Raw genomic sequence first — 144,179 nt, 5'->3', positions numbered from 1 at the left:
TTCTTCTGTCTCCTTTTACTGTGTATTTTCAAATAGCCTGCTTTAAGCATGCTAATTATTTTTTCTGCTTGATAAATTATGCTATTAAGAAACTCCTGCATTTTTTAGGATGTCAATTCATTTGTCTACTCCAGAATCCTGATTGATTCAGTTTTTTAAATTTTCATTTCAGTGGCTTTTAGGGTACTATGTTTTGTTGTTATTGCTTTTGTTGTTGTTGTTGTTGTTACATAAATGAGTCATGTGATGGTGGATTCTGAGATTTTACTGCATCTGTCACCCAAGTGGAGTACATTTTACTTAATATGTAGTTTTTATTTCTAACCTCCCTTATTTCCTCCCTCTTCTTGGTCTTTAAAGTTTGTTATATCACTCTGTAATTTTTTTTCATATTCATAGCTAGGTTCCCACTTATAAGTAAAAACATTCAGTTTTTTTGCTTGTTTTTCACTCCTGTGTTATTTCACTTAGAATAATGGACTCCAGCCCCACCCAAGGTGCTGCAAAAGACATTTTTTTTATGGTTGAGTAGTACTCCATATGTGTATATAACACATTTCATTCATCCACTCATTAGTCCATAGGCACTTAGATTGGTTTCACATCTTTTCAATTGTGAATTGTGTTGCTCTAAACATAAGTGTGTAGGTGTCTTTTTCATATAATGACTTCTTTTTGAGGGGTAGATTCCTAGTAGAGGAATTGCTGGATTGAATAGTAGATCTACTTTTACCTCTCTAAAGAATCTCCATACTGTTTTCCACAGAGGCTGTACTAATTTACATTCCCACCAGCAGTGTATAAGCATTTTCTTTTCCCAACATCTATGCCAACATCTATTGGTTTTCGACTTCTTAAAAGTGATTATTCTTCTAGGAGTAAAGGGGTATCTCATTGTGGTCTTAATTTGCATTTTCTGGATCCATTAGTGATGGGCATTTTTTCATAAATATCTATTTTTGACCTTTGCCCACTTTGTGATGACAATTTTTTTGGTTTTTGTTTTTTCTTTCTGATTTGATTTAGTTATTTTTAGATTCTGGATACTAGTCCTTGGTCAGACACATCATTTACAAAATTCTTTTTCCCATTCTGTGGGTTGTCTGTTTGCTGATTATTTCTTTGGCTATTCAGAAGATTTTTAGTTTAAATAAGTCCCATTTATTTATTTTTGTTTCTGTTGCATTTCCTTTTGAGGTCTTAGTCGTATATTCTTAGCCTGGGCTAATATCTAGTAGAGACTTTTCAATGTTGTCTTCCAGAATTTTCATAGTTTCAGGTCTTATATTTAAGTCTTTGATCCATGTTGGATGATTTTATATATGGGAAGAGATAGGAATCCAGTTTCATTCTTCTACATGTGACTTGCTAGTTTCTCCATCATCATTTATTAAAATAGGGTGTACATTTTCCAATTTATGTTTCTGTATGCTTTGTCAAGTTGATTGTACATATTCGGCTTTATTTCTCCATTCTTTATTCTATCCCATTGGTCTATGTGCCCACTTTTATATCAGTACTATGCAGTTTTGATAAGTATTGTCTTGTAATATTATTTGAAGTCAGGTAATGTAATGCCTCCAGATTTTTTTCTTTTTTTTTTTTTTTTTTGCTTAGGATTAATTTGGCAATTTGGGCTCATTTTTTCCATATGAACTTTAGGGTTGTTTCTCCTAATTCTATAAAACATGATATTGGTATTTTGATGGTAATTGCATTGAATCTGTAGATTGCTTTGGGCAGTGTGGCTATTTTCACAACATTGATTCTTCAACCCCATGATCATGGGGTGTGTTTTCATTAGTTTGTGTCATTTATGATTTCTTTCAGCAGTGTTTTGTAGTTGTTTTTGTAGAGATCTTTCACCTTCTTGGTTAAGTATATTCCCAGGATTTTTGTTTGTTTTTTTTTTTTTGTTTGTTTGTTTTCTTGAAGCTATTTTAAAAGGAAATGAGTTCTTGATTCAATTATCTGCTTGGTAATTGTTGGTGTATAGCAGTGCTTCTGATTTGTGTACATTGATTTTGTAACCTGAGACTTTACAGAATTTATGTATCAAATCTAGGAGTCTTTTAAAAAAAATTACAATTTTATAGGTATACAATTATATTATTTGCATACAGCAATAGCTCAACTTCCTCTTTTCCAATTTGGATGCCCTTTATTATTTTTTCTTGACTAATTGCTCCAGCTGTGACTTCCAGAATGATGTTAAATAGAAGTGTTGAAAGTGGGCATTCTTGTCTAGTTCTTTTCTCTGGGCTATGCTTTTCTTAGGGTTTCCTCAAAGGAGCTATTTTATCTGTCTGAAGGTTCTCTTATCTCTGTTTCTCCAACATTGTTCCCTGGTGCCTTATTTATTTCCTTTTCTGAAATCATGTTTCTTTGCATGGTCTTGAAGCTTGTAGATGTTCATTAATGTCTAGGCATGGATGAATTAAGAAATTTTATAGTCTTCATAGTCTGAGCTTGTTTCTGCCTGTCCTTCTTGAAGAGGCTTTCCAGGTCTTCAAAGGAACTTGAACCCTAAGCCCAATAGCGCTGTGGTTTTTAAAGACTCATGGAGGTACCACCTTGATCATCTTGGAAGTAACCCAGAAGAATTCTCTATGTTACCAGGCAGGGAAATCTTGTCCTTTTCACTTTCTTTCTCCAAAACAGAGTCTCTCTCTGTGCTGAGTCACCTGGAATTGGGGGTGTGGTAATACAAAGACCCCTGTGGCCACCACCACTGGGACTGCACTGGGTCAGACCTGAAGCCAGCACAGCACTAGGTCTTACCCAAGGCCTATAACCACTATCTAACTCACCTAAGGCATATATCCACTACCTGACTGCCACCTATGTTCTCTCAAGACCCTAGGGCTCTACAATCAACTGGTGTTGAAGCCAGCTAGGTTGTGTCCTTCCCTCCAGGGTGGCAAGTTCCCTCAGATCCTGTACAGGTCCAGAGATGCTGTCTGGGACCCAATGATTGGAGTCACAAACCTTAGAAATTTACCTGGTGTTCTATTCTACCATGGCTAAGCTGGCATTAAAACCACAATATCAAGTTCTTCCCACCCTTTTCTCCCCTTTCCACATGGAGAGTAGCTTCTCCATATGGCCACCACAACCACCAACCCATGGAGGCTTCTGCCAGGCCACCGCCAATGTTCACTTAAACCCCAAGGGCTTTTTTAGTCAGTGTGTTGTGAATGCTGCCAGGCCTGGGTCTCACCCTTCAGGGAAGTGGGCTCCCCTCTGGCCCAGGGAAGGTCCATAAATGATGTTCATGAGCCTAGGCCTGGACACAGGAACCCCAAGATCCTGCTTGTTGCTCTACCACACTGTGGTCGAGCTAGTATTTAAGGTGCAAGACAAAGTCCCCTTTATTTTTCCCGCTGCTTTTCTCAAACAGAAGGAATCTTTCACCATAGCCATCACAGCTGGGAATATGCTGAGTCACACCTGAAGTCAGCATGTCTCAGAGCCCAGGGTCCATGGCATACCACCTGGGCATCATTGCTGATTATTCTGCTCTCAAGGGCTCTTTAGTCAGAAGCTGATAAATTCTGCCAGGGCTGGGTCTTTGTCTTCAAGGCAGCAGGTTCCCTTTAGAACCAGGATGTGTCTAGAAATGTCATCCATGAGCTAGGGCCTGGAATTTGGGCCTCAGGACTTTAACTTGTGCCCTATCCTACTGTGGCTGAGCTGGTATCCAAGACGCAAGAAAAAGTCCTTTTTATTCTTCAGTTTCCTCTCCTTAAGGAGAAGGGAGGAGTCACTTTCATTGCTGTGATCTGCACTTCCTGGTGTTGAGGGAGATGTGGCACAAGCACTCTGTTAGATACCCTGACTCATGTCTCCCTAGGTTACATGTAGCCCTAGTCCTCTGGCTCTAAGCCGAGCATATCCCTAGGAATTGCCTAGGAATTGCAGCCCTTGTGTCCTAGACTGCCTTTCAATTTAACCTGGAACCCCAGAGCACTTTTGTCTGCTATGGTAAGGCTAGTGGAAAAACCCAAATTCTGACCACTGGAATGGGTTATTCCCCTCTTGCCAGGGCCGTTCCAAATGCTCCCTCTGTGCACAGGTGCAGGCTGATCCAAGCATGGCTTTGCTCTCTGCTATGACAGGGATGCTCTAAGCTCAGTGTAGAGTTCCCACAGTCACTGCACTTTCCCACTTGCAAGTGCACAAACTCTCTATGCTGCATAGCCTCTGCTGGGGCATGGGGAGGGATGACATCAAGGATTCAAGATTTTCTTTCTGACCCTTTCCAATGTCTCTTTCAGTGATATGAAGTTAACACCATGTGTTTTAATTGCTTACCTGATTTTTGCTTCCTGTGATAGTGCTTTTCTATGTGCAGATAATTTTTAAAATGTGGTGTTCCTGCAGGAAGGATAAATAGCGTGGGCTTCTGTTCTACCAACTTGTTCCACCCCCAAAGTGTTTTTTAAGAAACTATGATAAACAATTCTGCCACACTTGCAGAACACATTTATGATTATATACACAGCACATATATATAAATATCATAATAGTTATCAATTTTTACATACCCTATATAAATATATGTCAATACAGATGTGGATGTGGCTATAGATATTGTTAGATCTATTTTGGGGGGAATCCTGGTCTTCAGCAATATATTGTTGTTTCAGCTACCAAAATACTAATAACTGTAAACTAATTTAAATATTCGAAGCACCTGCTAATATTAGTAACTATTCACAATTCAAATGATCCTGTTAATGTATTCAGAAATGACGCGACCAATCTGGAATATTGCAGTTCCATGAAGTCATTGAAATTTTAAGATAAGCAGTATAGCTATAAGAAAATATTGCTTTAATAAAAGTAAGCATAAATGAAGCAATTATTTGAACTAAAATAGAAAATGTTTTCAATATTCACCATTACTATTTTAAGATTTTATATTTTGCACTTTATGAACCTAAGTTTAAACTGGTATGCTGAATTTCAGTGCGAGACAAACAGGTTATTTTCCGCTTAATTTTTACATGCTCACTTCTGCCTTTTGCAGATTTAGCATGATTGATTGTACTAGTTAGTAATGTAGATCAGAATGCAGTATTTAAAACAAGTAGTTACTGCACTAATGCTTTTTGGACCACTAGTTTGCAAATTAACTGACTTTTAAGTTAGCTCCCTCACTATGTATCAAGTTACATTGCAATAGACTTCTAATTTATCTTGTTGTTCTGTGTAAAAGGCAGTGGTATATTAAGATGCAAAAGTCAACAATTCATGCATAGAATGGATACAGCTTCTTTCATTGCAGCAAGAATGTCCACATTCTGCTTCCATTAGTGAGTGTACTCTGATGCTAATTTAGACAGAGCACTGTCAGAAATTGGGGTCAGGAGCTTTCTGAGCTCAGAGATAAGAGACTCCTTTAATACCATATTCTGAATTACTTTTCTTCCTGAACATCCTCAGGCCACCACTGAAGGACCTGTATCTGGAAGTATAAAAGCATTACATGTAGCAAGTTTAATGATGGCAGTGACTGGATTGCATCACTAGCAATTTTCAGATTAGAATTGCTGGAGGAGTAAATGATGAATAAATAAAATAAAGTTAATTAAAGATAGGTAAATCTAATTAATCATTTTGTAGGAAGTAAAAGCTACAGGAAGCTGATACGTGGGGAAAAATAAAAGAGGTTTTAATAGACTGGAGGTTTTTACGAAATCAGAGGACAGATACAATGGTAATAGTAAAGTTAGCAATCTGTAAATCTAGGTGAGACCATGGGGAACGATAGTTGAGGTGGGGTGAAAATCGACATGTCCATCAAAGTCAGCTGGCACAACGAAGGGGTTTGAGACAGAGATGTCAAAGTCTGGTAAATAAAAGCAGAATTTAAAAATTCACCGGCTGTGTCATCATCAGTGCTGACAACTATAAATAAGGCAATTACTTGAATACTCTATTGATGTTGAAATACATTTTAAAAATTGGTTAGCAAAGGAGTGGCTTTGAATGTAAACCCCTCGAGTAAATTAAACTAATAATTTTAGGCAGTTTACCATGTCTTGTATATTTAATTGCATTTCTTATCCTAAGAACCTTAAGATTTCCATCATCAAATCTACAAAAATTGTTTGACTTAAAATTGCAAGATGTATATTAAAGAGGTTGTTGGCCCCAGTCAAATGTTGCATTACAGCAATTTGTTAAAATACATAAAACTATTAAAATTAAAAAATTAGTATACATATCTACAGAATAACACAAAATAACTACAAATTTTAAGAATGTTTTCTGATTCAGCACTTCATCTGGATCACTGTGAATTTTGTTGTGTCTTGATTTCAACTCTCAGAAAAATTGGGAAACAGTAATGAACTATTTAAAAAGCACCGAACTGTGTGTCTGAGAACTATGTTCTAGTCCCACGTTCTATTTTGTCTTCTCACAGAATAACTAAGATTACCTCCCTGAAGTTCAGTTTCATCATCTGCAAGATGAAGCAATTGAACACACGGGGTAATTTCTGACATTCTATAACTCAAAACTTCTCTTGAGAACATGCCTTATTCATTCCTCTTTTTCCACTTGTTTTTATTTAGATATCTTCTCCCCCAATGCCATAATCCATGCAACCACAAACATCGTTGCCAAATATTCTCCACCCTGGTATTTTATGTCAAAAGTGTTGCCTCTTCCTCTTTTTCAATGACCAGGGAATGGGGACATGGAGAATGGTATTTCTTTAGGATCACGTGTCTGTCCTAGAATCCCTCAAATCAGAGCATATAGATAAGTGCCTTGTCATAACATGAACCCTTTAAGGAAATGCTTTTTACTCATATCTTACATTATTTGGCCAATATAAATTATTAACTGCCTTTTACACAGGCAAATTTCAGGAACTGCTTTCCATTCCATTTGAAGACTGAACAAACAATCTGCTTTTATTTTGTGATTCAATGCATTTATTACCAAAGAGAAATAGAAGAAGCCTTTATTGTCACACCGACAGCAACTGGGAAGGTACCCTGCATGATAAGATGTCTCAGCAGTGAGCCATATGTTTCTCTTAATAGACAGGGAGATAATAAGAAGCCCTTACCATAACTGTTTCTGTCAGGATAGAAACAACCACAAACCCCTCTAGATCAGAGGCTTACAGTATCTAAGAATTTAAGGAAGGCATAAGATACCTCTTAATAATGTAGGGGTTAAAGTAAATATCTGGATTGAAACATGGGCCATTTTTTTTTTTCAGCCAATGGCTCAAATTTTTAGTTTAACCACAACAGAGCTTATATGAAATCATACATTGAATATTACACAAAGGTTAGCTTCAGTAGAAAGAATACAGAAATTTAAGAAAAAACAGATTTTAAAAGTAAACAGTAATGTTGAAGGAAATTAGAAGATACAGGGACTACTCAGTAATTCGCAAAACATATTTATTTTAAAAGGTAGTTGTACTAAGAGATAATAATGGTCAATGAAGTTAATAACATTTAGAAATAAAAGCTAGAATCTTTTAAGTGACATTTGGGTAAAAATTATTTTTTTTCTATTTATACTTTTTCTCATTCTTTTTAAACAGAGGAAAAAAAAACACTTGAAATCCAATTTTATGTGTAAGTATGGGCTGCTTGAAGGCTAGAATCATGCCTTGTTTATCAACGTATCCTAGCATATAGACATTTAAAATGTGTCTTAAGTACATAAACGAAAGAAGGAAGGAACAAAGGAAAGTGATAATTTCTGAAAGATTACTTGGAATGTACACTGGTATTCATTGATTGATAAGGCAATTAGTGGAATAAAAAATATTAGTAAAAAGATTGTTGAAATACACATGAAATGATAGGATGCCAGTACTTACTACTTTTAACAAAAGTGGCATGATTATATAAGATGTAAACATTGGGGGCTATTGGGTAAAAAATATATGAGAAGTCTATCTTTGTAACTTTTCTGCATATCTAAAATTATTCCAAAATAAAAATTTAATATTAAAAAAGTTAAGCTTGAGATATTCTTTGCCTTAAAATGTTTACAAATTTGCACTGAAGACACACCATAGGGTAAATAATAATATTTTAATATCTAGGTCATCCTCACTTTCCATAATTGTGTTGAACTCTAAAAGTGACTTGAGAAGTAATCTTAGCAATCAATGGGAAAATCTACAGTTGTTCCGTGACCTCTAAAATGCTTCTTTGTGGGAGCTGGGACAGTTAGCCAACTAGATGCAGCCAGGTGGAACAACTGCCACCAAGGGACTGACTGGTGCCTTCCTAAAAGATCTTCAGAGGGAAGGTCCTGAGAATGGACAGAGGGAAGACAAGGAAGCTGCATTAAAGGGAGATGAAACTGAAAATGACACAGGCAGAAATGCACCAGGGCATGTTTCTGGTCCCCATTGACTCTGGAGGAACAGGTGAGTTGAGCTGGCAAGGAGCAACCCACTCTCACCACAAGCCTCTGGAATCCCTGCAGAAGGAGACTTCTTCACCACCATGGACGCTTGAGTTGGCAGGGAGAGCTGCTTAGAGAAGGGGTATGGGCAGCACTTAAAATCTGGTGCAGGACACAGAGGGTTTGGTGCAGGCATGTCTGCAGCGGAGCACGGGAAGGGACACTCACTCCCCTAGGTTCGACTTGCTTCCACAGGACACTCTAGCCCTAGCAGAACTTTAAGACTTGAACTCTACAGGGCAGTCTTTCCCATCAGACGAGCCTAGTCTGAAAAGAGCACCCTTTGGGCGGCTGGCCTCTCCCAGGGCCCCAGCCTAGCCATGCCTGCTTGAAGTGCAGCCTTGGGTTCCCTGGGGGATTACATCATAGCTGCTGCACTGGCAGGACACACCTGACAGGTACAGAGTTCCAGCAAAGAAGCCACTGTGGACATGCAGCAGCCTCCCCACTTCCTCCCCCTACTGCACCTTCCCCCAGGCCCAAGACCATCCCAACATTGCATTGCCAGTGCACATGTACATGAATGGATCTTGCCTTCTCTGCCATGCCAGCGTGCATGTGTGTCTGCACCCTGCCCTGCCACTACTGTCAGTGTGAGTACACTGTGTCCCCCCTCCCCCTGCCATACCAACAGTGCAGTCACAACCTTGATGGCAACACAGCCCACCAGCACTGCCTGTGCCAGTGTCCCACACCTGTGTCAACACTGCCACTGGAGTGAAACTAGACACAAAAAACAACAAATCTTCTGACACCCTGAGTAGCCACCTTTTCCTGCATGAATGGACACACAGGATGCACACAGTTCTGTGCCTGCCAGCGCCCCACCCCCGTACTAATACCACTACCAGTGAAAATGCACACACAGTCACCAGCAGAGGCCCCTCTCCTTCAAGCTGTGCTGCCTCCACCACTTCTCCATGCCCACATGGAAGCTGGCACCCCCCAGCAGCCTGGCACCCACTAGCACCCTGCCTCAGCTGATTAATGTGCACCCCATTGTGCTGCTGCTGCCACTTCTACTGCCACTCACACATGTGAACAATGATGGATTCCACTGCCACTGCTCTGTGAAATGCTTTGGCTGGCATCACACATCAGAGTGTTATGACCAATGGTCTAGGAGCACCTTGGCTCTCCCCAGTGCAGTGGGTTCTTAACCTCCAGGAGCCAGATAACAAAGTCAAGGCCTGATACAAGTCCTCCGGAGTTAGAGTGCAAAGTTCAGGAGCTGTGAGCTGAGCCTTGGCCCCATAAAATATTCCAGAAATGAAGCCAGTCAACTGAACACACTTTATACCACAATCCAATCATTAAGGTAATAAAATAGAATATTTTTTTAATCCGAAAGACAGCACTTCACAGATTGAAATAAATGTCAATCCACAAAGAAGAGAAAGAACCAGCACAAAAACTCTGATAACTCAAATAACCAGGGTTGCATCTTTTCTCTGAACAACTGCACTAGCCCTCCAGCAAAGGTTCTAAAACAAGCTGAGATGGCTGAAATTACAGAAATAGAATTCAGAATAGAGATAGGAAGAAAGATCATTGAGCTACAGGATTACATTGCAACTCAATTGAAGGAGGCTATGAATCATAATAAAACTAAATTGATGATTCACTGGTGTCCCTGGAAGAGATGGGGAGAAGCAACTTGGAAACCACATTTCAGAATATCATCCATGAGAACTTTCCCAACTTAGCTAGAGAGGCCAAGACTCAAATTCAGGAAATGCAGAGAACCCCAGCAAGATACTTTCCATGAATGTGATCCACAAGACATATAATCATCAGATTCTCCAAGATGGAAACGAAAGAAAAAATGTTAAAGTGGCTTGGGAGGAAGGTCAGGTCACCTACATAGGGAAACTCATCAGACTAACAGCAGACCTTTCAGCAGAAATCCTACAAGCTAGAAGGGATTGGGGGCCAATATTTAACATTTTTAAAGAAAAGATTTTCTAACTCAGAATTTCACATCCAGCCAAATTAAGCTTCATAAGTGAAGGAGAAATAAGACCCTTTTCAGACAAACAAATGCTGAGGAAATTTGTTATCACCAGACCTGCCTTACGGGAGCTCCTGGAAAAAGCATTAAATATGGAAATTAAAAACCATTACTAGACACTAAAGAAACACATTTATGTACACAGACCAGTGACAGCAACCACAAATAAGCAACCACACAAACAAATCTGAATAATAACGAGCTAATATAATTAAGACAGGATCAAATCTACACATATCAATACTAACCTTAAATGTAAACAGGCTAAATGTCCCAATTAAAAGGTACAGAGTGGCAAGTTAGATAAAGAAGCAGTGCCCAATGTTATGCTGTCTTTAAAATACCTATCTTCCATGCAAAGACAACCAATGGCTCAAAATAAAGAGATGGATAATTACCTACCAAGTAAATGAAAAACTGAAATAAACAAAGGTTGTAATTCTAATTTCAAAGGAAACAGACTTTAAATCAACAAAGATCTTCATAGACAAAGAAAGGCATTAATCACATAATGGTAAAGGGTTTAATTCAGCAAGAAGACCTAACCATCCTAAATATATATGCACCCAACATAATAGCACAAAGAGTTATAAAGAAATTTTTAGAGACCTTCAAAGACACTTAGACTCCCCTACAATAATTGTAAGAGGCTTTAACACCTCACTGACCATATTAGACAGATTATTGAGGCAGAAAATTAAAAAGAAATTCAGGACCTGATCTCAACACTAAATCAAATGGAACTGATAGACATCTACATAACTCTCCACTCAAAAACAACATAATCTACATTCTTCTCATTGTCACATGGCACATACTTTACTACTGACCACACAATAAGGCTTAAAACAATTCTCAGCAAATGCAAAAAAAACTGAAGTTATACCAACCTCTCTGTTAGAACACAGTGCAGTAAAATTAGAAATTAAGACAAAGGAAATAGCTCAAAACCATAATATTTCATGGAAATTAAATGACCTGATCCTGAAAGATTTCGGAGTAAATAATGGAATAAAGGCAAAAATCAAGGAGTTCTTTGAAACTAATGAAAACAAAGAAACAACATACCACAATATCTGGGACACAACTAAGGTGATGGTAAGAAGGAAATTCATAGCACTAAATGCCCAAATCAAAAACTTAGAATGATTTCAAGTTAACAAACTAACATCATAACTAAAAGAACTAGAGAATCAAAAGCAAATTAACCCCAAAGCTAGCAGTAGAGAAGAAATAACCAAAATCGAAGCTGAACTGAAGTAGATTGATACACAAAAACAATTCAAAAGATCAACAATCCAGGAATTGGTTTTTCAAAAAAAAAAACAACAATAAAATAAATAAAAATATAGACAGACTACTAGTCAGACTAATAAAAAGAAAAGTGAGAAGTTCCAACTAAACACAAAGAGAAATGAAAAAGGGAATATTGCTACTGACTCCGAAAAATACAAATAACCAACATATAATATTACTAAAACATCTCTGCACACAAACTGGAAAACATAGAAGAAATTATTAAATTCCTGGAAACGTGTTCCCTCTCAACACTTAACCAGGAAAAAATTGAATTTCTGAACAGACTGATAACCAGCTTTTAAATTGAATCAGTAATAGATAGCCTACCAATCAAAAAAGCCTAGAAACATGGATTATCAGCTACATTCAACCAAATGTACAAAAAAGAACTGGCACTATTCCTACTGAAGCTATTTCAAAAACAAACAAACAAAAAAAAAATGGAAGGGAATGGCCTTCTCTCTAACTCATTCTATGAGGCCAGCATTATCCTGATATCAAAACATGGTGGAAACACATGCAAAAAACAAAACAAAACGAAAAACAACTTCTGGTCAATATTCTTGATGAACATTGAAACAAGTACCTTCAACAAAATATTGGCAAACCAAATTGAACAACACATCAGAAAGCTTATTCACCAGGATCAAGTAGGCTTTATTCTCAAGATGCAAGGTTGGTTGAACATATGCAAATCAATAAATGTGACTCATCACATAAACAGAAGAACATAAACAGAACTAATGACATTTTTGTCATAAACAGAACAACAAAAACTACATGATTATCTCAATAGATGCAGAAAGGCTTTTGATAAAATTTAACACCACTTCATGTTAAAAACTCCTAATAAACTAGGTGTTGAAGGAACACACTTCAAAATAATAAGAACCATCTATGGCAAACCTACAGCCAACATCATACTGAATGAGCAAAAGCTGGAAGCATTCCACTTGAAAACCAGCACGAGACAAGGATGCACTCTCACACCACTCTTATTCAACATAATATTGGAAGTCCTGGCCAGAAAAACTAGGCAAGAGGAAAAAAAAAGGAGCATCTAAATACAAAGGAAAAAAGTCAAACTATCCCCGTTTGCAGATGATATGATTGCATATCTAGAAATCTCCATAGTCTTGATGCAAAAGCTCCTTAAGCTAATAAACAACTTCAGCAAAGTCTCAGGATACAAAACTAATGTACAAAAATCACCATTATTCCTATACACTACAACAGTCAAATCAAGAGCCAAATCTGAAACACAATCCCATTCATAATTGCCACAAAAAGAATAAAATACCTAGGAATACAACAAAACAGAAAGGTGAAATGTCACTACAAGGAGAACTACAAAACAGTGCTCAAATAAATCAAAGATGACACAAACAAATGGAAAAACATTCTATGCTCATGGATAGGAAGAATCAATGTCATTAAAATGGCCATACTGCCCAAATACATTTACAGATTCAATGCTATTCCTATTAAACTACCAACAACATGCTTCACAGAACTATATAAAGAAAAACTATTTTAAAATTAATATGAAACCAAAAAAGAGCTCAAATAGCCAAGGCAGTCCTAAGCAAAAAGAACAAGGCTGTAGACATCATGCTACCTGACTTCAAATTATACTACAGGACTACAGTGAAAAACAACAAAAATCAGCATGATACTGGTACAAAAACAGACACATAGACCAATGGAATAGAATAGAGAGCCCAGAAACAAGTCCACACACCTACAACCGTCTGATCTTTGAAGAAGCTGAAAAAATAACTGACTAGCCATATGCAGAAGATGAAAACTAGACCCCTTCCTTACATCATATATAAAAATAAACTCAAGCTTGATTAAAAACTTAAATGTAAAACCCAAAACTATAAATACCCTGGAAAACAATCTAAGCCATAGCATTCTGGACACAGAAATGGGCAAAGGTTTCATGACCAAGATGTCAAAAGCAATTGCACCCAGCACTTTGGGAGGCCGAGGCGGGCGGATCACGGGTTCAGGAGATCGAGACCATCCTGGCTAACACGGTGAAACCCCGTCTCTACTAAAAATACAAAAAAAAAAATTAGCCGGGTGAGGTGGCGGGCACCTGTAGTCCCAACTACTAGGGAGGGCTGAGGCAGGAGAATGGCATGAACCAGGGGGGCAGAGCCTGCAGTGAGCCGAGATTGCACCACTGCACTCCAGCCTGGGCGACAGCAAGACTCCGTCTCAAAAAAAAAGAAAAGAAAAGAAAGCAATTGCAACAAAAGCAAAAATTGACAAATGGGATTTAGTTAAGTTAAAGAGCTTATTCTCAGCAAAAGAAACTATCAGTAGAGTGATTAGACAACCTAGAGAATGGAAGAAAGTATTTATAAACCATACAACTGACAAAAATCTAATATCCAGCATCTATAAGGAACATAAACAAATTTACAAAAAAAAAATCCCATTAAAAAGTGGGCAAAGGACATGACACTTTTCAATGGAAGACACACATGTGAACAACAAGCACATGACAAAAGCTCAGTATCACTGATCATTAGAGAAAAGCAAATTAAAACCACAATGAGATATCATTTCACAACATACAGAATGAATATTACTAAAAAGTCAAAAGATAACAGATGCTGGCGGGGCTGGGGAGAAAATGAAACACTTATACACTATCCATGGGAGTGTAAATTAGCTCAACTGTTATGGAAAGCAATGTGACAATTTTTCAAAGACCTAAAAACAGAACTACCAATTGACCCAGAAAACTCATTCCTGGGTATATACCCAAAGGAAAATAAATTGTTATTTCATAAAGACACATACATATATTTGTTCATTGTAGCACTGTTTACAACAGCAAAGACATGAAATACCTATCAATGGTAGACTGAAAAAAAAAAGTCATACATATACGCCATGAAATACTATGCAGCCATTAAAAAGAATGAGATGATGTCCTTTCCAGGTACATGAATGCAGCTGGAGGCCATTATCCTTAGGAAACTAACACAGAAACAGATAACCAAATACTGCATGTTCTCACTTACAAGTGGGAGCTAAATGATGAGAACACATGGACACATAAAGAGGTACAAAACACACTGGGGCCTACCAGAGGGTGGAGGGTAGAGGAGGGAGAGGATCAGGAAAAATAACTAGTGGGTGCTCAGCTTAATACCTGGGGAATAAATTTATCTGTAGAAAAAACCTCCATGACACAAGTTTGCCTATATAACAAACTTGCAAATGTACCCTTGAACTTAAAAAAAGTTTGGTCAAAACATAAGAAACTTTTATTATAAATGTATATAAAAAGAAAATTTCACTGTTATTTAAAACATTAGAAACACTGAGAATTGAAGTGTTTTATATCTTTACAAGAAAACACTCAAGAGTAGTTTCTATTGTACTTGCCTCCTCATTTTATGACTAGTAATAAAGAGCAAGCATCCTTTCTCTACTCTGGAAAACTGTCTGGTCCTTTATAAGTTTGGATAACCTCCCATCGTTTTATCTTTTGCGTTATCAGTGTTGTAAAACCTTTCTGATAGTCCTTTTAATGTGAAGGCTTTGATTGGTGTAACTTTCTCTTGGTCATCTTCATCCTTTTTCTTTTGTCACAACTTTCCTCACTTATGTGGATAAATTTCCCTTCATTAATTTCCTCTGGCTGCACAGGTAGATTCTCTCAGGCAGTGGCAGTGTTAAGACTCCCATGGGTAGCTATTTCTTCTATACTTACATTTATGTTTGATTCTAATTTTACTTTCAGTATTATCACCGCTTGTTTCTTTGCTATACTTTCATCTTTATTAGGTGATTCCCTATTTTAATTATTTTTGAAAAATGTCACAGGGGTTTATTACTAGGAGACAGAAGCAAACAAAACTACATGCTATGCTGCTATGCGTTAACTGAATAACACATTCAGTGAATAGTCACGGACAGACTTTAAAGGAGTGATGTGATTGATCGCTGGTCAAAATATACCCGTTATTTACGTAGTGATTTGTAAACTAAAATGCTAGCTGAAAAGTTTGTGCTTTACACTATTACTCATAATTAATATGTCATAGTAACACAAAAAACTTGTACAATAATTTTCATACAAGCATTATTGACAATAACTAATCGTGGAAAAATTCAGAATGTCCATCAACTGATTAATGGGTATACAAAATGGGCTATCTTTATACAATGAAGCATTATTTGACAATAAAGTAATGAACTACTGATACTTGTTGCAACATGGATGGATTTTAAAAACATTGTGTTGGCTGGGCACGGTGGCTCACGCCTGTAATCCCAGCACTTTGGGAGGCCGAGGCGGGTGAATCATGAGGTCAGGAGATCGAGACCATCCTGGCTAACATGGTGAAACCCCGTCTCTACTAAAAATACAAAAAATTAGCCAGGCGTGGTGGCGGGCACCTGTAGTCCCAGCTACTCAGGAGGCTGAGGCAGGAAAATGGCGTGAACCCCGGGAGATGGAACTTGCAGTGAGCCAAGATCGCACCACTGCACTCCAGCCTGGGTGACAGAGCAAGACTCTGTCTCAAAAAAAAAAAAAAAAACCAACCAACAAACAAACAAACAAAAAATTGTGTTAAGTGAATAAAGCCAGTTACAAAAAACCCACATGTCATAATATGCCATTTATATGAAATGTCAAGAGTGGGCAAATCCATAGAGACAGAAAATAGATTCATGATTACCTAAGGTTGAAAGGGTTAGGGGGAATAAGGAGTGACTGCTAATGGGTACAGAGTTTTTTTTTAGATTGATGAGAATATTCTAAAATTAGACAGTAGCGATGGTTATACACTCTGAGTATATTAAATTGTTGAATCATATATTTTAAGTTGGTAAATTTATGGCATATGAATTATATTTCAATAAAGCTACACATGCAGACACATGAAGAAACGTGTACATGCACACACACACAGTCCAAAGTCTCATCTAAGACAAGACCAGTCCCTTTCACCTATGAGCCTGTAAAAATCAAAAGCAAGTTAATTACTTCCTAGATACAACAGGGGTAAAGGCATTGGGTAAACATACCCATTCCAAATGGGAGAAATTGGTCAAAATAAAGCAGCTACAGGCCCCATGCAAGTCCAAAATCCAATGGAAAAAATCAAATCTTAAAGCTCTGAAATAATCTCCTTTGACTCCATGTCTCACATCCAGGTCATGCTGATGCAAGTGATGGGCTCCCACAGCCTTGGGAAGCTCCACCTTTGTGGCTTTGCAGGGGACACAACTCCTCATGGCTGCTTTCACAGGCTGGCATTGAGCATCTGTGGCTTTTCCACATGGTGCGAGCTGTCAGTGGATCTACCATTCTGGGGTCTGGAGGACAGTGGTCCTCTTTTCACAGATCTATTGAACAGTGCCCCAGAGGGGACTCTGTGTGGGAGCTCTAACCCCACATTTCCCTTGTGTGTTGCCCTGGCAGAGGTTTTCCATGAGGGCTTGCTTTGACCCTGCAGCAGACTTCTGCCTGGACACCAGGCATTTCCATACATCCTCTGAAATTTAGGCAGATCCCAAAATTGAGGTTCCCAAACCTCAATTTTTGACTTTTGTGCACCTGCAGGCCCAACACCATGTGGAAGCTGCAAAGGCTTGGGGCTTGCAACTTCTAAAGCAATGGTCTGAGCTCTACGTTGGCCCCCTTTAGCCACGGCTGGGATGCAGGGCACCAATCCTGAGACTGTACAAAGCAGCAAGGCCCTAGGCCCAGCCCACAAAACCATTTTTTCCTCCTAAGCCTCTGGGCTTGTGATGGGAGGGGCTGCTGTGAAGACCCCTGACATGCCCTGGAGACATTTTCCCCATTGTCTTGGTGATTAACATTTCATTCCTCATTACTTATGCAAATTTATGCAGGCAGCTTGAATTTCTCCCCAGAAAATTGGTTTTTCTTTTTTATCACATTACCAGGCTGCAAATTTTCCAGACTTTTATGTTCTCCTTTCTTTTTAAACCTAAGTTTCAATTCAAAACCACATCTTTGTGAATACATAAAACTGAATGCTTTTAACATTGCCTAAGTTACCTCTTGAAGGTTTTGCTGCTTAGAAATTTCTTCTGCCAGATGCCCTAACTTATCTCTCTCAAGTTCAAATTTCCATAAATCTCTAGGGAAGGGGCAAAATGCCATCAGTCTCTTTGCTAAAACATAGTAAGAGCCATCTTTGCTCCAGTTACCAACAAGTTTCTCATCTTCATCTGAGACCACCTCAGCCTGGACTTTATTGTCTATATCACTATCAACATTTTGGTCTAAGCCATTTAACAAGTCTGTAGGAGGTTCCAAACTTTCCCACATCTTCCTGTCTACTTCTGAGCCCTCCAAATTCTTCTAACCTCTGCCTGTTACCCAGTTCCAAAGTTGCTTTCACATTTTTGGGTATCTTTACAGCAGCACCACACTCTACTGGTACCAGTTTACTGTATTAGTCTGTTTTCATGCTGCTAATAAAGAAATACCCAAGACTGGGTAAATTATAAAGAAAAGAGGTTTAATTGACTCACAGCTCCACAAGCTGTGAAGGCCTCACAATCATAGTGGAAGACACAGAAGGAGCAAAGTCACATCTTACATGGCAGCAAGAGAACTTGTGCAGGAGAACTCCCATTTATAAAACCATTAGATCTCATGAGACTTATTCTCTACCACAAGAACAGTATGGGGAAAGTTACCACCATGATTCAATTATCTCCACCTGGTTCCCCCCTTGACACATGGGGATTACTGCAATTCAAGGTGAGATTTGGGTGGGGACACAGCCAAACCATATCAAGGGGGATACAAAGAAAGCATCATTGAGGTCTAGAACTGAAAATCACTAAGAATTTGGAGGTATTTATCCTAGATTACATTAGTTGGGGACCATTGGGTGTATTGTGTCTATAGCCTCATTTACCATTTGTAAGTCTGGGACTAGCCCGTATTCACCATTGCTTTTCTTTAGGGTGAGATTGGGGTGTTACAGGGTGAGCTGCAGGGTATAAATAGCCTATGTTTAAGAAACTTGTTAATCAGGGGCCTAAGTCTCGCTTTGACCTCTACCTGAAGAGGAAATTGCTTTTTATAATCATAGCTAGAAGGGATCTTTAGCTGAATACTACAGACATTACCACTATAGCCTTCCCTGGCATTTCTGTGGCCCAGACTTCTGGGTTAATATGAAGGCTTAGGAGCAGGTTATCACTGCGTGGCTTTCTTGAAGCATAAGATTGCATTTGGAAAAGGGGGAGTCCCTGGAAGAAAGGTTAATTGAGCTAAGGAATTTTAACAAAATGTCTCAAAGTTCAAACTAAGAAGTTTGAACAAAATGTCTCTGCCCAAAAGGGTTGTAGGGCATTCTGGCATTACTAAAAATAAATGGGAAAAGTCAGTTCTCCTCCACAGGCACCATAGAGCAGGAGTAAACCTCTGCGTAATGAGCAGCCCATTTACCCTCATTACCTGACAGGACTTAGAGGAAAAGAGGTAATCACCAATAAGGTAGCTCCCATGTCCAAAAGGAAGGTTATTGTCTTACCTGCAATGTGCAAAGCAGCCATTGGCTCCATTCCTTCAATAGTGATATTTGATCTGGGAGCCAGCCAGAGTGTAGAGCTCCTTCAGCTCAAGGTTTCCAAGGATTGCAATTTTGTCCTGGGGGCCCTTCAGCCTTTAGGGAAGTCCGAATTTTAGTCACCAAGCTTCTGGCAAAGGGGGCAAGCCTTACGGGGTTTGTTTCCATTTACCCCTTTGGGGCAGTTTGCCTTCCAGTGGCCTGCCTTCCTACATTGATGGCAGTTGCCTGGGGGTGCTTTCTGAGGGTAACTTGGAGAGGGCTGGTGGAGCAGCCAATAGTTGGAACTGCTACATTTTCTTTTGCCTCTCCCTTTCCTGAGTCCTTTTTTCTTCCTGGCCCCAGTTGTAAAAGATCAAGGAACTTATTTTGAAGATGTCAGGCATAGTATGGGTGTTGGGTCTCAGTGCTAGTTTCTTGAGTTTTCTCCAAATATTTGGGCTGCCTGAGTTAGAAAAAGCTCCTTTAGGGCCAGTTGCTCTTCTGGTTTTTTTTTTTCTTTTTTCTTTTTTCTTTTTTTTTTTTAAGACGGAGTCTTGCTCTGTCACCCAGGCTGGATGCAGTGGCCTGATCTCGACTCACTGCAAGCTCCGCCTCCCAGGTTCACGCCATTCTCCTGCCTCAGCCTCCTGAGTAGCTGGGACTACAAGCGCCCGCCACCACGCCCGGCTAATTTTTTGTATTTTTAGTAGAGACGGGGTTTCACCGTGTTAGCCAGGATGGTCTCGATCTCCTGAACTCGTGATCCGCCCGCCTCGGCCTCCCAAAGTGCTGGGATTACAAGTGTGAGCCACCGCGCCCAGCCTCTTCTGGTGTTTTTGAGTCTAGGTTAGTGTGTTTTACTAAAGCCTCTTGCAGTCTCTCTAGGAAAGTAGTGGGAGTTGCAAGTGGGCCTTGATCTATTAAGGCTAATTTATTATAGTTCACTGGCTTTGTTCTACTAGCTTGTATTCACTGTATTAGAAAGAGTAACTTGTGGTTTATTTCCCAAATATTCCCCTGGGCATTGTAATCCCAGTTGGAGCTAACCTGAGAAACTGTGGTGGCCCCCACAGGGTAGCCACTATGGTCAGTTATGTGCATGACATTTGCGCATTACAGAGCTACCTCCATAATGGAAAGTCTCCCTCGGAAAGTGACCCAGTATGGCTGTGAGGTCCCTCCAATGAGTTTAAATATTAAGCCCAGTTTATGGAACACTTTAATGTATTTTTCAGGGTTAACCATAAACTTTCCTAGTTCTGTTCTAACCTGGCTCAGGTCTTGCATAGGGAATGAAGTCTGAAACCTAGTGGGCCCACTAGGGTTGCCAACCTTTCGAAGGAAACATAACTTAAGGGGCTCGTGTTCTGAGGATAGCCCTGGGTAGGGATGGGAAGGCTCTGAGACTGGAAAACTTGGATATAATGTGGGTAGAAGGAGCAGTGGGGTTTGAGTTAGGTTCTGCCTTTTGCTCCTCTGGGGTTTGAGCTTTGGGCAAGCTTGATAATGGGTCTCCTAGACTAACTGGAGGAGCTTGCCTGAGTGTGACTGCTGCTATTGGTGGATACATTTAATAAGCCTGATAAAGGTCAGGGTTGTCTTTCAGGGCCATGAAAGACTGAAAAGGAATCTGTGTCCATTTTCCTGCTGGTGGCAAAACAAATCTCACTGATGGATCATATTAAAATTTATGCTTTCATTTAGGGGCCAAGATTCCTGGTCCTGGAGCTTGTATTGAACCCAGGCTGTGTTAAAGAAAAATATTAGCCTTCTCCTTTTTAGGGTTTGGGAGTCAAACTTTTCCCAGTTCTTGAGGATATATCCAAGGATATGTCCTGTCGTATGGAGATATGATTACTCATCCATGAAGTGAGAACAGAGGAGAGAAATGAAAAAGAAGGTGTCCCCTCTTATTTACCTACCATCCATGAAGAAGACATCTCCCATTCATCCTTGGGATAAAGGATACCCTAACCTTGGTTCCACATATTATGGAGGTGTGATTATCCCACTGGATACCCTAACCTTGGTTCCACATATTATAGAGGTGTGATTATCCACTTGAGAACAGAGTAGATACGGGAATAAGAAAAAGCCCTCTATTTATCTCTGGGATTTCAGAATAAATCCGTCTTACTGCGTACCGTGAACCTTGCCTTCCTATCTGTTATCATGGTACCCTGTTCTGTGCATGTACCCTGGACCAGCCTTCATCTCAGTCCTACAGGTAATTTGTTTTCCTGCGCCTGTGGTCTTGGGTTGGCTTATGTCTTTGTCTTCAGGACCTTGCAGTGACTTTCATCTGGAGCATCCTAGCAATGAAATGATTCCCCATCCTTTTTTTTGTTCCTATTTTGTAGGTCCTTTTAGGTAAATGAGAACTCTGTGCCCAACCATAAAGAAAAGCCATAAAGAAGCTGGGCTCCTTTACTGCTGCATGTAGTCTTGGAGATCTTTGTGCATGTTGACAATGGCATGGAGGGAATCAGAAGAAAGTAGGAAAATTGTATCATCTTGCTGGTAAAAATGTAAAATAGTTCAGTCCCTTTAGACAACAGCTTGTCATTCCATAAATAGTTAAACATACAGTTACCATAGTATTCAGCAATTCCAGTACTAGGCATATACTCAAGAAAATTTAAAACATATATGTCTACAAAAACATGTACATGAATACTCATAGCAGCATTATTCATAATAGCTAAAAGGTGCAAACAGCCCAAATATCCATTCAACTAATTCATGAATAAACCAAATGTGATATACAAATAGACTGAAATATTATGCAGCCATAAAAAGGAAGGAAGTACTGATATATGCTTCAGCATGGATGAACCTTAAGAATATTATGTTAAATGAAATTAATCATACACAAAAAAACACAGAAAGTGTGATTACATTTTTTCTTCATGTGGATCCTTTCTTTATGATTATGGTAGAACTTAAAATAAATGGTAGCTGTACATGTCAATGTGAGCATTTTAAATATTTAATGGAATAACACCACAGTAATGATTAATCAAAAATAATAATTGATGAATAATAGAGCACAACACAAATAATTGGATGATAGTAATGTAAACAATTTTTAAAAAACCCACAAAACTCAAAAATCATAAGACATAACAAGATTATATTTTAATATACAACTTTTATACAACCAAAAAATAAAACATCATGGTAAAATAAATGAGAAGTAACATGGTATTTCATTTGCAATACTTGATATAATGGCAACATCCTTAATCATAAATGAGCTCTTAGAAATCAGTAACAAAAAAAATCTAATATTTTAATAGAAGTTAAAATAAAAATAATACAGGAAAATTAGAAAAATTTCTATTATTATTTCTATTAGAATAATTAATAAGGGTATACAAAGATGATGTAACTTAACAATAATAGATGAAAAGAAATTCCATGATAGACAAATCCATAGAGACAGAATGTATATTAGTGTTTTCAGGGACTGGGAGTAGGGTATTTGGGGATTTACAGCAACAGGCATTTTTTTTTAATTTTTTTAATTTTAAGGGTGCTGAAAATATTATGGAATTACATAGGGATTATTTTTTAACAAGCTAGAGAACATACTAAAAAGCTTTGAATTTTACACACTAAAATGTGAATTTTATGGCATGTATTATATCTAAATTTAAAATAAATTAAAATCACAGAAAATTCAGAAATAATCTTCATTCTAAAACATGCTTATAGGAGGTGCCACAGTTTTTTTCTGGAACACTTTTCTCAGATCTAACTTGTAAAATATGTGATGAATTACTTTTCTTAATGTGAAATTCCATCTGTAGCAAGTTGCATTTATTTTTATGTGTACATCTGTGATAACATCTCTATTTCCTCAGTTTGTATCTAATATGTGGTCACTATTGTCAACCTTATAGTTACTGATTTTATAAGGTCAGAAATAAATTTCATAATGAGATACTTTTACTTGGCATTTCCTTTTTTCAGTAGCTTGATAATGTTTGCATTGTAAACATTTCATTTTCGGTAGGGGGAAAAAGTAGCAATAGTACATAGAACCATAAATAAAACATAACAGACCTTAATGAGTGTCGATATAAAGCCAATATGTTAAGTGCATTTATATGTGTGAGCTATGCTACAACTAATCCTACATAAGGAAAATAAAAAAATTAGAAAAAAATCAAGAAAAAAATAATTTAAAAAATTGCATGTATTTCAAAAATAAACCTGAATTTTTAAAAAATTAACAAAGCACTTGTAATAATGCTAGAATAATAAAAACCCTCCAATTGCTGAAGACATTGTACTACTGCATTTAAACCACTTAATCCTATTGTATTTTATGTAATCATTAATAGAGCTAATGTTAAGAGAGTTCCTAAAAATAATATTATTTTCTCATAGAATTGCTGTGATAATTAAATGAATAAAAGCATATAAAGTACTGAGAACACTGCCACAGTAAATAATACCTACTTTCCTACCGTAAGTGTATGAGCTTCTGATAACAGAAGTTTTGACTACTTCATTCATTGCCTTATCTCTGATGCTTATAAAAGTGGGTGACATGAGGGGCAGTCAATAAATATTCATTTAAAATTATGTTGAATAAGTGAAGGCTCTAGGGGAAATTGTCATAACCTCCTTTGTATCTCCAGTACTTGTGAAACTATTTTAAGAAAGGATGTTTAATTAATGTGAATTGAACTTTTCAATACAGTTCTTAGAATATTTGCACCTCTAAAAACAAAGCTATTTACTGACTTTATTTGGTCTCAACAACTAAAGAAAAGAAGTCCCTGTGGTCAAAATGAAATGTTTTCAAGAAAGGCCTTGAAACATTAGAAACATAACGTGGAACAGTTTTCTCTGACATTTTCCAGGCTGTTACTCTAGAGCGACTGAAATGTGTCTTTACCTGCATTGTAAAACCGGCCATCTACTTTAGTGATAGTTTTTCTTAAAAAAATACTCAAACAATAATAACCTTTCTTCTTTCTCCCATTTCAACTAGGGATTATATGTTTTACAAAATATAGCATTATCAGCCTAATATCTATGCCTGCCACTCTGATGATTAACATTGCGATGCTCCATATTTTGAGGGAACAAGCTTTGGCTGTGATTTAGTAATGTCATATAAACAAAACCAAAATATTAAGCTGTTATTGTCCTTTGAGTGGTGAGAAAAGTGACAGAAAATGTCAAAGATAAGTACCTCAATTGGCAATGGAATTGCTTTTAGTTTTAATATGAGGCATGCATCTGCCAAATAGAGAAACACCCACAGTGCACAATAAGTGAATTTTGACAAAACAAATTGGCTTTCTCTCAACCACTGATGTTGTATTATCTAAAAGAAAAGCAACTTGGTTGCTTAGAAAAGTATCAAAATGCCTGAGTATTTCTGGCAATTAAATGTAATCCATCTGAAATCTGAGGAGCTTGAGGCACAAACACAATAGAAAGTGATTTCTCTCTTGCTCTGTTTCTAATCAAAGATGCCTGCACCGTTGACTGCTTTTTTACATCATCTGATATCACATCCCTGATTCATGATTAATGCTCTCAACAAACCTCAACGAATCCTTTACGTGTAATATGCTTTTCCAAACTTCAGTACAATTTTGTTTTAACAAAAAATCAAATATGTGTTGCTAGAGATTGGCCAGTGTCTTGCACATAGCAGGCACTTGGAAGCAGCATAGTATCAGACAGTGAATCTGCTACAAAATGGTTATATGCCCTTGGGCAAGACACTTTGTAACCTCATTGAATATTCACTCCTCATCTGTAACATGATCTGATATTTTCTTTACAGGACTGATGTAAGTGACAAGTGAGATCATTTATTGGAAAGTCCCTTGGGGAATGTAAAAAATATACAGCAATAAGTAGTAAGTGCTTATTACTATCAAGTTAATTTGATTAATTTTCCAATTCTAAAAAAAACCTATGAAATAAAGAAGATATTTCTGATTTTAAATGTTCATGCATATATTTAAGATAATCTAAATTTTGAAATGTTTTAGATTATTATTTGGAAGTAATTTTAGACCTACAGAAAAGTTGCAAAAATAGTAGATATTTTCTAAACACTCTTCACTTATTTTCACTTAATGGTAACATAAACATAGTATACTTATAAACACATACTGCACTTATAAACCTATAACATAACCACTGTGCTTATAAAAACTAGGAAATTAAATTGGGTACAACACTATTAACTAATATATAGACTTTATTTGAATTTTGTCAATTTTCCTACTAATGCTTCTCACTGGATTAGAATCCAATCCCGGATCCTACAGTTCATTAGTAGTGATGTCTATTTAGTTTCCTACAATCTTGGCCAGTCTCTTGGTCTTTTTTTTTTTTTTTTTTTTTCTGTCTTTTATAATTTGACACTTTGGAAGACAATTGGTTAGGCATACCTTAGGGTGCCATTCCACATGGGTATGTCTGCTTTGTTTCAATGATTAGAATAAAGGTAATATATTTTTTGGTAAGAATGCCACAATCACCCATCTTAAATGGTCCATATTAATGTCTATCTGCATCTTGACTGGTAAGTCATGCTTATGTCTCATCTCTTTCTGCAGGATCTATCTCACCTTCAATTTGGGGCCAGTTTGTTCCACAACCTCAGAACTCAAAAGAATTTTGCTGTTTCTTCTTATTCCCTTTACTTTTCATTGTAATGTTAGGAGTGGTGCACCCCCAAGTGGATACAGAAAGTCCACATTTTGGATTTTTTTGTGTAGCTTGTGCTTGCTTCTAGACAGGATTTTGTTCCTTTGAATTTTTTATAATTAGGATGAACTGAGCCTTTTGTCTTTTGGCAGTGGTTTATATCAACCCAAAGCCCCATTGCTATCTCCCTTTTCTCTGCTCTATAGGTTTCTTGTTCTGCCTTTACTTGCCACAAAGCCTTTCAGTGGAGCAGAAGTGTAACAGATTATGTTCTGAGAATTTATTATTTTTCTTATTTGACTTACAGTTACTTTGAAATTTGGGTATTCTCTGTCTTTGAATAATGCTAAGTGCATATTCTTTGAGTGGATTTATTTCTATTTTTCCTTCCTTTTCTGTATGTCTATAATGGATATCTGTCTTCAGTACTCAGAGTCCAATGTGTGTATATATTTATTCTACTGTCTCTTCAAACTAACAAACTTTAACCTGCTAATCTTTAAAAGGGAAGTGTGTGTTTCTCATATAAGTTTGTAATAAGTGCTATGGGGATAAAAAATAATATAAAAATGGTTTAAATTTGTGTGCAACAATCATAATGTCTCGTGTACTGAGAATATTTGCAGATGTTAAGCTATATTCTCAGCATAAATTAGGAAGTTGAGTGTTGCTGCACCATGCAGAGAAGATCATTCGTATTGTATATTGACATAATGTTTATTCTATTGTATTCTCTGTCGTACAGAGAAAACACTTATCCTGATTAATTTCATTTATATTCTATGACTGCCATTCAATGTTTTTAATATAAAATTATCTATAATAATTTTGCAATATATGTAACAAACCTGCATTGTACTATAATGGGGAGTTTTGAAAATACTCTGAATCATAAATATTTATTCCCTGTCATTGGGTGTCTCCAAATTAAACTGACTAACTTCAAATGTCAACCATTCATTTTTGAGAGGTAGCAATTCTGTCATTTTGCAATGACACCAGAAAAAATACAACTGAGGATACTCATTTAACTAAAATTAAGTTATGGTATGTTTATTATATATGATTCTTTGATATATACTACAAAATGGATTATTGCTACTTAATACTGTTACCTGGAGACATGTTTCTTAGTAGTAAAAGGCGAATTAGTCCATCAGCTTTGGTACAATTCGTCATTTGTTAGATGCCACTTCATTAGCAAATAAAGCACTTTTGAAAAATCTAAAAATATTTGGACTTAAAATAAGATGATAATATGTTAGAAAAAAGAATAGAGGAACACTAAATGATCAGTTTTTCATTAAGGTATATAAGAAATAGAGGGTTAAAACACAAGATACCCCAAAATTTGATTTTAATTTTGATCACAGAAGGGAAAAGTAAATGGAATTTTATTATAGTTTAATTATTGATTGTAAAGTACTAATAACCTTTAACTTCTGAAGAGTAAGAGGCCAGACTACTTACCTTTTGAATGCATAAAGATAATTCTGTGGTGAAAGAAGCAATATTACCTTTAGGAATTCATCAAAGTATTTGAACTGAGATAAAATTATCACACATATCTCCACCACCCCCCCAAAAAAAGTGTCAATATATACCAAAAAGAAAATAAGAAAGACAATTTGGAAACAAGTATAATTAATTGTTTATAATATGAAAAAAAAAGTAGACCAAGGAAATTAAGTAGGGATGAGAGACAAATACATTTAGGGTTTTTCCTTGTTCTATACACAGTGGATATCTATAAGGTTGTTCAATGCCTATTTTTCTCTATTGCTGATAACACAACAAATCCACCCAGCAGGGCTCCTATTCCAGTTGGTTTAGTTGGGCCTGACTTCATCTCACCCACTCTTCCCATCACAGAGATGGACATATGACTGGACATCTCCAGTCAGTCATCAACAGGATTGAAAGACTTCGGTCAATAATTACTCAGGTTAGGATGGGAGTGTGAATGGGGGTGGGGTGTCTGTGGTCTTGCTACCACCTTAGTATCCAACTAAATTTTAGAGTTGTAGAGAAAAACAGCTTCAAAGATATTCTCCAAATTTCTGGATCTTGTCCTATAAGCCTATTCCATTTATGTAAGGCAACAATTTACCCCTCTTTGCCTTTTTTCTGACTCTATTTTGAGTTAATTTGCATCACTTGCAGTAAAGAAATCTTGACTCTTTATGCATGCTCATCCTCTGTCTTCTATATAGTAATTTGTAGTAGAAAGACAGGATGAAATTTGTTAAGAATGTCTGTGAAAATTGTCTTAGAGTCAGTAAATTATTTCATGTTTCACCAAATAACCTTGCAGGGATTTGGTTCTAATGTACCTGAGCAGGTTAGATTTCTTTGCGATTGACTATAGCCAATCTTATAATTCTAAGAGCTGAAGAAATAATAGGATTCATAAAATAGCACAGATGAAAAATCACCAAAGATCCCAAAGTATAAAGTTGGATCCTTTTCTAGCCAATATGTAAAGTTATAACAAATATCAAAAAATAAAATGCTAAAAGGTAGATAATATAAAAAAGAATAAAGAAAGAACAAGGGTATGTTAACCGCATTTAATTAATCTAATTTACTGAGTTGAGTTGAATGTTTGAAAAACAGATTTACTCACTCTTTCAATAGGATACTAAACATACTTCAACTTGACTTTCCAGTTTAAATTCTTAACTTTTTTAGACACAGTCTCACTGTTGCCCAGGCTGGAGTGTAATGCACGATCTCGGGTCACTGCAAGCTCCGCCTCCCAGGTTGAAGTGATTCTCCTGCCTCAGCCCCCAGGTAGCTGGGATTACAGGCACCCGCCACCAAAAATTAATAAGAAAGACAATTTGGAAACAAGTATAATTAATTGTTTATAATGTGATAAAAGAAAAAAAAAATAGACCAGAGGAAATGAAGTAGGGATGAGAGCCAAATACATTTAGGGTTTTTCCTTGTGTCTATACAAGGTTTTTACCATGTTGGTCAGGCTGGTCTCAAACTCCTGACCTCAGGTGATTCACTCGCCTCAGCCACCCAAAGTGCTGGGATTACAGACATGACCCACAGCGCCCAGCCAATACTTAACTTTTGAAAGTGAGTTGATAAATTAATTTTGCCTCCTGATAGAAACAATAATTAGAGAAAATAATATGTCTATATAATGTTGATCCTATGCAATGATGTGACTTAAGAGGGCCTAGTCATGCAATGCCCTAACACTAGTTTATCTCCTTTTTTCTCTTCTATATTGAGTTGAAGATCTACACCAACATGTTAATGACAATCATTTTCACTTAGTCTGAGCCCTAAAATCTTGACCATAATAGTCTATGACTAATCATTTTGTCACTGTTAACTAGAGGTAGTTTTTTAACTCAGAATTCTATGACTGTAAGAGGATAAAGCACCAAGAAAAGCATAGCTGGTAATTACCACTTATTCTCTGTGAAGTATGGCTTTAAGTATTTGCAAGTATTGCCACATTTGATTCTCACAGCTACCCTATGGTCTAATAATTAGAGCATCTTCATTTGTCATATTAGAAAACTGGAACACAGAAAGTTTAATTAAACTTTTCAAGGTTACATAGTGCTTGGCAGAATCCCCAATCTTGAACATTTTGTTCTGCTACCTCTTACTCTAATTTAAAAAGCAGGGGTGGAGCGGGCTGAGGTAGGGCTGCAGAGAGCCCCTTAGTCAGGAAGGCCTGGTTTAAATATTCATTCTTCTATGCACTAGCTATCTCCTACCTATGTAAACTTGTGTAAGTTGCTTAAGCACTGAGTCTCAATTTTTCTTCCATTCAAATAGGGATAAAATACTTACATTTCAGGGTTGTTATAAGGATGAAATGAAATAATGTTAGTAATAATCTAGCAGAGTTACTGGAGTTTGCTGTTTGCATTTTTAATTCCTCTATGTTCTTGGTAAATAGATCTTCTCATTCTGAAGGGATTTATTCAAGTATCATCCTTTAATAGAACTTTTACCAGGTTCTTGGACATGTTTTTTTTTTTTTGTTTTATTTACCCTGTAGTTTTAAGTTTTTACATTTTAAAAATTTGATACATAATAATTGTACATGTTTATGGAGAACATGTAATAAGTAATTTCATACAATGTATAATGATCAAATCAAATCAGGGTATTTAGGATACCCATCACCTCAAACATTTATCATTACTTTGAACCAGCAAATTATTGGTTTTTATTGTTGGTAATATTTCAAATCTTCTCTTCTAGCTATTGGGAAATGTACATACATTGTTGCTAACTATACTCACCCTACTGGGCTATTGAACACTAGGACATATTTCTTCCATCTAATCACATGTTTATATCCATTACCCAGCCTCTCTTCATCCCCACTCCCCAACTTACATACACCCTTCATAGCCTCTGATAACCATAAGTATCAGGCAGATGCCATCTTTTAAGCAGAACATTCAGTCTGTTCACATTATTGTAACAATTTGATAATATTTTATATTTGTAGATTTTTTAAAATATAGCATCCTCCTTTCCTTTCACATATCATTAAGTTGCTATGTAAAGTTTCCATTCAATTGTTTTATATCCAGGATAATTTGGAAATTTGTTAATTTCAAAATTTCACTGTACTTTTCTGGTTCCTTAAATGGCTTTAATTTTCAGCACTAGTAATCAGATGTATATTTTCTACCATTTCTACCATGTATCAGGTTGTTGAAAAAGTAAGTGCAGTCTTTGCCATAAATGTAATTGCAAAAAGCACAATTACATTTGCTTCATCCTAATATATTTTCTATAATATCATTATGTTAAAACAATTTATTAATTATTTTTCCCACCAAGTTGTTTGGGTTTTCCACTGCTCTCCTTTCAACTCCAAAAGGTAAAACTTCTGTAATACTTACAGTTTCTATTCTTCTCCCAATTTTCAGAAAAGGCATTTGGAACTATTTACATCCTCTCTCTACATCACAGCTCCACAACCTTGCTTTTAATAGTAATAATTATATAATAAATTACTAGAAATTCCCTTACATTACATTAAATTACCTCTTCTATTTCACTATTGTTTAGCATTCATATTACACAATCCCAGATGGATTATATCTTCTATTTAGATGTAACCCAGTGTATTGCAACATTAATTACACACGAGCATTTCTACTATTTTACATCTATCCTGATCTCAACACCTCAGTCCTCTTGTTTTCTGTAGAATTTCTTTTTCCTGACGGTTTTCTTGAGTTTTTTTGTCTATATTATTGACTCTGAGTTCTTAACAAAAGCAGATACCGTACCTTTCTTTGATTATGATAGTTAAGTGTATCTTAGTAATGAATAAATTTTATGGGCTGAATTATTATTTTTCTCAATAGCTTCAAATGTTACAGATTAGATGGCCATCACTAGTCTTATATCTCTCTTTTACAACTGCCTTTTTCTTTTGGCTAAATGTTTGTAAAACTTTTCTCATTATCCCAGAGCTGAGAATATTTACCTGGATTTTAATTTTTGTGTGTGTTGTTTCTCACAATTCTAGCCTGAAACTTTATGAATCTGTTCATTTTCTGCTATTTTTACATCTTTCCCCAATTTACTTAGAGAAAGTTTCTAATTTCTTCTATTATTTGTTCATTTATAATCACATTTCTCCATTTTTTCTTTGTTTCATCTACCAGAATGCTTGTGAATTGCACATCACTTCTCCTTGACACATTTTTTAATCTCTCATCTTTTCTTTCAAGGTTTACAATATTGTATTTTGTTCCGTGCTTGAGATTTTTTTCAATTTAAGTTACTGAATACCCCACAGTAACCATCACCTCCCTCAATTTGTCTATCATATTTTTGTTTAGAAATAGTGTTTTGCTTCTAGAAAGTCCCCATTTGTACAATGCTTAAATATTTTAAGTGCTTTATTGTCATTAATTTGTCCATTTCTTCAAGTCATTCACTTAGTTAGAGTCTATTTCTGAATATTCCCTTTGTTCTTTCTCTGGCTAGGTAGCTCCATCTCTTGTCTGTCAAAGTTTGCAAATGGAAAATAAAATCTTAGGACCCCAATTCACTATGCCAAAAGAAAAAAAAATAAGCTGAAAGCTGAGTCATGCAAGAAAGTGACTTTCTTTGTGTTCCTAAGCAGATAGCTACAGATAAAAGGTTAAACATCTCCACAGGAAGCTACTCTATGTTCACCTTATCTTATGCTCACCTTACAGAGCTTGAGACAAACACATAATTGATTTATATATTAAGTATCCCCTTGCATAATGTCAGACCACTGACAGTACTCAGGAAGAAGCTTCTTTTTACGCAGGTCTTCTCACATTCCTGCAGTTTTCGGGGTGAATTACCAGAACAACAACTTGTGCTCATAGGTGACCAAAGAAATCACATCAGTTCATGGTAACCAATGTCACCCTTGCCTTGAGAGAGGAGATAGAGATAGATTGCTGAAAACCAAACTTTTCCTACAATCAGAACTTTTAATAAACTTTCCCAAGTAACTCCTCAGGCCTGGAGAGGAGGAAATATGCTTAATCCTTTCTGCCAGGAGCCAGCCTGAGCCCTTTTGTGCCTTCCTCTGACTGCCATGCAGTTACTTGACTCAGGAAAGGCAGACGGGTTACACTTGGGAGTGAATAGAGACAGACTATGTTTATGTCAAATTATCTGCAAAATGACCAAGCATGTGCATTTTAAGACATCTGAAACAACTTATAAATTGCTCCCTCAGAATAATTGTATTTTATTTATTTCTTTTGTACAAGAAATATATGAGAGGCCAATTTGAATACTCTCACAACAGTTGTTTAAAAAAAAAATCATTGTACTTGATTTAAAAAGTTTTCTCATTTTAATTTTTATTTCTTTATATACTTGTGAGGAAAGACAATAGGAATAACTTATTGAGAGCTTATTATGTGCCAAATATTATTTTAAGAAAATTACATCCTTTAGTAATTCTCAAAACAGCAGTGTGCATTATTATTTTCATAAATCTTACTGGTATATTGTTAGGGAAAAAATTGACCTCAAAATAATATAGCATAACATTTCACTCATTTTAAAAGATAAATATATATGTTACATATAGATATAAGCTATATGTTAATATATCTATATCTATACAAACAATTAGAAAAAACACAACAAAGTATGGGAAAATAGGTTTGGAATGGAGTGAGAGTAAACTTTTACTTTTTTGTTGTATACAGTTTTGTATCTTTTTTTTTACAATGAATGCATATTATGTATTGCTTGTATAATTGACAAAGTAAAATGATTTTTAAAATAAATAAATATGACATATTTGATTTTAGGAACTCTGCTAAGCACTGTACATATATCACTTAATATTCAACAGAACACTTTTAGAAAAATGCTGTTATCATCCCCAGTTTATATGTAAGATAACTGAGAAAATAACCAGCTAAGTACCTTGCCCACAGGTCATGCTGTGAACAAGTAGCAAAGCTAAGATTTAAACTCAAACAATCTGACCCTAGCATCTGTGTTATTGACTACTATGTTATACTGACCCCTCAACTTCAGAAATAGGTATATGATGTTTACAAGACAGATTAATAAATAACAAATGTACAAGACAGATTATTCTATATGAAAATATTTTTTATATTTCTTAGTATTTTGCTTTAGCTTATTAGCAACTGATCTTGGAGAACTCATTTTATAAAACCATTGCATAATTAATCCTACAGGCTTAATTGGAGTGAAGAAAAAAAGAACATATGGGAAGCAAAAGTAAATCCTGTCTTATTTATGGATCCTTAGAAGTGTCATAAAAAGAAAAGCAAGAAAAATACAGAAGGACAAAACAGATATGTTTCTTGATTTTTCTTTTACAATCTAGAAAAATGTCTGCACATCCACATGAATATTAATTGCAATGTAAGAGTAATACATAGGAAAATCTCTTAAAAGTTAAATGAATAAATGATATCTGAATTTCATTAAATAGAATGCTCTATAATAATTAAAATAAATACATTATTCTAAATCTATTTACATAATTGGATCTCAAAATCATAATGTTAAATAAAAACTCAAGTTGCTTAAATGCCATCCTTGCATCTATTTAAAACATTGAACTCTACTTTGCTTGTTACTGGTTAAGCACATCAGGAATTCTAGAATAAAACTGCCTGTGTTGGAATCTCAATTCTTTCACTCTTATGTTTACTATTTCTGTCACCTTTGACACGCTATCTTCTTGTGTCTCTACTCCTCATCCGTAAGTGAAAAAAGCATGGTAAATACCTAATAGGTTGTTGTGAAATTAAATTAGATTAACTATTTAATGTACTTAGAAGAGGACATTATACATATTAAACAAATGTATTTTAAAATTTTGTATGTTTAATGAAAGTATAAAACAAAAACTGACATAGAAAGACAAATTCAAAATGAATTTAGCAATGAATGCAGGGAATATGAAATTCATGAAGAACTGGGAAATTACAACTCAATCAGCACTGTTTCTTTAATTAAAAATTCTAAAGCAAAAGTGGCTTAATGTTAGCATTTAGATTGATGATCTCTAAATTATAAAAGATGGCAAAATGTGAAAAAAACTGCAACAAGCATCTATAAATTCTGGATAAATATTTAAAAAAACTGTCATGTAGCAACTTTCTAAAAAAGAAAAATTGCCAGACTAACAAAACAATTGGGAACCATAAGCCAGAAATATACATTTTTAAATTATTTTTATTTTTAGTTTTTGTGGGTACATAGTAAGTGTATATATTTATTGGGTACATGAGATATTTTGTTACAGACATGCAATGTGACATAATCACATCATGGAGAATGGGTTGTCCTTCCCTCAAGCCTTTGTGTTAAAAACAATCCTCTTTTAGTTATTTAAAAATGTACAATTGTTATTATTGACTATAGTCATCCTGTTGTGTTATCAAATAGCAAGTCTTACTCATCATTCCTAGCAATTTTTTTGGTACCCATTAACCATCCTAACCTCCCACCCAAGCCACCACTACCCTTCCAGCCTCTGGTAACCATCCTTCTACTCTCTATGTTCATAAGTTTAATTGTTTTGATTTTTAAATGCCACAAATAAATGAGAATATGGAACATGGAATGTTTGTCTCCACTTCCATCCATGTTGTTGCAAATGACATGATCTCATTTTTTTATGGCCGAATAGTACTCAAATGTGCATATATACCACATTTTCTCTATCCACTCATTTATTGAGGGAAACTTAATTTTCATTCAAATCTTAGCTAATGTGAACAGTGCTGCAACAAACAGAGCAGATGTCTTTGATATTACTGTTTTACTACTTTATTTTGGGTATATACCCAGCAGTGAGATTGTTGGAAAATATGGTAGCTCCATTTTCAGTTTTTATGAGGAACCTTCAAACAGCCCTGCAAACTGAAGCTTATTCCTTGTAATATAGGAAAGAAAAAAACAGGTCACATTGTCATTGCCTTCCTTCTCTGTAACTAAAAATGCTCTGAGCCTAACATCTGGATAAATTGTGCCCAACATTGACCTTTGTTTTTATTCTGTCTTTATAGAAATGTCTCTTATTAAAAAAAAAAAAAACTGTTTGCCTTCATGACATACAGATGCCTAGCCCGTCTGCACTGCCACCTCCTGATAATAGGAAACAGCTGTTTAACTAAACTATTCTAGTAACAGGACTAGGACACTGATTAAAATATATATGAGACAGTATATTTAAATTTGCTCAGTCTGTCTTTTCTAACAACCTATAGTCTACTGTTCACTTAAGTTCTGTAGTAGAACTGTAAGTCAGGATATTAACATCTTTGCCATATACACCCCAGAGTACAGGCAGGTCATTCCAAAGGAGCAGTTTTACTCCTATTCCTCTGGGACCACTCCCTGCAACTAAACCTTCTGTCAGCAGGAAGAATCCAGAGTGGTTGTCATCCTTTTTCCATCTCTATAGCCAACACTTTAAGAATAAGGTATATAAAAGCCAAAGACGAGAACTGAAAATGAGTTTACAAAAATGATATCAGTGAGAAAACTTGGAACAGTAAGGCAAGCTAACACCCCCTCCCCATCTTGCCTTTTCCTTAATTATTCCTGGGCTGTTGAGCTGAGCTAACTTTGGAAAACATTTAGGCTACAGTGTAAATTATAATGGGCCTTGCCCAAAACTCAATTGTTTTTGTAAAGCTAATGGGAGGCTATCAGGCTTGCAGTAGAAGAGGAGCCTGAGTCCAGCTAAGGTGCAGACATAAATGGTTGTCAGCCATTATTTCAGAGGTTATAAGATCTGCAACTTACCCCAATTACTCCTGCAAATAACATCACTATTGTAGATTGGTCTTCTGAGATATATTTCCAGGTTTTTTTTATGTCTATCTGGACTGCCAACCCTGCTCCTGTGATACCACCCAGAAGCAATTCAGGCCACAGAAGGACAGCTTTAACCTTTCATGATTTTATCTCTGTTCCAACACCATCAGCAGTAAGCACCTGTTACCTTGCCACTCCCCCCCTTTCCCCCAAACTGCCTTTGAAAAGTCCCTAACTTATGGATTTGGATGAGATAATTTGAATACAAACTCTATCTCCTATGTGTCATGTCCAGCCTTGTGTCTATTAAACTCTTACTCTGCTACAATGCCATGGTCTTTCTTTATGCAGCGGGCAGGAAAAACACCTTGGGTAGTTACAGCTTGCCTTTTTAAATTTCTAGATGTGTTATTTAATTTTGCAATTATTTTCTTAATGGTTTTATTTTCTGTGTTTTGTGTAATCTAGAATCATGAAAGTATTTTATTTTATCTTCACACAGAAAAAAATTTGTTTGGAAATTCACATTAAATCTCTGATATACTTTAAATTGATTTTTAACCTTCTACGACAGAGGTTTTATTATTTTCCATGTGAACAGAATATACAACGGAACTAGCAGCCTTTATTAAGAGTGATTTTCTTTCTCTCTCAGCACTAGAAAAGACTCTTTTTTTGTAAATCAGTAGAACATTCACTGTAGAAGTCTGGCTCAGCAGTTATTTTTACTGAGCTCATTGACATTGTCATTTTATTACATTTTGGCTTCTATCATTACTATTGAACACTCATCGGCCAATTTTATTTTCTCACCCTTGGTTATGTGCCCTTTTTTTTTTTTTGCTATGTCTGCTTTTAAGATTTTATCTTTGCTTTTGGTTTTCAGCAGTTTATTAACAGCTGTAGAGATTTTTTTTTTTTTCTCCTCTGTACTTATCCTTCTTTGGGAGAGTTGATCTTCTTGAGTTTATGACTTAACGTATTTTATCACTTTTGGAAAATTCTAAGCCAGTATTTCTTTAAGTATTGCTGTGTTCTGTTATCTCTCCTGTTCTTTTCAGGTGGCAGTTGCACATAAAAGAACTCTTTTGCCATATTCCACGTAGTTCTCACATTTTTTCATGCTAAAATCATTTTTTCTAAACTTCTGTGATTCAATCTTAAAATTTTCTATGTATCAATTTGTCAGTATACTAATACTCTCTTATATTATTATAGTCTCAGAATATTGCTTCCTCAGAGAGCCCATTTCTGATTACTCTAACAGATTTGCCTCTCTTGCCATGTCTGTATTACATTTTTTTATTACATATATCTCTACCAAAACTTAGCTCATTGATTTGTTCGTGTATTTAATGTGGGTCTTTCCAGGCTAAAATGTAAGTTCCTAGGGGGTAGCAACAGTATTTATAAAATTGATCACCTTATAGGAAAAAAAGCCTGGGTTATACTATGTTCTCAGTAAAGGTCTGTTGATTGATCAAAATATCACTGTCGATTCAATGAATAATTTAATTCAATTATGTAAATAGGTAGTTTATTTAACAAACTATCTTTTAAAAATGGCTGTCTGAAAAAAAGAAATTTTAGAAATCTGAGTCAGAGAATATGCAAAATTACATATCAAAAGGATAAAATAGTAAATAAAAACATCAACACAACTTAAGAGTATTTGTAAAATTTCAGAATGGGGGAGGTAGAATATTTTCCTTTTGTAAACAGAAAATGTGTAATCTATACAAAGATAAACAGGTTTAACTTCATAAATATTGTTAAAGGAATGTCAAAGGAGTTTATAAAGTCAGATTAAGAATAGCTTGGGGGAAAACATTCGTAGCCTAAATGAATAGGTAAAATTTAAAGTCGTTAGAGCATAAATAAGTTATAAATCAAAAATTTATTTTTCTTTTTTTAAAGTTTACTTTAAGCTCTGGGACACATGTGCAGACCGTGCAGGTTTGTTACACAGGTATACTTGTGCCATGGTGGTTTGCTGCACCTATTGACTTGTCCTCTAAGTTCCCTCCCCTCATCTCCCAGTCCCCAACAGGCCCTGGTGTATGTTGTTCCCTTCCCTGTGTCGATGTTCTCTCATTATTCAACTCCCACTTAAGAGTGAGAACATGTGATGTTTGGTTTTCTGTTCCTGTGTTAGTTTGCTGAGGATGATGGCTTCCAGCTTCATCCATGTCCCTGCAAAGGACATGATCTCATTCTGCTTTATGTCTGCATAGTATTCCATGGTGTATATGTACCACAATTTCTTTATCCAGTCTATCATTGATGGGCATTTGGGTTGGTTCCATGTCTTTGCTATTGTAAATAGTGCTGCAATAAACATAAGTGTACATGTGTCTTTATAGTAGAATGATTTATATTCCTTTGGGTATATACCCTGTAATGAGATTGCCAGCTCAAATGGTATTTCTGGTTCTAGATTCTTGACAAATTGCCATACTGCCTTCCACAATGGTTGAACTAATTTACATTCCCACCAACAGTGTAAAAGCATTCCTATCTCTCCACAGCCTCACCAGCATCTATTGTTTTTTGACTTTTTAATAATCACCATTCTGACTGGCATGTGATGGTGCCTCATTGTGGTTTTGATTTGCATTTTTCTAATGATCAGTGATGTTGACCTTTTTTTCATATGTTTGTTGGCCATGTAAATGTCTTCTTTTGAGAAATGTTTGTTCATATCATCTGTCCACTTTTTGATGGGGTTGTTTTTCTCTTGTAAATTTGTTTAAGTTCCTTGGAGATTCTTGATATTACACCTTTGTCAGATAGGTAGATTGCAAATTTTTTTTTCTCATTCTGTAGGTTGCCTGTTTACTGTGATGATAGTTTCTTTTGCTGTTTAATTAGATTACATTTGTCAATTTTGGCTTTTGTTGCAATTGCTTTTTGTGTTTTTGTCATGAAGTCTTTGAACATGCCTATGTCCTGAATGGTATTGCCTAGGTTTTCTTCTAGGGTTTTTATGGTTTGGGGTTTTACATTTAAGTATTTAATCCATCTTGAGTTAATTTTTGTATAAGGTGTAAGAAAGGGGTCCAGTTTCAGTTTTCTGCATATGGCTAGTTGGTTTTCCCAGCACCATTTATCGAATAGGAGATCCTTTCGCCATTGCTTGTTTTTATCAGGTTTGTCAAAGATCAGATGGTTGTAGATGTGTGGTGTTATTCCTGAGGTCTCTGTTCTGTTCCATTGGTCTATATGTCTGTTTTGGTACCAGTACCATGCTCTTTTGGTTACTGTGGTCTTGTAGTATAGTTTGAAGTCAGACAGCGTGATGCCCCCAGTTTTGCTCTTTTCGCTTAGAATTGTCTTGGCTATATGGGCTCTTCTTTGGCTCCACATGAAAATTAAAGCAGTTTTTTTTTTTCTAATTCTGTAAAGAATGTCAATGGTAGTTTGATGGGAATAGCACTGAATCTGTAAGTTACTTTGGGCAGTATGGCCATTTTCCCAATATTGATTCTTTGATTCCATGAGGATGGAATGTTTTTCCATTTCTTTGTGTCTTCTCTTATTTCCTTGAGCAGTGGTTTGTATTTCTCCTTGAAGAGGTCCTTCATATCTCTTGTTAGCTGTATTCCTAGATATTTATTCTCTTTGTGGCAATTTTGAATAGAAGTTTATTCATGATTTGGCTCTCTGCTTGTCTATCGTTTGTGTGAAAGCATGCTTGTGATTTTTGCACATTGATTTTGTATCCTGAGACTTTGCTGAAGTTGCTTATCGGCTTAAAAAGTTTTGGGGCTGAGATGATGGGATTTTCTAGATATAGAATCATGACGTCTGCAAACAGAGACAATTTGACTTTCTCTCTTCCTATTTGTATACGCTTTGCTTCTTTCTCTTGTAATTGTGCTGGCCAGAACTTCCAATACTATGTTGAATAGTAGTGGTGAGAGAGGGCATCCTTGTCTTGTACCAGTTCTCAAAGATAATGCTTCCAGCGTTTGCCTGTTCAATGTAATATTGGCTGTGGGTTTGTCATAAATAGCTCTTATTATTTTGAGAAATGTTCCATCTATGCCTAGTTTATTGAGAGTTCTTAAAATTAAGGGATGTTGAGTTTTTTCAAAGGCCATTTCTGCATGTATTAAGATAATCATGTGGTTTTTGTGTTTGTTTCTGTTTATGTGATGGATTACATTTATTGATTTGCATATGTTGAACCAGCTTTTCATCCCAGGGATGAAGCCAACTTGATCGTGGTGGATAAATTTTCTGATGTGCTGCTGAATTCAGTTTGCCAGTATTTTATTGAGGATTTTTGCCTAGATGTTCATCAGGGATATGGACCTGAAGTTTTATTTATTTATTTATTTATTTATTTATTTATTTATTTATTTATTTATTTTTTCGTTGTTTCTCTGCCAGGTTTTGGTATCAGGATGATACTGGCTTCATAAAATGAGTTAGAGAGGAGTCCCTTCTTTTCGATTGTTTGGAATAGTGTCAGAAGGAATGGTACCAGTTCCTCTTTGTACCTCTGGTAGAATTCAGCTGTGAATCCATCTTGTCCTGGGCTTTTTTTTTTTTTTTCAGTTGGTAGGCAATTAATTACTACTTCAATTTCAGAACTTGTTATGGGTCTATTCAGGGATTTGACTTCTTCCTGGTTTAGTCTTGGGAGGGTGTATATGTCCAGGAATTTATCCATTTCTTCTCAATTTTCTGGTTTATTTGTATAGAGGTGTGTATAGTATTCTCTGATGGCAGTTTGTATTTCTGCACGGTCAGTGCTAATGTCCTCTTTATCATTTTTTATTATGCCTATTTGATTCATCTCTCTGTTCTTCTTTATTAGTCTAGCTAGCAGTCTATCTATTTTGTTACTTTTTTCAAAAAACTAGCTCCTGGTTTCATTGATTATTTGAAGGGTTTTTCATGTCTCTATCTCCTTTAATTCTGCTCTGATCTTATTTCTTGTCTTCTGCTAGCTTTTGGATTAGTTTGCTCTTGCTTCTCTAGCTCTTTTAATTGTGATGTTAGGGTGTTGATTTGAGATCTTTGTAGCTTTCTGATGTGGGCATTTACTGCTATAAATTTCCCTCTTAACTGCTTTATCGATGTCCGAGATTGGGGCACATTGTCTCTTTGTTCCCATTGGTTTCAAATAACTTCTTGATTTCTGCCTTAAATTCATTATTTACCCAGGAGTCTTTCAGGAGCAGGTGGTTCAATTTCCATGAAATTGTGTGATTTTAAGTGAGTTTCTTAATCGTAAGTTGTAATTTGATTGCACTGTGGTCTGACAGACTGCTATAACTTCAGTTCTTTCGCATCTGCTGAGGAGTGTTTTACTTCCAACTATGTGGTCAATTTTAGAATAAGTGCCATGTGGCACCGAGAAGAATGTATATTCTGTTGATTTGGGGTGGAGAGTTCTGTAGATGTCTATTAGGTCCACTTGATCCAGAGCTGAGTTCATGTTCTGAATATCCTTGTAAATTTTCTGTCTCATTGATCTAATATTGACAGTGGGGTGTTATACTCTCCCACTATTATTGTGTGGGATCCTACATTTTTTGTAGGTCTCTAAGAACTTCTTTTATGAATCTGGGTGCTTCTGTATTGGGTGCATATATATTTAGGATAGTTAGCTCTTCTTGTTGAATTAATCCTTTGACCATTATGTAATGCCTTTCTCTGTCTTTTTTGATCTTTGTCAGTTTAAAGTCTGTTTTGTCAGAGACTAGGATTGCAACTCCTGTTTTTTCTTTATTTTTTCTTTATTTTTTTCTTTCCATTTTCTTGGTAAATTTTTCTCCATCCCTTTATTTTGAGCCTATGTGTGTCTTTGCACGTGAGATGGATCTCCCAAATACAGGACATGGATGGGTTTTTACTCTATATCCAATTTGTCAGTCTGTGTCTTTTAATTGGGGCATTTAGCCCATTTACATTTAAGATTAGTATTGTTATGTATGAATTTGATCCTGTACTCATGATGCTAGCTGGTTATTTTGCGCACTAGTTGATGCAGTTTCTTCATAGTGTCATTGGTCTTTATATTTTGGTGTGTTTTTGCAGTGGCTGGTACTGGTGTTTCCTTTCCATATTTAGTGCTTCCTTCAACAACTCTTGCAAGTCAGGCCTGGTGGTGGCAAAATACCTCAGCATTTGTTTGTCTGGAAAGATTTTTATTTCTCCTTCACTTATGAAGCTTAGTTTGGCTGAATATGAAATTCTGGGTTCAAATGTTTTTCTTTAAGAATGTTGAATACTGACCCCCAATCTCTCTTGGTTTGTAGGGTTTCTGCTGAAAGGTCTGCTGTTAATCTTATGGGCTTCCCTTTCTAGGTGACCTGGCTTTTCTTTCTGGCAGCCCGTAACATTTTTTCCTTCATTTTGACATTGGAGAATCTGATGATTATGTGTCTTGTGGTTGATCTTCTCTTGGAGTATCTTAGTGGTTTTCTCTGTATTTCCTGAATTTGAATGTTGGTCTGTCTTGCTAGGTTGGAGAAGTTCTCCTGGATAATACTCTGAAGTGTGTTTTCCAGCTTTTCTATTATCCTCGTCTCTTTCAGGTATTCCAATAGATAGTACGTTTGATCTTTTTATATAGTCCCATATTTCTCAGAGGCTTTGTTCTTTCCCTTTTGTTCTTTTTTCTCTAGTCTTGTTTGCTTACCTTATTTCAGCAAGGTGGTCTTCAAATTCTGATATCCTTTCTTCCACTTGGTTGATTCAGCTATTGATAATTATGTATGCTTCACAAAGTTCCCGTGCTGTGTTTTTCAGCTCCATCAGATCATTTATGTTCCTCTCTAAACCGGATATTCTAGTTAGCAGCTCCAACCTTTTATCAAGATTCTTAGCTTCTTTGCATTGGGTTAGAACATGCTACTTTAGCTCAGCAAAGTTTTTTAATTACACGTCTTCTGAACCATACTTCTGTCAATTAATCCATTTTATCTGCTGTTCAGTTCTGCACCCTTGCTGGAGAGGTGTTGTGATCATTTGGAGGGGAAGAGGCATTCTGGCCTTTTGGGTTTTCAGCATTTTTTCATTGATTTTTTCTCATCTTCGTGAGTGTATCTAGTTTCAAACTTAGAGGCTAGTGACCTATGAATGGAGTTTTTGTGGGAACTTTTTGTTGTTGATGATGCTGTCGTTGTTGTCTTCTGTTAGTTTGTTTTTCTTTCAATGGTCAGGTCCCTTTTCTGTAGTGCTGTTGTAGTTTGCTGGGGGTTCACTTCAGGCCCTATTCATCTGGTTTGCTCTGCACCTGGAGATGTTACTCAAGGGGGCTGGAGAACAGCAGAGATGGGTGCCTGCTCCTTCTTCTGGGATCTCCGACCTTGAGAAGCACCAACCTGATTTCAGTAGGATTGCTCCTGTATAGTGTGTCTGACAACTCCTGCTGGAGGGTCTCACCCAGTTGGGTGGCATGGGTAACAAGACCCATTTAATGAAGCACTTTGACTGTCCTTTGGTGGAGGTGGTGTGCTTTGCTGGGGGGAAACCCACTCATCTGGGCTGCCTGGATTCCTGAGAAATACTAGGAGAGAAGGCTATGTCTGCTGGTCTGCAGCGACTGCAGCCACCCCTTCCCCTATGGGTGCTGGCCCAGGGAGATCAGGGTTCTGTCCCTGAGACCCTGGCTGGAGTTGTTGGAGTTACTGCAGGGAGGCTCTACCCAGTGAGGACGGATGGGTCAGGGTCAGGCTTGAAGAGGCACTGTGGCCACAGTCTGCCACAGCCAGTGTGTTGAGATGTAGGGGACACCTCTTGGGACCAAGCCATCCAGCCTCCATGGCTCCAGCAGGGGAAAAGCACTGTTTGGAGCTATAAAGATGTCTGCTGCCCTTCCCCCACCCAGGGAGCTTAGCGTCTTAGGCAGCTATCAGTCCCAGTGCTGGCTGCTGCCTCTCTCCAAAGCAGCTTAAATGGCTTAGATAGCAGGCAGCCACAGTTAAAGTGCTGGTTGTGCCTTCCCATGGGAATGAGGCAGGCTTAAGCAAATTCTATCTGAGAAGTTGTTGAGAATCTGTGAGGTTCTTGGGTTGGGACCCTAGGCACCGGTGGCATGGGTTCATAAGTGAGATCTTCTGATCCGTGGGTTGCACAGTTCCGTGGAAAAAGCGCGGTTTCTCCAGCTGTTTAGCACGCTCACCGCCTCCCTTGGCTGGGAGGTGGGGGCTCCCCTGCCCCATGTGGCTCTCAGGTGGGCTGCCACATCACACTGCTCTTCCTTCCTCTCTGAGGGTCACACCAGCTATTTAGTCAGTTCTGATGAGAGAACTTGGATACCTCATTTGCCGGTGCAGGATTCACACGCTATTATGGTTCTTTTCAGTGGGAGCCTCTGATCGCCGCTCCTTCTAGCTAGCCATCTTGGCTCCAGCCCCCAAAAATAAAATTCTAATTCCCCCAACCTACTGAATGGAGTCTCCTCTTGGCCAAGGGGATTCCAAAGAAACCTGAAAAACTAGCTCAGGCCATGATGGAAAGGGAATGTTCAATGGCGCCTCATTATACTCTCCTCCCTTTAAAGTTCAAACATAACTGACCAGCATTCACATTTAGAAAGAGATCTTAAGACTGACAAAACAGACTCTTTCTAGTAGTAAGACATTAAATTTCAACATAACTGTAGTATAACACCACACAAAAGATATCATGTCCAGAAAGAAATCAAATTATTTTACCCCAAAATGTATTTTTTGACACATACTTGCCAACAGCCATGCATCGCTGTTTCTTGTGGGAAAAATGTACATTTCGTAGAGAAGCTTATTCCACTTTCGGGTTTTTTTCTGATCTTGAAGATGTTAACTGAGAATCTAGAACCTTTTAAAGGCCCGAATAGCAAATATTTGCTGTCTATTATCTCTCAGAGTGGCCACCTGTGAGACTCTACATAATAAGAACCTTGGTGGCTAGGCATGGTGGCTCACACCTGTAATTTCAGCACTTTGGGAGGCTGAGGTGGGCAGATCGCTTGAGCCCAACGGTTGTAGACAAGCCTGAGAAACATGGCAAAACCCCATCTCTCCCAAAAATAGAAAATATACAAAATTATCCAGGCGTGGTGGCACACACCTGTGGTTCCAGGTACTTGGGAAGTTGAGATGAGAGGATTATTTGAGGCTGCAAGGCAGAGGTTGCAGTGAGCTGTGGTCACACCACTGCACTCCAGCCTGTGTGACAGAAGGAAACCCTGTCTCAAAAATAAATAAATAAATAAATAAATAAGAACCTTGGTCTTCACAACACCTTATCTTAACCAAGACACTCCTTTCTATCAATTCTAGGTCTTTAGATAACTCTTTCAACTGATTACCAATCAGAAAACCTTTGAATCTACCTATGACCAGAAAGCTCCCTTGCTTTTAGTTGTGCCACCATTCCAGACTGAACCAATGTATAACTTGCATGTATTAATTGATGTTTTATGTCGCCCTAAAATGTATAAAATCAAGCTGTAACTCAACCATCTTAAGCACATTTTCTAAGGACCTTCTGAGACTGGATCACAAGTCATGGTACTCACATTTGGCTCAGAATAAATTTCTTCAAATACCTTACAAAGTTTGGCTTTTTTTTCATGGACAAAGTCTTATAATTGATAAGAAACAGCCAGCCAGTAGAAAAATTCATAAAATGTAAGAGCAGAATACTCACAAAACAGCAAATTTAAACTCCCAACAAATACATAGAAAGATCATCAGTTTCACTTTGTAGTCAATAAAATACCAATCGAAACAATGAGATATGATTTCTTGTTTCTCATATTACCAAAAATTTAAAATATTTACAACATCTGATATTGATCTAATTGTTGGAAATCAGATACTCATGCATTATATTTAGGCATGTGAATTACTAATGCCTTATATATTGTTGAAAAGTAATTAGTAAGAACCTATTTAGAATAACAGTCTTTTTGACTAAGAAATTCTATGTTTTAGGAATGAAATATGTAAAAATCAAAGGATCAATATACAGTATTTTTCCTTATATAATTATTTGAAAATATAAAAATTGGAAATAACCTAAATATATATATATAGAGAGAGAAAGAAAATATTATAGAAGACTTAATGGCATAATTTGCAGTTAATGGAAATTATATATTAAGTCTGTATGCATTAGCTTACAGAAGGTATCTGTGATTTAGTTCTTATTTACAAAAGTAGAATAATGGTATAATATAGTATTTTATACAAAATAGAAGTAAATATATATGCTTATATGTTATTAATGCAGGCAATGTGTGGAAAAATAAATTCTGAGTGAGATTATGTAGAAAAAGAGGTTATTTTCTTATTAATGTTATGCATCTATTTTTTGTTTGGTTTGTTATAATGAATCTGTACTGCTTTTGCAATGAAAAAATGAATAAACTAAGAATCTCAATAATTTTAAATATTATTTCATTTTCTGTAAAGTAGTATTCTTTTCTACTCAACTGTTTTTGACGACATTCAATTACTCAGGATTCTACTCATAAATGACTTCTACATTTAAAACACTATGGTAGTCTTAAAAGGCCCCAGATATGGGTACAGAGGTGATAAGGTATGCAGGCAACTTCTATCTTTATGGAAATCATATTGTAATTGTTAAGACAAATATAAACATTTATTTTATCTCAGGTTGGTTCAAATATGTGCCCCTGACCAAATCTCATGTTTTATGGTAATCCCCAATGTTAAAGAAGGGCCTCGCAAGAGGTGATTGGATCATGGGAATAGATTTCTTCCTTGCTGTTCTCATGGTATCAAGTGAGTTCTCACGAGATCTGGTTGTTTAATAGTGTGTAGCACCCCTGCCTTTGTTCTCTTCCTCTTGCTTCAGACATGTAGGATGTGCCTCCTTCCCCTTCGCTTTCTGTCATGATTATAAGATTTCAGAGGCCTCCCCAGCCATGCTTCCTGTATAGCCTGTGGAACTATGAGCCTATGAAGCCTCTTTTCTTTATAAATTACCCAGTCTCTGGCAGTTCTTTATGGCCATGTGAGAATGAACTAATACATCAGGCATAGTAGTTAACACTTTTTCTAAAATATAGTAAGAAACATGTAGTATTTAACCTAAGACAAAAATAAAGCAATTTTTCTAAAAAATCTGTTAGGCTTTTATGGAAGTGTTTATTTATTTATCTTTTACTTATCTGTGTTGTTGAGGTTTTCCAGAAATAAAACTACATCATCTGAAAAACGTTAAAAAATACCAGCAATAACAATTGGACTATGTGTTTGTGGTTAGTATCTTGACCTAAAACATATCTTCGGGAAAAAAAAGTTCCAAATAATTTCTAGTATTTTTTATCAGATAAGTAGCTCCCCTTTTTGGTGAAAAATCACAGGAGACATGTATTTAAATTTTAATTACAAGAAAATCTTTTTTTCTGGTAATATCCTTGTTGGAAATAGGGAGGTTTAAGAGTTGGAGATCATAGTAGCACTTTTTTTCTTTTCTTTTTTTTTTTTTACTATCTGTAACTACTTTCACAAAATAAATGTAGGGTAACTAAAAGTTGGCCCACAGTATTTATTATCTACTCAAGAATAAGCTGGGACATTATTTAAACTTTTGAACATATTTGAATTACCTATTTTTTTAGTATGCAAAGTGGATATTTATGATATATGTTTTTAGTAATATGAGGAAAAATAAATAAACAATAACTTCCAGTGAAATAAAATTTAGAGATTTACAAATATTTCTTTCATTGTCCTGAAATAGTACTTAACATTTTTACAAAAATCAATTCTTAGGCTAATGTTGTAAATATCCTTGTTGAAATGCCCACCTGCTAACTAGGAATGAAATTATATTTTGAGATGTCAGTATCCAGTAACCTTTTATTTGAATAAGCTAATTCACCTTCCATGTTCCCAAGGAATGTAACACAATATATCAAATTTTGATTGCTGTAAGAAATTTAGGAAAGACCATGGTGATTCTGACAAGTAAGGATGGTTTTCTAGAAAGTACTAGATATCTGAATAGGATCGGCTCTAAGCATCTCACAAAAGAGTGCACTTAAAAGAAATTTAACCCCTTTACATTTTTTACATTAGATTTGTGTAGTAATAATACATTTCCTCTTTCTATTAAAGCACTTGGGGGGACAGAAATGCTAGTAAATCTCTTTTCTATTTCTGTGTGGTTAATGGACACAATGCTAAAAACACTGAGCCTTTATAAGTGAGCAAGCTTACAGCCTTTCTCTCCAAAAAAAAAAAAGAGTAGTCTGGGCGTGGTGGCTCACGCCTGTAATCCCAGCACTTTGGGAGGCCAAGGCAGGTGGATCACGAGGTCAGGAGATCGAGACCATCCTGGCTAACATGGTGAAACCCCGTCTCTACTAAAAATACAAAAAATTAGCCAGGCGTGGTGGCGGGTGCCTGTAGTCACAGCTACTCAGGAGGCTGAGGCAGGAGAATCGCGTGAACCCGGGAGGCAGCAGAGCTTGCAGTGAGTGGAGATCGCACCGCTGCCCTCCAGCCCGGGCAACAGAGCAAGACTCCATCTCAAAAAAAAAAAAAAAAAAAAAAAAAGGAGTAAATGCAGTGTATAGTGAAAAAATAAAACATAACTCGGATAACAAAAATGTATGAATACTTTTAATTCTATACAAAAGATTTAGGAACACTATTTGTATGACCTAGGCAATGGCTCAGAAAACCAGTTATTTTTTAAAACTTTTGCAATTAATTATTTACTATAAACAGTAGGTGATCTCTCTGGATCATCTCCAGGTATTTGAATTACCTATTCAAATTATACAGGCACACTGTATAATGGAATAACTTCTTTACTAGCTCTTTGCATTTTCAGTCAGAAGACAAAGAGCAAGCAAACTGACTTTTTACATTCTTTTTGTGTCACTATGATACGTTGCTGAAGTTTCCAATAACAAAATACCATAGAATGGTAGCTTAAACAGCAAAAAATATTTGTTTTCACATTTCTGGAGGCTGCAAAGTCCAAGATGAAGGTACTGGCTGGCAACTAAACTGGGTGACTAAGTCAGGTGACCCAATACATACATAAAAGCTAGTTGAGCCAGTTTGAGGACATACCTGAAAGAAACACTAGTCACCAATGCATCTGTGGCTGTTTTTTTCTTTTTTCAAAGAGATTCTCAGGAGGTTTAGTATTTATTCATTTTCCTTTAAAAAGGGGACAGCGATGAGACAAATGTTTACATACCTGTGAGACTTTAGATAGTGCCCATTAAATCTACATTTTACATAAGGCGAATGTTTGAAGAACAGGAGAAAAGAAGAAAAAGATGTCTCAGGGAGAAGCAAAGGCATGATTAATCTCATGTTTTCTTTGTTCTGTGCCTAGGAAGATAAGCTAGTAATCAATATTATTAGCATAGAGTCTTTTATTTAAAGCCAGTCAAATTTTAGTGTGAAGTCTTTTGAAAAAGCTGTTTCCTGTTTATCCGTTAGAGAAGAAAGCTTGATGACAGTAAGCAAGGGAGAAGGTATAGTAAAATGTGTCCCACCTCCTATTGTATTATGACTAGAAACTCAGCTATCAAGGTTTCTCTGGGGTCCTCTTGGTCAATAGGGTGTTTGTTCAGTCAGCTAGGGGCTTAGAATTTTATTTTTATTTCTTATCACTGATTCAGTTCCTTGAGAGGTTTCTTTCCCTGGATTGAAGACTGTTGCCTTCTCATTGTGTCCTCACATGGCAGAGAGAAAGGTTTGATGTCTATTTTTCTTAAAAGGACCCTAGCCCTATCAAATTAGGACTCCATCCTTATGACGTCACTTAACCTTTATTGCCTTCTCAGTATTTGTCTGCTCTCACACTGCTAAGAAGTAATACCTGAGACTGGGTAATGAATAAAGGAAAGAGGTTTAATTGACTCACAGCTCTGCATGGTTGGAGAGGCCTCAGGAAACTTACAGTCATGGTGGAAGGCACCTCTTCACAGGGTAGCAGGAGAGAGAATGATTGCAGAGCAAAGGGGAAAGCCCCTTATAAAACTGTTAGATCTCATGAGAACTCACTATCATGAGAACAACATGGGGGAAACTGCCCTCATGATTCAATTACCTCCCACCAGGAGTCTTCCATGACATATGGGATTATGAGAACTACAATTAAATATGAGATTTGGGTAGGGACAGAACCAAACCATATCATTCCAACCAAGCTGCCCCTCCCAAAGTTAATGTCCTCACATTCCAAAACACAATCATGTCTTTCCAACAGTCCTCCAAAGTCTTAGCTCATTCCAACATTAAGAGTCCAAGTCCAAAGATTCACATGAGGAAAAGCAAGTTCCTCTGCCTATAAGCCTGCAAAATCAAAAGAAAATTAGTTACATTCTAGATAAAATGGGGGTACAGGCATTGGGTAAATATACCATTCCAAATGGGAGAAATTGGCCAAAATAAAGGGGTTACAGGCCCCATGCAAGTCCAAAATCCAATGGGGCAGTCATTAAACCTCCTCCTGGCTACTTTCATGGCTGTTGTTGAGTGTCTGTAACTTTTGCAGGTGCATGGTGCAAGGTGTCAGTGGATCTACCATTGTGAGGACTGGAGGGTGGTTGTCCTCTTCTCACAGCTCCTCTAAGCAGCGCCCTAGTGGGGACTCTGTGTGGGGGCTCCAACCTCACATTTCCCTTCCACAGTGTTCTAGCAGAAGTTCTTCATGGGGGCTCTGCCCTTGCAGCAAACTTCTGCCTGGATATACAGACATTTTTATAAATCCTCTGAAATGTAGGTGGAGGTTCCCAAACCTCAATTCTGGACTTCTGCACACCCACAGGCCAACACTACATATAATATGCCAAGGCTTAGGACTTGCACCCTCTAAAGCAATGGCTTAAGATGTACCCTGGCCCCTTTTAGCCATGGCTGGAGCTGAAGCAGCTGGGACACAGGGCACCATATCCAAAGGCTTCACAGAGCAGGGGTATGGGGGTCGGGGGAGGGCCCTGGGCCCTTCCCACAGACCATTTTTTCTGTTTTATGCCTCCAGGCCTGTGATGGGCCTCTCACATGAAGCCCTCTTACATGCCCTGGAGACATTTTCTCCATTTCTTGGAGATTAACATTACTTATGCAAATTTATGCAGCTGGCTTAAATTCCTCTTCAGAAAATTGTTTCTTCTTCTTTATCACATCATTAGACTGCAATTTTTCCAAACATTTATGTTCTGCTTCCTCTTGAATGCTTTGCTGCTCAGACATTTCTTCTGCCAGATACCCTAAATAATCCCTCTCAAGTTCAAAGTTCCACAGATCTCCAGGACAGGGGCGAAATGCCACCAGCCTCTTTGCCTGACATGAGCAACCTTTACTCCTTCCCCACAAGTTCCTCATCTTCATCTGAGACCACCTCAGCCTGGACTTCATTGTCCATATCACTGTCAGCATTTTGGTTAAAGCCATTCAACAAGTCTCTAGGAAGTTCCAAACTTTTTCTCATTTTCCTGTCTTCTGAGCCCTCTAACTCTCTTGGAAGTTCCAAACTTTTCCACATTTTCTTGTCTTCTTCTGAGCCCTCCAAACTATTCCAACTTCTACCTGATACCAAGATTCAAAGTCATTCCCACATTTTTGGGTATCTTTAAAGTAGCATCCCACTCTCTGTGGTACGAATTTACTGTATTAGTCTGTTCTCACGCTGCTATAAAAAATACTCAAGACTGGGTAATTTATAAGGAAATAAGGTTTAACTGACTCTCCATTCAGCATAGCTGGGGAGGCCTCAAGAAACTTACAGTCATGGGAGAAGGCACCTCTTCACAGGGTGGCAGGAGAGGGAATGAGTACTAACAGAAGGGGAAAAGCCCCTTATAAAACCATTAAATCTCATGAGTTCTCACTCACTATGAGAACACCATAGGGGAAACTGCCTTCATGATTTAAATATCTCCCACGGGGTTCCTCCCATGACAGGTGGGAATTATGGGAACTACAATTCAAGATGAGATTTGAGTGGGGACACAGCCAAACCATATCATCCTCATAGATACTATTTTCAAATACAATGACAAAGAGCAATAAGGCTTCAACAAATGAATTTTGTAAGGATACAAACATTCAGACCATTATGGTCATCAAATAGCAATTGCTTTCCTCTTTCTTCCTACTTCAACACCTCCTGGATTAAAAACAAAACTCATCTAAATTTCCAAGTTTCTCAACCAAAAAATATAGTCAAAGAATCAGCGTAAGTAGAATAGATGGGAATTTTATATATATATATATATATATATATATATATATATATATATATACACACATATATATACATATATATACGTATATATATACACACACACATATATACACACACACATATATATATACACATATATATATATATACGTGTATATATATATATATATATATATACACGTATATATATATATGAAACATTACTCCTTACTCCGGCAGGTTCAATGCCACGTTTCTTCTTGCTAATCAGTGAGGAGTGACTAGGTATCAATTTTCTTTTGTTTCCATCACTCGTCAGGGCAGAATGCAAAATACAATTTTTAGCAATGCAGTTTTTCTAATAAACTTCCATTAGAATGAATGGTAATAAGATAACTTTATTATGCAGTATTATTACCTATATGCCAAATAAAAAAAAATGATCAGATGAGATGGGAGCAGCCAGAATATTTTAGCGAAGGAATAAATACTTGCCTATCTAGTTGTTACTGTTTACAAAACAGCATTGATAATGTGTTGGCAATAGTGGGTGGTGTTGTCACTAGCAGCAGCTTTCTAGGGAGGAAGCTGATTTAAAGAAAATCATTTCCAATTACATGCAACAAAGTACTTTTTAAAGCAGTGCACAGGGATTTAGCCATGTGACATATATTAATATTAATGTGCTTCATGAAGCACAATCCCTATGCAGTATTTTGTAAAAGTACCCTAGAGAGTTTACAAAGAGGCACTATTTTGGTTTATATACATGGTTTGACTACATATTGTCATGGTTATTAATTTGTAAAAGAGATACAGTGTTTCAGGATTCTAATATTTTATCTTTTGCTATATAAAATGATGTTTTCTGTCAATGGTGGCTTGAAGGCAGATTATAAGATGACAGAAGTTCATATTTCCCGAAAATGGGGTGTATATATATATATATATGTTTTGGGTTTTAGGTACTGTATTTCCTCATGTGAGAGAAATACAAATAAAGGCTTGACTTTTCTTTTTGATATGTTAATATAAAGCTTCTAGTTTCAGCCCTTGAGTATGAAGAACTTGATCAAATTATCTTTTGGCTATACCCTGGGTTGAATAAACATTGCAAACAAAAAGAATGAATAAACATTTTACCAACTATATTAATAAGTGCAGGTATATTTGAAACTTAGCATAGGTCTGATTATCTTTATAATTTCCAATCGAGTACTTGCCCCAAGATTCTATTTAATCAGCATTTTTAGCAGTTAATTGTATCTTATTCTATGGAAAAATGCACCAGCAGAGTTGTTTTGTTGTACAAGCAAGATTTCAGTAAATTGCTAACTTAGTCCAAGTATTCTCTTTATTATTTTATAATAATTACTACTTTACCACGTATTTTTATAACAAAATCTTAATCACACAAAAGACAGTTAGGTACCAAAGAATTTAAAAGTTATCCAACACAATTATATAAAGGTAGGTGCCAGCCAAGAGCAACTTTGTTGTTGACTCTGTAAAATCACTATACATTCTTCCTGCTCTACACAGTTTCATAGTTTAGTGAAGGATTCAGACATAAAAATATGTCACTTACAAGTTAATGACATATTGCTTGCAGAAATATCTACAGAGTGCTAGGGAGGAGATAAAAGAAGACAAAGGGGAAGAAAGTAAGAAATTTGAACTGAAACTTCAAAGCTGAAAAGCAGTTAGCCAGCTCTAATAATAGGATTGGCATGAGTAGAAAGGGCATTTCCAAGGGTAAAATCACATGTACAAAGGCAGAATGTGCAAGAGCATGCTGGCTTCCACTTGACATAATCTAAATGTTTTCTATAGTTAAGAACAAAGTTTGGGATATAGAGCAAGATAGTGAAACAGAAACCGCCACAGATCATTCCTCTCCTGCAAGGACACCAAGTTAACAACTATCTACACCAAAATAACAACTTCATAAGAATCAAATATTACGTGGGCACTAAAAGTATCTGGTTGTAACTTCATATCACTGAAAGAGGATATATCACTGAAAGAGGAACTGAAGAGATAGAAAAAAGTCCTGAATTACTGATGCCTTCACACCCCTACCCCCAGCTACAATGAGTCAGTGCAGAAAGCATCTGTGGGCACTAGGGGAGAGAGAACACAGCAATTATGAGGCATTGAACTCAGTGCTGTCCTGTTACAGCAGAAAGAAAAACTGGCCAATCTCAGCTGACATTTAAAAACAGAAGGAGCGTTTAAACCAGCTCTAGCCAAAGGGGAATCGCCAGTACCAGTAGTTCAAACTTGGGTGCCTGCAAACTTCACCACTGAGGGCTACAGCATTCCATGTCTCCAAGTAAACATGAAAGGAAGTCAAGGCCACAGAGACTTCAATTCTTAGGCAAGTCCTAATGCTAAACTAGGCCCAGAGGTAGTGGACTGAGGGGCAGGAGACATATTAACACACCAGCTAGGGCAGCCAAGGGAGTGCTGGCATCAGCCCTCTTTTAAACCCAGGGCTCACAGCTCATGGCTTCACAAGAGACCCTTTTCTTCCACTTGAGGAGAAGAGAGAAAAGAGTGGGGAGAACATTGTCTGGCATCTAGGATACCAGCTCAGCCACAGCAGGATAGGGCACTGGTCAGAATCCTGAAATCCTAGCTCTCAGATAACATTTCTAGACAGACACACCCTGGGCCAGAAAGAAACCTGCTGCCTTGAAGAAAAGGACTCAGTCCTGTCAGCACTCATCACCTATGTGACGAGGCCTTGAGTCCTGAATAACCAGCAGACATACCCAAGTGCTACATCCAAATCCTTGGGTAAGACTCTAAGACTAGCCTGCTTTAGATGAGGACTAAGCACATTACCAGCTTTGGTGGCTACAGGGCAAAATTCTTTCTACTTGAGGAAAGCAGAGGAAAAAGTAAAGGGTATTTTGTCTAACACCTTAGGTGCTGGAATGGCCACAGTGGGGTAGAAAACCAAGTGGGTTCTTAAGGTTTCCAGTTTTAGGACTTGACCTTTAGCATTTCTGGACCTGCCGTGGGACAGAGGGAAGCCCATTGGACTAAAGGGTAAGTCTCAGGCCAGGCAGCATTCTGGACAAGCTGACTTAAGAGACCTTGGACCTTAAAGGAACATCAACAGTAATCTGGCAGTACTTCTCATGACCTGGGGTGTTAGTGGCTATGGGGTAAGGCTTCTCTGCTTTTGAAAAACGAAATGGAAGAGTGGGAAAAACTTTGTCTTGTGGTTTCAGTGTCAGTTCAGCCTGGTGTACAATAGATACCAAGTAGTCTTCTAAGATTTTTGACTCTAGTCCCTGACCCTAGGACAGCACTTTTTTTTTTTTGAGACGGAGTCTCACTCTGTCACCCAGAGTGGAGTGCAGTGGCGCTATCTCGGCTCACTGCAAGCTCCACCACCCGGGGTCACGCCATTCTCCTGCCTCAGCCTCCCGAGTAGCTGGGACTACAGGCGCCCGCCACCACGCCCGGCTAATTTTTTGTATTTTCAGTAGAGACGGGGTTTCACCGTGTTAGTCAGGATGGTCTCGATCTCCTGACCTCATGATCTGCCTGCCTCGGCCTCCCAAAGTGCTGGGATTACAGGCGTGAGCCACCATGCCCGGTCAGGACAGCACTTTTGAACCCAACCAGGTCCTGGGACACTTCACCACCCTGAAGCAATGGACACAGGCTTGGATAGCTTTTCTGCCTGCTGATTGTAAAGTCCCAGGGCCTTGAGTAAAAATGAGCAGTAGCCAGGGAGTGGTTGCTGTAGGCCTTGGGTGAGACCCAGCACTGTGCTGGCTTCAAGTCTGACACGGTGTCTGGTGGTGGCCACAGGGGTGCATGTGTCACTCCCAACCCCTGCCCCCCAGCTTTCAGTGACTCAGAACAGATATGGAGACTTTGTATAATTTGAAGGAAGTAAGAGAAGAGAGCAAGAGTCTCTGCCTGGTAATCCAGATAATTCACCTATACTCTGTCTAAGATTATCAAGGAGTTGCTGTTACAAGTGGGAAAGAACCACATTGTTACTGGGCTTGAGATTACCACTATAGTAGATACAGCTTAGATCACAATATCTGAGTCCTTTCAAATATCTGGAAAGCCTTCCCAAGAAGGATGGCTACAAATAATCCCAGACATGAAAGACTAAAGTAAATGCCTAACTCTGATGATGCAGAAGTTCAAAGGATCGTTAGTAGCTACTATAACCAACTATATGTCAACAAATTGGAAAAATCTAGAAGGAATGAACAAATTTCTAGATACATACAACCTACCAAGTTTGAACCAGGAAGAAATTCAAAACCTGAAGATACCAGTAAAAAGTAATTAAGTCAAAGCCATAATAAAATGTCTCCCCGTAAAAAAAAAATATAGTGTGGGACCCTATGGCTTCACTGCTGAATTCTACCAAACATCTAAGGAAGAACTAATACCAACCCTACTAAAAATATTCTAAATAAAAGAGGAGGAGAAAATGCTTCCAAACTCATTCTACGAGGCTAGTACTGCTATGATACCAAGCCCAGACAAAGACACATCAATAAAAGAAAACTACAGGCCAATGTCTCTGATGAATATTGATACAAAAATTCTCAACAAAATACTAGTAAACAGATTTCAATAATACATTAGAAAAATAATTTATTATGACCAAGTGGAATTTATCTTTGCAATGCAAGGTTAGTTTGACATATACAAATAAATCAATGTAATACCCGTATCAAGAGAATGAAATATAAAAACCATATGATCATTTCAATTGATGCTGAAAAGCATTCGATAAAATTCAACATCCTTTTATGATAAAAAACCCACAAAGAAACTGAAGATAGAAGAAACTTACCTTAACATAATAAAAGCCATGTACAACAGACCCATAGCTAGCATCATACTAAATTGGGAAACACAGAAATTTTTTCCTGTAAAATGTGGAACACAAAAAGAATGCCCACTGACATCAACGTTATTCAACATTGTACCAGAAGTCCTAGCTAGAGCAGCCAGAAAGATGTAAAGGGCATTTAAATTGAAAAGGAAAAAGCTAAATTATTCTTGTTTGCAGATGACAAAATATTATATTGGGAAAAACCTAAACACTGCACAAGAAAACTATTAGAACCGACCAAGAAATTCAGTAAAGTTTCATGATACAAAATCAGCATACAAAAATTAGTAGTATTTCTATATGCCAACAGTGAATACTGTGAAAAAGAAATTAAATAGTAGTTCCATTTACAATAGCCACAAATAAAATTAAATATTTAGAAATTAACCAAAGAAGTGAAAGATCTATATAATGAAAACTATAACACACTGATAAAAGAAATTGAAGAGAACAACAAAAATTAAAAATATTTAATGTTCGTAGATTGGAAGAATCCATATTGTTAAAATGTTTATACTATCAACGCAATCTATAGATGCAATGCAAGCCCTATCAAAATACCAATGAAATTCTTCACAAAATAGAAAAAAATTGTACATTTTATACAAAACCCCAAAGCACTCAGAATAGCAAAAGCTATCCTAAGAAAAAACAACAAACAAAAACAAAATCCTGGAGGAATCTCATTACCTGCCTTTAAATTATACTACAGAGCTATAGTAACCCAAACAGCATAATACTGGCATTAAAAACATACACATAGATGAATGGAACAGAATAGAGAACCCAGAAACAAATTTACACACCTACAGTGATTGCATTTTTCACAAAGGTGCCAAGAACATTTATTGGGAATAAGACAATCTTTTCAATAAATGGTTCTAGGTAAACTGGATATCCATACCCCAAAGCATAAATCTAGACCCCTATCTCTCACCATATAATAAAAATCAAATCATAGTAGATTAAAAAATTAAATCTAAGACATCAAACTATGAAAGTACTACAAAAAATTGGGGAATACCTCCGGGACATTGGTTTGGGCAAATACTTTTTTGAGCAGTGCCTTAAAAGCACAAGCAACCAAAGCCGAAATAGACAAATGAGATCACATTAAGTTAAGAAGCTTCTGCACAGCAAAGGATACAATCAAATAACTTAAGAGACAGTCCACAGAATGGAAAAAATGCAAACTACCCAACTAATAAAAAATTAATAACCAATATGTAAGGAGCTCAAGTAACTTATAGGAAAAAATATAATAATCCAATCAAAAATGGGCAACAGGCTTGACTAAACATTTCTCAAGAGCAGACATACAAATGGCAAACAGGCATATAAAAAGGTGCTCTACATTATGGATTATGAGAGAAACACAAATCAAAACTACAATGAGATATCATCTCACTCTAGTTAAAATGTCTTGTATCATAAAAACAGGCAGTAACAAATGCCGGCAAGGATATGGAGAAAAGAGAACCCTCATACACTGTTGGTTAGCATGTTAGTTATTACAGCCACTGTGGAGAACAGTTTACAGGTTCCGGATATAACTAAAAACTGAGCTACTATAGGATTCAGCAATCTCACTGTTGGGTATACACATAAAAGAAAAAAAAATTAAGATATCACAGAAATATCTGTAGTTTTATATTTGTTGCAGCACTGTTTACAATAGCTAATATTTGTAAGCAACCTAAGTGACCCTCAACAGATGAATGGATAAAGAAACTCTGATATTTATGCAAAAAGTAGTACTACTCAGTCATAAAAAAGATGAGATTCAGTCATTTGCAATAACATGAATGAAACTGGAGGTTATTATACTAAGTGAAATAAGCCAGGCACAGAAAAATAAACATTGCATGTTCTCACTTATTTGTAGGATCTAAAAACCAAAATAGTTTAACTCATGGATGTAGAGAGCAGAAGGTTGGTTACCAGAGACCAGGAAGGGTAGTGAGGGGCTGTGGGGGTAGGACTGTTATTGTGTACAAAAAATAGAAAAAATTAATAAGACCTACTATTTGATAGCACAATAGGTTACTATAGTTAATAATAATTGTACATTTAAAAATAACTTAAAGAGTGTAATTGGATTGTTTGTAACTCAAAGGACAAATGCATTAGGGGATGGATACCCCATTCTCTATGATGTGTTTATTCCACATTGCATGCCTATATTAAAATATCTCATGTACCCCATAAATATATACACCTACTATATATGCACAAAATAAAAAAATAATAATTTTAAGGTTTTTGCTTTATAATTTCTGAACTATATAACTCAAAAGCAGAATATTTTCATAATTATTCTGAAACCTGAAATATATTGACTTTTAAAAAGTATTTCTTTCTTCTCTGTTTCTGTTACAAACGGTAGTCTCTGACATCATATCAGTTTGGCGTTTGTGTTTTCTGATCCATTTTTTCCCTCTTCCCTAAGCACAATTTCTTAACATTGTAATTTATTTTTGATATTATTTATCTGTTACTCTAACACAAACTTTTGCCTTGGTCTTATTCACTTTTAATGTAAGTACGAAAAAGTCTTCCTCTATGAGTCTATTCATTTAAAAAATGTCTAATTTTACCAGAATGTGCTTTAATAGGTTTGTTTTTTAATTTATTTTTTATTTTTACTTTATGTGAGTACAGAGTAGGTTTATATATTTATGGGTTACATGAAATATTTTGATACAGGCATGCAATGTGTAATGATTACCTCTGGGTAAATAGGGCATTCATCATCTAAAGCATTTATATTTTCTTTCAAACAATTTAATATTCTTTCAGTTATTTAAAAATAAACAACTATATTAATGTTACTACAGTAATCCTGTTGTGCTAGCAAATACTAGGTTTTATTCACTCTGTTTTTTTTTTTTTTTTTTTTTTGGTACCTATTAACCATCTCATTGCTTTCCCCCAGCCCCCGACTGCCCTTCCCGGCATCTGGTAACCATCCTCTACTCTCTATCTCTATGAATACACTCTTTTTAATTTTTAGCTCTCACAGATAAGTGAGAACGTGTGATTTTTTTTTTTCTGTGGCTTATTTCACTCAACAAAATGACCTCCAGTTTCATCAATCTTGTTGCCATTGACAGGATCTCATTTTTTTATGGTCAAATTTTACTTCATTTTGTATACACACCATATTATTTTTAATCTGTTCATCTGTAGATGGACACTAACGTTGCTTTCAGATTCTGACTATTTTCAATAGAGCTGCAATAAACATGGGAGTGCAGATATCTCTTTGATGTACTGATTTCCTTTCTTTTGGGTGTATACCTAAAAGTGGGATTGCTGGATCACATAGTAGCTATATTTTTAGAATTTGAGGAACCTCCAGACTGGTCTTCATGGTGGTGTGCTAACTTACATTCCCACCAACAGTATATGAGGGTTCCCTATTCTCCACATCCTTGCCAGCATTTATTATTGCCTGTGTTTTGGATAAAAGCTATTTTAACTGGGGTGAGATAATATTTATCATAGTTTTAATGTGCATTTCCCTGATAATCAATTATGTTGAACACTTTCTTATATAATTGTTTTTCCTTTGTATGTCTTCTTTTGAGAAATACTTATTCAGATATTTTGTCAATATTTAAATAAGATTATTGTATTTTTATATGTTTTATTAGAAAACAACTGTATATATTAAAAATTCTAGTTATTGATTTCTTGTCAGATGAGTAGTTTGCAAATATTTTCTTTTATTCTTTCAGTCATCCCTTTACTTGGTTGCTTCTTTTGCTGTTCAGAAGCTTTCTAACTTGACATGATCCCATTTGTCCATTTTGGGTTTGGTTGCATGTGCCTGTGAAGTATTCTTTGCTCAAGAATTCTTTGCCCAGTCCAATGATTTTAAAAATTTTCACAATTCTTTCTTTCACTCTTTCTTTCTTTCTTTCTTTTCTTTCTTTCTTTCTTTCTTTCTTTCTTTCTTTCTTTCTTTCTTCTTTCTTTCTCCTTTCTCTTTCTTTCTTTCTTCTTTCTTTCTTCTCTCTTTCTTTCTTTTTCTTTTTTTTTTTTTTAATGAGACAGGATCTCATTCTGTCACCCTGGTTGGAGTGCAGTGGCACAATCATGGCCCACTGCAGCCTCGACCTCCCAGGCTCAAGCTATTCTTCTGCCTTATCCTGAGGCATGTGACACCAGATGCAGCTAATTTATTACTATTATTATCACATTTTTGTAGAGATGAGATCTTACTACGTTACTCAGGCTGGTTGCAAACTCTTGGGCTTAAGCAGTCCTCCTGCCTCAGCCTCCCAAAGTGCTGGGATTACAGGCATGAGCCACCATGTTGGACCCCAATATTTTATTTTACCATTTTCATAATTTGAGGTCTTAGATTTAAGCATTTAACTCATTTTGGTTTGATTTTTTAATAAGATGAGAGATAGGTGTCAAGTTTCATTCCTCTGCATATGCATATTCAGATTTCTCAGCACCATTTATTGAAGAGACTGTCCTTTCTCCAATGCATATTCTTGTAAACTTTTTTGAAAATGAGTCCACTGTAGATCTATACGTTTATTTCTGGGTTCTTTATTTTGTTCTACATTTCTATTTCTCAGTTTTTATGCCAGCACCACATCAGTTTGGTTAACTTAGCTCTGTATTATAATTTATGAGCCAGGTAATGTGATTCCTCCAGTTTTGTTCTTTTTGCTTTACATAGCTTTGGCTCTTCTGGGTCTTTGGTGGTTCCATATAAATTTTAGGATTTTTTTTTATTTCTTTGAATAATGTCATTGGTATATTGATAAGGATTGTATTAAATATATAGATTGCTCTGTGAACTATGGACATATTAACAATATTGATTGTTTCAATCCATGAACATGAGACATCTTTCCATTGTTTTGTGTCCTCTTTGGTTTTATGAATCAAAGCTTTATAGTTCTAATTGAAAAGACCTTTCACTTTTTTGGTTAATTTCTAAATATTACATTTTATTTGTATCTATTTTAAATGGGATTACTTTCTTGATTTTTTTTTCAAATTGTTCAGTGTGGGCATATAGAAATGATACATTTTTGTATATTGCTGAATTTGTTTATAAGTTCTTATTGTTTCTTTGCTGAATCTTTAGTTTTTTTTTCAAATACAAGATTACAAAAACAGCAAACAAGAATAATTTGACCTCTTCTTTTCATTTTGGATACTCTTATTTTTTTTATCTTGCTTGATTGCTGTCACTAGGACTTCCAATATTCTGTCAAATAAGAGTGGTGGAAGTCTGCATCTTTGTGCTCCAGATCTTAGAATAAAGAATCAGTTTTATTCTCATCCATTATGAAGCTTGCTGTGGGTCTGTCCTATATAACTTACATTATGAAGAGTTATGTTTTTTGCTATACCCAGTTTATGGAGGGAATTTATCATGAAGGGATGTTAAATTTTATGAAATGCCTTTTCAACATCAATTGAAATGATCATATAGATTTTGCTCTTTATTCTGTTTCTATGATGTATCATATTGATTGATTTGTATATGTTGAACCATCCTTGAATCCCTGGAATAAATTTCACTTGGTATGATAAATGATGTTTTAAAATTTTTTTATATTTAATTTTTGTGAGTATATAACAGGTATATATTTTGGGGTATATAACATGTTTTGATATAGGAATACAGTGAAAAACAATAACATCATAAATAATAGGGTATTTATCCCCTCAAGTATTTATCTGTTTTGTTACAAATAATCTAATTACACTCTTTTAGTTATTTTGAAATTTACAATTAGGTTATTTTTTACTATAAGCATCCTGTTGTGCTATGAAATACTAGGTACTCTTCATTCTTTCTATTTCTTTATACCCATTAACCATCTGTACCTTACTCCAGGCCCCTACTACCCTTCCCAGCCCCTAGTAATCATCCTTATATTCTCTATGCCTATGAGTCAAATTGCTTTGATTTTTTGGTCCCACAAATAAATGAGAACATACAATGTTTGTCCTTCTGTGTCTGGATTATCTCACTTAAAATAATAATCCCCAGTTCCATCCATGTTGTTGCAAATGACAGGATATATGAACCATATTTTTGTAATCTATTTTTCTGTTGATTGACTCAAAGATCTTTTTAATGTGTTGTCAAATTTGGTTGCTAGTATTTTGTTGATGTTTCTTTTGCATCAATATTTAACAAAAATATTAGACTGTAGTTTTTTTAAATATGTGTTTGTCTAGTATTGGTCTCAGGATAATACTGGCTTCATAAAATGAGTTTTGAAGTATTCTTCCCTTCTCTATATTTGGAAGAATTTGAGTACAATTTGTATTAGTTCTTTAAATGTTTGGTAGAATTCAGCACAGAAGCCATCGGGTTCTGGGCATTTCTTTGCTCCAAGCCTTTTTATTCCTGCTTTGGTCTTATTACTTGTTATTGGTCTGTTCAGGTTTTTTATTTCTTCATTGTTCAGTCTCCGTAGATTATATGTGTCTAGAAATTTGTTTATTACTTCTAGAATTTTCAATTTATTGGCATACATTTGCTTGTGGAAACCACTAGTGATCTTTTGAATTTCTGAGGTATCAGTTGGAATGTGTATTAGTGAGGGTTCTTCAGAAGGACAGAATTAATAGGATATACGTACATATAGAAGGGAATTTATTAGGTAAAATTAGTTCACATGATTACAAGGGAAAATTTTACAATAGGTCGTCTGCAAGCTGGGAAAGAGAGAAACTGGTAGTGGCTCAATATGAGTCCGAAAGCCTCAAAACCAGGGAAGCTGACAGTTTAGCCTTCAGTCTGTGGCCGAATGCCCAACAGCCTCCAGCAAGCCACTGGTACAAGTCCAAGAGTCCGAAGGCCGAAGAACCTGGAGACTGATGTCCAAGGGCAGGAGTAACACAAGAAAACATACAGAATCGAGAAAAAAATAAATAAATAAAAAAAGAAGCCAGAAGATTTAGGAAGCAAAGTCACCCCACCTTTTGTCACCTGCTTTGTTCTAGCTACATTGGCAGCTGATTAGATGGTGCTCACCCACATTGAGGGTGGGTCTTCCTCTTCCAGTCCACCGACTCAAATGTCTATCTCCTCTGGCTACACCTTCAAAAACACACCCAAAAACAATACTTTACCAACCATCTAGGCATCCTTCAATTCAATCAAGTTGACACCTAATATTAACCATCACAAATCCACTTGGCATCTATATGCATCTCCTGAAATTATACTTAATCTCCAAATATAGGTAATAATAAAGTCATAATTACACCTAACATAATACAACTATCCTTTATACAAATAAAAGTGCACTAATCCTTAACCTAAATGCTATTGAAGTTAAAAATAATTAAATGCTGCTATGAAGTGATAAATCTAATGTTACATAAGGATAAAAAAGAAAATAATATAAAGATATTTTATTTGTCTTGTTTTTCTTTATTTCTTCTTTTAAAAAATGGGATACATGTGCAGAATGTGCAGCTTTGTTACATAGGTATACATGTGCCATGGTGGTTTGCTGCACCTGTTGTCCCATCCTCTAAGTTCCCTCCCCTTGACTCACACCCTCCAGCAGGCCCTGGTATATGTTGTCCCATTCCCTGTGTCCATGTGTTCTCATTGTTCAGCTCCTACTTATGAGTGAGAACATGTGGTATTTGGTTTTCTGTTCCTGTGCTAGTTTGCTGAGGATGATGGCTTCCAGCTTCATCCATGTCCCTGCAAAGGAGAATGATCTCATTCTTTTTTATGGCTGCATAGTATTCCACAGTGTATATGTACCACATTTTCTTTATATCCAGTCTATCATTGATGGTCATTTGGGTTGGTTCCATGTCTTTGCTATTGTAAATAGTGCTGCAATAAACATATCTGTACATTTGTCTTTATAGTATAAGGATTTATATTCCTTTGGGTATATATGCAGTAATGGAAGTGTTGGCTCAAATGGTATTTCTGGTTCTAGATCTTTGAGGAATCTCCATACTGTCTTCCACAATGGTTGAACTAATTTACATTCCTACCAACAGTGTAAAAGCTTTCCTATTTCTCCACAGCCTCGTCAGCAAAAGATATTTTCTTAATACAGTTGAACACATGCACAAACATAGTCTTAACAAAAAAAGTTGTAAATACTCATGACTATTACAGTCCTCATTTCTGCAACTGGTCACATGGTTGTAGCTGATATTGGTAACTACCTTCTTCTGCTACCCATTCTGTATTTCCTTTGCCTTCAGAAATCACCTCAGCTAATCTTTGTTTTTCACCTGATAGAGTGACCCAAACCTTCATCCCTAAAGGCTCTGGGCTATTTGCAGTCATGATTGCATTGAGTTGTTGTAGTATCTCATTGACTTTAATCACAGGGCATAGTGATACCAAACGGATGCCCTAAGGGATCTCCTGTGTTACAGACATACTCTTCCTTACTTTAATTGTGTTGTGGCATCGGATTTTATCTTGATAGTCTGGGTCAATCATCCTAGAAAACACTGTACCTTCCTTCTTAGCCTGTTGACTTGGAGCCAGAAGAAGCCCAAAGTGGCTAGGTGGCAGTCTTACTTCCAGTTTAATGGAATCATTGTTGTGTCTCCTCGTGGCAGCATTTCTCTCTCTAGAAATAACACTTCTAGGCCAGCAGAACATAATGTCATGGAAACAGGCAGCAAAAATTTTTCTAGTGGGTTACTAGGGGTGACAGTGAGTGGTACCACCTCCAGTTTTACTCCTTGATTTCTGGAACCACACATCCTTGCTATGGAAGGAACAGTGCCATATATTGAATGCTAATCAAGGATATACACAACCTTCTGGAGAACTTTCTCCCAGCCCTGAAAAGTATTTTCACCTGATTGGCATTGAAATAGTTACTTCAAAAGTCCACTTTACCATTCTATCAAGCCAGCTTCTTTAGAATAATGGGAAACATATTAAGACTACTGAATGCCATGAGCACAAGCCCACAACTGTCACACCTCTTTAGCTGTGAAGTGAGTTTCTTGATCAGAGACAATGCTGTGTGGAATGCCTTGACAGCAGATAAGGCAACCTACGAGTTATGGATGGTGGTCTTGGCAGAAGCATTGCATGCAGGATAGGCAAACCCATATCCAGAGTAAGTGTGTATTCCAGTAAAAACAAACTGCTGCACTTTCCACAACGGAAGACATCCAATGTAATCAATGTAATCAACCTGCCACCAGGTAGCTGGCTAATCACCCCAAGGAATAGTGCAATATCGAGGGCTCAGTGTTGGCCTCTGCTGCTGTCAGATGGGGCACTCTGCAGTGGCCATAGCTAGGTCAGCCTTGGAAAATGAAAGACCATATTGCTAAGCCCATGTGTAAACTTCATTTGTGCCACCATGGTCACTTTGTTTATGAGCCCATTGGACAATGACAGGTTTGGCTGAGGAAAGAGGCAGAGTGGTGTCTGCAAAATGGATCATCCTATCTACTTGATTATTAAAATTCTCCTCTGCTGAGGTCACACTTTGGTAAGCATTCACATGGGACACAAATATATTCACAGTTTTTGACCACTCAAGGAGGTCTATCCACGTACCTCTTCCTCAAATCTCCTTTTTAACCAGTTTTCCAATTATGGTCTTTCAAAGTCCCTGACCAACCAGCCAAACCATTGGCTACAGCCCATGAATGAGTATATAATTGCATGTCTGGCAATTTCTCCTTCTAAGAAAAGTGCAAAAAAAAGGTTGACTTCTTGAAGTTCTGCCCACTGGGAAGATTTTTCTTCACCGCTGTCTTTCAGGGATGCCCTAGAAAGGGACTGTAGTGCTGCAGCTGTCCAGTTTCAGGTGGTGCTGGCATATCATGCAGAACAATCTATAAACCAGGACCTAGTCTTCCTTTCTCTGTCAACTTTTCATGGTGAACTATATGAGGTCATTAGTGCAGGACTGGAGAGAGAAGGCAGGGTGGCAGGAGTAGGGACCATGGGCATTTGGGCCACTGTCTCATTAACTTACTTGTGCCTTCAGGACCTGCCCAAGCCTGATTGTGTATATGCCATGTCCATTCGATGATTAAATGCTGCTGTGCACATCCAACTTTATGGCTAGATGGGTCAGAAAGCACCCAGTTTATGATAGGCAGTTCAGGTTACATAATAAATTGGTGACCCATAGTCAAACATTCTGTTTCTACCAAGGCCTAGTAACAGGTCAAGAGATGTCTCTCCAAAGGAGAGTAGTTATCTGCAAAAGATGACAGGGCCTTGCTCCAAAATCCTAGAGGCTTCCACTGGGATTCACCTATGGGGGCCTGACAAAGGCTCCAGACAGCATCTCTATAAGCAACTGACACCTCAGGCACCATTGGATCTGCTGAGCCATATGGTGCAAGTGGCAGAGCAGCTTGCACAGCAGCCTGGACCTGTTGCAGAGCCTTCCCCTCTTCCGGGCCTCACTCAAATTTAGCAGCCTTTTGGTTCACTCAATAAATGAGTTGAAGTAACACACCCAAATGAAGAATGTGTTGCCTCCAAAATCCAAACAGGCCCACTAGGCATTGTGCCTTTCTTGGTTGTAGAATAAGCCAAATGGAACAACTTATTCTTCACCTTAGAGGAATATCTCGACAGGCCCCCTCTCCATTGTACCCATAGCAATTTCAGTGTCGTAGAATGTCCCTGAATTTTTATCAGATTCATTTTCCATCTTCTGGCATGCAAATATCTCAATGGTAAGTCCAAAGTAGTTGCTACTTCTCGCTCCCTGGTTTCAATCAGCATAATTTCAACAATGTAATAAACCAGTGTGATATCTTGTGGAAGAGACAAGTGAGCAGGATTTCAGTAAACAACTGTATGACACAGAGCCAGAAAGTTGACATAGCCCTGAGGTAGGACAGTGAAGTATATTGCTGGTCTTGCCAGTTAAAGGCAAGTTGCTTCTTGTGGGCCTTATCGACAGTGGTGAAGAAAAAGGCATTTGCTAAATTAGTAGTTGCATACCAGGAACCAGGAGATGTGTTAATTTGCTCGAACAATAAAACCACATCTGGTACAGCAGCTGCAATTGAAGTCACCACTTGGTTAAGCTTATAATAATCCACTGTCTTTCTTTAAGGTCCATTATTCTTCTGCACAGGCCATATATGAGAGTTACACAGGAATGTGGTGGGAATCACCACCCCTGCATCTTTCAGGTCCTTGATGGTGCAAGAATCCCTGCAATCTCTCCAGGGATGTAATATTGTTTTTGATTTACTATTTTTCTACATAGTGATAGCTCTAATAGCTCACATTTGCCCTTTTTCACCATAATAGCCCTCAACCCCCAGGTCAGGGAACAAATGTGGAGATTCTGTCAACTGCTAAGTATGTCTATTTCAATTATGCATTCTGGCACTGAGGAAATGAACACAGGATAAGTTTGGGGACCCACTGGACCCACTGTAAGTTGGGCCTGAGCTACAACTTCATTAATTACTTGACCTCCACAAGCTTCTACTCTAACTGGAGGGCCACAATGACATTTTGGATCCTCTGAATCAATGTCAGCTCAGAGCCAGTGTCCAGTAATCCCCAAAAGGTCTGATCATTTTTCTTTTCCCATTGAACAGTTACTCTGATGAAAGCCCAGGGGTCTCCCTGGGTAAAGATAAGAGAAAAATTAACAGTATAAATTTTCAGTAGTGTAGTGGGGTCCTTTCTCAAGGTGACTCAGCCTTCCTTTTTTTCAAGGGGTTCTGGATCTGTAAATTTATTCAAGTCTGAAAATTGATTGAGGGGCTGTGATTCTTTGTTTTTTATCATTCAAATCAATCTTTTGTTCACTTGGCCTGGAAGTTTTCTGCTCATACCAATCAAGTAAGAATATAGTAGGCTTCCTATCAATTTCACTTCCAGGAACACCATGATTAATTAGCCAATGCTAGAGCTCTACAAGAGTAAGAGTATTCTGATTGCTGCTTTGTCTCTGTTGTCTATTACTGCAACTATGCCTACCTTGCCTTTGACGGTTGAGTGCTGCCACTTGGCCCCTGCCACCTCAGGGTCCAATTATTCCCATCGCATTTAAGTTTTCCAATTGAGTGACTGTGGTTCTCACCATAAGATCTGGCATAAAGAGAAGAGAGATCACACAGCTCTTCAAGGATGCCATTGCTCTTCTGACAAATCTATTTCACAAGGTATTGATGAAGAAAATGTCTTCTGTGTTCTCTCAGTTGGAATTAGTAGGGCTAAATTTACAAATCCACTCTAACATTCCAATCTCCCTAAGCTTTTGGATTCCTTTTTCTACATTAAACCAAGGGAGATCAGGCATTTCCAGCTTACTCGCAGTGGGCCATATTTTGACCCATGTTTCAGCTATCCAAGCGAATAAACTATAAGAACATTTTTTAAAATTCCCGTAGCTGCAACATCAAATGCAGAATCTCTGCTTGATGAACCCGTATCAATAAATTCAGCCTGATCCAACTTTATGTTCCTTCCACAATTATCCCACTCTTAATATTCATTCTCATACCTGTTCTCCAGATTTCTGCTTATATAAATCAGAAAACTCGAGTAGTTCTTTTGTAGTATAGTGAACATCCTAATGGGTCAAACTCTGAACATCACCTCTATGGGCCTGCCAGGACTTCAGTCTAGTTACAGGTGTAGAAGTAAAGAGAGGTGTTGAGGTGGGTCCTGAAGAGAATTTGCATTGTCTTGCCTGGCAACCGCCTCAGAGGAGGCCATTGCTATTTCCTCAGGCAATGCATAGTTAATCTCTTCAGGCAAATGTGGAAAGGCTCATAGCAGCCTGTGTGGAAGAGGGAATGAACACACCACTGGGTGTGAATAGCCCATTTCCTCTGGCAAAAAAGGTTCATGAGAATTGAGGAAGTCCGTGTCCCCAGCTTCATTGGGGTGCTTCCACATGTCCCCATCCCAAGTTACAGGGCCTCATTCTTTCCCAGTTTAGGCCCTCAGTTTAACTGTAGACACCTGACAAGGCTAAGCCTGCACGTTTCCTTGTAGATTAGCCACTGGCATGATAAAAGATTCTGTCTGATTTTCAAAAATTTTAGCCCTGTGTCTAAGGAAGATTCAACTCTCACTGTGGGCAATCTTAGAAGCGTTGAGGCTAAGTATGTGATGCTGGAGCCTGAAGATAGAATTCCTGAACTTATCCTTTTCGTTCAACACTTTGTCCAATGAACTTAGAGACAACTAAGCAACTTTACTGTATTGTTGGTTCTCTACAAATGTTGAAAGGTATCATGTATAGATTAGCTAACCTCCTTGCCTCTAAGGAGCAGTGAAATCAGGAGTATCAAATACATTTATTTTGCACAACTGTAAACAACTCACACCAAGGACTATCAATATTCTCTATACTATTAGAAGTAGAGTCCTTAGCACTTTTAGGTCTAATCAGATTTTAAAGAGCCAAATCCAGAAACCCCAGAACCAACCAAAGAAATCCATCATTAAAATTCTTTTTGTCCAGAACTACCCCGGAAGTAAAATCTGTATTAGTCAGCGTTCTCCAAAGGAAAAGAAGTAACAGGATGTATGCATATATGAAAGGAAGTTTATTATATAAAATTGGCTCACATAATTACAAGACAAAGTCTCACTATAGGCCCTCTGTTAGCTGGGGAAAAGGAAAGCTGGTAGTGGCTCAGTACAAGTCTGAAAGCCTCAAAACCAGGGAAGCTGACAGTGCAGCCCTCATTCTGTGGCTAAAGGCCCAAGAGTCCCCAGCAGGCCACTGGTAAAAGTTCAAGTGTCCAAAGGCCAAAGAACCTGAAGTCCTATGTCCAAAGGCAGGAGGAATAGGAGGAGGCATGCAGCACTGAGAAAAGAAGGAAGCCAGAAGATTTGGCAAGCAAGGTTATCTCACATTTTTCCACCTGCTTTGTTGTAGCTGCAATGGCAGCCAACTGGATGGTGCTCACCCACATTGAGTGTAGATCTTCCTCTCTCAGTCCACTGACCAAATATCTGCCTCCTCTGGCAACGCCTTCACAGACACAGACAGAAATAATACTTTATCAGTCATCTAGGCATTCTTCAATCTAATCAAGTGGGCACCTAATATAAACGATCACAGAATGTCTCCTTTGTTATTTTTGGTTTAATTTATTCAGTTATGCTCTGTTTTTTTCTTAGTCTGGCTAAACGTTTGTGAATTTTGTTTAACTTAAAAAATAAAAATAAAAAAACCAAACTTCTTATTTTATTAATCTCTTGTGTTTTTTTCTCCATTTCAATCTTTACTTCTGCTCTGATCTCTATTATTACTTTTCCTATACTAATTTTTAGTTTGGTTTGGCTTACCTTTGCTTTTCAAGTTATTTCAGATGCATTGTCAGGTTGTTAATTTGAACTTTATCTTCTTTTTTAATGTGGGGATTTATAGCTATAAACCTCCCTCTTATTACTGCTTTTGCTGTATTCCTCAGGTTTTGGTATGTCACATTTCCATTATCATTTGTTTCAAATTTTTTTTTAATTTTTTAAAATTTTTCATAGACTCACTGATCAGGAGCATATTGTTTAATTTTCACGTGTTTGGGTGGTTTTCAAAATTTCTTTTGTTTTTAATTTCTAGTTTTGCTTCATCGTTCTTCATATAAAATGCCTAATATTATTTTAATTTTTTGGATTTTTTAAGACTTGTTTTATAACATAATATGGTTTATCCTAGGGATTAATCCATGTGCTGAGAAAAAGAATGTGCGTTCTGCAGCTGTTGGATGAAATGTTATGTAAATAGCTATGATGTTCATTTGGTCTATAATGAAGCTTAAGTGTAAAGGTTTTTTTTTAATTATTAATTTTGTGTTTGGAATATCTCTCTAAGCTAAAAGTGGGGTGTTGAACTTACCATCTATTATTCTATTGGGGTCTTTCTCTCTCTTTAGCTCTAAACATATTTGCTTCATATGTCTTTATGCTCCAGTGTTTGACTCTGGTATATTTATAATTCTTATATCCCCTTGCTGAATTGACCTTTTTTATTATGGTATAATGACCTATTTTTTCTCACAACTCTGACCAGTATCCTAACCTGTTGTGGCTAAGCTGGTATCCAAGATACAACACAAATTACTCCTGACTGTTTCCTCTCATCTCCTTAAGCAAAAGAAAGGACTGTCTTTTGATGCAGTGAGCTGTGCAGTCTGGAGTTAGAGAAGGAGTAGTGCCAGCACTCCCCTAACCACTCCAGCCAGTGTCTCAGTAGGTCACGTGCCCTTACAGTCCACTGGCTCTAAGCCCAGTTCAGCCCTAGAATTCACCTAGGACTTGCAGTCTTTGTGGCACAGACTGCTTTTTAAGTGTATTTAGAGCCCCACAGCACTTTAGCATTAGGTGGCAAGGCTTCCTGGAGCTCAAGTTCTGACAACTGGGATCAGCAATTCTCTGGCTAGGGCTGGTTTTACTACTCCCTCTGTGGGTTGGCATCAGCTGAGTTTGGTCTGATTTTGCTTTCTGCTATAACAGGTCATCACTGAGATTTATACAATAAAACCAGGTACTGTAATTACTCACTTGATTGTTTGTTCTAATTAAGGCATTTTGCTTGTTTGTTTGTTTTTTCTGTGTAGATAGTTGTTAAATAGGGTCTTTGCAGGGAGGGTCATTGGTGGGTCTTCTATTCTGCCATCTTTCCCCACCCTTCAGATTTTCTTTTTCTTTTTTTTTTTTAACTTCAACTATTTCTACTTATTACTTTAGTTAATCTATTTCATCTGTTCACCTTGGGCTTGAAGCACAGGCTACTGCTTTTGCCTAATATTTTATTTCCTATTGCTGGGTTTTTGTCTGACCTGATTTATTTATCTGACATTTGTGTATAATGAAACTGCACTTATTAATTTTATTTTCCATAAGACTTCTCTCTACTAACTTATGGTCCCAGAACATTTGTTCTAAACAAACTTGAAATAAGAAATTCATCATTGAATTTCTGTCTTAGTCATTTACCTAGTAAGGCAAGGCCTAGAAATCAAGAACAAAATGTTAATGTGTGTGTACATGCACATGTGCTTATAAATAGATATGTAGGTAGTTGGGTAAATAATGCATTAATATACTATTTTGGATATTAATTGAATTATAATTTTATCTCATGTTACTCCAGATAGATCAGGTAATGCTACAATAACAAGCAAATAACAAAACTTTTCTAACTTAACAACACAAATATTTATGCTTCATTTATGCAAAGTTCAATGAGTCTTCAGAGCAGTCGCCCTTCATATATGACTTAGTTACTCCTGTGGTTTCATTGTCTTTCTCCAATATTCATGTTTAAACGCAGATCTTAATGCAATAGATTTAAGAGGTGAGGTCCTTAGAATGTAATTAGGAAATGAGAGATCTAGTCTCATGAATTGAATCGGTGCCCATACAGAAGGGTTTTAGGAATCCTGATTGGCTATTTTTCCCCTTCTTCCATGTGAAGGAACCACGTTTGTCCCTTTCGCCAAGGCACCACCTTGGAAGCAGAGAGCAAGCCCTTACCAGACACTGAGTTTGCTGGCACTTTGATCTCAGACTATTATACGTACATAGACTTTTTGATTTAAGAGAAATTGTATGGGTAAATTAAATAGGAAGCATTGAGGGAAAGTAAATCTCAGAGGTGTGCCATGGACTCTGTTTAGTACATAGAGTTTCAGAACGGTAATAAGACCTCAGATAGTTTTGTGGAGACACAGGAAAAGTTAGTCCTTGCCTATCAGAGATTTCTATGCTTCATTGTGGTAATGAAAAGCATAATTATTAAGCTCCTATGATTACATTAGAGAAAGAAGTCTCTGGATCTAAGAAAATCTAGCAGAAATGAAAGAATAACATCAATGTAATGATCTATGTAGATTAAAACAAAAGATTACCTGAAATAATAAACACACTGATGAACAAAAGATATAAAAATATTATTCAAGAAACATATAATCCCATTATAATGACTTGAAATTACATGTACCCCTGGAATTTAGCCTGATTGTGGTGAAGTGGGAAAACTCCAAACTGTCCTCAACATAATAAGGACTTTAAATTAAAAGAAAAATAATTAAAGTTGTATTTATAGCTTGGCTAACTTGTTGATTGAGGTTAAAAATAGCTATATTAGCATACATACAGACAAATAACCATGTACACACACATATCAGAAAAGAAGGACATTTCTGACTTTCATGGTTTCATAGGCATTATTGTTTCTAAACAATTTCAACCATTTTCTATAAAATATTAATATAATGGCTACTACTCCCTCTTTTATGATTCTGATTTACCACCTCCAGAGAAGAAGTACATTGTTAAGAGTCACCAACTTGAATTGTATAAAAAGGTAGAATATCTGTTGACAGATGCTAAAATTATAGTTAAATTTAAAATATACAGTGAGTTTGGTTAAAATCCCCTCTAATGATCAGTGTTAGATAAGAATAAGATTATCTCTTCCCACTAATAGCAAGACAGGATGGATATAAACATAGGTAAATGACTTGCTACATTCTCCAAACTTCTATATTACTATTTGTATTTATACACTAGTCTAGTTTATCCACATCTTGCTTTGAAGCCTTTAGTGGGTTGAATGGACAAAAACATATGTCTACATATAAACTGCCTATACTAGTCAGAGTTATTCAGAGAAACAGAATCAAAAGTCCAATAGACTACAAATATATAAATAATTGATACATTTATGAATATCTGACATATATAGAAATGCATTATAAGATATATATTTATATGTATATGTGTATACTACCCAATATACTAGGTTTGCAATGTTTTTGAGTTCTTCATTATTTACTCATTCACGTCTATACCACTCAGTCACCCCTTACCTAACAAAATCATTCCTTTATTTAATGACAGGATATCTATAAATCCTAACTTATGAATACAAGGATGGTTCTGTTTGTTAACAGTAAAATTAAACTGCATTAATAATTCAAAGAAAGAAACCAATATAAGCATTTTCTTAAATGATAAAAAAAAATAGCATTTGGTGAATAGTACCATACATTTCTCCAAAACATTGAGTAATCAAAGAAAAGAAAGGCACTTAAAATATGTACTCTAGAAACAGACTGATCTTCTTTCTTGAATTTTGGCTCTATTGCTTAAAGTTATGCAGCAATGAGCATACTAAGAAACATCTCTTGCCTCAATTTATTCTAGAGTAAAATGAGGAAAAAGATAATTATATCATATGGTACTATAAAATAATTCATACAATAAAATAATTCTTGTAAAAATGTTTAGAACTATAGAACTGTAGAACTATAAACTAATAGTCAAAATATATTCTTAGTGAAAACACAGTGACAGAAAAATTTTTATTAAAATCAGAAACAGTAGAAATTGCCCCTATCAACCATATTATTAAATACATTTCTGGAAATTTTAGTCAATGTTTTGAGACAGAAAACTGAAACTAATAGTATAACAAAGAATTAAAATGTGATTCATATATATTAAATAGTATATATCACTTTGCTTAGGATTGCTTGAATATTCAGGCTATTTTTGGTTCCATATGAATATTAAAACATTTACTTCTAATTCTATGAAGAATGTTATTGGTAGTTTGATAGTAATAGCATTAAATCTGTAAATTGCTTTGGGCAGTATGGCAATTTGAATGATATTAATTCTTCCTATCCATGAGCAAGGAATGATTTTCCATTTGTTTGTGTCATTTCTGATTTTTTTAAGCAGTGAATTGTAATTCTCATTGTAGAGATTTTTTACCTCCCTGGTTGGCTGCATTCCTAGGCATTTTATTTTTTGTGGCGATTTTGAATGAAATTGTGTTCCTGATTTGGCTCTCAGCTTAGACGTTGTTGGTGTATAGAAATTCTATAGATTTTTGTACATTGATTTTGTATTTTGAAACTTTGTGTAGTTGTTCATTAGATCAAGGAGTTATGGCAGAACCTATGGGATTTTCTAGATTCAGTATTATATTATCTGCGAACAAGGATAGTTTGGCTTCCACTCTTTATTTTATTTCTTCCTCTTCCCCAATTGCTCTGCCCAGGATTTCCGATACTATGTTAAACAGGAATGATGAGAAAAAGCATCTTTGTCTTGTGCTGATTTTCAAGGGATTCCGTCTTTTGTCCATTTAGTATCATGTTCGATGTGGGTTTTTCGTAGATGGCTCTTAATATTTTGAAGTATGTCCCATCAATATCTGGTTTATTGAGGATTTTCAAGATGAAGGATGATACATTTTATTGAAAGTCTTTTGTGGATTTATTGAGTTGATCAAGTGGGTTTTGTGTTTAGTTCTGTGATTGTGGTGAATCTTATTTATTGTTTTGCATATGTTGAACCAAGCTTGCATCTCAAGAATGAAGTCTACTTGATCATGGTGGATTAGCTTTTTGATAGGCTGCTGGATTTGGTTTGCTAATATTGTGTTAAAGATTTTCGCATCTACATTCATCAAATATATTAGCCTGACATTGTCCTTTTTTGTTGTGTCTTTGCCAGGTTTTAGTATTGGGATGATGTTGGCCTCATAGAATGAGTTGAAGAGGAGTCCCTCCTCCTCAATTTTTTTTTTTGAATCATTTCTGTAGAAATGGTACAAGCTCTTCTCTATACATCTGGTAGAATTCAGCTGTGAATCCTTCTGGTTCTGGCTTTTTCTGATTGGCAGGCTTCCTAGATTAACCTTGGGAGGTTGTATGTGTCTAGAAATTTATCCACATTTTCTAGATTTTCCAGTTTGTGTGCATAGAGGTGTTGATAGTGCTGGGCGCAGTGGCTCATGCCTGTAATCCAGGCATTTTGGGAGGCCAAGACAGGCAAATCACCTGAGGTGAGGAGGTCGAGACCAGCCTGGCCAACATGGTGAAACCCCATCTCTACAAAAATAAAAATTAGCTGAGTGTGGTGGTGGGTGCCTGTAATCCCAGCTACTCAGGAGGCTGAAGCAGGAGAATCGCTTGAACCTTGGAGACGGAGGTTGCAGTGAGCCGAAATTGTGCCACTGCACTCCAGCCTGGGTGACAGAGCAAGATTCCGTCTCAAATCACCTCAGGCAGGCGGAGGCCTGCCTCTCCCTCTGGGAGCTCCATTGCGAGGAAGTGCAGAGCTACTACCAGCCCAAGAGCTCTGGTGAGGGGTGGCTATAATCCCAGGATAGGGGACCCACCCAGGGAAAAGTGGGATTAGGGACCCACATAAGGAACAGTCTAACCACTTTTCCATGTATGGCTGCAGTGTGCTGGGGATTCATGCCACTCTGTAATCACCAGGTACTCTCCAGAGCTTGAAGGATATAATGGGGCAGGTTGTGAGACAACAAAATCCGCCAGCCTCCCCCGCTGGAAGCTCTGTCCCAGGGATGATCAGAGTTACTACTGTCTGGAGAGCCTAAATGGGGGGTTGCTGGAGTCTCAGGTCAGGGTGTCCTACCCAGTGAGGAAAAGCAGGATGAGAAACCTTCAAAAACTAAACAAAACAAAAAACAGTCTGGCCATTTTCTTGTGGGATGGCTGCACTGTGCTGGAGACCCACACCAATTCCTAACCACCACGTATAATCAAGACCCTGAAGGCTGTAGCAATGGAGGCAGCAAGACAGTAAAAATGGTGGTCAGCCCCTCCCTCTGGCAGCTCTGTCTCAGGGAAGATCAGAACTCATACCATTCTGAGAGCTCTGGCGAGGGTGGCTGGAGTCCCACGTTGAGGGGAGGATCCTGCCCTGTGAGAAGAAGCGGGATCCAGACTCACATAAAAAACAGTCTGGTCACTTTTCTGCGGGATGGCTGCACTGTGCTGGGAATTCGTGCCACTCTCTAGTCGCTGCATACTCTCCAGAGACTGAAGGCTGTAGCAGTGGGAGCTGAGAGATAGCAAAGTGGCGGTCAGCTTCTCCCTCTGGGAGCTGTCTCAGGGAGGTACAAAGTTGCTACTGGCATGAGGTGGCTGGATTCCCAGGTTGGGGGTTCTGCCCACTGAGAAAAAGCAGAATTGAGGACTTGTGGAAAAAAAAGAAAATAAAAAAAAATAGTCTTGCTGCTTTTCCATGGGATGGCTGTGCTGTGCTGGAGATTCGTGCTACTTCCTAATCTAGAGCTTGAAGGCTGTAACAGTGGGGGCTGTGACATGGCAAAAATGACGGCTAGTCTCTCCCATTAGGAGCACTATCCCAGGGGAGTGCAGATCTGCTACCAGCTGGTGAGTGCAGATGTGGGGTGGCGGGAGGTCCAGGCCAGTAGGCTTTATTCTGCGAGATGCAGTAGAGGCAAGGCCTGCTTTCTGTCACTGCTCAGTCAGCTGGATTCAGCCCGTCCCCTGGGGGCATGCAAGAGACCCTGGCCTCCCTCACTGCTGGCGCAGCAGCCACAAATGACCGGATGTCTGGGGGTTTAAGGCTCCCAGGACTCCCAGTGTGCATGAGTGGTGACTGCCTAGACTCCATATAGCTCTCCGTGTCAGTCTGGAAGTCCCAGTGGAAGGGGCACATGGGGAGATCACCTGAGCCCAGGGTTGCAAAGGTCCATGGCAGAAGTGTGGGTCCCCAGGAACTCTCACTCACTCACTTTTCCCCAGGGTGGAGAAGCCTCCCCTGGCACTGTGGTACCTCTGGGTGGGCAGTCATCCTGTCTTGCTCCTCTCTGTTCTCTCTGGGTCAAGTTGTTTTCTTGATAAATCCTGATGTGTTCACCTGGATGTTCCAGTTTAAGATCGAGGAATTACTCACCATTATTTTTTCTTTTCCTGACAGCAGCCTACAATAGCAGCTTCTAGTCAGCCATCTTGGCCTCTTCCACAGCTGTGACCAATACTTTTTTTTGTTTGTTGTTGTTTTCATTCTATTTTTAATACCAATAAAAAAATAGCTAGGAATAAGTATTACAAAAGATGTTCAGGGTCTATTTGAAGACAACTCAAAAACTTTACTGAAGGAAATATAATAAGACCAAAATATATAAAAGAATGCATTATTTTTTAGAATGAATAATTTAATATTTGCTAAACGTTAATTCTCTGTATATATTTCTTCATTAATTTAATGAAAATTAAAATAATCATTTTAACCTTTATCTGGGAGAATGATCAGGCCTAGACAAAATATTTTTGAAAAGGAAAATAAATTAAAACAATTCTATCATACCACGATATTCAAATGTGCTATAAAGTTAATAATTTAAGCAGTGAGTTGTGGTACAGAGTTAAGAACAATTTTTAAAATACAAAATAAACATCCCAGAAGTGAATTCCAAAACATATTTTATGGTGGACAGGGACAGTATTTATTTGTTTATTTGCCTGTGTGTTTTACTTCGTTTTTTATTTAATGCTTTTCTTAAATAATTAAAATATGCAAAGACTAAATAAAAAATTTTGTGGGGAAAGTACTTGCACCCACTATTCCAGAAGTGCACCACTATTGTCAAACACACTCTCAAACTCTATCAAAGTCAGTATATGGCCACACTTCCTTAATATTTTTCAATAATTTTATTACGTTTCTCTCTTCTCTGGATCTTTTACTCTTATAAATCATCTCTGTCTTCTATATTATTAACAATTTCTTCCCTACTATTTCTCATTCTATAAAGGGGTTCTTATGCAAAAATACCCCAAAACAATCAAATTACACATTATTTTTTTACCTAGTACTACCTCTACTGTACAACCTCGTTCTTTTCTTAGCTAAACTTCAAAGAATTGTAACAAACACATACTATCTCTATTCCTTGTTTATTTGCTTATAGATATTTATCAAGTGAAATTTTATGTCACATGCTGTTCCAGTTGCTTTGATGTAACAATAAACAAGTTCTCAACATCAAAATAAGCTATTATTAGATGAAATAGATGAAATTAAGTTTACATAGTACAATAGCAAATGTTTTCCACTTTATAAAATAATTATTTGTACATAAATATACTACAAGACTACAGTTAAAATGGAATATCCAGTGATGAATACATATTAAATGTAGTTAACTACTTAAGATGAATATAAAGTTTACGATATTATATGTGAATATAGACATAATTGGTGGTCTGCCTACAGTTAAGTGTTTTCTTGAAAATAATTTAAAAACTCAGGGCAACAAAGTAAAAAATAATTATATAGAAAATAATAAAATTATAGTTTATAGGAAAAGGAAAATTCAGGAACCTCAGTATTCAGTCCAGCATGTAAGGATATTGGAAGTGATCACTCCATCCTAACAACCGAAAAACTGAACAAACTAAAAAACTAACAAAACTCTTTTTAGATCCATCAGAGCATTGACATCACAGGGAAAATTTGTGTCACCAAAATTGAAGGGATAGACAGGTGTATACAGTAAGCCACAGCTTACTTGAGCAGAAACTGATGAGAAAAACTTCAACTGGAACAAGTACCAGGGGAGAAAACTTGAACTACAATTAACAAATTTCTGAAAGTTCAGTCTGAGAACTGAAGACTGCAGGAGGGCCTCTTCTTAGAGGTATACCAAAATTTTTATGACTTTCAACTCCAGACACTGTAGTAGTTCTTACAGTGAAGAGTGCAGAAAAATCTTCTCATGCTTCCTGAAGCAAGAGGATGAAAATAACCATTTGTAAATACGCCTTCCCATTCTGTTATTCTAAACAAGGCCTGTGTGCAAAAAAATTTTTTTTACCTGAGTCTAACTTAATGGGGGTTTTATGAGAATTGAACCAAGTTGGGTGAAGAGAAACACTCAGCTCAACCCCTCTCTACCCCATCTAGTCCCACATAAGTGGGAGTTGGGACTGTGAAACACTTCTAAGGTTCGTGGCTCAGTGAATAGGCTCACTAGAAGACTGAGGACTAACCATAGGACTATAGAATGATACTTCACCCCTACTTCATTATACCACTGCGTCACTAAATTCTTACCTACCACAATTCCTTTTACTTAGCACATTATCTCTAGCTTCTATTCAAGATTACAGGACATACAAAAAGGCGAACAACACAGTTTGAAGACAAAAAGTAAAAATCAGAACAATATTCAGATATTGCAAAAATGTTAGAAGAATGAGACCAGGAACATTAAACAAAACTATCATTAATATGCTCAGAGCTCTAACAGAAAATGTATGCAACATGCAATGAGAGATAAGTAATGTAAGCAGAGAGATAGAAATTCTAAGAATAAAAAATAAATCTTAAAGGTAAAAATTATAAGATAAATGAATGCCTTTGAAGGGCTCATTCGTAGATTCAGTTCAGCTTAGGAAAGAATCTGCGATCTTAAAACTACGTCAATAGAAACTTCCAAATCTTAAAAGCAAAATAGTTACTACCTATACAGAAGTAAAGACTAGACTTATATCCAACATCTTCTCAGAAACTATGCAAGCAAAAAATAATAATAATAAAGAAAAATATTTAAAGGATTAAGAGAGACAAAACAAAACCACCAACCCAGAATTCTGTATCATGCAAAATTATTCTTCAAAAGTGAAGGAGAATAAAAACTAAGTCAAACAAAATTTGAGAGAATTTACTACCAGTAGGCCTTCTTTGCAATAAATGTTAAACAAAGTTGGTCTGAGAGAAAATAAATTACATGAGTCAGAGGCTTTGGCCTACATAAAGAAAGGAAGAGTGGTGGAAAATAAGTAAGAGAAAGCAAACCAAAAACTTTTACATTTCTTATTTTTACTTGATCTAACAGATAACAGTTTGTTAAAAATAATAAGGGCAACAATGTATTCATAATTTTAGCTTATGTGTTAGTGAAACACTGACAGTAATGACACAAGGAATGAGATAGAATAATTAGGAATACTGTGTTATTATAAGTCTCTTGCATGACTTATGAACCAGTATAGTGTTATTTGAAAGTGAATTTAGATTAGCTGCAAATATACGTTACAAGCTCCAGGACAATGACTTAAAAAAGAGAAACCAAGAAAAGAAATGTAATTGTTATGCTAAGAAAGATGAGAAAATGCAATCATATAAAGTGCTCAATAAACCATGAAAGCATAAAAATGTGGAAGACAAAAATAAGAACAAAGACAATGTAGCCAATATGGTAGATGTTAGTCTAATTATATTGATGATTACTTTAAATATCAGTGGCCTGAATAATCCAATTAAAATATCCAATTAAAAGACAGATATTGTCAGCGTGGATCACAAAACAATACTCAACTACATGTTGTCTATAAGTAATACACTTTAAATATAAAGACACATATATTTTAAAAGTAAATGGGTGGGCGAAGGTATACTATGCTAAATGTAATCAAGTGGGAATAGTTATATTAATTTTAGACAGCATACTTTAGAGAAAATATAATTATTAGAAATTAAAACAATGTATTTCCTAATAATAAAGAGATCAATTATACATGAAGTCATAGCAATTTTTAACATTTTTGTGCCTAAAGGGCACAAGACACATGAACCATAAATGGATAAAACTGCAAGAAGAAATAGATGAATTTACTATTATAGTTAGAGACTTCAACATTGCTCTCTCAGAAATGGAGATAAACAACAGACAAAAACCTTATAAGGACATATTTATACTCAACAGCATTATCAATCGACTGGAAATTATCCACATCTTTAGACCACTTTATCCAACAACAGGAGAATACACATAATTCTCAAGCACCCCTGGAATAGTCACCACGATTGTTCACATTCTGGGCCGTAAAACACATTTTATGAAATTTAAATTATAAAATTTAAAAGAATACAGATTATATAATGTATGCTCTTGGATGATGATGAAATTACACAAGAAATCACAACAGAAAGTTAGCTGAAAAACAAACAAAAAAAATCAGTATTGTACATACCAGTAGTCCCCAAACTGAAATATTTAGGTATGGACCTAACAAACTGTGTACAAGATCTTCATGAGAAAAACTAAAACAAATCTGATAAATGAAATCAATTAACTAAATAAATGGTGAGATATTCCATGCTCATACATAGGAACTTAGTATTGTCAAGATGTGAATTCTTCCAAACTTGATCTACAGATTTAACTCAATTCCCATCAAAATCCCAGTATGTTACCTTTTTTGGATATTGACAAAATTATTCTAAATTTTATAGGGAGGGGCAAAATATCAAAAATAGACAATACAATATGAAGGAGAAGAACAAAGTTAAAGATCTGACACTATCTAATTTCAAGATTTACTATGAATCTTCAGTAATTAAGAGAGTGTGATACTGGGAAAAGAATAGACAAATAGATCAATGGAAAAGAATAGAAAGCCTAGAAATATGCCCTCTCAAGGATATGTCAGTTACCCTCAAAGAGTACAAGAACAAGAAGAGCAAAAAGTAGAAGAATCTAGACACAGACTGTGTGTGTTTCACAAAAGTTAACTCAGAACGGATTGTAGGCCTAAATGTAAAATGCAAAACTATTAAACTAAACTCCTAGAAGATAACATGAGAAAAAAATCTAGATGGCATTGTGTTTGGCAATTGCATTTTAGATACGACACCAAAAATATGATCCATGGTAACTAGACTTCATTACACAGTTGATCCTGGAACAACATGAATTTGAAATGAGTGGGTCAATTTATACACAATGTTTTTCAATAAATATAGTTGGCCCTCTGTGTTAGCAGGTTCTGCGTCTAAAACCAAAAATTAATAAAAATATGGTGTTGTGAGGTGCTAAACCTGTATATATGGAAGGCCAAATTTTGTAAGTGTGGGTTCCACAGGGCCCACTATGAGACTTGAGTATGGAGAAATTTAGCTATGTACAGAATGTCCTGGACCCAATTCTCTTTGAATAAAAACTTATGTTCTGTGAAAGGCACCATCAAGGGAATGAAAGTAAAAACCACAGATTGGGAGAAAATACTTGCAAAAGATATATGAAAAATGACCATTAAGCAAAATATACAAAAACCTCTTAAAACTCAATAATAACTAAGTGAGTAGCCCAGTTAAAAATGTTTAAAAGGTATTTTCTACATCAGAGGGAGAAATCAGATATGCATATGACTCAGAGGCAAAATGGTCTACTAGATGCAGTTGGGAGTAACATTTGCCACCGAGGAACCAGGACATTGAAAAGACTGGCAAACTCCCAGAAGATCTTCAGAAGGAAGGCATTGAAAGTGTATAAAGGGAATACACAGATGGTGGGCTAAAGTGGGAGGAAGCTGGAAATCCTGCATGGGACTAACATGCACCAGGACTCATTCCTAACCCCCAGTGACTCCTCGGGAAAGCGTGGGTTGTGCAGGCAAGAAGAAACTGGCTATTGCCATTGGTCTCTGCAAATCTGCCATTAGGAGAGTCCATGATCCTCAAGGCCACTTGAGCTGGCAGGTAAAGCTGCATAGAGAAGTGGTGGGAGCAGAACTCTACCTAGTACTGAGCCCAGAGGGGTTAGTGTGGGAGCATCTGTATTGGAGCACAGCCAGGGTGCCAATATTCAAAGGCTTGCCTTGCTCCCGTAGGAAACTTTAGCCCAAGGGAAATTGTTGAACCCAAACAGAAGGGTGGTCTTGCCCACAAAATGGGGCTGGTCTGACCTGAGTACCCCTCAGTCTGCTGGCCTCTCCCGTTGCCTCAGACTGTCCACACCTGCTTGCAGTGCTGCCTCAGATGCCCAGATAGGATGCGTCTTGGGGGCCCACGTTATAGCTTGTGTGCTGGAGAGCCATACTTGACTGATGGAGAGCCCAGTAGAGCACTCCCATGGATGTGCACCAGCCCATACATTCTGTCTCCCCACCACATCCTCCCCTGAGCTTCTTTGCCTGCAGGCACTTGCCCACAGCCACCCTCACCATTGCTTTGCCAGTGAGTATGCATGCAGGTAGACCTCACCACCCCTTCCCTGCTTGTGCACATGTATGTGCACCCCACTATGTCATAGCTGTTGATATTAGTGCACACAACCCCACTCCCCTGATGCACCTTCATTGCCATCAGAGCCTTTATGAGCATGGAGACTGACAGCTGCATGACTGCCAGTGACCCGTCCCCATGTTAACACTGCCACCAGTGCAAAACTACTCAGAAAGACCTGCAGACAAACCCCCAAACTTAGCAGCAGCTGCTGCCAATTTGAATACATGCATGAAAGCACACACGGTCCTGTGCCAGCCGGCACACCACCCCTGTGCTAACACCATTTCTGGTGCAAATAAACATACAGACAGCAGCAAGGCCCCTATCCCGCTACATAATGCTGCCACCACTGTCATTGTGAATGACTACAAGGCATCTGGCACCTGTGCACCTGCCAGCTCCCCACTGAAGCCAATGAGCATGCACCTCACTGTGCTGCCACTGCCACTGGCACATGAAAACAAGGATAAGTCCCTTTGCTACCAACCTATGAAGCCCTGTGGCTGGCACCACACATTGGGGTGTTGTGATCAGAGGTCTGGGAAAAATATGGCCACTCCAGTGTGGCATGGAAAGTTCCTAACCTCCAAGGGACACAGCACAAAGCTGGGGGGCCAATGACAGTCCTACAGAGTTGGAACATGCAGTCCAAGAGTCCTGAACTGAACCTTGGCTCAAGAAAATATTCCAGAAATGAATACAGTCAACTTATCCTATCTTATACCACAATGAAACCCACAAGGACATCAAATAAAATAATAATTAAAAAAATCCAAAGGTCAGCAGCTTCGAAGATTGAAGAAACATCAGCCCACAAAGATGAGAAAGACCTAGCGCAAAAACTGTGGTAACTCAATAAGCTAGAGTGTCTTCTATTTCAAAATGACTTCACTGGTATCCCAGCAATGGCTCCTAACCAGGTGGACATGGCTGAAGTGACATAAATAGAATTCAGAATATGGACAGGAATGAAGATCATAAACATACAGAAGACAAATGAAACCCAAGCCAAGGAATTTTATTGTAATCTAAGGATTGCAAAAAAAATTATACAGGAGCTGATAGACAAAATGGCCATCATAAAAAATGAATGAAACTAATATGATAGAGCTGAAAAACACTCTATAAGAATTTCATAATGCAGTCACAAATGTCAACAGCAGAAATGACAAAGATGAGGAAAGAATCTCAGGGCTTTAAGGCTGGCTATCAGAAATAACTCAGAGAAAAAAGCAATAAAGAAGAATTAACAAAACCTCTGAGAAATATGGGATTATATAAACAAACCCATTTAATGACCCATCGATGTGCCTCAGAGACAGGGAAAGAAACCAAGCGATTTTGGAAAACATATTTCAGGATACTGCCCATGAATATTTCCCCAACCTTGCTAGAGAGGCCAACATTCAAATTCAAGAAATACAGAGAAGCCCTGCAAGATACTACACAAGAAGATTGTCTTCAAGACACATAGTAACCAAATTCTCCAAGTTTGAAATGAAAGAAAAGTGTTAAAGATAGCCAGAAGGGAAAAGCAGATAACCTACAAAGGAAACCCCATCAGGTTAACAGCAGACCTGTCACCAGAAACCCTACAAGGCAGAAGACATTGGGGGACTATATTCAGCATTCTTAAAGAAAAGCATTTTCTACAAAAAATTTTATGTTCAGTCAAACTAAGCTTTATAAGTGAAGGAGAAATCAGATCCTTTTAAAAAAAGCAAATGCTAAAGAAATTGTTACCACCAGACCTGGTTTACAAGAGGTCATGAAAATAGTGCTAAATATTTTTAAAAGACCATTACCAGCCACTACAAAAACAAACTTAAGTACATAGACCAGTGACACTATAAAGTAATCACACAAATAGATCTCATAAAACCAGCTAACGACATGATGACATGATCAAATGTACACACACCAATACTAACCTTGAATGTAAATGTGCTAAATGCTTCAGTTAAAAGGCACACATTGGCAAGTTGGATAAAGAAGCAAAACCCCATAGTACACTGTCTTCAGTAGATCCATCTCACATGTAATGACACTCATAGGCTCAAATAAAGGAATGGAGAAAAATCTACCAACCAAATGGAAAACAAAAAGCAGCAGGATTTGCTATCATAATTTCACACAAAACAGACTTTAAACAAACAAAGACTAAAGATGACCAAAAATGATAAAGAAGTGCATTACATAATGGTACAGGATTCAATTCAAAAAGAAAACCTAAATATCCTAAATATAAATACACTCACCACAGGAGCACCGAGATTCATAATGCAAGTTCTCAGAGACCTACAAAAATACTGATTCTCACACAATAATAATTAGAGACTTCAATACCCAACTGACAGCATTAGATAATCAAGGCTGAAAATCAACAAAAATATTCAGGACCTGACTTAATACTTTATCAAATGGACCTGATAGACATCTACAGAACTCGCCATGAAAAACACAAAAGAATAAACATCGTTTTCATCACCACATGATACACACTTTGAATCAACCACACAATTGGACACAAAACAATCCTCAGATTATTAAATAAAAAAAAGCTTAAAATACCAACTACATTCTTGGACCACTATGCAATAAGAATAGAAATCAACCCTAAGAAAATTGCTCAAAATCATACAACTAGATGAAAATTAAACAACTTGCTCCTGAATGCCTTTTGAGTTATTAATGAAATTAAGTCAAAAATTAAGAAATTCTTTGTAACTAATGAGAGAATAGATAAAACATACCAGAATCTCTGAGACACAGCCAAAGCAGTGTTAAGAAAAAGCTTTATAGCACTAGATGCCTATATCAAAAAATTAGAAAGACTTCAAATTAACAACCTAACTATGTCTAGAGAACCTAGAGAAACAAAGAAAACTAATCTAAATCTAGCTGAAGAAATAACCAAAATCAGAGCTAAAATCAAGAAAATTATGATGCAAAAAAATATATATTTTATAAGTACCCAGGAGCTGGTACTTAAAAACTTAATAAGATATTTAGACCATTGGCTCTTGCTAAACTAATAAAGAAAAAAGAGAGATGATACAAATAAACACAATCAGAAATGAAAAAGCAGATATTACCACTAATCCAATAGAAATACAAACCAAAAAAACCCCATAGAGACTATTATGAATTCCTCTATGCACATAAGTACACAAACTTAAAGGAAGTAGACAAATTCCTAGACACACACTACATCCCAAGACTGACCCAGAAAGACACTGAATCCCTGAACAGACCAAGAATGCATTCCAAAAATTGAATCAGTAATAAAAAGCCTGCCAACCAGAAAGAGCCCAGGACTAGAGGGATTCACAGCAAAATTCTCCTATATGTATAAAGAAGAGCTTGTACCAATCCTACTCAAACTATTCCAAATAATTGAGGAGGAGGGATTCCTTCTCAACTGATTCTATGAGGCCAGCATCATCTTGATACTAAAACCTGCTGGAGACACAACAAAAAAGAGATAACATTAGGCCAATATCCTTGATGAACACAGATGCGAAAATTCTCAACACAATACTAGCAAACCAAGTCAAGCAGCCCATCATAAAGCTAATATACCAGGATCAAGTAAACTTCATTCTTGGGATGCAAGGTTGGTTCAACATATGTAAATCAACAGAGGTTATTTATCACATAAATAGAACTAAAAACATAAACCACATGATCATCTCAATAGATGCAGACAAAGTTTTTGATAAATTCAACATCTCTTCACATTTGAAGCCCTCAACAAAAGAGAAATTGAAGAAACATACTTCAAAATTATAAAAGCTATCTATTAAAAACCCACAGCCAACATCAAACTGAATAAGCAAAAGCTGGATGCATTACCCTTGAAAGCCAGAAGAAGACAAATATGCCACCTTTCATCACTCCCATTCAACATGGTCCTGAAAGTCCTAGCCAGAGCAATCAGGCAAGAGAAAAAAATAAAAGCCATCCAAGTTGGAAAAAAGAAAGTCAAACTCTCCCTTTTTGCAGATCACATAATTATATATCTAGAAAAACCCCTTAGTCTTGACTCAAAATGCCCTTCAACTGATAAAGAATTTCAGTAAAGTTTCAGGATACAAAATTAATGTAAAAAATCTGTAGGATTCCTATACTCCAAAAGCATCCAAGGTAAAAGCCAAATCAAGAACTCAAGCATATTTGCAATAGCAACAGTAAGAATAAAATACCTAGGAATACAGCTGACCAATGAGGTGAAAGATCTCTACAATAAGAATTACAAAATCTTCAATGCCACCCCCATCAACCTACCAGTGACTTTCTTCACAGAATTGGAAAAAACTACTTTAAAGTTCATATGGAACCAAAAAAGGGCCCCCATTGCCAAGACAATCCTAAGCCAAAAGAACAAAGCTGGAGGCATCACTCTACCTGACTTCAAAATATACTACAAGGCTATAGTAACCAAAACAGCATGGTACTGGTACCAAAGCAGAAATATAGACCAATGGAACAGAACAGAGCCCTCAGAAATAATACCACACATCTACAACCATCTGATCTTCGACAAACCTGACAAAAACAAGAAATGGGGAAAAGATTCCCTATTTAATAAATGGTGCTGGGAAAACTGTCTAGCCATATGTAGAAAGCTGAAACTGGATCCCTTCCTTACATCTTATACAAAAATTAATTCAAGATGGATTGAAGACTTAAATGTTAGATCTAAAACCATAAAAACCGTAGAAGAAAACCTAGGCCATACCATTCAGGACATAGGCATGGGCAAGGATTTCATGTCTAAAACACCAAAAGCAATGGCAACAAAAGCCAAAATTGACAAATGGGATCTAATTAAACTCAAGAGCTTCTGCACAACAAAAGAAACTACCATCAGCATGAACAGGCAACCTACAGAATGGGAGAAAATTTTTGCAATCTACTCATCTGACAAAGGGCTAATATCCAGAATCTACAATGAACTCAAACAGATTTATGAGAAAAAAACAACCCCATCACAAAGTGGGTGAAGGATATGAAGAGACACTTCTCAAAGAAGACATTTTTGCAGCCAACAGACACATGAAAAAATGCTCATCATCACTGGCCATCAGAGAAATGCAAATCAAAACCACAATGAGATACCATCTCACACCAGTTAGAATGGCAATCATTAAAAAGTCAGGAAACAACAGGTGCTGGAGAGGATGTGGAGAAATAGGAACACTTTTACACTGTTGGTGGGACTGTAAACTAGTTCAGCCATTGTGGAAGACAGTGTGGCAATTCATCAAGGATCTAGAACTAGAAATACCATTTGACCCAGCCATCCCATTACTGGGTATATACTCAAAGGATTATAAATCATGCTGCTATAAAGACACATGCACACATATGTTTATTGTGGAACTATTCACAATAGCAAAGACTTGGAACCAACCCAAATGTCCAACAATGATAGACTGGATTAAGAAAATGTGGCACATATACACCATGGAATACTATGCAGCCATAAAAAATGAGTTCATGTCCTTTGTAGGGGCATGGATGAATCTGGTAACCATCATTCTGAGCAAACTATTGCAGGGACAGAAAACCAAACACTGCATGTTCTCACTCATAGGTGGGAATTGAACAGAGAAAATGCTTGGACACAGGAAGGGGAACATCACACACCGGGGCCTGTCATGGGGTGGGGGTAGGGGGTAGGGATAGTGTTAGGAGATATACCTAATGTAAATGACTAGTTAATGGGTGCAGCACACCAACATGGTGCATGTATACATATGTAACAAACCTGCACGTTGTGCACATGTACCCTAGAACTTGAAGTATAATAAAAATAAATAAATAAATAAAAATAAAAATCCAAGTAGAAAGCCTGTAAAAAAAAAAAAAAGAATTACAAAATCATGCTGAAAAAAATCAAGTGACACAAACAAATGAAAAACAAAAAAACTCCATGCTCATGGATAGGAAGAAATAATATTGCCAAATTGACCATACTGCCCAAAGCAATTTACAGATTTAATGTTATTCCTTTCAAACTATCAATAACATTCTTCACAGAACTAGATATCTATTTTTAAATCCATGTGGAACCACAAAGAAGCTCGAATAGCCAAGGCAATCCTAAGCAAAAAGAATAAAGCTAGAGACATCACATTACCTGACTTCAAACTATATTATAGGACTACAGTGACCAAAACATCATGGTACTGGTGCCAAAACAAACATGATGACCAATGGAACAGAATAAAGAGCTCAGAAATAAGGTCACACACCTACACCAGTTTGATCTTTGACAAAATTTATAGAAACGAGTGCTGGGAAAAGGATTCCACATTCAATAATGGTGCTGGGAAAACTGGCAAGCCATATTCAGAAGATTAAAACTGGACCCCTTTATTACACCATATACAAAAATCAATAAAATGAATTAGTGACTTAAATCTAAAACTAATACCTATAAAAACCCTGGAAAAAAAAAACTAGGAAATACCATTCTAGACATAGGACCTGGTAAAGACTTCATGATGAGTCACCAAAAGCAATTGCAGCAAAAACAACAATTGATAGATGGGACCTAATTAAATGAAAGTGCTTCTGCACAGCAAAAGAGAGAAATGATCAAAAGAGTTAACAGACGACCAACAGAATGGGAGAAAACATTTTCAAACTATGCATCCAACAGAGATCTAAGATCCAGAATATGTAAGGAAATTAAACATATTTACAAGCAAAAACCAAACAAAACTATTTAAACGTGGGTGTATCAGTCCTTTTTCACGCTGCTGATAAAGACATAGCCGAAACTGAGCAATTTACAAAGGAAAGAGGTTTGTTGGACTTACAGTTCCACGTGACTGGGGGGGCTTCACAATCATGGCAGAAGGCAATGACGAGCAAGTCACATTTTACTTGGATGGCAGCAGGCAAAAAGAGCTTGTGCAGAGAAACTCCCATTTTTAAAACCATCAGATCTCGTGAGACCCATTCACTATCACGAGACCAGCAGGGAAAGACCTGCCCCTATGATTCAATTATTTCCCACCAGGTCCCTCCCACAACACATGGGAATTATAGGAGCTACAAGATGAGATTTGGATGGGGACACAGAGCCAAACCATGTCAGTGGGCAAAGAACATGGACAGGCAATTTTCAAAATAAGACATTAGTGCAGCCAATAAGCATATAAATGAATGGTTAATATAACTAATAATTACATAAATGCAAGTCAAACTAGTATGCCATATCATCTCACACCAGTCAGAATGGCTATTATTGAAATGTCAAAAAATAACAGATGCTGGTGAGGCTGTGAAGAAATAGGAATGCTTATGCACTACTGGCAGGTATGTAAATTAGTTCAGCCATTGTGGAAAGCAGTTTGGCCATATTTCAAAGGATTAAAACAGAATCATCACTTGATCCAGCATTCCCATTACTGGGTATATACCCAAAGGAATATAAATTGTTCTACCATAAAGACACGTGCATGCATATGTTCATCACAGCACTATTCCCAATAGCCAATACATGGAATCAACCTAAGTGCCCATCAAGTATAGACTGGATAAAGAAAATGTGGTACATATACATCATGAAATATTATGCATCCATATAAAATGAGATCTTGTATTTTGTAGCAACATGGATGGAGCTGGAGGCCATTATCCAAAGTCAACTAATGCAGGAACAGAAAACCAAATACCACACGTTCTCACATATAAGTGAAAATTAAATATTGAGTACATATGGAAACAACAAAGGGAACTATAGACACTGGGGCCTACTTTAGGGTGGAGGGTGAGAAGTTACTAAAGATTGTAAAATCTATCAAGTACTATGCTTATTACTTGGGCAATGAAATAATTTGTGCACCAAATCTCTGTGACATGCAAGGTACCTATGCAGCAAACCTGCATATGTATCTTTGAACCTGAAATAGAAGTTTTAAAAATGTTTAAAAGGTATAAACAGACATTTCGCCAAAAATGTTACACAGGTGACTAAATAACCATATGAAGAGATGTTTAACACAGGTGTCATGAGGGAATTACGATTAAACAACAATGATATCTCAGTAGATACCTATTAAAATGCCAAATTTAAAATACAACAACAAATGTTGATGAGGATGTGGACCAACAGGAACTCTCATTCATTGGTGGCTGGAAGGAAGAAGGAAGAGTCCAGTCACTTGGAAGAAAGTTATAGCAGTTTCTTATAAAACTAAATATACTCTTATTAGGTTGGTGCAAAAGTAATTGTGATTTTTGCCATTACTTTTAACAGAAAAACCACAATTACTTTTGCAGCAATCTAATACAATCTAGTAATCACTCTCTTTGTTACTAAAAAAAAAGTAATATAAAGGAATATAAAGTAGTAAAGAAAATCTATGTCCATTATGCTGAATTAACTAAGCCAGTAACAGAAAGACAGATATTATATGACTTCACTTACATGTGAAATCTAAAAATGTTTATTAATTCATTGAAGTAGAGAGTAGAATGATGGTCACCAGAGGCTGGGGGTAGGTATGGGGAAAGAAAAGATATTGGCCAAAGGGTACAAAATCTCAGTTAGACAAGAGGAGTAAATTTTAGTGTTCAATTGCAGAACATGTTGACCATAGTTAATAATAGTGTATTATATATTTCAAAATTGCTAAAAGAGTAAATTTTAAATGTTTTCCCAAAGGGGAAAGAAAAGATAAGTAGGTGGAATAATGAATACGTTAATTTGCTTGATTTAATTATTCCACCATGTATACATATATTTAAAAATCACATTGGACTACATAAATATATACATATATTTTTAATTAAAATGTTTAAAAAGAAAATCTATTTTCACACAAATATCTGCACACAGATGTTTATAGCAGCTTTATTCCTAACTGCTACAAATTGGAAGCAAGCAAAATCTTCTTCAGGAGGGTAATGAATGAACTGTGGTTCATCTAGAATCTAGACAATGGAATATTATTTAGTGGTGAAGAAAGTGAAGTATGAAGACATGGAAAGATATAAAACAAAACGGCAGAGAATAATCAAGTTATGTCTCTTTCTTCTAGAGCCAGGATGGTCTTCTTCTTCTGACCTTGAAAATCAGAGTTCCAGATTCTTTTTTTTTTTTTTTTTTGAGACGGAGTCTCACTCTGTCGCCCAGGCTGGAGTGCAGTGTCGTGGTCTCGGCTCACTGCAAGCTCCGCCTCCCAGGTTCACGCCATTCTCCTGCCTCAGCCTCCCCAGTAGTTGGGGCTACAGGCGCCGGCCACCACGCCCACGCCCAGCTAATTTTTTGTATTTTTAGTAGAGACAGGGTTTCACTGTGTTAGCCAGGATGGTCTCGATCTCCTGACCTTGTTATCTTCCCGCCTCGGCCTCCCAAAGTGCTCGGATTACAGACGTGAGCCACGCACCTGGCTTTTTTTTTTTTTTTTTTTTTTCTCCAGGATTCCCACCAGTGGCTCCCTGGGCTTTTGGACCTTCAGCCTTGAACTGAGAGTTACACCATTGTCTTTCTTGGTTCTGAGGATTTTGGACTCAGACTGAGCCACATTATTGGTTTTCTTGGTTCTGTGTAAGTTAGGGTGTTTACTGTTAAAGTAAGAGCAATTACTGGGAAAGAATATGACCCTCCAAGTTGAGATGCAGATGTGAGGGATGACTCTATTGAAGCTGCAAACATTGTGCTCCCAAATTCTGATGAGTATTTTTTTTGCCAGTGTAGGTGGGCTTTACACTTTATTTTTTAACAGCTTTTCCAAATCTAATAGAGTTGTATGAGCCTTTTTGCCCCTGTTCCAGGGAATTCACTCTGCATTGCCTGAGGAAACGATAATGAATTCCCCTAAGGCAATTTCCAAGAAAGGCAATGCTGGCTGTTTTCAAGATTCACTTCTTCCATTCTCTTCTATTTCTAAACTAAACTCAAAACTCATAACTAAACTCAAAATCCAGCAGGCCACTAAAGGTGAGGTACAAAGTGTGACACACTCCAAAATATGCCACACTCCAAAAGAACTATTTGAGTTTTCTAATTAATACAAGCATAAATCTGGGGAAGATGTGGAGGAATAGATATTAAGGGTGTAGGAGAATGGCGGAAGGAACATTTAGTTGAATCAGGCTAAATTTATTTATATGGGCCTACAAAGCAGAGATTCTACATTTAATGTTGCAACTCAGTGAGTTAGAAAAGGCTTCAACAGTTTGTTTGCTTGGTTGGCTGAAACATGGATCAAAAGATGGCCCACCATGATAGAGTTCAAGATGCCCAATATTCCTTAGTTTAATGTGGAATAAAAGATTTAAAGGCTTAAGGAGACTGAAATGCTAAAATGTATTTGTCACTTAAAACTCACTCATTCACAGTTAGAGGGTTCAGAAGACATATCTTTCAAGAATACTTTGAGAAAGATTCGTGAATGGTACCCTAGCATTCTTGAAGAGCTTCGTGACTGCTCTTCTCTGTAGGTCAGACCTTACAGTGGAAACTGCAGTCATTTAATTAGAAAACATAAATGTGATGGGAATAGTTGGGTCTCAGTGTTGCAGGGACCAGTTGGCAGCATTTACCACCAAAGTCAAGGTAGGCATAGTTACCATAATGAACAACAGAGGTGGAGCAACAATCAGAATAGTCTGACTGACCAAGTGTAGTGGATCACGACTATAATCCCAGGGCTTTAGGAGGCTAAGATAGAAATATCCCTTGAGGCCAAGATACCAAGACCAGCCTGGGCAATAGAAGTGTGACCTCCGTCTCTCCAACGGAAAAGAAAAGATATATTAGCGTAGTGTGGTGGTGTGCATGTGTAGTCCCAGCGACTCTGAGGCAAGAGGAAGGAACATTGCTTGATCCCAGGAGTTTATGGGTGCGGTGAGCTAGAATTATGCCACTTCACTTAAACCTGGGTGACAGAGTTGATCCTATGTCAGAAAAATAAATATTAATTACAGTCTGACTTATGTAGAATTATGGCATTGGTAATTGATTATGATGTTTCTAGAAATGAAATAGGAATTCTCACTTAATCTTTATAAGCAGAAAACTTTCATGTTAAATGAACAAATATCTAATTCAAATTGTAAAAACAGAAAACCATTGTCCCTTAATCAATTCCTGATAAAGCATTATCTACTTCAATCATTGCATTAACTATTGTCAATGCTTCAGTAAGTACTAAGGCTGTTCCTCTTCTGCCAAAAAAAAAAAAAAAAAAAAAAGAAAAGAAAAGAAATACAAAACAGGTTGTTTGGCATTCTATTACAATGATTGGGCCGTCCATGTGTGTCTGCGAGGGTGTTTCCAGAGGAGATAAGCATGTAAGTCAGTGTACTGAGTGGGAAAGATTCACTCTCAATGTGAGTGAGCACCATACTGTCAACTGCCAACCAGAATGGATTAGAAAGGCAGAAGAAGCATGCATAGTTCTGCCTGTCTCTTCCCCTAGTTGATACACCCTCCCTCTCTTGCCCTTGGACTTGAGAACTCTGGGTTCTATGGCTTTTGAACTTCAGGACTTGCAACAATAGCCTCTGGACTCTGGGCTTTGGCCTTGAACTGAGAGTTACACCATTGGCTTCTTTGATTCTGTTGCCTTTGGACTTGGACTGGGAGCCATGCTAGCTACTTTTCTAGTTCTTCAGGTTCCAGATGGCATATTGTGGAAGTTCTCAGCTTCCATAATTGAGTGAGCCAATTCCTTTGATAAATCAATCAATCAATCAATCTATCTATCTATCTCTATATATATCTATATAGACTATATATATATCTATATAGACATACAGATTGATAGAGTTATATAGATATCTGGAGAACCTTGACTAAAAGAGTAGGTGAATGACTAAATAAATTGTGGTTCATCCAGACAATGAAATATAATTCATCACTAAAAATAACAGATATCAACACATGAAAATACATAGAGTAACTTTAAATGAATATTAACAAGTGAAAGAATTCAAGATAAAATGATACATACTTCATTATTCCAACTATTTGACATTCTTAAAAAGGCAAAACTGTTAAAAAAGTATAATAATCAATGTTTCCCAGGGGCTACAGGAGAGGGACAGATGAATAGGCAGAACAAAGAAGATTTTTAGGGCAGTGAAACTATTCTGTATAATAAAATATTAGATACATGTCAATACAAATTTGCCAAAACCCGTGCAATTTACAGAACCGTGATTGAATCCTAATGTAAACTATGGGCATTGGGTGATAATAATAAGTTAATGTAGGTTCATAGGTTGTAACATATATACCACTCCTGTGTGTGACGTTTATAGTAGAGGAGATTCTGCATGTATATTGGAAGGAGGTATATGGGAGCTCTCTGTTTTTTTCTTCTCAATATCACTGTGAACCTAAAACTGCTCTAAAAATAAAGGTTTTTTTTCTAAATAGAAGACTCATTTTTAATATAAAAATACAACCATCCTACAACATCTAATTTTACTTTTTAATTAGCTAGCTCAGTTATCATTCATTTGAGAAAAACATGCTAATCTATTCCAAGAAAGTCCTTTGATGTTTGCTTTTAATTTTTTAGCTTTTTCCACTGAGACTTAATGAAAAATTTTTAAAATAATCTTTGACTTTTGACAGCTTGAAAATATTTTCCATTTTTCTTTTGTCTCTGTGGGTTTTAATTTTAACATTTTATTTAACTTGTCATACTAGGTTTCTGTGTATTATTTAAATGAGTATAATTTATCTGTTACATTTAGTGATTTGCCTGCTATTGGGGGAAAAATCATTTTCATATCTCAGCATTTCCCAAATTTTTTTGCATAGAATATTTTAGATAACCTTTTATAAAAAGAATAGGACATGAATTCTACATTGTGAATTAACCATAGTCTTAATAAATCAAAAATATTTTTTGTTTAGTGCCGTTTAACACTTATGGTATAGCTAATATTTCTGAGCAATAAATTACTACAATATACAACAGCTTAAAATAATCATTTTATTATGCCATGAAGTCTTTGGATTTTAAATTTGAATAGGGCATAAAAGGAAAGGATTATCTTTGTTTCTCTCTGAAGGTGAGTCAGATGCTGGGGCAGGAATCATCTGAAACTGTTTTCACTCATATGCCTGGCAGTTAATATTGGTAATGGCCTGGGAACTTCACCCACAAAATCTAAAAGATTCACTATATGGATTTTCACAGATAAACTTTGCTGACTCTTAGTTTAGATTATTGATTTAAAAACCTTTTTATTTTCTCTTATAAGCATTTTAAGCTATAAATTACTCTCTAATTACTCATTTACTGTGATCTACATATTTATTAAACATTTTAATATGAAAACATAATCGCAAAACAAGTGAAATAATGGTGCAGTAATCATTTATATTTTAACTTCCTAAATTTTAAAGTTAACATTTTGTGTCCCAATAGACCTTATTCCCACCACATATGCATGTAATCCTAGCTATGGGAGGGTAACCGGACCCTCTCAGGCTCTGAGCCTAGTAAAAGAAGCTGCCTAAAGTCTACACAACTACACTATACCAGATAGAAAATTCTCACTAGATCTGACCTACCCCCACGATCCTAGCTGCTGCAGTATGGCACCATTTGGCCCAATGGAATCAATACCAAACCATATCTTGCCCCGGAGACCAAGAAACCTTGCATCTCCAAATCCCCAGGATCACACCAATATTACCCAATATCCACAAAAAGTGTGGCAGCATCACAACACTAGCTAAATATGACAGTGTGCCCATGTTCATGACATCCAACCTACCTAATGCCCTACACCCCAGAAAACAGATGGTCCAAGACCTCAGGGTTGTTACCTTCAGAAAACAAGAAGCCAAAACTTGTGCTTTCTATAGCCTAAGAGCTGCCTCTCTGGGGCTGTTGCCACCTACCGTAACCAGGCCTTCTCAACAGCAGGGCTGCCACGCATCAACACATGCCATTGTCACTTAGAAATTCCAAACCCAGCCTGTATTGATCACTGTAACCAATACTACTGGCGCCCACATGCACTATGCAAGAATCTGATCACTGGCCTGCCTGGCCCACCACCACAACAACCAGTGTTCATGCACCCTAACTAGGGATCTAAGAATTGGCCCACCTGGGACCTTCTTCTGCCACTGCCCAACCCAATGCAACTTGCCTGCTCCCCAGCACCCACACACACACAAAGAAAATAACCAGTCTGACTTAAGCCTCTCACCAGTACAGCTGGTCTTCAGGTGTATCACAGGAGCCTGAGAACCAGCCTTCTCAGTGTCTCTGTCCCCAGCAAAGCCTCATCATTGTCTCTACCAGCATCCACAGCCTAAGCCACTGAGAAACTCATAGACACCACTGACATTGATTACAGACCAAAAACAAAAATTATATGGGGATTACATTATGGCTCCCACTCAGAACTGAAACCAAAATACCCTACCAAACTAACATTGTAGATACAACTGCAGGAAAAAAATTTCCTTATGAAAGCTACTCCATAAAACTGGAAAAAAAATGACTGTTATACCAGATGTAAAGATATTGATGTAGAGACACAAGAAATACAAAAGGCGAGAAAACATGACACCTCCAAGCAACACAATAATCGCCAACTAATAACAGACCCCAAAGAAAAAGAAATTGATAAAATGCTATAAAAATAATTAATAATTATTATCTTAGGAAAACTCAGTGAAATTAAAACACACACACACACATAAATAACACAAAGGAATCAGAATACATGATGTGAAGAAATTTTAAGTAAAAGATGTCATAAAAGAGAATAAAACAAACCATGAAACTAAAAAAATCAATGCATGAAATAAAACTACATTAGAAAGACTCAACTATAAAATAAATTAAGCAGAAGGAAGAATTTCTAAACTTATAGACACGTTTTTTTACAAGAATACAGTCGGACAGAAGAAAAGAAAACGGAAAGAGAATAAAGAAATCCTACATGACATATGGAATACCATCAAGCAAACAAACGTATTCCTTGTTGGCAGCTGTAGCAGAAGTAGAAAAAGGCATAAAATTTTCAAAAAATAATAGCTGAACACTTCCTAAGTCTTGAAATAATGATACATAGATGATAGATAGATAGATAGATAGATAGATAGATAGATAGATAGACAGATAGATAGATAGATAGATGATAGAGGAAGGTCAAATATTTCTAAATAGATTCAACTCAAAAATGTCTTTTCTGATGCACATTAAAATCAAATAGTCAAAAGTCAAAAACAAAGAGAGATTTCCAAAAACAGCAAAAGAATAGTAAGCCACGTAAAAGGGAATATCCACCAGAGTAGCAGCATATTTCCCAGTAGAATCCTTACAGAACAAGATAAAATAGTATATTCAAAGTGCTGAAAGGGAAAAATTTTGAGCCTGGAATACTATAACTAGCAAAGCTTTTTTTTTTTTCTTTCAGAAATTAAAGACAAAGTTTTTCAAAGACAAGCAAAATCTGAGGAAATTAATCTCCACTAGATTGGCCCCATAAAAATGTTAAAAGTACTCCTACATTTGGGAAGAAAAGAACAATATATATCACTATAAAAACACAAGAATGTATAAAACTCAGTAGTAGAGCAGATATACATATGAGAAAGACAAAATAATTAAACCTTATAAGTAGAGAAAATGGCCAAATTGCAATGAGAAACAATAAGAGGAAAAATAGGAAAAAGAATATACAAAACAATCAGAAAACAATTAACAAAATAACAAGAGTAAGCCCTCACCTATCTATAAGAAGCTTAAGTATAAATAATTTAAATTCTCAGATAAATGTGTATAGGCTGGCTGAGTGGATAAAAGAAAAAGACTCAACTATATGCTGCCTACAAGAAATTCACTTTACCTTTTTAAGTGAAAAGAACAAAGATATTTTACGCAAACAAAAACCAAGAGCATGCAAGAGTAGCTAGGAGTAGCTATACTTATGTCAGAAAAAGTAAACTCCAAGTAAAAAAAAAAAACACATAACAGGAAGACAGAGAAGGTTATTGTATAATGACAAAGGGATCAATTCAGCAAGAGGGTATGAAAATTATAAATATTTATGCATTCAACACCAGAGCACTAAGGCATATAAAGCAAATACACTTAATGCTAAAGAGATAGACCCTGATATAATAATCATTGAGAATTTCAACTTCCTGCTTTTGTATAGGACGAATCATCTTGACAGAAAATCAACAAAAAATATTGCACTTAATATGCAATATAGACCTGAGATTGTTAGGCTTTGTGTCCCCACTCGAATCTCATCTTGAATTATAATCCCCATAATCCCCACATGTCAAGGGAGAGACCAAGTGGAGGTAGTTGAATCATGGAGGCAGTTTTCCCCATGCTGTTCTCATGATAGTGAGTGAGTTCTCAAAAGATCTGATGGTTTTATAACTGTTTGGTAGCTCCTCCTGCATTGATTCTCCCTCCTGCCACCTTGTGTAGAAGGTGCATTGCTTCCTTTTGCCTTCCACTATGATTGTAAGTTTTCTGATGTCTCCCAGCCATGCGGAATTGTGAGACAATTAAACCTCTTTCCTTTATAAATTACCCAGTCTTCGGAAGTTCTTTATAGCAGTATGAGAACAGACTAATACAGGCCAATGGGATCTAGGTAAAAATTTATAAAAAAAATTTCTCCAATACCTGTAGAATACACATTCTTATTGTCAGAACATTGAACATTCTCCAAAATAGACCATATGTTAATCCACAAAACAAGTATAAACAGCTATAAAAACTCAAAGTAATATCAAATAACTTCTCAGACCACAATAAAAAAATCCTGGAAGTCAACAACAAATAAAACTCTGGAAACTGTCCAAATATTTGGAAATTAAACAGCATGCTCCTGAAGGACAACTGCATCAATAAAATAATGATAAATATAAATAAAATTAATGATAAAAATAAGGATAATGAAAATATGGCATGTCCAAAGCTATGGGATACAGAAAAAGCAGTAATAAAAGGGAAGTTTATAGCAATAAGCAACTATATTTTTAAAAGTATGATGATTTCAAATAAGCAACCTAACATTGCACATGGAGGAACTAGAAAAGCAAGAAAAAGCCAAACCACAAATTAGTAGGAAAAAAAAGAAGAAATAAAGACCAGAGCACAAGTAAACAGAAGAGAAACTAAAATAAATAAATAAATAAATAAATAAAATAAAAGGTCAACCAAATTAAAATTGTTTTTGGAAAGGATAAAATCAAACCATTAGTTAGAATAATTAAATAAAAAGAGGCAATATCTCTATAAATAAAATCGGAAAGAGAAAAGAGGATATTACAACTGACACTACAAAAATACAAATGACCACTAGTGAATGCTATAAACAAATATACACCAGCAAATTATAAAACCTAGAGAAAACAGGTAAATTCATGGATATATATAAACTACCAAGAATGAAAGAGAGAAAAACAGAAAACCTGAACAGACCAAAACATGTACTAACATTGATTCAGTAATAAAAAGTTGAACAACAAAGAAAAGTCCAAAACAAGATGGCTTTACTGCTCAATTCTACAAAACTTTTAAACACGAGATAACATCAACTCTTAAAGTATTTAAACAAACTGAAGGCAAGGAAATTCTTTCAAACTTATTTTACAAGGACAGTATTGCCCTTATAGCAAAACTGGAGTATGATACCACTTTTCCCCTCACCAAAAAAAAAAAAAAAAAAAAAAAAAAAGAAAAAGAAAAAGAAAAAACTACAAGCCAATAACCCTGATGAACATAGACGTAAAAATCGTTAGGAAAATAGTAGCAAACTATATTCAACAACACATCAAAAAGATAGCATCCCCTGAGCATGTGGAAATTATCCCACAAATACAAGCATGGTTAAATATATGTAAATCAATAAATGTGGTATATAACTTCAAGAGAAAGAAATTAAAAAAAAATGATCATCGCAACATACACTAAAACCATTTGATGAAATTCAATACCCCTTTGGGATAAAAGCTCTCAACAAATTGAGTCTAGCAAAACATACCTTAAAACAATAAAGGCCATATATAACAAACTCACAACTAACATCACACTGAATGGGGAAAAGCCAAAAGCCTTTCTCTAAGAACTGCAACAAGAAAAGAATGCCCACTCTCACCACTCTTATTTAACATAGTACTGGAATTTCTAGCAGAAGCAATTGGGCAAGAAAAAAAACAAAGAAAATTCAAATTGGGGAAAAAAATGAAAGTCAAATTGTCCCTCTTTGCAGAAAAACCTACAGACTCTTCCAAAAACTCTTAGAACTAATTGATAAACGAATTAAGTAAAGTGACAGGATACAAAATCAACATACAAAAAATAACAATTATAATAGTTTCAAAAAAACTAAAAATAAATTAACCAAGGAGATTAACTATCTATACAATGAAACCGACAAAAAAAGGATAAATAATTCATAAGGACACATAAAATAATGGCAAAACATCTGATGCTCATGAATTAGTATAATTAATACTGTAAACTTGACCATACTTTCCAAAGCAATCTACCTATTCAATTCTTATCAAAATATTAATAAAAATTTTCAAAGAAATATTTTTAAAAAACTTCAAAAAGTCATGTGGAAGCACAAAATGCCCCAAATAGTAAGACCAATACTGACAAAAAGAACAAAGCTGGAGGTGTCAAAGTACCTGACTTTAAATTTACTGCAAAGCTATAGTAACAAAAACAACATGTTATTGGTATAAAAACAGACACATAGACCAATAGAACAGAATAGAGGACACAGAAATAAATCCATGTTTATAGCCAACTGATTTTTTTACAAAGGTGCTGAGGGCTTACAGTGGGCAAAATACATCATCTTTAACAAATGATTCTGGGAAAACTGGATATCCACAAGGAGAATGAACCTAGACCCCTGTGTCTAACAACATACAAAAATCAACTCAAAATGCATTAAAGACTTAAGCTTTGAAACTACCAGAAGATAATATAATGGTAATCCTTCAGGGCATTAACATGTGCAAAGATTTTATAAGTAACACTTCAAAATAACAGAAAACAAAACCAGAAATAGACAAATGGGAATATATCAAACTAAAAATCTTCTGTATAGCAAAGAAAAAAAAAGAGTGAAGAGAAAACCTGGAGAATGAGAGAAAACATTTGTAAACCATCTATCTAACAATAGACTAATAGCTAGAATATACAAAGAACTTAAACAACTCAACAGCAAACAATAATAATCATTGTCATCTGACTAAAATTAGACAAAGGATCTGAACAGATATTTCTCAAAAGAAGACATACAGATGGTCAACTCTATATCTATATTTTTTTTTTTAAAAAAAGCTTCTCTAATCTTTAGGAAAATGTGAATTAAAGCCATAAGGAAATATCATCTTAGTCTAGTTAGAATGGTGATCAACAAAAAGACAAAAAGAGAAATTAGTACTAGCAAGAATATGGAGAAAAGGAAACTCTTATACACTGTTGTAAAAATGTAAATTAGTAAAGGCATGAAAAACAGCATGGAGGTTTCTCAATAAACTAAAAATAATACTGCCATATGATCCAACAATTCCAGTGCTGGATATTTATTCAAAAGAATTATAATAAATACATTAAAAACATATCTGCTCCATCATGTTTATTGTAGTTTTATTCACAATTGCCAAGATATGGAGACAACCTAAATGTTCATCAGCAGATGAATGATGTAGTTTTAGCATATATACAAAATGGAATATAATTTACCTATAAAAAAGAAAGATTATTTTATTCATGGCAACATGGATGAGTCTGAAGGACGTTATGTTAAATGAATTATACAAAGCACAGAAATAATTACCGCATGTCCTTACTCACATGTGGGAGCTAAAAAAACAACATTGCACCCAAAGAAGTAGGCACTAGATCTGTGGTTATTCGAGAGTTAAAATGGTGTCAGGGAAGACGATATACAGTGGTTAGTTAACAGATACAAAGCTACAGCTAGATGAGAGATGAAAGTTCTGGTGTTCTATAGGAATGTAAGGTAAATATAGTTAAAAATAATTTAGTGTATATATTTTAAAAAGCTAGAAGAGAGGATTTTGAATATTCACAAAACAAAAAATTATAAATCTTTGAAGTGATGGGTGTGCTAATTACCCTAATTTGGTCTACCAATTTTATATATGTATTAAAATATTACTCTGTGTCTCATAAATATGTACAAATATTATGTGCCAAGAAAATACAGAAAAGAAAGAATAGAGCTAAAGCCACTCGAAAAAAAATTAAATGAACAGTTTCTTATATTTTCCCGGTTACGTATTTATACCTATTTCTATTTTTTCATCAATACATTTTACTTTTTCATGTATTTAAGAGAAATTTTCAGACACCTCAAACATCTATGCATATAATAAACTTGAATTCAATAGGAGATAATAGTTCTTTTTATGGGAAGGTAATATTTATAAAAAGTGTAATGTACAATTTCTATGTATACCATTTAATGAGTTTTTAGAGGAGCTTTATTGAGATATAATTTACATATTATATTATTGACCCAATTAAGTTGTACAGTTCAATTGTGTTTAATATAGTTAGAGATATTTACAAGCATTAGCACTAATTTAGAACATATTAATCACCTGAGAAAGAAACTATATTCTTTGGCTACTACTACTCTATTTTCCTTCCTCCCCTCCCCCCACATCTATAGGCAAATATTAATCTACTTTCTGTCTTTATATATTACCCTATTCCTGACATTTTATATAATTGAGATGATATAATGTGTGGTTACTTGTGTCTGGCTTTTTCACTTAGCATAACATTACCTAGGTTTATATATGTAGCAGTTATAATTACTTAACTTGTAATGGCTGAATAATATTTCATTAAAGGATATATCACATTTTACTTATCCATTAATCGGTGGATGAAAATTAACAATTCATATGTTTATTCACTGATAAATGGAGAAGCAAAATGTGGTATATCCTTTAATGGACAATTATTGCTATAAGTATTCATGTACAAATTTTTCCATGAACATATGTTTTAATTTCTCTTGGGTGTATACTTAGGAGTGCAATTGATTAATTGTGTGGCAGTTATAAGTGCTATCATTTGAAGAACTATTGAATGTTTTCTATAGCAGCTGCATCATTTTACATTCCCAAGAGCAGTATATGAAGGTTCTGTTTTTCACAATGGTTGAACTAATTTATACTCCCATGACAGTGTATATATTTTTCTTTGTCTCCGCAACCTTGCTAGCACATGTTATTTTTTAACTTTTTAATACTAGCCATTCTGACTGGTGTGAGATGGTATCTCATTGTGGTTATGATTTGCATTTCCCTAATGATTAGATATGCTGAGCATTTTTTCATATGCTTGTTTGTTGTGTGTATCTCTTCTTTTGACAAATGTGTGTTCATAGTCTTTGTCCACTTTTAAATGTGATTGTTCATTTCTTGCCTGTTAACTTGTTTACGTTTCTTACAGATCCTGCATATTAGACCCTTATCAGATGCATAGTTTGCAATAACTTTCTTCTGTTTTTTAGGTTGTCTGATTAATCTGTTGATAGTATTTTTTTTTTCCTGTGGAGAAGCTCTTTAGTTTAAGTAAGTCTATCTTATTTTAATTCTTGATTTTGTTGTGATTGCTTTTGGTATCTCGGTCATAAAATCTTTGCCTATTTCTATGTATATAATGGTATTGCCTAAGTTGTTTACCTGGTTGTTTATAGTTCTGGGTTTTACATTTAAGCTTTAGTCCATGTTGAATTGATTTTTGTATATGGTGTAAGTAAAAGGTCCAGTTTCAATCTTCTGAATATGGCTAGCCAGTTATTCTAGCACCATGTATTGAATAGAGAGGCCTTTCCCCATGTAATGTAATTAGACTTTTGTCAGATGGGATAGATTGTAAAAATTTTCACCCATTCTGTAAGTTGTCTGCTTACTCTGATAATAGTTACTTTTGCTGTGCAGAAGCTTTTTAGCTTAATTAGATCCCATATGTCAATTTTTCTTTTGTTGCAGTTGCTTTTGGCTTTTTTATCATAAAATCTTTGCCTGTGTCTATGATCTGATTGATATAGCCTAGATTTTTTTCCAGGGTTTTTATAGTTCTGGGTTTTACATCTAAGATTTTAATCCATTTTCAGTTAGTTTTTGCATGAGGTGTAAAAAAAATTTAAAAAGTCCAGTTTCAATTCTCTGCATATGGCTAGCTAGTTTTTCCAGCACAATTTATTAAATAGGGGATGATTTTCCCAATGCTTGTTTTTGTCTGGTTTGTCAAAGATCAGATGGTTGTATATGTGCAGTTTTATTTCTGAGTTCTCTACTTTGTTGCGTTGTTCTATGTGTCTGTTTTGTACCAGTACCATGCTGTTTTGGTTACTGTAGCCTTGTATTATAGCTTGAAGTTGTGTAGTATGAAGCCTCCAGCTTTGTTCTTCTTGCTTAGGATTGTCTTTGCTATATGGGCTATTTTGGTTCTACATGAATTTTAAAATAATTTTTTTCTAATTCTGTGAAGAATGCTAATGTTAGTTTAATGAAAATAACAATTAATCTATAAATTACTTTGGCCAGTATAACCTTTTTTACAAAATTATTTTTTTTTCTATCCATGAGCATGGAATGTTTTTACATTTGTTTGTGTCCTCTCTGATTTCCTTGAACAGTGGTTTGCAGGTCTCCTTGAAAAGGTCCTTTACTTTTCTTGTTAGCTGTATTCCTAGGTATTTTATTCTCTTTGTGGCAATTGTGAATGAGAGTTCATTTATGATTTGACTCTCTGCTTGCCTGTTGTTGATGTATAGAAATGCTTGTGGTTTTTGCACATTGATTTCTTATCCTGGGACTTTGCTGAATTTGCTTATCAGCTTAAGAAACTTTTGGGCTGAGTTGAGGGGGTTTTCTAGATATAGGATTATGTCATCTGCAAATGAAGAAAATTTGATTTCCTCTTTTTTACGTGATTACCCTTTATTTCTTTCTCTTGCCTGATTGCTCTGGCCAGAACTTCCAATACTATGTTGAATACGAGTGGTGAGAAAGAGAATTCTTGTCTTGTGCCAGTTTTCAAGGGGAAGGCTTCCTGCATTTGTCCATTCAGTATGATATTGGCTGTGGGTCTGTCATAAATGGCTCTTATTATTTTGAGGTATGTGCCTTCAATACCCAGTTTAATGAGATTTTTTAACATAAAGGGATGCTAAATTTTATCAAAGGCTTTTTTCTGCCTCTATTGAGATAATCATGTGGTTTTCATCTTTAGTTATAAGCTTTTCGACGTGCTGATGGATTCAGTATGCCAGTATTTTATTGAGGATTCTTGCATCGATGTTCATCAGAGATACTGGCCTGAAGCTTTCTTTTTATGTTGTATCTCTGCCAGGTTTTGGTATCAGGATAATGCTGGCCTCATAAAATGAGTTAGGGAGGACTCCCTCCTTTTCAATTGTTTGGAATAGTTTCACAATAAATGATACCATCTCCTCTTTGTACTTCAGGTAAAATTCAGCTGTAAATCTGTCTTGTCTTGGGTTTTTTTTGGTTGGTAGACTATTTATTGCTGCTTCAATTTTAGAACTCATTATTAATCAAATCAGAGATTCCACTTCTTCCTGGTTCAGTCTTGGGAGGGTATATGTGTCCAGGAATTAATCCTTTTCTTCTACATTTTCTAGTTTATTTGTATATAGCTGTTTACAGTATTCTCTGATGGTTGTTTGTGTTTATGTAGGTTTAGTGGTGATATCTCCTTTATCATTTTATTGTATCTATTTGATTCTTCTCTGTTCTTTATTAGTGTAGCTCCATTTTACTTTTTCAGTAATAGCTAATAGACTATTTAATAGACTAATAGCTAATAGTCTATTTTATTATTTTTAGAATATAGACTAATAACTAATAGTCTGTTTTATTATTTTTTTCAAAAAAAAAACTGCTTCTGGTTTCATTAATTTTTGAAGGTTTCTCCTGTCTCTATCTCCTTCAGTTCCACTCTGATTTTGGTTATTTCTTGTCTTTTGCTAGCTTTGAGATTTGTTTGCTCTTGCTTCACTAGTTGTTTTAGGTGTAAAGTTAGGGTGTCAATTTGATATCTTTCCAGCTTTCTAATGTGGGCATTTAGTGCTATAAATTTCATAGCATCTTGGCTGACAGTACCTATCCATGAAAGACCTCCAACAGACTGGCCACCACCATGTTACAACCACTCAAATGCAGCCTCCCCCGACCACAGCCTCCTCCACTGCTTTGCCGGCATATACTCACCACAGCCACCCCCAAGCAAATTGGTGGTGTGAGTGCATAAGTGGAACTCACCTTGCCTCCCCCAGTGGTATGTATGTGCATGCACTCTGTCACCCTCACCACTCCCAGCATGAGCACATGCATGCATGCCACCACCTCGCCACTATGGGCACATGAGCACCCTGCCACATCATCAACACAACTAGTGTGTGCCTAAATACCGCCCTGGCCAACACATACACATCACAGATCCTGCTGCCAATTCACTCCAAAAAAGTGCTTTAGCTGGTATTCCCTCCATCAGAGTGCTGTTGACAGTGGGCTTGGATTAGCTCAGCCCCGCATTACAGCAGACTCCTAACCTCAAGGGGCCAGAGAGCAAAGTTGGGGGTAGAATAACAGCCCACCAGGGTTAGAGCATGCAGTCAATGAGTGATAAGCTGAGTACTGGCTCCCTGAAATTTTCCAGAAATAAAGCCAATCGACTAAACCCACTTTATACCACAATCAAACCATTAAGAGCATGAAAAAAGATAAAAGCAAAAGACCCCATCAAAAGCACAGCAACTTCAAAGATTACAAGAACATCAACTCACACAGATGAGAAAGAACCAGTGAAAGGACTCTGGCAACTGAAAAAGTCACAGTGTCCTCTTACCTCCAAACAATTGTGAAACCTCCCCAGCAATGGCTAGAGACCATTGGCACTATAAAGTGACTACACAATATAGTCTGCATAATAATCAGCTAACAAAACAATGACAAGAGAAAATCCACAAATACCAATATTAATCTTGAACATAAATGGGCTAAATACCTCACGTAAAAGGCACAGAGTTGCATATAGGATAAAGAAGCAAGAGCCAAATATATTCTGTCTTCAAGAGGCCCATCTCACATGCAATGACATTCATAGGCACAAAGTGAAGGAATGGAGAAAAATCTACCAAGCAAATGAAAAACACAAAAACTTAGGAGTTGTTATGCTAAATTCAGACAAAACGGACTTTAAATCAACAACGACAAAAAAATAGTCAACAATATCATCACATACAGGTAAGGATTGAGTTTAACAAGAAGACTTAACGATCACAAATATATATGCACCAAACACAGAAACACTGAGATTCATAAAACAAATTCTTAGAGAATATGGAAAAGACTTAGATATCCACACAATAATAGTGGGAGACTTCAACATTTTATTGACTGTATTAGACAAATCATTGAGGCAGAAAACTAACAAAATTTTTGTGACCTAATCTTGACTCTTGACCAAATGGACCTAATAGACATCTAGAGAACTCTCCATCCAAAAGAACAGAATATGCATTTTTCTTATCTACACATGGCACATACTCCAAAATCAATCACACAATTGGTTGTATAAAAAAATCTCAGCAAATACAAAAACAAACAAACAAACAAACAAAAAAACCAGACAACAAAAAAGAAATCAAACCAACCATACTCTTAGAACCTAGCAGAATACAAATATAAATCAATACTAAGAAGATCACACAAAATCATATAATTATATGGAAATTGAATCTGCTCCTGAATGATTTTTGGGTAAACAGTAAAATTAAGGCAGGAATCAAGGAATGCTCTGAAATTAGTGGAAACGAAGATACAACATACCAGAATCTGGCACACAGCTAAAGCACTGTTAAGAGGAAAGTTTATAACACTGAATGCCCACATCAAAACGTTAGAAAGATCTGAATTTAACAACCTAACATCACACCCAAAAAAACTACAAAAACAAAAGTAAACCAATCGCAAAGCTAGCATTAAGACAAGAAATAACAAAAATCCAACCTGAACAAAAGGAAATTGAGATGTGAAGGCGACATACAAAAGATTAATGATTCCAGAAGTTGGTTTGAAAGAACGTGAGCCAGGCTAATAAAAAAAAAAAAGAGAGAAAATCCAAATATACTAGATTATAAATAAGAAAGGGGACATTACCACTGACCTCAGAGAAATACGGAAAGCCCTCAGAGACTATCATAAACACTCCTACATACACAAACTAGAAATCTTGAACAACTGGAGAAATTCTTGGAAACATATAACCTTCCAAGGTTGAGTTAGGTAGAAATTGAAACCCCAAACAGACAAATAATGAGTTTTAAAATTGAATCAGTAATAGAAAGCCCACCAGTTAGGAAAAGCCCTATACCAGATTGATTCACAGCTGCATTCTACAAGACATAGGAATAGTAACTTGTGCCATTTCTACTAAAACTATCTGAGACTGTTTCAAAAAAAATTGAGAAGACAGTCGTCCTTAACTCATTCTGTTAGGTCGGCATCATCCTTATACCAAAACCTGGCCAAGACACAACAACCACCAAAAAAACTCAGGCCAATCTTTTTGCTAACATAGATGCAAAATTCCTAATGAAATGTTGGCAAACCAAATTCAGAAGCACATCAAAAAGCAAGTCCACCAACCAAGTAGGCTTTATTTCTGGTATGAATATTTTAATGATATTAAATATGTCAGTACATAAGCATGAGATTTATTTATTTTGTCTAATTTCAACTTTTTCAGCCATGTTTTGGAGTTTTCACTGTATAAGTTTTCACCTCCTTGGTTAAGTTTATTTCTAAGTATTTTATTCTTATTAGTACCATTGTAAATTAAATTGTTTTCTTAATTTTCTGTTTTATTATTTTCTGTTACTGTATAGAAATAAAACTAATTTTGTATGTTCATTTTGTATCCTGAAGCCTTGCTGAATTTGCTTTCTAGTTATAAAAGGTGTGTGTGTGTGTGTGTGTGTGTGTGTGTGTGTGTGTGTGTGTGATCTTTAGTGATTTTTACATATAAGAGCATGTCATCTACGAAATGAGGTAATTTTATTTATTTTCTGTTTGGATAAATTTTATTTCCTTTTGTTGCCTAATAACTTCAGCTATTATTTCCTTAACTGTTTTGATTAGAATTGGTGAGAGTGAGTGTCCTTCTCTTGTTTAGAATCTTAGAGGAAAAAAATATGTTTCTTACTGGTGAGTGTAATGCTAGCTGTTGCCTTTACATATATGGCCTTGATCAGGATCAGGTGGATTCCTTCTATATGTAGTCTGTTGACAATTTCTATCATTGAATGGTGTTGAATTAAGCCAAATGCTTGTTTTTCATCTCTTGAAATGATTATGTAATTTTGTCCTTTAGTTTATTATTTTTCATAATTATTAATTTTATTTTATTACATTGATTGAAGTTTATAATTTGAACCAACCCTACATCCCAGGAATAAATATTGAATGATGCATGTTTCTTTTAAAGTGCTGTTAAATGCAGAGTGCTAGTATTTTGTTGAGAATTTTCACATCTATATTTATCAGAGATGTTTGCCTGTCATTTTCTTTTTCTGAGACACTACAGAAAAAGAAATGACAGGCAAACATTTTTGATGCATACAGATCTGTAGCTATGGAATTAGAGTAATGCTGGCCTAATACAATGTGTTTGACCGTCTCTTCCTTTAAATTTTTAGAGTTTTAGAAAAATTGTTATTTATTTTTTAAAAAATATTTTGTAGAATTATCTAGTAAAGCCACATGGTCCCGGGCCTTTCTTTGTTGAAAGATGTTTGATTACTGATTCAAGCACCTTATTTGTTTTTCATATGTTCAGATTTTCTATTCATTTATAATTCTGTTTTAGTAGGTTATGTATTTCTAGGAACTTACTTCCTCAAAGTGATCCAATTTGTTGATATATAATTGTTCATAGTAGCCTATCATTCCTTTTATATCTGTGGCATTAGTTTTAATGTGTCCTTTTTCATTTCTGATTTTGTAGTTAAAGCTGCTTTATCTTTTAATATAGCTAAAGATTTGTTGCTTTTGTTGATATTCTAAAAAAACATTTAATTTACTTATTTTTTTATTTGTTTATTCTCCGATTTATTTATCTCTGCCACAATCTTTGCTGTTTTCTTCCTTATGCTAATGCTGGGCTTAATTTGTTTTTCTTTTTATTTTCTTAAGATACAAAGTCTTTTTTTATATTTCTTTTTTTTCTTTTAATGTTTTAGAGCAATGAATTTCCATTTTGATACTTATTTTGCTGTATCCCATAGTTTTATGTTATTTATTTGTCTCAGTATATTTTTAATTTGCTATTTGATTTCTTCTTTGTCCCAATGATTGCTCAAGAATGTTATTTTACTTTCCACATATTTGTGAATTTTCCAGTTTTCATCTGCTATATATTGCATTGTGTCATGGTCCTAAAATATACTTGCCATGATTTCAACACTTTTAAATTCTTAAAATTCTTAAGTTAAAACTTAGTTTGCAACATAACAGATTCTGGAGAATGTTTTTTGTGCACTTGAGAAGAACATGTATTCTGCTGCTATTAGGTGGAATGATCTGTTATATATGCCTGTTAGGTCCAAATGGTCTATAATGTTTTCATGTCATTTGTTACTTTGTTGATCCTCTGTCTGTATGGTCTATCTACTATTGAAAGTAAGATATTGAAATTTTATAAGATTTTGTGTTGCTGTCTATTTCTCCATGAGTCCTGTAAATATTTGCTTCATATTAGTGTGTACTGATGTTGGATGCCTATATCTATATATAGATGCATTTATTGTACATATTATATATATTGTATGTATATATACAATTTGTTATTGTATAATATTCTTCTAATCTTGTGACAATTTTTGACTTAAAGAGTATTTTATCTGATATAAGTAAGGTGACCCCTGCTTTCTTTTGGATATTATTTGCATAAGATATTCTCTATATCCCTTCACTTTCAGCTAATGTAGGTTTTAAAATCTAAAATGAGTCTCTAGTTGACAGAATATAGTAGAAATTTTTTATTAAAGTGTTCAGCCAGTGTACATCTTTTGATTGGGAAATTTAATGTACTTATATTTAAAGTAATTATTAATAGCAAAATATTTACTACTGTCATTTTGTTAATTGTTTTCTATCTGGTAGCTCTTTTGTTCCTTTTTGCCTATCTTGCTATCATTGTGTTTTGTTAAATTTTTAGTGTCTTTTTTTATTCATATCTCATTTTCTTTTATGTACTATCTATAGAATTTTTTTGTTGTTACTATAGAACTTAAATACCCTGTAGTTATAACAATTTTAAGCTAATAATAGTTTAAATACAATTGCATACAAAATGTCTATTCTTTTACTTCACCGCTCAACACTTTATGTTGTCGATGTTACAAATTACGTTATTATATTGTATATGAATTAACATGTTTTAAAGTTATAGTTGTTTTTATACCTTTGTCTTTTAATATCTATACCAGAATTAAAAGACATTTACATATGACTAACAAAATTTCAGTATTCTGTATTCATTTATATATTTACCTTTACATGCAAATTTTATTTTTACATGATTTTGTGTTTTTGTCTAGCACTGTTTTGTTTCAAATTCAAGGACTTCTTTAGCATTTAGTCTAAGTCAAGTTTAGTGGTGATGTTCTCCCTCAGTTCTTATTTATTTGAGAAAGTCTGTATTTTGCCATCAGTTTGAAGTAGAACTTTGTCAGATATAATGAAATGTCACAGGATTCTTTGGATGTCACTTCACAAGCCGGAAACCTCTGTGGCTGGTGATGCCTCAGCTTGAGTTTCACTCGTGCCCACTGGGCTTGTACCACCAACTCAGCCCAGCAGGCAGCTCTCGGCTTGCACTACTATTCCAGATTCCATGCCTGCTGAAGGCAAGCCGAGTGCGGAGCAGTGAGGTTTGTGTGAGCAAGTGAGTGTGGGGTCTGGCCACTGCTCACAGCCAGTCATGCCAGCTGTTGCAGTGGGGTGGGCAGCTCCACGTGCTGGTTCAGGCACCAGCTCTGTTTAACGCTGTGGCTGGATCATGCATACTGCTAGCAGCTTCCACTGCAGTCGTCGGCATCTGGATAAGGGGAATATAGTGCCACCTGAAAACTCAGTCGCCAGCAACTGTGAAGCTCTAAGGCATGGCAGGGGTGTGGTGTGCTACAGCTCTCTCCCGCTGCTTACAGCTCAGCAAATGGGGAGGGGCATGTTTTATCTCGTTCAGTCCCATAACCTCTGGCTTGTGGGTCATGGGCTGGCCTAACCCTGCCACCACTTAGCATCATGTAGGGTAGCCACATGATGCTGGCGGGAAGACTATCGTGTTACAGTTCTGGCTTGGGGAATTCCAAGGTCTGGGCCCTCAGAAGGGTCTTCACTCTTCACTCCCACAGTCTGGTGAATGGGAGTGTGCCACTGACTGCAGCTCAGTGAGCCAGCCAGGAATGTGTTAGAACCCTTTTCATGCCCACTGTTTGGTGGGTTGAGAGTTATTTTCCCACACCCAGGAAGAATGAGGTTATGCAGAAAACTGAAGTGTGAGCAAGACAGAGAAGAGTTTTACTGAGCCACAGAGTGGCTCTCAGCATAGAGGAGACCCAAAGTGGGTAGCTCCTACCTGCAGGTGGGTAGTCCTGATGTGTGGCTGAGTCCAGGGTTTTTATAGGCTCAGAATGGAGAAAGTGCATGCTGACTGGTCCATGGGTGGGAGGAAGTATGTGCTAATTAGTCCATGGGCAGGCCTGAAAAAGCACCCTTTGGCTAAAAGAAATCAAGAAAGTTTTTACCCTGGGTCATAGATTCTACTCAGAACTGGCAGCTTGTTTTTCAGGCTTCAGGCTGTCATTGGCTCGAAGGTTGTGTTTCACTGGGGGCCCATCCCTTTTGTGCCTAGGAATTCGTCTGACTCCTGTCTCTATGAATACTAGGTTTTCAGATTTTTTTCAACACTTTGAATATATCATTTCACTCTTTTGTCCATAAGGTTTCTGCTGAGAAATCTACTGATAGTATTATGAAGGCTTCTTTGTATATGATGAGTCATTTATCTTTTGCTGCTTTTAAATTTATTTCTTAGTCTTTGACATTTCACAATTTCATTATAATATGTCTTAATGTGGATTTGTTTTGAATACTTCTAGCTCGAGCCCACAGGACTTCTTGAATTTGGATGTTAATTTTCTTCCTTTGATTTTTTGAGATTCATAAGCTATTCAAATATTCTTTCTGACACTTTCTCTCTTTGCTCCCTGAGATTTCCATAATGTGTATATTGGTCTATTTCATGACATTCCACTAGTCCCTTATACTTTCTTTAATTTTTATATTATTATTTTTCTCTTCTCCCTGGATTTTTTAACTTTTTTTTTCCAAATATTTATGGGTACATAGTAGATGTATATAATTATGAGGTACATGCCATAATACAATGCATAATAATCACATCAGAGTAAATGAAGTATTCATCAACTCAAGCATTTGTCTGTTTTTTTTTTGCATTATGAACATTCCATTTATATTTAGTTATAAAATTTGCAAAAAATTATTTTTTACCTTACTTACCCTTTTGTGCTATCAAATATTGATCTTATTCATACTATATTTTTTCAGTAAACTTCCCCACTTCTTCCACCACACACACACACACCCACACACACACAAATGTTTCCATCCTCTGATATCATTCTATTATCTTGTTTTAATTTTTACATCGCACAAATGAGTAAGAAAACGCAAAGCTTTTCTTTCTAAGCCTTGCTGTTTTACTTAAGTTAGCGTCCTTCAGATCTGTCCATGTTGTTGCAAAAGACAGGATCTCATTTTTCTTATGGCTGAATAATAACACATCGTTAACATGTACAACATTTTCTTTATACATTCATCTGTTGATGAACATTTACTTGACTCCTAAATCTTAGCTATTGTAAATAGTGCTGCAACAAACATAGGGGTGCAAAAAACTCTTTGATATACTGATTTAGTTCCTTTTAGGTATGTACCCAGAAGTGGAATTGCTGGATCATATGAAGTTCTATTTTCAGTTATTTAAAAAAACCTCCTTACTGTTCTCCATAGCGGTGGTACTAATTTACATTTCCACAAACAGTGTACAAGGGTTTTCTTTTCTCAACATCTTTGCCAGCATTCATTGTCACCTGACTTTTGGATAAAAGCCATTTTAATTGGCTTAAGAAAATATCTCATTGTAGTTTTGCTGTTCATTTCTCTGATGATCAGTCATTTTGAGCAAATTTTTCGATACTTGTTTGCCATTTGTATGTCCTCTTTAGATAAATGTCTATTCAAATTTTTGGCCCAATTTTTAAATTTTATTATTATTTTTTATAATGAGTTGTTTGAGCTTCTTATACATACTGGTTATTAATCATTTGAAGAGATGTAGTTTGCAAATATTTTAATTCCATTTTGTATGTTGCCTTTCACCTTGTTGATTGTATCCTTTGGTATGCGGATTTTAACTTGATAGTATGCCATTTGTCCATTTATGTTTTGGTTGCCTATGGTTGTGGGGTATTGCTCAATAATTTTTTTTTTTTCCCCAGACGAATGTCTGAGAGAGTTTGTCCAGTTTTCTTTCAGAAGTTTCAAAGTTTGAGGTCTTATATTTACGTCTTTAACCCATTTTGATTTGCTGTTTGAATATGGTGAGAGATAGTGGTCTAGTTTTATTCTTCTGCATACAGATATCCCAATTTTCCTGGCAACATTCATTGAAGAATGTTTTTTCCCCCAAGGTAGTTTCTTGACAGCTTTGTTTAAATGAGTTTATTATAGATGTATGAATTTACTTATGGGTTCTTTATGCAGTTCCAGTGGTGTACATAACTGTTTTATGCCAATACCCTGACATTTGGGTTAATATAACTCTGAAGTATAATTTGAAGTCAGGTAATGTGATTTCTCCAAATTTCTTCTTTCTATATTCAGGATCACTTGGCTATTCTGGGTCCTATTGTATTTCATATGAATTTAAATTTTTTTCTATTGATGTAAAGAACATCAATGGTATTTTGATTGGGATTGCATTGAATCTATAGATTGCCTGGGTAGCATGGACATGTGAACAGTATTGATTCTTTTAATCCATGAATTTAATTTTTTCTAATTTTTGTGTCATATTTAATTTGTTTTATAGTTTTCATTTTAAAAATCTGTCATTTCTATGGTTATTATAAGTTTACTCCTAGCTATGTTATTTTTTGGTATCTGTAGTAAATGAGATTATTTTCTTGATTTCTTTTTCAGATTTTTAGCTGTTGGCATACAGAAATGCAACTAATTTTTATTTTTTTATTTTTTTAATTTATTTTTAATTATTTATTTATTATTATTATATTTTAAGTTTTAGGGTACATGTGCACAATGTGCAGGTTAGTTACATATGTATACATGTGCCATGCTGGTCTGCTGCACCCACTAACTTGTCAACTAGCATTAGGTATATCTCCCAATGCTATCCCTCCCCCCTCCCCCACCACACAACAGTCCCCAGACTGTGATGTTCCCCTTCCTGTGTCCATGTGTTCTCATTGTTCAATTCCCACCTATGAGTGAGAACATGCGGTGTTTGGTTTTTTGTTCTTGCGATAGTTTACTGAGAATGATGATTTCCAATTTCATCCATGTCCCTACAAAGGACATGAACTCATCATTTTTTATGGCTGCATAGTATTCCATGGTGTATATGTGCCACATTTTCTTAATCCAGTCTATCAGTGTTGGACATTTGGCTTGGTTCCAAGTCTTTGCTATTGTGAATAATGCCGCAATAAACATACATGTGCATGTGTCTTTATAGCAGCATGATTTATAGTCCTTTGGGTATATACCCAGTAATGGGATGGCTGTGTCAAATGGTATTTGTACTTCTAGATACCTGAGGAATCGCCACACTGACTTCCACAATGGTTGAACTAGCTTACAGTCCCACCAACGGTGTAAAAGTGTTCCTATTTCTCCACATCCTCTCCAGCACCTGTTGTTTCCTGACTTTTTAATGATCACCATTCTAACTGGTGTGAGATGGTAACTCATTGTGGTTTTGATTTGCATTTCTGTGATGGCCAGTGATGGTGAGCATTTTTTCATGTGTTTTTTGGCTGCATAAATGTCTTCTTTTGAGAAGTGTCTGTTCATGTCCTTCGCCCACTTTTTGATGGGGTTGTTTGTTTTTTTCTTGTAAATTTGTTTGAGTTCATTGTAGATTCTGGATATTAGCCCTTTGTCAGATGAGTAGGTTGCAAAAATTTTCTCCCATTTTGTAGGTTGCCTGTTCACTCTGATGGTAGTTTCTTTTGCTGTGCAGAAGCTCTTTAGTTTAATTAGATCCCATTTGTCAATTTTGACTTTTGTTGCCATTGCTTTTGGTGTTTTAGACATGAAGTCCTTGCCCATGCCTATGTCCTGAATGGTATTGCCTAGGTTTTCTTCTAGGGTTTTTATGGTTTTAGGTCTAACATTTAAGTCTTTAATCTATCTCAAATTGATTTTTGTATAAGGTATAAGGAAGGGATACAGTTTCAGCTTTCTACATATGGCTAGCCAGTTTTCCCAGCACCATTGATTAAATAGGGAATCCTTTCCCCATTGCTTGTTTTTCTCAGGTTTGTCAAAGATCAGATAGCTGTAGATATGCGGCGTTATTTCTGAGGGCTCTGTTCTGTTCCATTGATCTATATCTCTGTTTTGGTACCAGTACCATGCTGTTTTGGTTACTGTAGCCTTGTAGTATAGTTTGAAGTCAGGTAGTATGATGCCTCCAGCTTTGTTCTTTTGGCTCAGGATTGACTTGGCGATACGGGCTCTTTTTTGGTTCCATATGAACTTTAAAGTCGTTTTTTCCAATTCTGTGAAGAAAGTCATTGGTAGCTTTATGGGGATGGCATTGAATCTGTAAATTACCTTGGGCAGTATGGCCATTTTCACGATATTGATTCTTCCTACCCATGAGCATGGAATGTTCTTCCATTTGTTTGTATCCTCTTTTATTTCATTGAGCAGTGGTTTGTAGTTCTCCTAGAAGAGGTCCTTCACATCCCTTGTAAGTTGGATTCCTAGGTATTTTATTCTCTTTGAAGCAATTGTGAATGGGAGTTCACTCATGATTTGGCTCTCTGTTTGTCTGTTGTTGGTGTATAAGAATGCTTGTGATTTTTGTACATTGATTTTGTATGCTGAAACTTTGCTGAAGTTGCTTATCAGCTTAAGGAGATTTTGGGCTGAGACAATGGGGTTTTCTAGATATACAATCATGTCGTCTGCAAACAGGGACAATTTGACTTCCTCTTTTCCTAATTGAATACCCTTTATTTCCTTCTCCTGCCTAATTGCCCTGGCCAGAACTTCAAACACTATGTTGAATAGGAGTGGTGAGAGAAGGCATCCCTGTCTTGTGCCAGTTTTCAAAGGGAATGCTTCCAGTTTTTGCCCATTCAGTATGATATTGGCTGTGGGTTTGTCATAGATAGCTCTTATTATTTTGAGATATGTCCCATCAATACGTAATTTATTGAGAGTTTTTAGCATGAAGGGTTGTTGAATTTTGTCAAAGGCCTTTTCTGCATCTATTGAGATAATCATGTGGTTTTTGTCTTTGGTTCTGTTTATATGCTGGATTACATTTATTGATTTGCGTATATTGAACCAGCCTTGCATCCCAGGGATGAAGCCCACTTGATCATGGTGGATAAGCTTTTTGATGTGCTGCTGGATTCGGTTTGCCAGTATTTTATTGAGGATTTTTGCATCAATATTCATCAAGGATATTGGTCTAAAATTCTCTTTTTTGGTTTGGTCTCTGCCCGGCTTTGGTATCAGGATGATGCTGGCCTTATAAAATGAGTTAGGGAGGATTCCCTCTTTTTCTATTGATTGGGATAGTTTCAGAAGGAATGGTACCAGTTCCTCCTTGTACCTCTGGTAGAATTCGACTGTGAATCCATCTGGTCCTGGACTCTTTTTGGTTGGTAAGCTATTGATTATTGCCACAATTTCAGATCCTGTTATTGGTCTATTCAGAGATTCAACTTCTTCCTGGTTTAGTCTTGGGAGAGTGTATGTGTCGATGAATTTATCCATTTGTTCCAGATTTCCTAGTTTATTTGTGTAGAGGTGTTTGTAGTGTTCTCTGATGGTAGTTTGTATTTCTGTGGGATCGGTGGTGATATCCCCTTTATCATTTTTTATTCTGTCTATATGAATCTTCTTTTTTTCTTTATTAGTCTTGCTAGTGGTCTATCAATTTTGTTGATCCTTTCAAAAAACCAGCTCCTGGACTCATTAATTTTTTGAAAGGTTTTTTGTGTCTCTATTTCCTTCAGTTCTGCTCTGATTTTAGTTATTTCTTGCCTTCTGCTAGCTTTTGAATGTGTTTGCTCTTGCTTTTCTAGTTCTTTTAATTGTGATGTTAGGGTGTCAATTTTGGATCTTTTCTGCTTTCTTTTGTGGGCATTTAGTGCTATAAATTTCCCTCTACACACTGCTTTGAATGTGTCCCAGAGATTATGGTATGTTGTGTCTTTGTTCTCATTGGTTTCAAAGAACATCTTAATTTCTGCCTTCATTTTGTTATGTACCCAGTAGTCATTCAGGAGCAGGTTGTTCAGTTTCCATGTAGTTGAGTGGTTTTGAGTGAAATTCTTAATCCTGAGTTCTAGTTTGATTGCACTGTGGTCTGAGAGATAGTTTGTTATAATTTCTGTTCTTTTACATTTGCTGAGGAGAGCTTTACTTCCAAGTATGTGGTCAATTTTGGAATAGGTGTGGTGTGGTGCTGAAAAAAATGTATATTCTATTGATTTGGGGTGGAGAGTTCTGTAGATGTCTATTAGGTCAGCTGGGTGCAGAGCTGAGTTCAATTCCTGGGTATCCTTGTTAACTTTCTGTTTGTTGATCTGTCTAATGTTGACAGTGGGGTGTTAAAGTCTCCCATTATTAATGTGTGGGAGTCTAAGTCTCTTTGTAGGTCACTCAGGACTTGCTTTATGAATCTGGGTGCTCCTCTATTGGGTGCATATATATTTAGGATAGTTAGCTCTTCTTGTTGAATTGATCCCTTTACCATTATGTAATGGCCTTCTTTGTCTCTTTTGATCTTTGTTGGTTTAAAGTCTGTTTTATCAGAGACTAGGATTGCAACCCCTGCCTTTTGTTGTTTTCCATTTGCTTGGTAGATCTTCCTCCATCCTTTTATTTTGAGCCTATGTGTGTCTCTACACGTGAGATGGGTTTCCTGAATACAGCACACTGATGGGTCTTGACTCTTTATCCAATTTGCCAGTCTGTGTCTTTTAATTGGAGCATTTAGTCCATTTACATTTAAAGTTAATATTGTTATGTGTGAATTTGATCCTGTCATTATGATGTTAGCTGGTTATTTTGCTCGTTAGTTGATGCAGTTTCTTCCTAGTCTCGATGGTCTTTACATTTTGGCATGATTTTGCAGTGGCTGGTACCGGTTGTTCCTTTCCATGTTTAGTGCTTCCTTCAGGAGCTCTTTTAGGGCAGGCCTGGTGGTGACAAAATCTCTCAGCATTTGCTTGTCTGTAAAGTATTTTATTTCTCCTTCACTTATGAAGCTTAGTTTGGCTGGATATGAAATTCTGGGTTGAAAGTTATTTTCTTTAAGAATGTTGAATATTGGCCCCCACTCTCTTCTGGCTTGTAGGGTTTCTGCCGAGAGATCCGCTGTTAGTCTGATGGGCTTCCCTTTGAGGGTAACCCGACCTTTCTCTCTGGCTGCCCTTAACATTTTTTCCTTCATTTCAACTTTGGTGAATCTGACAATTATGTGTCTTGGAGTTGCTCTTCTCGAGGAGTATCTTTGTGGCGTTCTCTGTATTTCCTGAATCTGAACGTTGGCCTGCCTTGCTAGATTGGGGAAATTCTCCTGGATAATATCCTGCAGAGTGTTTTCCAACTTGGTTCCATTCTCCCCATCACTTTCAGGTACACCAATCAGACGTAGATTTGGTCTTTTCACATAGTCCCATATTTCTTGGAGGCTTTGCTCATTTCTTTTTATTCTTTTTTCTCTAAACTTTCCGTCTTGCTTCATTTCATTCATTTCAGCTTCCATTGCTGATACCCTTTCTTCCAGTTGATCGCATCAGCTCCTGAGGCTTCTGCATTCTTCACGTAGTTCTCAAGCCTTAGTTTTCAGCTCCATCAGCTCCTTTAAGCACTTCTCTGTATTGGTTATTCTAGTTATACATTCTTCTAAATTTTTTTCAAAGTTTTCAACTTCTTTGCCTTTGGTTTGAATGTCCTCCCATAGCTCAGAGTAATTTGATCGTCTGAAGCCTTCTTCTCTCAGCTCGTCAAAGTCATTCTCCATCCAGCTTTGTTCCGTTGCTGGTGAGGAGCTGCATTTCTTTGGAGGAGGAGAGGTGCTCTGATTTTTAGAGTTTCCAGTTTTTCTGTTCTGTTTTTTCCCCATCTTTGTGGTTTTATCTACTTTTGGTCTTTGATGATGGTGATGTACAGATGGGTTTTTGGTGTGGATGTCCTTTGCGTTTGTTAGTTTTCCTTCTAACAGACAGGACCGTCAGCTGCAGGTCTGTTGGAGTACCCTGCAGTGTGATGTGTCAGTGTGCCCCTGCTGGTGGGTGCCTCCCAGTTAGGCTGTTCGGGGGTCAGGGGTCAGGGACCCACTTGAGGAGGCAGTCTGCGTGTTCTCAGATCTCCAGCTGCATACTGGGAGAACCACTGCTCTCTTCAAAGCTGTGAGACAGGGACATTTAAGTCTGCAGAGGTTACTGCTGTCTTTTTGTTTGTCTGTGCCCTGCCCCCAGAGGTGGAGCCTACAGAGGCAGGCAGGCCTCCTTGAGCTGTGCTGGGCTCCACCCAGTTCGAGCTTCCCGGCTGCTTTGTTTACCTAAGCAAGCCTGGGCAATGGCGGGCACCCCTCCCCCAGCCTCGTTGCCACCTTGCAGTTTGATCTCAGACTGCTGTGCTAGCAATCAGTGAGACTCCGTGGGCGTAGGAGCCTCGGAGCCAGGTGCAGGACACAATCTCCTGGTGCGCCATTTTTTAAGCCCGTCGGAAAAGCGCAGTATTCGGGTGGGAGTGACCCGATCTTCCAGGTGCTGTCTGTCACCCCTTTCTTTGACTAGGAAAGGGAACTCCCTGACCCCCTGCACTTCCTGAGTGAGGCAATGCCTCGCCCTGCTTCGGCTCGTGCACGGTGCGTACACCCACTGATCTGTGCCCACTGTCTGGCACTCCCTAGTGAGATGAACCCGGTACCTCAGATGGAAATGCAGAAATCACCCGTCTTCTGCGTCGCTCACGCTGGGAGCTGTAGACAGGAGCTGTTCCTATTCGGCCATCTTGGCTCCTCTCGCCAGAAATGCTACTTATTTTTATGTACTGAGTTGTATCCTGCAACTTCACTAAATTTGTCTATCAGTTCTAATAAATTTTTGGTGGAGTCTTAAATTTTTTTCAAACAAGGTTATATCATCTGCAAACAATGATAATTTGACTTCTCTCAATTTGAATGCCCTTCATTTCTTTCTCTTGTCTGCTTACTCTATCTAGAACTTCCAGTATTCTCTTGAGTAACAGTAGCAAAAGCGATCATCCTGGTCTTGTTCCATATCTTAAAGGAAACACTTTCAATATTTCCCATTCATTATGATACTAAACATGGGCTTGTCATATATGGCTTTTATTGTTTGAAGACATATTTTTTCCATGCCCTGTTGTTTGAGAATTTTTTATCATTAAAGGAGGTTGAATTTTATTAAACACTATTTCAGGATCAGTGAAAAGGATTATGTGGATTTTGCCCTTCGTTTTGTTGATATTATGTATCACATTGATTAGTTTGCATAGTTGAAACATCTTTGCATCTGTGAAATAAATCCTACTTTGTCATAATAAATAATTATTTGAATTGGTTGTTGAATTTGGTTTGCAAGTATTTTGTTTACGATTTTTACATCAATGTTCATCAGAATCATTGGCCTGTAACTTTCTTTTTTGATATGTTTTTGTCTGGTTTCAGTATCAGAATAACACTGGCCTTACAGAATGAGTTTGGAAGTATTCTGTTCTTTTTGATGTTTTGGAATCGTTTGAATTAAGATTGTACTATTTTTTTAAATGTTTGATAAGATGGATGAGGGAAGCCATCAGGTCCCAGGCTTTTCTTTGCTGAGAAAAATTTATTATGGCTTTGATTATATTACTTGTTATTCGTCTATTCAGATTTTAGATTTCCTTATTGTTCAATGTTGGTAGGTTGTATGTATCTAGAAAATGTATCCATTTATTCTAAGCTTTCCAATTTGTTGGCCTGCAGTTACTCACAGTAGCCTCTAATAGTATTTGTAATTTCTGCAACATGAGTTGTCATGTCTCATTTTTTATCTTGGATTTTACTAATTTGGGTCTTCCCTTTTGTTTTTCTTAGTCTAGCTAAATAATTGTCAAATTTCTTTTTATCTTTTAAAAGAACAGTTAGTTATTTTGATGATCTTTTGGGTTTTTTGTTTCAATTTCATTTATTTCTGCTCTAATTTTTTTATTATTTTTCTATTCTACTAATTTTGTGCTTGGTTTGCCCTTGCTTTTCTAGTTGTTTCAGATTCTTTATTAGTTCATTTATTTGAAGACTTTTTTTATTTGGCCAATTACAACTGCACTTCTCTCTTAGTACTTCCTTCACCATATCTTACATGTCTTGATATGTTTTGTTTTCATTTTTATGTGTTGCAAGAATTTTTAAAATTGCCTTCTTAATTACTTCATTTACCCACTGGTCATTCAGAAGCATATTGTTTATCATGTAGTTTGTAGGTTCCAAAATCCCTCTCATTAGTGATTTCTAGTTTTCTTCCATTGTGGTTGAATAAGACACTTGATTTAATTTTGATATATTTGGATTTTTTAAGACTTATTTTATGGTCTAACACATTGTCTAGACTTGAGAATAATTTATATGTTGAGGAAAAGAATGTATTATTCCGCTATTGAATAATATGTTTTGTAAATATCTACTACGTTCATTTGGTCTGTAGTGCAAATTATGACCAATGTTTCTTTGTTGATTTTCTATCTGGATAATCTGTGAAATGCTGAAAGTAGGGTGTTAAAATCTCCATCTGTTATTGTATTAGGATCTGTCTCTCTGTTTAGTTCTCATAATGTTTACATTATATATCTGGGTGTGCCAATGTTTGGTGCATATATATTTAAAATTGTTATATCTTCTTGCTAAATTAACCCCTTTATTATTATATAGTAAACTTTGTCTCTAGTTATAGTTTTTGTCTTGAAATCTAGTTTGTCTGATATTAATATCGCTACTCCTGCTCTGTTTTTTATTTCCATTGACATGGAATATCCTACTCAATGCATTTGTTTTCACTGTCTGTGTATCTTTATATATAAAATGTGTTTCTTGTGGGTAAAAGATGATTAGGTTTTGTTTTTTATTTCTTCTTCTTTTATTTATTATTATTTTTTATTTCAAAAGGTTTTTGGGGAACAGGTGTTGTTTGGTTACAAGGATAAGATCTTCAGTGGTGATTTCTCAGATTTTGGTTCACCCATCACCCGAGCAGTGTACACTCTACCCAATGGGTAGTCTTTTATCATTCAACCCCTCCCACCCTTTCCCCAGAGTCACCAAAGTCCATTGTATCATTCTTATGGATTTGCATCCTCATAGCTTAGATCCCACTTATGTATGAGAGCATAAAATATTTGGTTTTCTGTCCTAAGTTACTTTACTTAGAATAATAATCTCAAATTCCATCCAGGTGGCTGCAAATGCCATTATTTTGTTCCCTTTTTATGGCTGAGTAGTATTCCATGGTGTATATATATCTATATACACACACACATATATCTCACATTTTCAGTATGCACTTGTTAATTAATGGGCATTAGGGCTGAATCCATATTTTTGCAATTGCGAATTGTGCTGCTATAAATATGTGTATACAAGTATCTTTTTTGTATAATGAGTTCTTTTCCTCTAAGTAGACACCCAGTAGTGGGATTGCTGAATCAAATGGTGGATCTACTTTAAATTCTTTAAGGAATCTTCATACTATATATATAGTGTTCGTACTAGTTTACATTCCCATCAGCAGTGTAAAAGTGTTCCCTTTTCACTACATCCACGCCAACGTTAATTATTATTATTTTTTATTATTGCCATTCTTGCAGGAATAACGTGGTATTGCATTGCAGTTTTGATTTGCATTTCCCTGATAATTAGTAACGTTGAGCATTTTTTTCATACTGTTTTTGGCCATTTGTATATCTTCTTTTGAAACTTTTCCACTCATGTCCATAGCCCACTTTTTTGATGGGATTGTTTGCATTTTTCTTGCTGATTTGAGTTTCTTGTAGATTCTAGATAATGGTCCTTTGTCAGATGCATAGTTTGTGAGGATTTTCTCCCACTCTATGGGTTGTCTGTTTACTCTGCTGATTGTTTGGCTGTGCAGAAGCTTTTTAGTTTAATTAAGTCCCATCTGTATATCTTTGTTTTTGTTGCATTTGCTTCTGGGTCCTTGATCATAAAGTTTTGCCTAAGGCAGTGTCTAGAAGAGTATTTCTGATATTGTCTTCTAGAATTGTTATGGTTTCACGTCTTAAATTTAAATCTTTGGTCCATCTTGAGTTGATTTTTGTATAAAGTGATAGATGAGAATCTAGTTTAATTCTTCTGTGTGTGGCTTGCCAAATATCCCAGCACCATTTGTTGAATAGGGTGTCCTTTTCCTGTTTTGTCGAAGATCAGTTGTCTGTAAGTATTTGGCTTTATTTGTGGGTTATCTCTTCTGTTTTATTGATCTGTATGCTTATTTTTACACCAGTACCATATTGTTCTGGTGGCTATAGCCTTATAGTATAGTTTGAAGTCTGGTGATGTGATGCCTCCAGATTTTTTTTCTAAGTTTTGCTTTGCCTATGCAGGCTCTTTTCTTTATTCCATATAAATTTTAGGATTGCATTTTCTAGTTCTGTGAAAAATGATAGCGGTATTTTGATGAAAATTGCATTTAATCTGTAGATTGCTTTTGGCACTATAGTCATTTTCACAATATTGTTTCTACCTATCCATGATCATTGGTATTCCCATTTGTTTGTGTAGTCTACAAATTCTTTCAGCAGTGTTTTGTGGTTATCCTTGTAGAGGACTTTCACCTCCTTGGTTAGGTCTATTCCTAAGGTTTTACTTGTTTTGTTTTGTTTTGTTTTTTGCAGATATTGTAAAAGGATTGAGTTATTGATTTGATTCTCAGCTTGGTTGCTGTAGGTGCATAGCAGTGCTACTGATTTGTGTACATTGATTTTGTATCCTGAGACTTTACTGAATTAATTTATCAGAGCTAGACGTTCTTTGAATGAGTCTTTAAGGTTTTCTAGGTATACAATCATATCATCAGTGAACAGCTACAGTTTGACTTCCTCTTTACTGATTTGATGCCCTTTATTTCTTTCCCTTGCTGATTGCACTGGCTTGGACTTCCAGATCTGTGTTTAATAGAAGTGGTGAAAGTGAGCATTCTTGTCTTGTTCCATTTCTTAGGGAGAATGCTTTCAACTTACATCAGTTCAGTGTCATGTTGGCTGTGGGTTTGTCATAGATGTCTTTTATTACCTTAAGGTATGTCGCTTCTATGCTGATTTTGCTGAGGGTTTTAATTATAAAGGCATGCTGGGATTTGTCAAATGCTTTTTCTGCAAATTTTGAGATGATAATGTAGTTTTTGTTTTTAATTCTGTTTATGTAGTGTATCACATTTACTGACTTGTGAATGTTAAACCATCCCTGCATCCCCGACATGAAACACATTTATCATGGTGGATTATTTTTTTGATATACTGTTGGATATCTATTATTTTGTTGAGAATTTTTGCATCTATGTTCACCAAAGACAATGGCCTGTAGTTTGTTTCTTGTTGTTGTTGTTATGTTCTTCCCTGGTTTTGGTATTAGGGTGACACTGGCTTCATAGAATGACTTAGGGAGGATTCCCTCTCTATATATCTTTTGAAATAGTGTCAATGTAATTGTAACCAATTCTCTTTTGAATGTCTGATAAAATTGAGCTGTGAATCCATCTGGTCCTGGACTTTTTCTGTTGGCAAATTTTTTAATAACCAGTTCAGTCTCACTGCTTGTTATTGGTCTGTTCGGAGTTTCTATTTCTTCCTGGTTTAATCTAAGAGGGTTGTATATTTCTAAATTTTTTTCCATCTCCTCTAGGTTTTCTAATTTGTGCACATCAAGGTGTTCATAGTAGCCTGGAATAATCTTTTGTGTTTCTGTGGTCAAGTATTAATATTTCCTATTTCATTTCAAATTGAGCTTATTTGGATCCTTTCTCTTCTTTTGTTGGTTCATCTCACTAATGGTCTATCAATTTTATCATATCTTTTCGAAGAACCAGATTTTTGTTTTATTTATATATATTTTTTTTAACTTTATTTAGCTCTGTTCTGATTTTTGCTGTTTCTTTTTTTCATTTGGGTTTAGGTTTGGTTTGTTAGTTTGGTTTGGTTTTGTTTCCTTAGTTCCTTGAGGTATGACCTTAGATTGTCTATTTGTGCTCCTTCAGACTTTTTGATGTAAGCATTTAATCTGATAAACTTTCCTCTTAACACTACTTGGGCTGTATCCCAGAGGTTTTGATAGGTTATGTCACTATTTTCATTCAGTTCAAAAAATTTATTAATTTTTATCGAGATTTTATTGTTGACAACAACTATTTGGGAGCAGGTTATTTAATTTTCATGTATTTGCATGATTTTGAGGGTTCCTTTTGGAGTAGATTTTCAACTTTTGTTCCATTGTGATCTGAGAGAGTACTTGATATAATTTCTGTTTTCTTAAATTTACTTAGACTTGTTTTATGGCCTATCATATGGTCTATCTTGGAGAATGTTCCATGTGCTGATTAGTAGAATGTATATTCTGCAGTTGTTGGGCACAATGTCCTGTCAGTATTTCTTAAGTAAATTTGTTATAAGGTACAGCTTAAGTCCATTGTTTCTTCATTTACTTTTTTTCTTTATTACCTGTCTAGTTCTGTCACTGGAGTGTTGAAGTCCCACACTATTAGTGTGTTTCTATTTATCTCATTTTGCAGGTTTAGTAGTAATTGTTTATAAATTTTGGAGCTCCAGTGTTAGGTGAATATATATTTAGAATGATAATATTTTCCTGTTGGACTAGTTTTTTTCTATCATCATATTATCTCCCTCTTTATTTTTTTCAATGGTTGTTTATTTAAATACTGTTTTGTCCGATTTAAGATTAGCTACTCTTGCCCACTTTTGGTGTTAATTTGTATGGAATATTTTTTCCACCATTTGAACTTAAGTTTATATGAGTCCTTATGTGTTAAGTGAATCTCTTGAAGAGCAGTTGCTTGGTTGGTGATTTCTTACTCATTCTGCCATTCTGTATCTTTTAAGTGGACCACTTAGGCCATTTACAATTCAATGTTAGTACTGGAGATGTGAGGTACTATTCTATTCATTGTGCTATTTGTTGCCTGAATAACTTGTGTTTTTTTTTCTCTTTTTTTTCTGCATTATGTTACTGTTTTACAGGTCCTGTGAGATTTTGATGTATTTTGAGGATTTGTTTCAAGATTTAGATCTCTTTTTAGCAATTCTTGTAGTGCTGGCTTGGTAGTGGCAAATTCTCTCAGCATTTATTTGTCTGAAAGAGACTGTATCTTTCTTTTATGTATGAAGCTTAGTTTCACTAGATACAAAATTCTTGGCTGATTATTGTTTTGCTTAAGATGGCTAAAGATAGAATTTAATTTTTTCTAGCCTGTAGGGTCTCTGCTAAAAAATCTTCTGTTAATCTGATAGGTTTTCAATTATGGGTCACTTGATGCCTTTGTCTCACAGCTCTTGAGATTCTTTCCATTGTTTTGACTTTAGATAACCTCATGATTATGTGCCTAGGCAATGATCTTTTTGCAATAAATTTCCCAGTTATTCTTTGAGCTTCTTGTATTTGGATATCTAGATCTCTAGAAAGACCAGGGAAGTTTACCTCAATTATTTCCTCAAATATGGTTTCCAAACTTTCAGATTTCTCTTCTTCCTCGGGAACACCAATTATTCTTGAGACTTTCCAGTGTATTTTGCATTTCTCTAAGTGTGTTCATCATTTCTAGTTGTGACTTTTTTTTTAATTTATGCTATGTATTTCTCTGGAGATTTTTCCATCCATATTCTGTAATTTTTTTATTTTATTTTTTAAGTTGGTATTCACCTTTCTCTGGTGCCTCCTTGAGCAGCCTAATAATAATTGACCTTCTGAATTCTCTATCTGGCAATTCAGAGCTTTCTTCTTGGTTTGGATTCATTGCTTGTGAGCTATTGTGATCCTTTGAGGGTGTTAAAGAACCTCATTTTGTCACATTACCAGATTTGTTTTCCTGGTTTCTTTTCATTTTGGTAGACATGTCAGAGGAAAGATCTGGGGCTCAAGAGCTGCTGTTCAGATTATTTTGTCCCATGGGGTGCTCCCTTGATGTGGTGATCTCCCCTTCCTCTAGGGAGGGGGCTTCCTGAGAGCCAAAGTGCAGTGATTGCTATTTCTCTTCTAGATCTCACCCACCCCACAGCAGAGGCACCATGCTCTGGGCTGGTACTGGGAAGTGTCTGCAAAGAGTCCTGTGAGGTGATTTATCTCCAGGTCTCTCAGCCATGGATACCAGCACTGGCTCTGATGGAGGTGGCAGGGAAGTGAAGTGAACTCTGTAACAGAGTCTTTGATTGTATTTTCTTTTAGTGTGCTGGTTTTGTGTTGGTTGGCTTCCAGCCAGAATATGGTTGCATTCAAAAGAGCATCAGCTGTGGTAGTATAGAGAAGATACAAGCTTGCCCTAGGGTCTCCTGGATAAGTGTTCAGGTTTCACAGGCATTGGGCAGGGCCATAGAGCTCCCAAGAGATTATGTCTTTTGTCTTTGGCTACCAGGGTGAGTAGAGAAAGACCATCAGGTAGGGCAGGGTTAGGCATGTCTGAGCTGAGCCTCTCCTCAAGTGGGGTTTGCTGCAGCTGCTGTGGGGGATAGGGGTGTGGCTTTAGGCCAATGGAGTTATGTTCCCAGGGGAATTATGGCTGCCTCTGCTGCTTCATACAGGTTTCCAGGGAAGTGGGGGAAAGCTGGCAGTGACAGGCCTCACACAGCTTTTATGGAACTGTAAAGGCCAGTCTCACCCTCATCATGCCCCCACAACAGCACTGAGTTTACTTCCAGGCAGCCAGGGAGCAGGTATGAGAACTTGCCCCAGGCTACAACCCTCCCAGGTGAGAAAGCAAGCAGGTCTTTCAGGTTTCCCACCTCACTGTCTGCCACCACTTCTGTGCTGATATCTGAATTCCAAGGTCGCCCCCTCTACCAAATTGTGTTTAGAAAACTTCACTTTTGGTCACAATTGTAACAAAGTTCAGCTGGAAGTTTTATTTTCCCTGTGATCTTTCTCCAATTCCACTGGCAGTCCTCCACAAGGACCCCTGTGAGACAAAGTCAGAAATGGCTTTCCTGGGGACCGAGAGTGCCCACAGTGTTCTTCCTGTTGCTTCCTCTATCTCTATATTTCTCTCAGCTTGCTAAATTTGTCTCGGCTTCAGGTAAGGTCAAATCCTTCTTATGTAATCTAGACCTTCATGTTCCCCAGGGACAATGTGTTTTCAGGGGTGTGCATTTCTCCTTTCACACTTTGGGCACTCACAGTTTTTTGGCTGTCTCACAGAGACTGCAGCAGCAAACCTCTTCCTTCAAAGGGTCTCTGGATTTTCTCGTCTATCCTGGTATGTTTCCGCAGTAGTTCTTGAAGCAAAAGTTTATGATGTGGGTCTCCACACACTGTTCTGTCTATCCAAGTGGGACCTGCAGGCTAGTCCTGCCTCCCATCTGCCAATTTTTTTTTTTTCCAAACAGGTCTTTTTTGTTTTTATCCATGAAGCCACCCTATGCTTTTTTTATTGGAGAGTTTAGTCTATTTAAATTTAATGTAATTATTGATTATTAAGCACTTAATCCTGCCATTTTGTTATTTTCTGTTTTTTTTTGTGTGTGTGTGTATAAATTGTGGTTAGTTGCATACTTTTAAAGACATTAAATTAGTAATTTAAGAACCCTTCTAAAAATAACTTGAGGCCAAGATTGCTTTAATAGATGCATGTACTAAACATTGAAATAAAAAATAATGGCAATCTTATCATAGGATAATCTCACTCATGAATTTCAATGCAAAACTCATCATTAGAATCTTATGAAAATAAAGTGAACAATATAGAAAAAGGGTAATATATTAAAGTTAATTTTAGTTTATTCCCAAAATAGAAAAGTTGATTTAACAATTGAAAATCACTCTACATATTTTACCACATTGTCAAAACAAATAGAAAAACAATGTAATAAATTTAACATATGCAGAAAAGATTTGATAAATTGTTGCATCCTTTTTAAATAAAAACTGATTTGGACTAGAAAAAAAATCTTCAACTTAGTAAGACGTATCTACAATTATCCTACAGCAAACATCACACTTAATAGTGAAATGATGAATTATTTTCCACTGACATCTAGAATGACACAAAGATGCTCATTACTCTCACTTTTATCTAATATTGTGCTGGAGACCCAACCCATTATGATAAGGCAAGAATAAAGACATAAAAAGGATTATATTTTGAAAGAAACAAATGAAAGTATTATCTAACTATGGTATTCTTTTGTACATAGAATATCCAAAAGTATATTCAGATATGTTATTGGGATTAGGAGGTGAATACACCTGCTGATATATACATATATATATATATATATATATACACACATATATATGTATATATATACTTATTTATCAATATACTAACATAGATATACAGATAGATAGATTAGATAGATGAAAGATAGACAGATAGATAGATAGATAGATAGATAGATAGATAGATAGATAGAGCCTGGGAGGGAAAGTGCATATATCTAGTTATTGTGAGTATAGCACAAGGGAAACCTGAAACCAAAAGCAAAGTTCCATGAAAACAGATACAATGGTCTCTTTGGTTAATTGCACCTCTTCTGTGTATAGCACAGAGTAGTCACTCAATAAATGTTCCTTGAATGAATGAATGAATGTTGAACTAATAAGCAATGTAACAATAAGTTTTTATATGTTCCCTCATAAGCACTGCTTTGGTAGCAGAGCCTGAAATATGATTATAAATAGGGAGTAATGACTCCAGAGACAAAGATTATAGCTCAATAAGGACAAAGCCAGAATGGTCATTCTAGAAGAAAATTTTAGGTCAATTTATATCTCTTAAAATTGATATTTAAATGTAAGAAAAAATAATGCATTTTCCCATTCTGATTCTCTATTGAAGACATTAACCAATATTGTTTCTTTATCAAAATAATCAATTTACTGTTTTGGACTGTATGCTTTTAGGTTCATTAGAGTAGAATGAAATATAAAAGATCCATCTGAAACTTTCGGTTCAATGACTACATTGACCAATCTAGATTGGCAATTTGATATTGTTTACAGGCTCTTTGTTTTGATAGAAAATAGAGAATAATAAAAATGTTCACCTTTTATTTATTTATTTTTTTTTTTGAGACAGAATCTTGCTCTGTCGCCAGGCTGAAGTGCAGTGGCGCGATCTCAGCTCACCGCAACCTCCGCCTCCCGAGTTCAAGCGATTCCCTTGCCTCAGCCTCCCAAATAGCTGGGATTACAGGCACATGCCACCACGCCTGGCTAATTTTTTTAATTATTATTTTTAGTAGAGACGGGATTTCACTATGTTGGCCAAGATGGTCTCGATCTCCTGACCTCGTGATCCGCCCACCTCGGCCTCCCAAAGTGCTGGGATTACAGGTGTGAGCCACCGTGCCTGGCCAGTGTTCACATTTTTTATGAATAAAATATACTTTTTATATCCTGCATATAATGTATAGTTTGTGATCAAAGTTGAAGGTTAAAATATTAGATAATTGAAAATTGTTACATTTGACTGACAGTTTAAATCATAAAAATAAGTATGACCCCTGTGGTATGATCTCTGATACCAGAGTGAGATTTCATAAGAAACTAAAAGTCAATATTCCCTTATGGAACACAGTCTACAATTCGGAAGAAATAATAGTATAACAATGTTGTTTGTGAATAATTTTGTATATAAGAAAAGGTCTTTATCTTTAAATATTTCAGAAATTGAAACTTAAAAAGTATTATGAAAAATTCTACTTACCCCCTCCTTTATTATTTGACTTCAAGAGATGCTATCAATTTAATACGTCTTTTAATATATCATCCAAGAGAAATTTCATGTACCACATGTGCTTCTATTTCATGTGAGACCTTAAAATAAAATGCAGGTTTCTAGTTAAAGAGCCAAGAAAAACACGCACTACACTTAGTGCTAGAAATGATCCCCATTGCCTAATTTTATTACCAGAGCCTTGGGAAAATGTATTTATTTACTGTTTGCATCAAGAGACTATATTTTAAATCCCTAAATGTAAATGGCCATATGAAATTATGCCTTTACTACTACTATTAGAAACAAGGCTATTTTCTTTAGGCCACATTTGGAAACTTCTAATGGTAAGATTTGAACTAGAAAACAAAAAAGAGAAAGGCTAGCAAACAGACTTTGATTAGAAAATTTGGCAGGTTTTTCCATTTGGATGTGAGCCAAGAGGCCAGCAGCTGTATTCATCCTTGGCTGAGCAAGTCATAGTTCTGGAGCACACAAGCTGAGAATTGTAGTTTGTACAACACAGAGAGCAAGGCAGAATCACAGTTAATTAGAATTCCTGTAGGCTTTATCAGCAGGTCTGCAAAATATAGTAATTAAGCTATGACTGTGAAAACATGTCACTTTGATGTTTTGGGTATTATGCAAATTAGCTTAAAATTATCCATTTCGAAAACAATCACTTAAAATCTTTAGAATGATATACAGAATATATCTTTGACTACTATGATTTCTGTAATTACTGCAATCAAAGCCAAAACTAATTTGATTTCTCAACAAAGAATATGATGGGTTCACTTACTGATTTACTTTTGTACAGATGTTTTCTTGACCAAAAAAGAGCAGATGAAATGAAATATATTGATATATTAATTTTTTTAAAATATCAAGATCTATCTGTCCATGTAAAGGGTAATTGTCATCTTGGAAATAAATTCATGTTTAACGTACCTCAAAATCAGGGTCTTTGTTTAAAATAGAATTTAGCAAATAAATACTTTAATGGTTTCATTTTAAAGTCTGATCATGATTTAAATTGAAAAAAAAAATGAAAAGAGTCAAGGAGACTCTTCCAAAAAATATCGCTACTTTTTTAACTGTTATTGTGTGCCTGATTTGATCAACTTCATATGAGAGAAATGTTAGGGTTGACATTCTCTTCTTAACTTATGCCTTTGCATGGTGGGAGATGACAGTGATGTGGCGAGGGCAGAATAATCATGCTTTCATTTATTTTAGAAATGCCTTTTATATGTTGGATTAAACTAGCTATCACAGATTTAATTTTATTAAACCTAAGTCTTGCATAGATTCACACTTGTGTGTGTGTATGTGTGCACATCTGTGTATACTGTTTATACATAAAGCATGGCAAATAACAGTTAATGACCCCTTTCATGAAACCAGAAAAAATAAAATAACAAAACTTTAGGTTAAACTGAAGTAAAAATTTTATATTTATTTGTTCTAATGTGTGAAAAGAGTAATCAAGCCTAGTATTTGCTTTGAAATGCAAGTTACACATATAAAATTTCATGTATATTATCACTTTTGGAAAGTACCACAAGAGGTAAGAATGCTTACTCAAGGTAATTGCTACAGCTGAAAGCAGAAAGGTAAATTTCATCTGAATTAGTAAATATTATGTATCATATTATATATGTGGTGTATTAGTCTAGTCCTTGTTTAGAAGCATAACAGGACTCTTGATTCATATGTTAACATATATTTTATAAATGAATGTCCATTTAAGATTTTTTTAAATCACAACTAGTTCACATATAAATTCAGAAAATTAAAATAAAAATTATTTTTCCAAATTGCCGTTCATCGTCCATCAAAATAAATGAAGCAAAATAGAGCAAGTTTGAATTGTTTTTAAATTTTCTGTAATCTTAAAGTTTTAATTTATTTTAAAGCAACTTTTATTGCTTTAATAAAATTACAAAAATAAGATGGCCTCATTTGACAGTATCTGAGAAATACATGGATGTATAAGTAATGAAAGTTGTTGCCTATAATCTTTTCACCAAATCTGTTTCCTCCCTTCTCCTTCACCTCCTCATCCACCATGTGCACTTAACAGAAGTAAAATCATTCATATATGAAATTGTGGTCAATATTTGTAAATGATTCATGTGTGCTTGAAAATAATACATATTACCTATATTTTTATATAGAATCATTTATGTATATTTAAAGAGATTGAGCTTATTCTGCTAAAAAAAATCATTTTCTAAGTTATATTCCTAATAGTTGTGTTTAAAAGGATTGTGTTAAAATTTCTCACTATAAAGATATAATGTTATTCTCTTCATTTTTGCTTGGAATTTTAAAGGCATGGAAGTTTCTGATTGTTCATTTTCTTAGTAGATTTTTCTTTTATCATAAAGAAATGCCTCTATTTTCTTTCTGCCACTGATTTTCATCTTCCTTACGTTTTGTCTCATATTAATATTGCTGTAACAACTTTCCTTTATTTGTATTTATATACCTTTTTCTACCTTCCTCCTATACTATTGCATTTCATGTGTGTTTATTGTAAATATCCTATATTTGAGTTTTAAAATCTAATCTGAGTCTCTGTATTTTGATGTGAGTCTACTCTGTTTATATTTATTATGTTTATATAATAGTGTTTTTTCTTTTTCTTAAATGATTTTGCTTTGTTTCTCAATCTTTCTTACCACCCTCTCCCTACAATTTTTTTTAAATTCAGATATCATAATTCTATTATGTTGCAATTCTTAATATATAGCAGGTATACATAACAAACTCTTTGCTTTTTTTCTTAAAAAGTCCCGTTACATCAGTATTTTAATATCTGCTAGACCTTTATAAGAAATTTGAGAATGTTTTAACTTTCCATTTCTCCTCTTGTCTTTCACACTCTTTTATATTCTTTAGCCCCACTTTGTTAACAAAATAATGTATACATATATATACACATATACACACATATATATGTATGCCTATGTGTGTGCTTTTGTATGTATATTTGTAATTACTATTTGTAATTACTATATTTGTCATTACTATTATTAAAATTTACCAACTTGTTTTAGAATTTACTTTGGTAACTATAGCCTTTTTAGCCATCCTTTCCTTCAAGTTTGTATTTCTTCTTACGAAAATCCATTATCTAATGATTTTCACTAAACTGTGAAAATGCACTTAGTTCACCTTCACTGTTAAATGATTATTTTATCTCAACATAAATAAAATAAATAAATGTATCTATGTCAAAGAGAAAGATAAAAAGTAATAACTGAGAATTTTGCAGATTGAATTATTGACCAAGTATTGCTCATTTACAATAAATGTCAAATGAACCAATTTAAACCATATACATTTATGAGTTTTTGCTAATGCATACTTTCATGTAACCAGCAATACCCCCTCAAAATACAGAATGTTTCAGTCACCTCAAAGTTTCTACTTGTCCTTTTTAGTCAATTCCCCCTCAATCACAGGAAAGCATTCTTCTGATTTCTATCACTGTAAGTGAGTTTACCTGTTCTAGAATTTGATATAAATGAAAGCATATGTTGTAGGTTAGTTTATGTCCAGCTTTTTCTTTCATTCAACATGTCTGTGAGAGTCATTTATGTTGTTGCATATATTAGTAGATTTTTGTTGTTTTCTTGAGTACTATTTCCTTACATAAAAATATCAAAATTTGTGTCTCCATTCCCTCGCAGGTGAGCACTTGGGATATTTCAGATGTTTCCCTGTTGTAATGAAGCTTTTTAAAAATGCTTTGCAAGTCTTTGGGTGAGCATGTGTTCTTATTTCTCTTAGATACATTCGTAGAAGTGGAATTGCTGTGTAGGTATATGTAGTAACTTTATGAGAAATTGCAAAATGTTACCTTGAAATGGTTCAACCATTTTACATTCTGTCCAGTGATATGTGAGAGTTCAGATTCTCTGCCACAAGCATTTGGTATGTCATTCTGCTTTGGTTTTGTTTTTGTTCTTTAGGCATTCTGATAGGTGAGTAGTAGAATTTTATTGTGAATTTAATTTTCATTTCCCTTATAACTAGAGATATTGAATACTTTATCCATGCTTACTAGGGGTTCATGTATAAACCATGCCTTTTAAATTATTTTACCAATCTTTATTGAGTTGTCTTTTTTGTTATTGAGTTTTAAGTGTCTCTCTCATGCACAAATACACAATATTTAAGCAAATATCTTATTTATGACTTGCCTTTTTATTTTTTACCAGTAACTTTTGATGATTATAATTTATACATTTTCCTTCATAGTTATTAGTTTTTGCATCATCTATGGAACTTTCACCTACTTGTAGAATCAAAAATGTACTTTTATATGTTCCTCTAGAAGATTAATGGTGAATAGGATTCCTCTTGAATTTTGAATTATTTTTATATACTAAAAAATGGCATTAAGTTCATTTCTCCCAAATGATTATTGATATATTTCATTACAATATCTTGGAAAGACTTTCCATTCCTTCATTGAATATCCAGAATATATAGAGATTTTTGCTGAGAAAACCTAAAATTAAAAACAGAAAAAAAGAGAGGCAGAGCAAGATGGTGGAATAGAAAGCTCCACTGAACATTCCTCTCCCACAATGACAGAAAGATAAGGACATTAGTGAGCAATAAATAACCACCTGAAAGTACAAAATGCACTAGTAATACTAAGTACACAGAAAAAAAACCCAGAATGTTATAACACTGTAACTGTAGTGTGTAAACTACTCTTATCCTAAGCGAAAGACTAAACAATGAAACAAGCAAAAATAGTAGCTACAACTTTTCAAGACATAGCACAAAAAAAAATAAATTAAAAAAACAAAAATTAAAAAGTGTGTCAACAAAGTTAAGGTGGCTTTTATTAGTTTTCTTTTTGCTTGTTTATTTGTTTATGAAAACAATTTTAAATTGTTATCAGGTTAAAATAATGAGTTACAATATAGTATTTGCAAGCCTCATGGTAACCACAAACAAAAAATGAACATACCATGGATACACAAAAAGTCAAAAGCCAGAAACAAAAACATATCCCAATAAAAAAATCACATTTACTAAAGGAAGACAAGATGAAATGAAAGAAGAAAGTGAAGACCACAAAACAACCAGAAAACAAATAATAACCTGGCAGGAGTAAGTCCTTACTTACCAATAACATTGAATGTAAATGGACTAAACTCCTCAACCAAAATACTAGCTGAGTGGCTAATAAAGCAAGACCTATTGATTTGTTTTTTATAAGAAACACATTTCTCCCATAAAGATACAAATAGAAATAAAATAAAGGGATGAAAAGATATTTTATGACAATGAAAACAAAAAAAAAATAACAGGAGTTGCTATATTTAGACAAACCAAAATTCTAGACAAAACCTATAAGAAAAGATAAAGAAGGTCACTATATAATAATAAAGGGGTTAACTCAGCAATAGTATAAAATAATTTTAAAAACCTATGTGTATATATATATATATATATGCACCCAACAGTACAGCACCCAGATATATAAAGCAAATATTGATAGAAATAGAGACATAAGACCAAATACAATTATAGCTGGAGACTTCAGTAACCCCACTTTCAACATTGGGCAGATATTCCAGACAGAAAATCAACAGAGAAACATCAGATTTAATCTTCACTATAGAACAAATAGATGTAATAGATATTTACAGAACATTTTATCAAAAAGCTGCAAAATACACGTTCTTTTTCTCAGCACATGGATCACTCTCAAGGATAGACCACATGTTAGGTCAGATAACAAGTCTTAAAACATTCAAATAAAGGGAGTGGCTGGCAAGATGGCCAAATAGGAACAGCTCCAGTCTGCAGCTCCCAGCAAGATCAGTGCAGAAGGCAGGTGATTTCTCATTTCCAACCAAGGCACTTGGCTTATCTCAATGGGACTGGTTAGACAGTGGATGCAGCCCACGGAGGGCAAGCCAAAGCAGGGTGGGACATCACCTCACCAGGGAAGCACAAGGGGCAAGGGAACTCCCTTCCCTAGCTAAGGGAAGCCATGAGGGACTCTGCCCTGAGAAATGGTGCACTTCAGCCCAGATACTGCGCTTTTCCCATGGTCTTCGCAACCCGCAGACCAAGAGATTCCCTTGGGTGCCTATGCCACCAGGGCTCTGGGTTTCAAGCACAAAACTGGGCAGCCATTTGGGCAGACACCCAGCTAGCTGCAGGAGTTTTTTCCATACCCCATTGGCACCTGGAACGCCAGCGAGACAGAACAGTTCACTCCCCTGGAAAAGGGGCTGAAGCCAGGGAGCCCAGTGGTCTAGCTCAGTGGATCCTATCCCCACAAAGCCCAGCAAGCTAAGATCCACTGGCTTGAAATTCTCGCTGCCAGCACAGCAGTCTGAAGTCAACCTGGGATGCTTGAGCTTGGTGAGGAGAGAGGCATCCACTGTTACTGAGGCTTGAGTAGGTGGTTTTCCCCTCACAGTGTAAACAAAGCTGCAGGGAAGTTTGAACTGGGTAGAGCCCACCAGAGCTCTGCAAAGCCGCTGTAGCCAGACTGCCTCTCTAGATTCCTCCTGTCTGAGCAGGGCATCTCTGAAAGAAAGGAAGCAGCCCCCGTCAGGGGCTTATAGATAAAACTCCCATCTCCCTGGGACAGAGCACCTTGGGGAAGGAGCAGCTGTGGGCGCAGCTTCAGCAGACTTAAACTTTCCTGCCTGTCGGCTCTGAAGAGAGCAGTGTATCTCCCAGCACAGTGCTCAAGCTCTGCTAAGGGACAGACTGCCTACTGAAGTGATTCCCTGACCCCCAGGCCTCCTGACTGGGAGACACCTCCCAGCAGGGTTTGACAGACACCTCATATATGAGAGCTCCAGCTGGCATCTGAAAGGTGCCCCTCTGGGATGAAGTTTCCAGAGGAAGAAACAGGCAGAAATCTTTACTGTTCTGCAGCCTCTGCTGGTGATACCCAGGCAAACAGGGTCTGAAGTGGACCTCCAGCAAACTCCAGCAGACCTGTAGCAGAGGGGCCTGACTGTTAGAAGGAAAACTAACAAACAGGAAGGAATAGCATCAACATCAACAAAAAGGATGTCCACAGAGAAACCCCATCTGAAGGTCACCAACATCAAAGATCAAAGGTAGATAAATCCTGAAGATGAAGAAAAACCAGCATAAAAAGGCTGAAAATTCCAAAAAACAAGAATGCCTCTTCTCCTCCAAAGGATCACAACTCTTCGTCAGCAAGGAAACAAAACTGGACGGAGAATGAGTTTGACGAATTGGCAGAAGTAGGCTTCAGAAGATGGGTAATAACAAACTCTTCCGAGTGAACAGAGCATGTTCTAACCAATGCAAGGAAGCTAAGGACCTTGATAAAAGGTTGGAGGAATTGCTAACTAGAGTAACAAGTTTAGAGAAGAACACAAATGACCTAGTGGAGTTGAAAAACACAGCACGAGAACTTCATGAAGCATACACTAGTATCAATAGCTGAATTGATCAAGCGGAAGAGAGGATAACAGAGACTGAAGATCAACTTAATGAAATAAAGCATGAAGACAAGATTAGATTGAAAAGAATGAAAAGGAACGAATAAAGCCTTCAAGAAATACAGGACTATGTGAAACACCAAACCTACATTTGATTGGTGTACCTGAAAGTGATAGGGAGAATGGAACCAAGTTAGAAAACACTCTTCAGGAAATTATCCAGGAGAACTTCCCCAACCTAGCAAGACAGGCCAACATTCAAATTCAGGAAATGTAGAGAACACAGAAGAGCAACTCCAAGACACATAATCATCAGATTCTTCAAGGTTGAAATGAAAGAAAAAATGTTAAGGACAGCTGGAGACAAAGGTCAGGTTACCCGCAACAGGAAGCCCATTAGACTAGCAGCAGATCTCTCTGCAGAAACCCTGCAAGACAGAAGAGAGTGGGGCCAAGAATCAACATTCTTAAAGAAAAGATTTTTCAACCCAGAATTTAATATGCAGCCAAACTAAGCTTCATAAGTGAAGGAGAAATAAAATCTTTTACAGACAAGCAAATGCTGAGAGATTTTGTCACAACCAGGCCTGCCTTACAAGAGCTCCTGAAGGAAGCACTAAATATGGAAAGAAAAAACTGGTACCAGCCACTGCAAAACATACCAAATTGTAAAGACCATTGACACTATGAAGAAACTGCATCAAATAATGGGCAAAATAACCAGCTAGCATCATAATGACAGGATCAAATTGACACACAAGAGTATTAACCTTAAATATGAATGGCTAAGTGCCCCAATTAAAAGACACAGACTGGCAAATTGGATACAGTCAAGACCCATTGGTGTGCTGTATTCAGGAGACCCATCTCATGTGCGAAGACACACATAGGCTCAAAATAAAGGGATGGAAAAAGATTTACCAAGCAAATGGAAAGAAAAAATAAACCTCAGGGATTGGAATCCTAGACTATGGTAAAACAGACTTTGAACCAACAAAGATCAAAAAAGACAAAGAAGAGCATTACATAATGGTAAAGGGATGAATGCAAGTGGAAGAGTTAGCTATCCCAAATATATATGCACCCAATACAGGAGCACTCAGATTCATAAAGCAAGTTCTTAGGGACCTACAAAGAGACTTAGATTTCCA

The 144,179-nt window shown here is 36.2% G+C and overlaps 1 long non-coding RNA gene across 1 annotated transcript, besides 5 other annotated features; it reads right to left on the bottom strand.

Annotated features, from left to right (window-relative positions):
* Window positions 1–64,004: 64,004 nt before the first annotated feature.
* On the bottom strand, window positions 64,005–135,828 carry LOC107985710 (uncharacterized). Its single transcript, XR_001755916.2, has 3 exons — window positions 135,551–135,828; window positions 71,232–71,351; window positions 64,005–69,451 (listed from the first exon to the last, which is right to left on the bottom strand). It is a non-coding gene; the product is annotated as an uncharacterized LOC107985710 (long non-coding RNA).
* Window positions 78,193–78,728: an enhancer, noted in NCBI's record as "H3K27ac-H3K4me1 hESC enhancer chrX:94163281-94163816 (GRCh37/hg19 assembly coordinates)". NCBI's record gives its function as "activates a minimal SCP1, AML or CMV promoter by ChIP-STARR-seq in primed H9 embryonic stem cells {active_cell/tissue: H9 hESC(primed)}" and the evidence as "EXISTENCE:reporter gene assay evidence [ECO:0000049][PMID:30033119]".
* Window positions 78,729–79,266: an enhancer, noted in NCBI's record as "H3K27ac-H3K4me1 hESC enhancer chrX:94162743-94163280 (GRCh37/hg19 assembly coordinates)". NCBI's record gives its function as "activates a minimal SCP1, AML or CMV promoter by ChIP-STARR-seq in primed H9 embryonic stem cells {active_cell/tissue: H9 hESC(primed)}" and the evidence as "EXISTENCE:reporter gene assay evidence [ECO:0000049][PMID:30033119]".
* Window positions 99,213–99,713: an enhancer, noted in NCBI's record as "H3K27ac hESC enhancer chrX:94142296-94142796 (GRCh37/hg19 assembly coordinates)". NCBI's record gives its function as "activates a minimal SCP1, AML or CMV promoter by ChIP-STARR-seq in primed H9 embryonic stem cells {active_cell/tissue: H9 hESC(primed)}" and the evidence as "EXISTENCE:reporter gene assay evidence [ECO:0000049][PMID:30033119]".
* Window positions 123,776–124,356: an enhancer, noted in NCBI's record as "H3K27ac-H3K4me1 hESC enhancer chrX:94117653-94118233 (GRCh37/hg19 assembly coordinates)". NCBI's record gives its function as "activates a minimal SCP1, AML or CMV promoter by ChIP-STARR-seq in naive H9 embryonic stem cells {active_cell/tissue: H9 hESC(naive)}" and the evidence as "EXISTENCE:reporter gene assay evidence [ECO:0000049][PMID:30033119]".
* Window positions 141,178–141,718: an enhancer, noted in NCBI's record as "H3K27ac-H3K4me1 hESC enhancer chrX:94100291-94100831 (GRCh37/hg19 assembly coordinates)". NCBI's record gives its function as "activates a minimal SCP1, AML or CMV promoter by ChIP-STARR-seq in naive H9 embryonic stem cells {active_cell/tissue: H9 hESC(naive)}" and the evidence as "EXISTENCE:reporter gene assay evidence [ECO:0000049][PMID:30033119]".

Source organism: Homo sapiens, chromosome X, assembly GCF_000001405.40.
Source record: "Homo sapiens chromosome X, GRCh38.p14 Primary Assembly".
Lineage (NCBI taxonomy): Eukaryota > Metazoa > Chordata > Mammalia > Primates > Hominidae > Homo > Homo sapiens.
This window is presented reverse-complemented; position numbering and strand designations above follow the sequence as displayed.